Source organism: Podarcis muralis, chromosome 16, assembly GCF_964188315.1.
Source record: "Podarcis muralis chromosome 16, rPodMur119.hap1.1, whole genome shotgun sequence".
Lineage (NCBI taxonomy): Eukaryota > Metazoa > Chordata > Lepidosauria > Squamata > Lacertidae > Podarcis > Podarcis muralis.
In genome coordinates, this window is record NC_135670.1 from 31,288,050 (window position 1) to 31,419,276 (window position 131,227).

Sequence of the window (131,227 nt, forward strand, 5' to 3'; positions counted from 1 at the left end):
TACAATTGAAATACTTTTCACAGCAGCAGTGATTGTCAACACAATTGTCTTCGCGTTACTGGAGTCAACCTTTAAAACCCAAATAAGGCACAGAAACCTTTTTTTAGGCCTGTGGATTGTTGAGTAAATGCTGTGGTCATCACCCTCTTAAGGGGAATAGGGGTTTCTCAACAACTCGCAGCACCTTTAAGAAACTACAGTTCCCAAGTCTTTGGGGGAAGCCATGACAATTTAAAGTGGTATGATACTGCCTTAAATGTATAGTGCTGATAAAGCCAAGAGAGAGGAATTGATTGAGGTTTTTTGCTTTTTTGTGTGTGATTTTTTATATTAGTTTTGCACTAACCATGCAGATCCACACGAAGCATTTAAATCACATTCAGTGCACGTAATTTTCTGTGACACACATTTAAAGCAGAGGATTTCTCTCAAAGAACCTGTGAACTGTACTTAGGAATGCTACGCATTGCAGCTGTGAGGGAGAAACTACAGTTCCCAAATATTCTTCATGTTGTGTGTGCATTGCATGCATTTGAAACGCATGGCGTGGATACGTTAAGTGTGTTTTGATTGCTTTAGACCTAACCTTGAGAAATGTCGCCCAGAAAACTCCTGTTAGAAGGGGGAAAGAGCAGATGCAAATAACAAAGCAAGCAAACACGCTGGTATAAATTCTTCGGGAAGTAGCTGAACGCTAACTTTTGTTTTTGAACAGTTGTTATTTTTATCTGCCAGCTGCCTCGAGTCCAGTCCGGGGGGGAAAGGCGGCGTATAAAAGAAATATATAATTTCAATTAGTATTTTCCTGACTTCGGTTCCCCACCACCCCTAGTCTTTTCCTCACAATTAGATTCGTTGGGGGTAGTGTTTTATTCTTTTTATTCTTTTGCTTTTCCAAAGTGTATATTCAGGTAAAACCGGTATTTACGCTCTCTCCCCCCCCCCCCACCCCATCTTCATTTTGTATGCGCACATCACGTACGCGAGGCGCGGCGTTTGTTTCGTTTCCTTTATTCGATTAAAATAAAATAAAAAAGACTGGAGAACGAGTAATATAACAGAATGAAAAAAAGAAACGCGCAAAAACAAGGGAGGTAAAGAGCGCGTGCGCGTGGAGCTTGGCGCCCCCTCCCCCTCCCCCTCCCCCTCCCCTCCTCACCAGTTTCCTTCAGAAACGCTTTTCTCCTCAGGGACGGAGCAATCTTGTCCCACGCCGGGCGCCGTCGACGGCGGGAGTCAGCTTGCCTGCCTGCCTGCCTTGCCCGCCTCGGCAGGGCGGCGCTGTGAAGGGGGCGTGTGACGCCGGTTGCCGGCTGCTGCCTTTTCCTCCTGCTCCTCCCTCAGTCCGCCTTTCCTTCGCCGCTTATTTAGGCTCGGGCGCCCCTTTTCCGCGCCGCTTTCTTCTTCGTCGCCGCCTGCCTCCCTCCCTCCCTCATTCCTTCCATGGCGTTCAGGCGGGTCGTTGCGGTGGCCGCGGCCGCCGCTTGCGGGTTGGCGGGCGGCTCTGTCTTCTTCTCCGCGGTGCCTCTCGGGAAGCAGCAGCAGCAGGTGGTGGGGAAAAGCTCCGGCGACGCCCCGGTTCCCCTGCCTCCGTCCTCGGCTCCCCCTCCGGGGCTGCTGCTTCTGTCTTCGCCGGCCAACGCCGCCTCCTGCCCCGCCACGGCGCCTGGCTGGCTGGAGAAGCCCAACTGCGGCTATTGGGACGACAACTGGGACAGGTAAAGCGAAGCATCTTCAGGCCTTTTTGCGGGCGGGTGAAAATCCCATTTCCCGCCCCCGCCCCCCCCCCAAAAAACACCTCCCCAAGGTAATAGGAACAAGGCCAAGATGCCGTAAGTTGGCAACCCTTCAAAAGCACAGGAGCACGCCAGGCTGCTCTCTGTTGGCAACCCGCTATCCCTCCCCCCCATGGACTTCGCCATCGCCATATTTTAATCGTTCGGTTGCTTTATTATTTATATAAAGTGCTTTTCCCTTCACCAGAAAAGAAAATGAAAGTGAAAAAAATGAAACGCTGACTCTTCCCGATTGTCGAAAGAGCTGCATCTCCAGACGATTTCGTGGGTTTGAAGTGCAGTGTTGCTAAAAGTGAGGGGGTGGATTTACCCGGCCTTTGCTTTAAGGAGCTGCTGCCTCTTAATTACATGTATTTGAGGGCATGGAGTGGGGGGTAGATCATGTGCTTTGTAATAGGTGTTTTGTGTTGTAAGGTTCTGGTGTTTTAAGACATCGTGATGCAGAAATACTTTGATAAATCAGAGTTGGTGGTACAACTTTGATTGACTTTATCGTGGTCTAGTACAGGGATGACAGGCCCTTCGTCATGTTAATACAAAATATGGCGAGAAATCCCGCTTCGGGAATAAGGGAGAGTGGAACATAAAAAAGTGGAACATAAATCTGCCGAAATAAGGATTCTAAAAAGTCATTTAGTCCATGTGTCCCAAAAAAGTCAGGTAAATGTCTCCAGGAAGCTGCAAAGCCCAAAGGTAATGCATAACTCCTGGGAATGCTACAGTGGTACCTCGCAAGACGAATGCCTCGCAAGACAAAAAACTCGCTAGACGAAAGGTTTTTCCGTTTTCGATTTGCCTCGCAAGACGAATTTCCCCTATGGGCTTGCTTCGCAAGACGAAAACGTCTCGCGACTTTGTTTTCTTTGTCTAAAAACAAAGACATGTTTTGTTTATAAAGTTAATTTATTTTCCCTTCAATTTTTGAACTGCTCTTTACAGTATGTGTGACTTTAAAGAGCAGTTAATAAACTGTTGTTGTACCAAATTTGGCTTTGTTTGGACTTTTTTTGACCATAGGAACGCATTAATTGATTTTCAATGCATTCCTATGGGATTTCGTGCTTCGCAAGACGAAAAATTCGCTAGACGACAAAAATTGCGGAACGAATTAATTTCGTCTTGCGGGGCACCACTGTATATGGGAACAAGTAGTTGTGGCTTAAGAGCCATTAACTAATCCTTGTTGAAAGCCATCTAAGTTCCTCACTACCTCTACATCCTGTAGCAGTGTATTTCATTAATGATGTGTTGTGTAATCTTTATTATGGAGTTATTATATTATATTATTATAATATAAACAGATGCAGGGACTCTGCCCTGGCACAAATGAAGGCTATGTGGGGGTCTTTGTTTTGTATGAGCTAGGAGTCCAAATAAAAATAACTTGTTTAAATAGAATTTATCCATTTTGAATGGGGCTTAGTTGATGAAACGTGCATGTGAGTAAATGCAATTCTGCAGGAAAGATGTATGTTTTAAGTTAGTGCCTGAATTTGTTGCAGCGGGCAATCTTCATAGTGGAGAGGTGGGAAATGTCTCTCCTAATATAACACAACCATTCCCTTCAGTACCTCTAATAAAAAGTACAATTTTTAAAATATCTGCAGCCTAATTAAACAAAAGCACATTCTTAACCCCAACACTTTGAGTAACTTTACTGAATTGCAATCTTAGAACGGATTATCTCCCCGTTTTTCCTGGAGAGTTATGCAGTCTATACACAAGATCTGTTTCCTACCATATTTGATTCCCTGCTTGCCATTCTTAACATTGATTATAAGGCCCATATTCTCACTGGGAGAGAATCCCAATCAATTCAGTGATTGCAAAATGTTAAAAATACCTCAAAAAACAAACTTGTATTTTTTACAAGCAGGCTTTTCTCCCATCTTTTCAGTGTTCAGTTATGGTTGTACATTCTAATTTGCATTAATTTGCATCTAATTTGGCTGTAGTTTCCCCATACTAACAACTTGAGTGACAAGAGGTAAACGTGATCCAGTGTATTTATTGCCAAACATTTATTCCATTGTATCTGGATGCTCAGGGTGCCCAGAAACCTGATGGTCACTTGTACTCAGCACTTGCTACCCCACCCACCTCTGTCCAGCAAGCAGTTTTATATTTTCAACTATTTCTGCCACAGGTCAAGATTCATCCCTAGTTGTGGCTTGTACTGGCTCGGATGGCTTCTTACACAGCTTTTAACTACAGGCAGTGCTGAAATGCACATGTATGTTACTGTGAATATGTGATTTAGACAGACTTCTGGTAAATCTTGTGAGATGCGGTTGCTGAACTTATATCTGAGAACCACACTTGTACTTCTTGCCACTTCCCTATGTTCACCTTAAGAAATGTTGAGAAACTTAATAGGAGAAGTTGCATTCAGTCTGCCGAGTTTATGAAAGCTTAATGTGAACAAACCCTAATGGATGTCTGCCCCTGAACTGGTATTTATGCTTCACAGCTGTGCCTGGGGTGGAAAATGAAAATTGAGGAGTATACCCAGCAATTTTCAGCAGGATGTGGATTCATTCTCTTAATATCCAAGGAGAATGGTGATGAGTCAAAATGATGAATTCAGCACTCATTGTTAATAAACTCGACTCTTTACCATGCCACAACAATGCAAATATAATTCCCCACTTAACATATTTACGGTAGGTGGTTATGTTGACTCCTGGCAGTTTAGGAGTCTTCTACACCAGTATTGGATGTGAAAGGACGTTTTAATAATTGGGGTTAGAGAACCTTTGGAGAATCTCAAAATAACAGAAAGTTTCCTGATGAGATCAGGTATAAATCTATTAAATAATATACAGTGGTACCTCAGGTTACAGAAGCTTCAGGTTACAGACTCCGCTAACCCATAAATAGTACCTCAGGTTAAGAATTTTGCTTCAGGATGAGAACAGCGCGGCAGCAGCAGGAGGCCCCATTAGCTAAAGTGGTGCTTCAGGTTAAGAACAGTTTCAGGTTAAGACTGGGCCTTCGGAATGGATTAAGTTCTTAACCTGAGGTACCACCGGAATGAATTAAGTTACTAACCCGAGGTACCACTGTATCTGCTTGCACTTTGACATGCTTTTGAACTGCTAGGTTGGCAGGAGCTGGGACCAAGCAACGGGAACTCACCCCGTCACGGGGATTCGAACCGCTGAGCTTCCGGTCGGCAAGCCCAAGGCTCAGTGGTTTACACCACAGTGCCACCTGCGTCCCACGGGGCTGATGGTAGATGTAGTCTAAAACATCTGGAGAGTACCAGGGTAGGGAAGGCTGAACTAGAGGGAAGTGCTAAGCTTATACTTTTATTTAATTCCTTTCCAGATGGTTCTATCTCTGGTTTAATAACACTAAATCTGAGCAAAAGTCCTCCCACCTCCTAATTTTATAATGGCTTGGCACCACTACACATTGCAGATGTGTGCACAAATAAATGAGAGGCTTATTACGGATATGTCATTTGGTGACATCTGTTCAAACTTGGCTTATTCCCTTCTATGGCACAACACTGCAGCTTCTCAACTGTACCCACCATGGGAAAAACCACTTGTCTGTCTCACACGTCAAAGTCTATACTATCTAGCTTTTCTTCAAAGTCGTTCTGAGAGCAGTGAATAGGTAAACTAAGAACAGGTGCACAATCACGTGTCAGCTCATATGCTAGAATTGTAAACTTTGGTATTAAAATTTTGCCTTGCTAGCATGTTTCAATTTTTAGCACATTTAACTTTTATGCTGCGAACCACCCTGTGATCTTCAGATGAAGGATGGCATACAAATTTTATAAGTAATATATATAATAAATATTCTTTGGGTCCCTGAGGACTTTGCAGAGAAGTTCCTTGGATCGGTTTGATAGCAATGAACAGTTAGTTATATTGCTTGCCAGGCCAATATTTTTCATTTTAAAACTTCTTCAAGTTTTCTTAATTTTGTTAATATTAATTTTTTTTTTTAGAGCTCATCAAAATTAATTAGCCAGGCCAATAGTCCATCTAATTCAATATTGTCAACACTGATAGGCGGCAACTCTTCAGGGTTTCAGGCTTGGACCTCCCTCCCCCCCACACTATTTGGAGATACTGGGGATTGAACCTGGGACCTCCCATATGCTTTTCTGCTGAGCTATGGCCCTTCCCCAAAGCTGTGAAGGCCATACATATCTGTCTTCTGTTCTGTATCTCATACCTCTTATCTCATGGTTCTGCTTAAACTGTTAAGTACTAAGATAACTTCTGGGTGTGAATGGGACATAAGACTATCTGTAAATAAACTAAAGGAAAATATGTGGGGTGGGTACAGTTCTGGCTTGTTTCTAACATCCAGACTTTGGAATTGCATTAAGTGGTGCATGTATTTGCAGTTGTGCTAGTTGTATTGTGGAAACTAAGTTGTTCCTATTGTAGCAACTTCATCAAGTAGCATTTATAATTTCTTCCCTTAAAAAAAATCTGATTCAAACTGGGTCAAGCTAAATTGGGTTAGTTTCTTAAGCACCAAATCGGGGTCTGAATCAAATCTAGTGGTTGGTGCACACCCCTACAAAGTATGTGAGAAGAGAAATACTTGGTGCTGCTATATTGCTGTTGTGAAATGTATTAATAGCATAAACATCATCAAAAAGATGTATCAATATTTAATGTGTTCTGTGTGATAGGGCTGTCTTATATATACTTTCTTTTGTGCCAGTCCACTTTGTCTTCCAGAAGTTAAAATAACTGACTCTTCTATAATATTCCAAAATTTTAAAAAACCACATTTGAGTACATAAGCTGATATTTACTTCCAAGAATTTCCCCTCTCATTGCTAAAAGCTGAAACAGCTGTGAGAAATCAGAACAGAAGGGAAAGAATGGGAAAATGTTCCAGGTGGATGATGGGAAAACCTACAATATTGTGGCCTGTTGGCAGAAAAGATCCAAAGATATTGGTTGAACTGGTGCATTAATGGACCAGTGAAAATACAGTGATTAATAATTTCAGGCACTGGACTGATACTGAGAAACTTCAAATGGCTGCTTCAGAAGATGCGTCTTGGTATAGGGCTGGTTCATGTACTAATGCAGTGGTTCCCAAACCCCTCCCCACCATAGACCACTTAAAAATTGCTGAGGATCTTGGCAGACCACTTAATAAATTATCTGCCTGCTGTAGTAGTTGTAGTGCACTGTGCTTAGTTGCTGTATGTATTTTTACGCACACATTGCAGACTCATGCCTCAGTTATTTAGTATGTCTAAAAGTGTATCTTTGGGAACCAGTCATACCTCTAAATCTCTCATTGCACTAGACTCCCCAAGCTTTGCATTGCTGCCTTTTCTTTCTGGCTTCACAAACTGCCACCAAACTGCCTTTCTCAATGGGTGGAAATGAGACATTATTGAGATGTTGAACTTCTTAATGAGGGATTGCGTGGGGGATATAATGTGAGCATTGTTACAGTGGTACCTCTGTACCAAACACTTCTGGTTATGAACGCTTCAGGTTATGAGCTCCACTAACCCAGAAGTAGCTGCTCCTGGTTGCAAACTTTGCCCCAGGATGTAAATGGAAATTGCGCACCAGAGGCAGGCCCCATTAGCGAAAGCGCGCCTTGGGATAAGAACGGTTTCAGCTTAAGAATGGATCTCCGGAACAAATTAAGTTCGTAACCAGAGGTACCACTGTAAATCTGGTTGATTTTGTCAAGCGAACACTTGACACTGAAAAGGATGTTGTTGGGTCACTTCATTTGCATGTCCAGTTATCTTATTACAGGGGTATCTTAACATAGAGCTCTATGTATGTTGTTGGACTCCTCAGTTCCCACTGGCCCCAGCCAGCATGACCAATGGTCAGGAATTATGGGCACTGTAGTCAGACATCTGGTGAGCACTATGTTGGCTACCTCTGCCCCATCGTTTATTGATACAGAAATATAAACTTCAAAATGATTTTCAGGAGAGAACCACTGGCTCTTATGAACCTGAAAAAGAAAAATGAAGAGACGGGGGAAGAGGAGGACTCATCTCGTCTAGCCCACTACAAAGCAAAAGCTACCAGACACATATTCCTCATACGCCATTCTCAGTACAACACAGATGGGAACAGTGATAAAGAGAGAATTCTGACCAAGCTTGGTACGTATGACTGGCCCTTTCATACCTCAGAGTTGGGGGAGAAAGCAAACTTGCCAGTTTATTTACTGATTGCCTCTCGTTAAAATGTGGGGTAGGGAAACTATTCAGTCACCCTTAGTACTTCGTGGCAGAGACCAGAGTGTTGTTCTTAACAGGTAGATTATTTCCACTGTGAATTGGCATTTAGGCATTACAAACTTTTGTTGGTCAGCTGTGTAAATAAATAGTTGCAGTAGCTGTGTCATTTCATCCCCAAGTCTGTTGCCTAGCCTTTTCTGCCCCCGGTGCCTTCTCTGCAATGCTGGAAGAGCAATATTTGGCCTAGTTTGCTGTTGCAGTAAGGAGCACAGCTGGACACATTATTTCTTTCCCTCTTCTCCAACATGACTGGCTTTTCTGATGCACAGGAAAACTTTATATTGCAGCATTTCTCTGGAGGTTCACTTGGTCTTGCCTATTAATCAAATCACTAAGTCTAGTGGCTTTCAAATCCCTCTTTACCTTGCTTCTCATCCCTTTGCTCTTATTTGCTCATTGCCTGTACTTGACTACCCTAATCCATGTGAAGGTTTCCTACTCTTTGAGAAGATCCCACCCTTGCTGATTGGTATGCTTTGAACTGCCTCCCAGAATACCTGTATGTTGCCCCACCCCCTGCTTCTTCAAATCTTTCAAAGCCCTCCTTTTCCATATAGTCTTTGGCTCAGCACCCTAGTTCCCATCTCCTAGCAACTATTCCTGTTGCCAAGGCTAAGCATATGTAACTGAAACAAATGCATATATTTTCTTTACACTTGCCTACGCTACCCTTCCCTTCTACTTATTTATCCTCTGTTGAATTTTAGATTATAATTTTGTACTGCTATAAAGCATCATACATATATATTTTATAATATATTTATATATACATATATATATAACAATATTATTAAATAGTTCTACATACAATGCAACCTTCTTCCTGATTAAACAAACCCTTGATTAGCAAGGAGGCCCCATTTGCAATTCTGCTTGTACTTCCACATACTCAGAAATTCCTTGTATCTGTTTGGATGAAGATACAAGTAGAAAGAACAACAGTGCCAATAACTGTTTGTGTATCATTGTGCTGGGACAAAAGGTCTACATAATGTAGAAATCTTATTCCCTCCCCCCCCCCCCCGAATGTGTTAAAAGAGACACATTGCAATTTATACATCGCCTTAATTTTCAGGCCGTGAACAAGCTGAGTTGACAGGGCAAAGGCTTGCAAGCTTGGGACTGAAATTTGATAAAATTGTCCATTCTTCTATGACCAGAGCAACTGAAACAACCAACATCATCAGCAAGCATCTTCCTGGTGAGTGGATTCTCTTGCTGAATCAGGAAACATAATTTGTTCTAAATAGACAGTGTGGCTTTAATAAACACAGAGTGGACCATGCAGACTAAGCTGGGTGCATTCTTGAATCAAAGCATTGACATATGGTGCCTGATTAAGCCCTTGCATAGGCATTTTAGATGGGGAATTTTAGTTGGATTTGGGCTTTTTTTTTTGTTCCCAAGTTTTATGTCTTCAGTCTGCCCTTATGTCATTAAAAAAACAACAACACTACATTTGTGTGTTACGTGAATTGTTTGCCTGCCCTGGAATATTCTGATGAAGGCCTGTTAAATGTTTTTGATAAACACCTCCCATGTATTCCTAATATATTTACTGTTTATTAATTTTAATTGTGTGAGAACCAATATTGACTGAAATGTGGGAAATAACACATAGTGATATGTTTAAGAAAACATTAGTACATAGAATAATAGAATTGTATTGTACTGTTGGAAGGGACCACAAGGGTCATCTAGTCCAATCTCCTGCAATGCAGAAATCTTTTGCTCAACATGGGGCTTGAGCACATGACCCTGAAATTAAATCTTATGCTCTACCGACTGAACTACCAAGGTGTTGCTGCAGAGGTTTTCCGAAATTCTTTCCTCTAAGTTAGTGGTGGGGAACCACTCTGATCCCCCGTGTCTGGATGTTCTGAGATAAGAGCGCAGGTGCACTGGGTTACCATAGCAACAGAGCAAGCTCAAGTGTATGACTTGCTGAGTCGTTCACCCTTCCATTGGTTCAGGAGATATGCCTACGAGTAGAGACAGGTATAATAGCCACTGGGGCATTGCCTTCATTATGTGACATCTTGTCTGGTGCTGTTCTGATGTTGCGCCTGTCCTGATATTGTCCTGTTTGCTGTCTGACTGAATCTGTGAGAGTTGGGAGAAGAGGTTATGGGTTTTACACAGCAGCGTTAGCTAGCATGGTGATATATCTTTACGTCAAGGACCAGAAGAAATGTACATAGTAGGTAGTAGTGCTTAGCTTTGTCTTGTGTCTGGAGACAATAAACTCTTTGTTACTTTGAACTAAGTGGGAGGAGTTTTTCCCTTAACTTGGAATTCTAGAAGAAACTGGCTGCTGGAACCTGGAAATCTCTTAAGACTCTGCTGAGTGCTGCACATACTCTGCTGATACATCACACTGGTTGAGATGTGAACTACCAACTGACTTCCACAAGTCACCAACAAGACCCTTTCTCCTAATCTCCGGCTCTGACATGATGCACGTTACTTGTACAAGGAGTACATTCTAGCACAAAACCTTCAGGCCATGCACTATTCTTCATTGCTTGTCATAACACGAGTTTACAATCAGGGTAATAAAAGATTTGCAGCACCTTTGATATGCTAACTTACTTTGTACAGATGCAGATCTAGAGTTTAATGTCAGAGATGGCCCTGGAGACAAGGCTCTGAAATGCATGTCTTCATTTTTCTTCCTCCAGGGGTGAAGAAATCAAGCACTGACCTTCTGCGTGAAGGAGCTCCAATTGAACCAAATCCTCCTAGCTCCCACTGGAAGCCAGAAGCTGTGGTAAGATTTTTGTATAAGCAATTGCCTTAATGTTGTGTAATCTTTGGCTTTACTTAGAGCAATGTAGACAAGTTTCCTCAGGTTTCTTCTGTCTGCTAATCCACCCAAAGTGGCACAAGCTGATTAACAGAATATTTTATTAAACAACAGCAAAAGGAATGAACATTTCAGTATATCACTAGGGAGAGAACTCTAAAGAATGGGAGCCACAGCAGCAAGGTCCTGCCTTTTTTCTTTAATCATTCTGAATTCGGTGAATGAGGAAACACAGAACAAAGCCCAGATTAATGACCTAATAAACAGGATGATGCACAGTTAGTAGCACCTCCTATAAATTATCCAGTGTCCAGGCTGCATAGAGTTTAAAAGGCAAGACCCAGCACACTGAGTTTGGTCCAAAAGAGGTATGTTCTGGGAAGTCCATTTCTCTTGATAAGATGGGCTTCAGATGGTGGAGAAAAATAGCCTTCAGTAGGGCAGTAATCCCAGCAGGTTATTGAAGTTGGATAATGACCTCTGTATCTTGATCAGAAATGTCAAAATCCTTTTCTGTAGCCAACACTAATGATAAGTTAAAGATGAAAAGCTTGTGCATGTTTAAATATATACATCAATAACCAATTATCTGCCTTTTAGCAGTATTATGAAGATGGGGCTCGGATTGAAGCTGCCTTCCGAAACTACATTCATAGGGCTGATGTAAAGCAGGAAGAGGATAGCTATGAAATCTACGTCTGTCATGCTAATGTCATTCGTTACATAGTTTGCAGGTAACTATGGCATTGAAACAAACTGGTGGGTATGGGAAACCTTCTGATATAGTTTAGATTGGCTCTTCATGGCCAAAACAATAATGTGCTAACCCTTAACTTAAGCAATCAAATGCATTTGAGTTATTTGGAGAGGGTGTGTGCACAGTAAAATGAACAGCTGTCCAGAGAGCATATGACTGCCAGATTAACTTGAAGCTTTGCTCTAATCTCTATTTTTGAGTAGGGGATTTAAAAACAAATAGACGTTCCATACTAAACATATTATGAAATTTAGAAATGGAAAAATGAGAATGCAGCTTATCTATTGCTCTGCTTGCAGAACTTCCAAATCCTGGACCGAAGTTTGGGTTAGCAAAACAAATTATTACTTAAATCCAAAGTAACTGTCTAGCAGGTCTTCTGCCCCCGAGCTGTGAAACTGGATTTCCGTTCTGGCATCAAATGTTTTGAGAGATGTACAGTTGTCCCTCATGTTACATCCTGCTCAACTCTACCATTTTTGGTTGCATCTTCTAAGACAGTGTAACCTTGGTTTCTTTGAACTGTTCTGAAGACCTATTTGGGTTGAAATAAAGAGATGCTGAATTTAGTTAAGTGCTTCTGTTTTGGAAGTGCAGCATGAGAACAGAGCATACAGGCTTAAGCATCCATAACTAAAGTGCACTTAGCCTGCACTGCATACTTGGGCTTTTAGTGCTGAAGTTTGAGCTCTCTGGAATCAATTACAGTTGTACCTTGGTTTTCAAATAGAATACGTTCCGGAACTCTGTTCGACTTCCAAAATATTTGGAAACCAAGGCACAGCTTCCGATTGGCTGCAGGGGTGTCCTGCAGCCAATCGGAAGCTGTGGAAGCCACGCCGTAAGTTTGGCTTCCAAGGCAAAGTTTGCAAACCGGAACACCTACTTCAAGGTTTGCGGTGTTTGAGTTCCAAGTTGTTCTTGAACTAAGCTGTTCAAAAACCAAGGTACGACTGTACCCTCCAAACTCATGATGTTCAGGTGCCTACTGAATAAATTTCAGTTTAAGAAGGAGTTGGCCCAGGTTGTGACTCAGTTATGTGTGGAATACCAATATTCTATATCTGAAAAGGTAGTTTTGCTGCTTTTTTCATAGGGATGACTTTATTGTTTTTAGAGTTTGTTGAATTTATTTTTAGAGATTATGTTTTTAATCTTGTACACCACCTTGATGGCTTTATGCTGTGAAGGAATTAATTACCTATTCACAGGTTCCATTGGGGTGGTGTGTGCTCAGAATGGGTTTGCTATCCAGGAGGAGTGGTTGAAAATATGTGCAGTGGTAGTTTTCTGGGAGGCTTAAACGTTTCTGGGAGACATGGAGCCCAGTATGCCATCCATATATTAGAGGTATTGAACATTATGAGCTCAGAAAGTTGAGTATGTTTAGAGTTGCTTTGTTTGCATAGGCAAGAAACATTAGGTAGGAATAGCTAGTATGAGATAAAATATTCCATCACAGCTCAGCTGTTTTGAGCTGGACTATCGTGTTGCAATCCTCATGCACCTATCTGCATTGTTTAACAGTGTACTGCAAATAAGTAAGAAATGAGCTGGCAGTCAACATTGCAAAAGCAAATGAGACCTGAAATTTCAAAAGTTGATAAGATCACCTTCTTCTGGATAGGGATTTGCCTTGAGGAATGTCATATCATGTAGGGCAAGCCTGATAAGAGGCTGGTCCTGTTCCTATAACCTTCCACATTGAGACATGACTATTGCCACATAGAGAGGTTAAAAGCCTTCTTAGTTGCATATTAACACCTAGGGTGTCAGCTGACCTTTTGCTAGATTATAACCTCCATAACAACCTCTTGTGTAGCTTTCCTTTAATATTTAATATCCTGTCTATATTAGTACACATCTGTTATATTACATTTCAAATAGAGGGTGACATGTGTGCTTGCGCTGGCTAACTAGATTAACAGTGCAAGGCATAATGAGTAGTTTATGTGTGAACCATATTTCAGTGTACTGTATGTAGAAACAGATGGTACATTAAGCTCTTTGTATGGTTTCAGAGTTGTACTGATGTCTTTCTGCTGAACCTCTAACTATCAAGCTATGCCAACAAATGTTCATTTTTTGAAAGAGTGATTTGTAGTAACTGACTCTTGCAAAAGATGGACACGGTCGTTGGACTTGAGTATTACACTAACTTAAAAGAACAGTTTACTTTAGTTTCTGGGACTACTGTTCAACTTAATGTATCTCTTTGGAATTCAGGTCAAAGGAAAGATCATGCAGGTCTGCTTCCTTCCTCAAAATTGGGCACACTCATTTAAGTATTTATAGCCTGTACCCCTTGAAGCAATGAACCTTTTTTCTTCCCCCCTCCCACATTTCACCGTTCATACAATCCCAAATGTTTGTTTTAATTTTGAAATTTAACAAATGTTATATGGGCACAATGAAATTCCATGTTTTACATTTCTGAAATTACATATTGGTCTATGGTGGGACTTTTCTTCTATGCACATAACCACCTCTCTCTTTTGATATTGTTTCACATAAGGCGGCTTGCTGACTACATTGTAACTTTTTTGTTTGTCCTAACGTATCACCTGGTCAGTGTTTTTTTAAATAAATGTAATGGACGCAGACTTCACCATTGTGTTATAAGAAGACTAGGTAACTTTAAATCTTCATTTATCTGGCCTTTCACTGCAGAATCACAAATTATCTCCCCAGAGTATATTTTTCTTCCACGTTTACAATTAACAGGCAAAATACCTTAGCCCATCTTCTTACTGTGTGTGCTAGGTATTTTCTTGAATGTATTGGGCCTCTAAATCGAAGTAGGATTTTATTAATTGCTGGAAACCACAGGACAGGGGAGAGTTCTTGTGCTCAGATCCTGTTTGCTGGTTTCCCACAGGTATCTGGTTGGCCACTGTGAGAACAGGACACTGGTCTAGGTGGGCCATTGGCCTGATCTAGTAGACTCTTATGTTCTTAGGTTATCTCTAAGATCAGTTCCACTGATGCTCATGGTGATTTGTTATTTCCATCGGCTATCTCTTCTTCCTACCTGGAAGTGATAATCTCATACAATGCAAGAGCCAAAAGCTGCTTTTGCTTGGAATAAATTTACCTTATGAATTGGGGTTGAGTCACTAGATGGTGAGGGTGGGTGAACCACCTTTGGAGATGAGGGATAGGTAAGCTGGCTTCACCTCTTTGTGTGATGCCTCTGGAAACTTATCTATGGTTTTGCTGGGTGAAGTTTAAAATCCCTCAGTAAGCCTAAAAATGAAAATGAAAAATATCAAGTTGGCCCTGGCTGCTGATTAGGAAGCCCCTCATAGCCACTGGGAGCCTCAGGTTGAAGTTGGGACCCTTGATACTCAAGTGCAGTTCAGTGGATGGCCTTATGCTTTGGATGGCCTTGTGCTCTGTACTGTAGAATCCAGCCTCTTATAGGAATCTCATTCCCACTTAAAGTACCTGCAACTTGCAAAGTGCTATGGTGAATTGTAGGAATGTTAATCAGTTTTGGATAACTCCTGAGGCAAAGCAAGGTTCCCTGGAGGGAATTTTCAGCTTGTTAAAAGTAAGGTGGGATCTGTACAAGGCAGCACATGTTGAAGCAGGGACGTCAGCAAGTTAGCCATCAAAAGCAAGCGGCAGGCAGGTGTTTGCCGAAAGTGAGAGTAGTATCTCTAAGCTTACTGTAATGCCAAATGTGTGGGGTGGAAGCAAGAGGGCAGGAGGACTCCATTGTGACTGAGACTTCAGGTTTGTAATCAGAAGGATTTTACTGTGCTTGCAATGTCATTTATTTCTGTAAAAAAACCCCACCAAAACCACACCTTTTTTATTTCTCAGTTGCAAAGGGTAGGAGTGTTTCTGTTCTGAATTTGCTATCGTGTACATATTGCAGCTGAAATGCTAATGTGTTCTATGCAAAAAGAACAGTGAAAAGAAGCACAACTCATTTCAAAATGCTGAAGTAACTGCTTTCCTTATCTTTTTCAGAGCTTTACAATTTCCTCCCGAAGGTTGGCTTCGGATATCCCTCAACAATGGCAGCATCACCCACCTGGTCATCCGCCCTAGTGGCAAAGTGGCGCTTCGATTGCTCGGTGACACAGGCTTTATGCCTCCTGAGAAAATCACACGCAGCTGAGTGGGCCTTTTCTGGCACTGCTGGTGCCGCTGTGTACAAGGTTATGGCTTGGTAGGAAATTGTGTTTCACAGTGTACTCAGTGAATGCCTACTCTTTCCCCCACTTCATTTATCTGTAAATAGAAGGGCTGTTCAGCATTGCTGTGTTCATGGTGCTTTTGGCACTTTCCACAAAGTACTTCTGCAGTACAGTCTCCTGCTCCATTAAAATGGAGACTTTACAGCAGTACCTAATGAATGAACCTAAAACCAGAGAATCTACATACGTAACTCATGTTAAGGGTGCCACTTGCCTGGCTGCAACAAGAAAGGTTCCCAGGCTTCTTACCAAAGCATATTGCTGTGTGTAGAGATTATTTCCCCCTCTCTTCCGTGGAAAGAGGTTACAGAAATACCACAGGATTAGAAAGCAATTATTTGCATTGGTAATCGGCAAAATTATTTTTGCTAGATCAGCAAGAGTTGGCAGAGCGGTTTCAGCAACTACAATTGTGGCTGAGTTTTCATAACTTAATAATTTAACTCCCTTACATGTCTGTTACTTTTAGAGCAAAGGTTGGAAACTGAAAATGTGCAAAAGGCATGTATTATAGGGTGTCCCCCTGCCATACACACCTGTTGGCGGGAACAAGAGTAGAATATGATGCTGCAATGGCTGCTTGAACAGCCCTTCTCACGATGGTATCCAAGGTGAAGAGAGACTATCTAAAAGGAGACTGGACTTGATTCTTTTCTTCTTGCCCTTCAGTATCACATACGATGGTTCTTATATGAAAATGAGTGTTCTCATTTGCTTTACAAATGCCCCTCTCACACAATTAGTGTAAAAGTCTGAAATGAACCACTCTTCAAGGCCTGGACTTATTAGCAGTAGTTATGGTTACATGTCATTTGTCATTATTCCCATTGAGGCAAAGCACACCTGGGGACACGGGTGCTAAACTAAATTTAGAAGTGAGCCGCCTCCTTACCACCCCCAAGAGCATAGCCTGCACTATTTTTTCAGCATGCTTATTTGTCTTCATTTTATAATGTATCAAAACTACTTTTTGAAATGGAATCTGCTGTTGGTGAAATGCTACCTGGAAAAAGGTGGTGGTCTGTCTTTCAATCAATGCAAACAAAGTTATCTTTGTAAAATATCTGCAAATATAGTTTTTTATTAACTTTCATGAGGCTTCCTTGATATCAAGAGTTGCTAAAATAGCAGTGGTTATTTTCTCTTCAGGTAAATAATGCTCCAACAATTGACCTCTTAGCATTTATGGGCTGGTTTTTAGTCTGTTTATGGTGCTGTATGTACATGATTTTGCTAATGGAGTAAGTTCTAAGCATGTGGGGGAGATCTGAAGGGGTGAAACTCCTGAGCTGGTGCCAAGCCCTGAATTTAGAGTCCTTTTCAGTGCAGCCGTGGGAACAGGAAGCGGTGACGGCACTGATGGAGCATACCCAAGGGGATCTGCATGGCAATCTCGCCACAGGTGTGGAGTCCCTTCCCTACACACGGGGATCCTTGCACACCCCCAGCCCCATGGCTGGCACTGCCCGGCTCCATGGATCCTCTTGTTCTGGGCGCTGCTGCTGCTCCACTCTGCAGCACCAGGTACTGGGCCCCCACTGTTCTTGTTTATTTCTCCTGTTTTGTGCAGACAATACAAGCTCTAAGGAACTGTAATCAGCAGCAGTTAACGTAAGCACACTGCTGTTATCAGACCAAACTAGTCTAGCATTTTCTTCACAGCAGACGGACATGAAGGCAATGGCACCACTCAAACAAGCAGCTAGCGGTAGCTGCCCTCAAAAGTGGCGGGTATACAGGCATTACAACTAGTAGTCGTTGAGAGTCCTATCGTCTATGAATTGAGTGCAAATTTGTTATTTTTGAAGCCTGATCCTACCAGGTTGCTGCCGATATTGCTCAGGGGCTGGGGGCAAGAATGAAGTCCAATATGCAAAAGAATATATTTGCAACACACAAGCACTAAATAGAGGCAAGAGTTTTTTAAATAAACAAATTTAATAAGATTGTTAAAAATTCACTTGAACACATTGACAAAAAGGACTCGAATGTGACTTCTAAACATTAATATGTTTCTAACACTAACCCTTTAGACGCCCCCCTGGCAAGTGTTACAAACTGATCGGCTTGTGCTGCTGCAACACAGGGTTATATCCAATGTGAGTCTTACTGAGAGTACACCCACTGAAATTAATGAGCATGATTAACTTAGGTCCTTTAATTTCATTGGGTCTGCTCCAAGTATGACTTGGTCACTACAACCCCTACTCTTAAATACAAAAAGGTATGCATAACAAGGATAAAGCAAAGAAGTTACAAGAAAACACTGTCAATTTCTTAAAGTTGGTTTTCTTTTAAAACCAACAGTCTGAAGATTCTAAGCAAGAATGCTCTTTAAACACCATAGAGAGCTTCACGTTAAGGGGCAGCTGTGCCTTGGAACAGTGGCATATATATTAGCTTAAAGATCAGTGAGTGTTGAGAGCTTATTTTCAATATTGTGGAAGGCATCGTACCTCAGAGTGATAGTGTTTTTAGCAAGCTATTTTAAGTTGGTTTGGACTTCCTAGATAACCATATACCATGGTGACAGATTTATAAAAGCTGACTTCTAAATTAAGCACCTCTAACTATTCCACTACAGAAGTCAAGAAATTCCTTCTATAGTCTCTTGTCAAAGTCATAGAAACCTGTATTAGAAGGCAGCTTCAATATGTATATCTGTTGAACAGCACTCTTAATTTCTAATGGTAAATTATACAGAAAAGGATAGTCATGTAAGGGAATTGAGGTGCACCCAAGAGAGGCTGTATATTTGCATGCCCATTTAAACAATGGGATAATGATAAAGACCCAGCCAATCTGGAAATATTTATTCTGTAATTTACATTTAGACCACCTACATTAAATATACAAAATAATAAATGGATGGTTACAGCATCTCTTCAAGTCTTTAAACTATAAGGGAACAGCTTAAAAAAACCTGCATCCAAAAGTGTTGGAAAGTTAAACATGGTTACTGTTTACATAAGAGAACAGCACTTATTAAAAAGCAAGATAAAAATGTTACAAAAGGCACTAATAAAACTGGAAGAATCTTAAGTGCTGTTCTGGAGTTTTGTACCAAAACATCACACTCGGAAACAGTATACAAAATGCTCACACTTGGTATAAGGAAGCCACGACAGCTCTATGTGCAGTAGAGATCTAGGCTACTAAAAAGGCTTGCAGTGAATACAGCCACTAGTAACACAGACTTTATCAAAGTCTGAAGGAGTCGTTCCAAAATGTCAAAACTTAAGCTGCCCGAAGGATGACTATTTTAATGGCAGCTGCATTATCTATTCCAGAAGTCTCCAAAAGGGAATTAGTTTTCCTGTAGCTAACAAACTTTAGCATTGGCCTTTCATTTAAAAGTTAATTTGCCCTCCCCCCCGCCCCAAAGAACAGCAAAATCTGCCCATGATAAGTGGGATTGTGGTAGAGGAATTGTTTGGATACAAAATATTAATAACATAGGACACTAAAGTGTTTGGCTCTTTTAAAATACCTCTAATTAGATAAATTAACAAACTATAAATTTGCAGTCTACATACATAGAAAAGAGCTTTCCTCCTTTCAGCTCAACTGGAAGACCTTAAAACTTGACAACTTGCCTTGAGTTCCCTTTAATCTACAGTTGCTACAGTGAAAGGGATCCCAGTGAGAAGCACTGTACAGATAGTAAAATGGACATGGATAAATGTCCAAGAAAAGTAACTTCTAGGTTCTAGGAAATGCTTAAACTCTTCAGGCATTCTAATTTAACCCACTAATCTGCAAATCACCAATAATCTGGTAAATGGAATAAAAATATTTGCTACAAGCAGCCCTTTCTCTGACAGCAATAAATAAAATGAGTTTGGGGTACATTATTTGTGTTTCAACACCCTATTTACGCCTTCCTTTTAAAAATACTTAACTGAAATTTTAAAAAGTCACATTCTAATGGATGAGCGGGTGCTTAGAAGTGATGGCGCTTAGATAACATAACGTAGTTCACATATGCTGGGCTGTACCATCCAGGGCTCCCAGAATCGGGCGAGAAGCTGGCAGCACCTACATTGTACTTCCCAGGACTACTAAATACTGGGCTGCTCTTTCCTGGGCTATAGCATGCCAGACCACTTGAAGGGCTTGAAGCTGTTTGAGACTTGAATCTTCCTTTTAGTGATGGAGTTGACCAGCTGGAAGAAAAGACAACACTTTTTATATATCAGGAAAATGTAACAAGGCGGAGAAGTTGAACTGCTGTGAGAACCTTTATTCTAGATATCAAGATTAATACCCACATATAGTTGAGACATTATATTTAAATGGGAGCATTTATCACTGAATATAATTTGTAAGTAAATTGGCTGTTGTCTTCTAAGAAAGACCTTGTCCAGGTGGTTATGCTTTGAGCACCCAAATACAGTGGTACCTCGGGTTAAGAACTTAATTTGTTCCGGAGGTCTGTTCTTAACCTGAAACTGTTCTAAACCTGAGGTTCCACTTTAGCTAAGGGGGACTCCCACTGCCGCACAATTTCTGTTCTCATCCTGAAGCAAAGTTCTTAACCCGAGGTACTATTTCTGGGTTAGCGAAGTCTGTAACATGAAGCATCTGCAACCCAAGGTACCACTGTAGAACAGTTTAGTTTATTACAGTCATACCTCGGGTTGAAGTAGCTTCGGAATGAATATTTTCGGGTTGCACTCCGCGGCGACCCAGAAGTAACAGAGCGTGTTACTTCTGGGTTTCACCGCTCGCACAGGCGCTCAAAATGACGTCACGCGCATGTGTGGGAGCGGTGAATTGCGACCCGCAGACACACGGATGCAGGTTGGGTTTGCTTCAGGATGTGAATGGGGCTCCGGAACAGATCCCATTCGCATCCAGAGGTACCACTGTAGTTCTTAGTATTATGCAAGACTTGACACTTGCTCCCCTAGCCTAGACGTCAGCCAGGTTCTGGTGAGAAAGTCTTGGAACTGTGAACCCTTAAAAGTAGCTGCGGAGTTTTGACTTGACCCTGTGCTTTCCTCTGTCCCACCTCCAAACTGGAAGTAAACACTTCTGCTTGTATTTGCCCATGACAGGATTGCCAACTGCCTGTCAGGTACTGAAGAAGGCCCTATGCCTCCTGCTCATGTTTCAAGCTGAGGAGAGAAGGCAGAGCGAATTTCCTACCCTGCCCGTAAGAACTAGCTACTGGGGAAAGGTGGGAAATTAACTGGCCAATCAGTTTGTTAACAAGCATTATGCCATGCCACAATGTAAACCTATAAGCCGTACCACACAGACCAGGTTTAGTCCTTTTAGCAAGTCATACCCATGGAGCACATCAGCTAACTTTTATTGAAACCAAGCATACCTTTGCCGGTCAGAAGGAGAGTAGGACTGAACGGACACACTCCACTTGTAAATAGCAGGGTATTTTTGTGGATCCATCTCTAACCCTTGTAATGCTGTTAACACATCATTGTCCAGCTTTGTTGGCTGTTCCCTAGAGACAGAAAGGGAGCTAGATTAGGAAAACAGAATCTGGCAGTGCCAAATCCCCAATGATTATTGCCCACAAGATGGGGTCAGTTTGTTAAGCAACAGTCCATTTCATACCCTAAGAGAAACAGCTGCTTGGCTTTTTCGTTTGAGGATGAGACTTTTAGGAGACATTGCGAGGACATCTCAGACTGCAATTCAGAATTGCAAGACTGTTTTGTCTCCCCTCCCCGGACATCAGTTTCTGCTGACAGCCTCCCCACTTCTAGTGGTGTTTTTTCTTCTGTCCTTATTTTTGTGTCCTCGGCAGCTGCACCTGCCTTGAGAAGCGGTGAATAAGTCTTAGGTTTTCTAAGCTGCCTTGTATTTTCCATCTGAGCACTCTCACACCCGCTTTTTGTGGCAGCCTGGCTTGGCTTCTCTGGTGAACATTCTCCTGCCACCATCTGATCCTGACAAGACAGCTTATCAAATTCTTCCATTAAATTGGAGACCGGAGACTGAAGGCACTCTTCTCCTCGACTTGGGTGCCTCCTATGAGGATTTACTGTCCTATCGCTGGTCACAGGGCTACAAAATCCATTTTTACTGGCAGGAACTCCTTTCTCCAAGTGCCTATCAGAAGTTTCTGCTGTAGGCATTATGCTTTCAGTCCGCTGAATGGACAGGATGTCACACTCTGAGCTTCTGATGTCAGTGATGGTTGGTTCATTGGATGCAACAGTTCGGCTGCAGTTTCTGGCAGCATTCTGCCTGTTCTTTACTTCTTCCAAACTCATATCATCATCATCAAGAAATGCCCCAACAGAGATAGAATTGCAGCTTTTTTTACTTTTGCCTTTAAAACAAAATAAAAGAATTTTAGTGTGTGACATCTCATCCGCCTGACTAGTCAGTTTTTAATAACAAACGTTCTATATTCCACTTTGTTTCAAGGGACTCGGTCAGATTCAAACAAACAATGTTACCCGACCCAGCACTGAAATACAAATAGCATTCTCTCATCAGTACTGGAAATTGGAGATTTCCAACTACTGGCTCACATCTATGTCTTGGTTTCATTTTAGTTACCCTCACTCTATACCACAACTGGGAATGCAAGATGGGGCACCACTACCCTTTACCTGTCAGATACTGCTCCCTGAAAGATAAGGGCTGCTGACTTGAAATCCCCAACCAAAATAATGCCTGGACTGATGTAACCTTGGCTAAAGGGGCATGGAAGACAGCTTGCAATCAAGCAGTAGCCAGATGATGTGAAAACCTAATTGAGGAAGCTTTGTACAAGTATCTGTTCGAAGCCTGGAGCCTCCTTAGAGCAGGTCTGAGAAAACTACCTAGGGATGAGGGAGCTGGGCTATACCTGCACAGATTGGAAATGTTTTTGGGAGACATTTCTAGCCAGAATCTGGTAATGCTCAGTCACCCTTCCCTTATACCCAATGAGTGATATCCAACTACCGTAAGTCATATCTGACTAAGAGCAGACCCTCTGAAATTAATGGACTTAAAGGGCGATGCCCATTAATTTCAATGACTACTCTTGCATATGACTGACTAGATATTGCCAAATACATTAAGTATTCCCTCCAACAAGCACATGTCCCACCTCCATCTACAGAATGTACAGCTGGTTCAGTGGTGGCAAAATATGCATTTAGGGCAACATAGGGGTGCATTTTCTGCTTGTCTCTCTTCAACTCTGTTGCTTAACCCCTTTGCTCAGTACACTGATATTCCTCATCCAGTTCGACAGTTTTCTGGGTAGCAGTTACCCCACTTTATTGGGCTGGTATGGGGAGAGACTGAACACAACACCAGTATTTTGCCATTTACACAGCTACAGCAATTCCTGTGCCTCATCCTTGTTGCAGATGGCATAAACCCAAAGAATCTGTCTACAAGCCCTTGCCTTCATAAAACTTGGGAGTTTCCCCCCTTAAGCTTACAAACAAAACTCAATTCACAGCGGAGGGGGGGGGGGAGAGAGATTTTATAAGAGAGACTGAAGTCTTCAAAAGAAATATTATTTACACTGTTTAGAATACAATCTATTAATTTGTTCAGCACCTCTACTATAAAAGTTTGATACAACGTGTCACTTTGACCTGATTGTTCCAAGTGTTAACAGTGGGAATGTCAGTAAGGCTACAGAGTTCAATTTGTAGCATGGAAGGCATGTTCTGAAAGTCCTGGCAACATGAAAGTGATTTTTTAATTCTTTGGCCCATCCCCAAGAACCCGACATCATAATTTCTGCATTTTTATTATTCCCAAATATACTAACAAGCAGCGACCTTCCAGTTCAATACCGGCCTCAAGGATTGGCATGAATAGGCATTTGCCTAGAGTTCACATCCCAGCAGGGGTCCCATTAACAGGAGCCCCAGAGACTCTGAGAGGGAGCCCCACAGAATGCCTTGTCCAAAGGCCCAAGAAATTTATACTGCTCTAACTTTTACTTCTAAAGTGTCCTCTGCTAAGCAACTAATCTAACACTGATAAATCTCAAAATTTGAGAAATTTTTATTAGACTTATTTTGGAACGTCTGAAAAATGATCTATTCAGTAATCAAACATTTTCTAACCTTCAGCTACTAAGAGATGCTTTGCTCTTACCAGAAAGCTGTGGGGTTTTGTATCTGTTGTGGGTTTCATTCTCCCCTTTCTCTTGCTGAGCCTTATAGCTCATTTCCCGTTGACTCAGGTATGCTTCTAGCCTTTGTAACCCCTCCTGGGAAGACAGATCAACAAAACAGCCCAGAAATTCCCAGTATTCAACCCACGGGAACCCCAGTTCATGAGCTAACTCCCTGCAATAAACAAGATAGAACGAATCATTTGTGAAGACAAAAAATTAATTTGACAAGTTTACTAAAACACATGTTTAATTAGCCAGCCCCAAGTCTGTACATCAACTGTAAAAATCCTTTTAACAAATGAATTCTGCACCAAGCATGACCATAAGCCTTCACCAAATTCTTTTTAATTGTTATAATTCCCGCATTTTCAAAAAACAATTCAGAATAATTTCCATCCCATCTTGCTTTCTACTGTCAAAGCATATGAGCAATCTCAACAGAAATTCTGTTACTGTACTGAATGAAACCTTTAGAGGCACATAAAATACTCTTAACACAAAATAAGCATTCTATGAGAAATAAAGAGACAGAAGCTTGCCAAAAACAGCACATATAGATGTATGAACTGCACTGCTAAGTCTACTAGCATTGCTCCTGTTTCTGCAATGTATTTATTTGGCACTTACAAAACACGGATAATACAAATAAGGCCAGGTAGTAGGAAAAGTGAAAAGAAGAAATGGTTTGGGAAAGGCAGGGTGCAGGGAAAATTGGGATTGCCTGACAAGTAGAGGAGGTTCCAACATGGCAAAAGACATAAGCATGCAAGTGAAGGAAGAGGGGGAAGGAGAATAAGATAGGGAATGAGCCAAATTTGCTAATGGACCAGAAGCTTGACACGGATTTGGAAAACATGGACCCAGGACAAAACAGCGCAGTGACTTCTGCACTGAAGACAGAATAAGCCAATGAGGAAGAGGTTTTAATAAAGTAAGCTGTGTATTGCATGAGCAAGACCAGAAAGGATAAAAATAACAGTGCAGAATTCAACATTCTTAGAATATCAAGATATTTTTCATATGGTTGCAGAAGTCAGCCTTTGTTGGGACACTATTTCAATTTAAGCACAGAGTTCACAATCCTGGATGCTGCGACCAGAGCACAGGCTAAGAGTTTTAGCAAAGGTTGGACATTTTAGTTGCAAAACAAAATGATTGGGAGTTTTTGTCTTTTGAAACATTCTGGGCCCTTAAGGAGTGAGAGAGATGAAAAGCTGCCATGGATACATGTCATGGAGGTGTAATCGAAGAAGACAGAATGACAGAAGGCATGGAAATCAGGAAACAGATAACAAATCTTATCTCATGCATTAATTCTGAAGTACCTTCCAACTCTTTCAACACCTCTTTCCACATCAGATTTTCTGAGATTGTTAAAAAATCCTGCTCGCTCTCGAGGTGGGGTCTTCCAAAGTCTGTGGAACTCTTCTGCCTTTAAGGGAGGAAAATTGCATTCAGTTACTGTAGTTCTAGAGCATGCTAATCTTCTCTTCCTAAAAATCTGGAATGAGCATCTTTTACTCATCCAGAACCATCCAGCTTTCATGCAAACTTCCAATAACTTAGGGGCCCATCTGATGTAACCCTTTGTGATGCAGAAAGGGTTGTAACCCTTCAGCATAGTACAGCTGCCAACACCAAATAACCTTGAGCCACATGGATGAGGCCCACAGTGTAACTTCCAAAAGCAACACTGCCCTAGTTTTGGAAAGAGGTTGTGCTAGCACTAAAGGAGCTGCAAGATCAGAATGTCCCAAGAAACATTACTTTTGCAACACAGGATTTCAGAAGCGCAACTTCTGTTTCCTACATTTTAACTGACTCTATCTGAACAATTACACAAATGCAGCATAACCCCTACTTTATTTGTTTTACCAAGTTAAAGCTATTCTTATATTGCTTTGCAAAATAGTGACGATCCATATAACCTTGTCAAAGGACACAGTTTGCTTCAGTGTGTCCACATTATCAGTGTTACTCTCTGTTATGAGATTCTACTCATTAAACTATATTCAAAATGAGTTCTTATTCATTTATACAAAATACCAAGAGCAAAGCAAGCTTCATTGACTTTAAAAAACTACAGCTTACACTAGTTATCAGAGGTTTAGAACACCATGTAAAGTAGTACATGCATATCTTATGCTAAGAAATTCAAAGCATAAAAATGGGTTGTTCCATTCCCCCCCACCAATATAGCCATTGCACTCTTCCCCCAAATACTGTTCTTTTGTATCTTGCTTGAGTTTGGTTTTTGTGAAATTTCAGTTTTATATGTTATAAGTCTGAGTGGCATATTTACAGTACAAGGGCAGGACATAAATGCCCCCCCCCAAGAAATAAAATAGTAATTTATCAAAAAGCTTGAAATGAATGAATAAATTGAAAATATCTAATTCTTTCCAACTACCTTTTCCATAGCTGACATCTGAAGACAGCAATTATTTTCTACGTACTGCATTTTTGCATGTGTGCTTAAGATTATGACACTGAAAGGCGATTAATTCCTCTGAGCCAATAAGGTGCTTGGCTATATAGATAAAATGGAGACCTCTAGGGAGCTATTATTTTGTTAGTTGCAAAGAGCACCCAGTGTGGTACTTTATAAATTTAGTCCTTTATAAACAAGGTTCTGCTGTACTTTCAGGTCTATGTAATGGCAAACAAACCTAAGTCCAATTTTAACATAACCAGAATTAATAGGATTGGCTTGGGCTGCAAGACTGCGCTACTGGCACCACCTGCACACACTCAACTCCCCCTCCACACAAAGTGAAATTGTTAGATAAGCCATGTTAAAGTAAAATAAGTGCCAGACTGTAAAAGGGCCTGCACTGCTGGACGGCACAATGAGGATGCAATGGAGGCAGCAAAGTATGTAGGTAGGTTCAGTGATGAGTCCTCACTATGCTTTGATTGCATTTGACTGGAATTTTCCTCCACTCTCGTTCAAGCAGTCTCCCAGCTTTCTTCACAGCAAGTTCTCAAGTTCACCAAGGCTGGTTTTATTTAGCCCAGATTGAGAAGTGTCACAGGAAATGTTAAACCCACAGAGGGGGGTTGAGGGGGGGAGGGAAGAATTTGCATGTGAGGAAGGTCTTTACAATATCTGGGTTTGAAGTAAGCACACTAACCTCACCTGTGCTCCTAAACTTGTAGACCAGGGGTAGGCAACCTAAGGCCTGGGGGCCAGATGCGGCCCATTCCCCTTCTCAATCCAGCCCGCAGACGGTCCGGGAATCAGCGTGTTTTTACATGAATAGAATGTGTCCTTTTATTTAAAATGCATCTCTGGGTTATTTGTGGGGCACAGGAATTCATTCATTCCCCCCCCCCCCCAAAATATAGTCCAGCCCACCACATGGTCTGAGGGACAGTGGACCGGCCCCCTGCTGGAAAAGGTTGGTGACCCCTGTTGTAGACTGTTCTACAGAATGTACCTGATTCTGCACTTCTACAGGTGTACTTGATTTCATTTTAATCCAGATTTATGATAGCCCGAAGTAACACCAAAAAGGAAGAACATGACCAATTTTTTGTTTGTTTGTTTCTATTACCTTAGAAGGACTCATGGGGCCTCCGTAAGCCCTTACTGTCAACACAGGATCTTTGGGGCTGCCAAAATATCTGGGTAAAGAAGCATAAGGGCTATCCTCTGTCTGATCAGGTGACCAAGGTGCTCCAATCACAGGTGGTCCAATCACAGGTTGTGAGGCATTGTCTTCTGCTCTGAAGAGTGGCACATAACACTGACCTAGGTTACAAATAATTGAAAATGGTGTTAAGTTTCTAGGAATGTTTATCATACACTTAAATACCACCCAGGTCTGTGGTTTCAATTTCCCTACAATTCAAAAATAAAATTCGCACTTGATACTGGATCATTCTGTTTCTACTTCAGAGACCATGTAAGTTTTATTTAACACCCCAGTTACATAAAATAATACATGCCATTTGCTTCTGGTATCATCCCATAAAAAGTTAAATGATGATACAATTTTTTGGTATTACAGTGGTGCCTCGCAAGACGAAAAGAATCCGTTCCGCGATTCTTTTCGTCTAGCGGTTTTTTCGTCTTGCGAAGCAACCCCATTAGCGGCTAAGCGGATTAGCGCTATTAGCGATTTAATGCTATTAGCGGCTTAGCGGGCTTAGCGGCTAAACTGTTAAAAGGCTATTAACGGCTTAGCGGCTTTGAAAAGGGGGGGAGCAAAAAAAATATGGCGAGACTCGCAAGACGTTTTCGTCTTGCGAAGCAAGCCCATAGGGAAATTCGTCTTGCGAAGCGCCTCCGCAACGGAAAACCCTTTCGTCTTGCGGGTTTTTCATCTTGCGAGGCATTTGTCTTGCGGGGCACCACTGTACTTCTGCAGAACCTCTAAAGACAACCAAGATTAAATACAAACCTTTCAAGTATTCCCTGATTTTCTCTTTCAGATCCACAGTTTTATTTTTACTTCTTTCACAAACTACCTGTTAGAAAAAAGCATCAAGGTATTGGTTAAAGAACAGAGTAGTTGCACATTTTGTACTGATCTATCCATTTGGAACAGCTCAATAGTCAGCACTTCTGTCCCAATAATTTATAAAGGTAAAGGGACCCCTGACCATTAGGTCCAGTCGTGACTGACTCTGGGGCTGCGGCGCTCATCTCGCTTTATTGGCTGAGGGAGCAGGCATACAGCATGACTAAGCCGCTTCTGGCGAACCAGAGCAGCGCACGGAAACGCCGTTTACCTTCCCACCAGAGCGGTACCTATTTATCTACTTGCACTTTGCCGTGCTCTCAAACTGGCAGGAAATAATTTATAGGTTTAACTAATAAAACCTCACTGCAAGCTACAAATAATTTGGGGAGGCTTTTGCCAACTTACATGGCAGAAAACTACCAGAGAGCACTAAGGTAAAGAACAGTCACATTTAAACAAAAACCAAAGTGGTCATAACATGTTTTAAGGACAACTTACTTCTGCTGGAGTTTGGTTGTACTTGTTCCTTGGGTTCTTTACAATATCTGGATGTGAAGCAAGCACACTAACCACATCTGGGTTCCCAAATTTGCAAGCAAAATGTAGTGGTGTATCAAATCCCTATAAAAAGAAGAAATACAATTATTCCTATTCTGGACCCTTGTTTTCATCTAAGTATATATGTGCATTTGGAGAAGCCTCTCCATTTGCATGGGAGAACGAGATCCATGTGACGCTCACTTGAGGTATGTGGAAAGGTATGTGTATTAATAAATTAAGAGTTGGGATGCACATAATCACATATTAACCCCAATACTGCAGGAGTCTACTGGTTGCCCCATTTGTGGGTTAATTTCAAGGTGCCGATTCTTGATTTTAACCACTAAAGTGTTCTCTATTATCCGTCTAGACTTCTGGAATTTCATTAACTCTTGAGATCCACTGCGTTCAGAGGCTTGCCCCATTTAGATAAACAATGAAGACTTTTCTTTTTAAGCAGGCTATTTTGGGGTTGTTGATTTTTTTTTAAAAAAAATCTCTTTAATAACTCATTTAAGTTGCAAAATAGATTATGGTTGTGTTCACCCATCACATGAACCCATAAATTAGTGTTTAACTATAGTTTAATACAAATGAGCAATGCATTGGTGGCCCACTGCTTAAATGTCCACATCTCAGTCCTCGCCAGCTCCTGGGTGCACAGGGTGTAACAAACCACATACTGCAGCTTGTTGTATCGTCCAAACCTGAGCTGGGTTAAGTTGCAAACCAGACCCGTAACTCCCCAATTCTAAAACTACATATCTAAAAACATTACTATATCTTGTCTGACAACAGGCCTCCATGGGATAATCAATAAGTACAAAAACAAGAGATAAAAAAAATTGCTTTAAAAGGCAGTGGTGACTGAGGAAGGCAGGGGGAGGCAGTGATGTATAACAATCACGGTATGTGGAGGTTGCTACTGCTGCCCCAACTGCTAATATGGCATTAAGTCGCACTGGCTTTTAATTAAGTCTGCCTGGAGCTAGACTAAATTACTTGCACTTTATTTGTCTCAATAAGACAAATTAAGTCATGACTAACTTTTCACATTAGTCTAACAGAGCTATCTTTAGGCTGCAATCCAGTCCTCACTTACCCGGGCCTAAGTCCCCTCTAACTCAAAAGGGCTTAATTTCCAGTGGATATGCATTGGTAGGCTGGATCCAACCCCATATGTTCTTCACTTAAAATAACAGGCTAGTGGTGTTATTCTTCAGTATCCAACACAAAGAAAAAGAAACCAGTGAGACACTGAAACTCACCACTTTATCTGGTGTGTTAAGATAAAGGTCAACAATGTACCCGATGCGCTTCTGTAACATTATCTCATCATCATCAGGATACATCAATCGCATAAATTCAGGATTTTCCAAAGTGTCCAATAGCAACCGGCAGATACCAGGTTGATTCTCCTTGGCTGCAACATGCATGACATTGTATCTACAGCCTTCCTAAAAAGAAATAGGCACGCATTCACTAAATATGAAATCGGAACGATTTGCTAGAGAGAAATACCCTTACAGCAATGTTATTGTTTTTCCCCTGATCTTACGTACACAAAAATTCAGGAAACACAAACATATACAGTAAAGCCTTCAGTCTACCTGGAGAACTCTATATTAGCAAGCTGATGGTGTTAGGTCTCAAGGGGAAATCTAAGTATTTGGAAAACAGCAAACATGGAGCATTTGGGGATACTAGTAAAGCGCCACAACAATCTGTTCAGAGAACAAGCCGCTCTCATGTTTTTGCAAGTTATTGCTAACATTTGAGCCTGTATGTTCAGTTTTTACAGCTTAAAGCAGGCATAGGCAAACTGCCCTCCAGATGTTTTGGAACTACAACTCCCCTCATCCCTAGCTAACAGGACCAGTGGTCAGGGATGATGGAAGTTGTAGTCCCAAAACCTCTAGAGGGTAGTTTGCCTATGCCTGGCTTAAAGTGTAGGGAGAGAGAGAGAGTAGAGCAAACCTATTTGTAACAAACAGGAACAAGATTCTGGTTTTTTTTAGCACAATGTTGATTGAAAGGATGGAAGATCTGCATCCCGCGTATGTGTATTTGTGTGGTGTCCCGTTGCAGCATTTGTCAGTATGCCATGGTGTATGTGTGATGTGTCTGGGTGGTTTGTGTGTGCATGTCAGCTGTGAGGTGGCTATGAAAACTTTTTTGGCATGTAGCACCCAGAAGGGGATGGAAGGTGGGGCCACAAAAGCTAGGTTACAGACTTTCCAAAAACAGCCAGCAAATTTAAATTTATTTTTTACTGATTTTGTTTTCAAACCTCATCCCCCTCCCAATATCTTTTTTTTTTTTTAAGTGAAGCCCCAAGGTACTCCACATGAAAGAAAGCCTCCAGAAGCACACTGTAGAGCTAACACTATGCCCATCTCTTGTGCAGATGAGTTTTGAAACCATTTCCTTTGGCTAGCAAGTTGGGGAAAGGATGCAAAGGGTTTAATTCAAACTTCGTTTTGGCAAAGACCAAACCATTACCACACCTGAACAATTGTTGGGTTGTCTCCAGAGCCAATGAGATAGCGAGGATTACTCCAGATAAGTTCCAAGAATGCTGTTTCATCTCCTTTCTCAACCGCCTTCCGAAGCTTGGCAGTAAGATCCTGCGTACGAGGACTTTTGTAACTGTTGGCTCTCTCTTTACTAACTGTTTCCATCTCAGGAGAGCATAAGCCGTCTATCAAAATAAAAATGGTATTCTACTCATGATGTGATCTTTGCTCATGAAAGTGTGTCAGGTTATTTTATATGCAAACTCTGCATACCTATTGTTCAGAACTTCTAGGCAGGTAAATTAAGAACAGATCCTTCAGCATTAATTTTAAAATAAATAATATTTATAAGCTTTAAACCAGTTTAGGAATTCACATGATCCCTGTCAGAATAAAGTTCTCAGAGCTACATTTTAGAAGCAGAAAAAGAAGAGCACTGGCAGTATTTTAAGTATAAATTACAGTCCCAACTCCAAAAGCCACTCAAGTAGTTAAAGAATTGGAAAACATTTAAAAGCCTCCACTTACCTCTGTTGAACACCGAACAAACTTTCACAGGTGACAAAGATAAGGAGGGCTTGTTTGGAGATGGGAAATAGTCACATATGCCTTTGGCAAATTTCTCTGCATCTTCCCTATTTGTGAAAGCTTTAAATCTTGAACCTTTTATCATTTTAACAGCTTGCAAGGCTTCCTTTTTATCCTCATATACATGCACCCTCTCTGGAACAGAAACAAATCAAATTAGTTTATTTCCATCGTGGTAGTCTGCAGGAGAAAATGCTCAAATGAGTTCAAAATTGGCTTGGTGAATATTACTTTCAGGAAAAGAGGCTTAAATTCTTATACATTTTCGATAGCAAATTTGTAGTAATATGCCAAATTTTGGGGGTCTTACAGAGAAAGAGAACAATCATGATAAGATTGCACTAATGCGGCAAATCTGGCTCATTACAAATCATTCTCATCATGATTATGATGCAACTCTAAACACTTTTTCATCAGCAAGCAAAGAAAGGACAAGCCTTTGAAAAATTCCCTACCAAACTACATCAATGTGACACTGTCAAAAATCTTTATTGAACACAGTTCGCATTGCCTGGCATGAATTCTCCCACTCCCATCCAGAATATCCTCTGCTACTATAATAAACAAATAACAATATATTGAGATAAAGTAGGCTAATTCTTCAGTGAAGTTCTGATATTTGTACACATCTGGTATTCTTGCAGCTTAAAAATAGTATCTGTATATTCTAGGACTGACTCCATAAATAGCATTAGTCTCCTAAATACTTAATCTCAAATCTAATCCCATACCAAGTAAGGGTGGAACCGAGATCAGTCTTGAAATATTTTGAGCATCCCAAGAGCTGTTATGTCATCCTTGGTTGTTCGGGATTATGCTTCCTCAAAGAGAGAACATTAGATTCTCTAGTTTCTGGCTTGCAGCACTGCTCGAAACTCCCATTGTATTAGGCACATTTTGCGACAGGGAATTTCATTACAGCAAGCAATTTCTGAGCTCTGGATGTAGTACTGCACCTAAGATTTCAGATTACAACTGCAGAGTGGAAGGAAAGGAGGACCCTTTCTGCCTCCCCACTTCCAGCTACGGTATTCTCTGAAGACTGGAGAAAAGACCCTCTTAATAATATTAGGGGGTGGGCAGGGGAAGGACTAGACCATGTGAAAAATGAACATAATATTTTAGCTGCAGTTCATTAATTTTCAGCTTTGTATTCTTGTTACAAAAAAAGCGCGCCTAGACACTCTTGTTGTGCCTATAACTTAGGTTTAAGGTGCCATTTAGCTCCTAGCTTTCATCTTAGTTTCTAACACCTGCTTGCAGTACCTATTGAAAACTGCTTAATTGCAAGAATTTCCTTTCAATTTACTTCCCAATGGAATGCTTATTGGTAGATTACCAACAAACTCTTCTACAGTAATAATGAATATAGAAAAAACCTAAAGCTAGAAATACATGAAAAGGCTATATGAAAGAACACATGATTCTGTTTTTTTTGCACTTTTAAAAAATTTAAATGCTGGCCACCCTGGACATTTTATAAGAGAGTGGGGTATACATTTTAAATAACTAATCTGTAAAATAAATTAACCACAATTACTATTCTCCAATAGCACCCTTTTTCCTCCATGAAAGGTACATTTGCTTAACTTGATCTTTAACTACACTGCAGTGGTAAAAATAAAAATAAATTACCATTTCTTGCCAATATATCATCATAAACCGGACATACACCATAGTATAGGAGAGGCTCCTTAGATGGAGTCTGAGAACTGATCAGAGAGTCATTGTCTGCCTTGTGCATTAGGGCTTCCTCTTCTGGGGGGTTCAAACCCATACTGTACCCAAAATCGCCATCCTCAGAGGAGCCTATGTGACCATTTTGATTCCTTGAAGGTTTCTTTGTTTGCGGTTGGCTGGCATCAGCTGCAGCAGTTCCAAGCACACCATTCAAAAGCGAGGTTTCTGCCTCTAATTCTCCTTGCTGTTCCAATAGTGCCTGGGCCAATCTTTTTTCAAAAATTGATCTCGTCGTAAGTGTAAGAGGCCCACATTTCTGTCCAGCTTTAACGATCTCTTCTCTGAGCTCATCAGAAGTTAGCTGCTTTAATCGTGATAAAATAGCATCCATTGTTACCGTTCCTAGAGAGGGGAAAAAAACCACCACCAAATGAAAAGACAACCAAACAGATTATTAGCTTTGAGGGCTCAAATACTGAAGAGCAATTTCTCCTAATAAGTCAGCTCACTGTTATCAAAGAATAGGCGAGTGAAAGGTAAAGGGGAAATTGGGGCTGTGTGAACCCTATGGTAAGTTTTTAAATCCCTAAAGGAGGAACACTTGCTTGCATGTGAACCTGTTCATTCATTAATTCCTTCCTCAGAGGTGGTTGACCCCATGACGTTCGAATCTTCTCCCAAGGGTTGCTTAGCTTGGCTCTCACTGAAACTAGTCTAGCTGAAGGTGCAGGCTGAAACAGTGTACAGAAAACCAAAGTCTCCAAAGTTAGATACTAGGTTCTCACACTAGTGGATAGCTGCACCAACTGGGAAGAAGGGTTGATAAGGTGCTTCCTGGCAGATCAATGCACTAACTAGAAATGCAAGGGGAGAATTTACACCACTCCAGCACTCTCCTGTATCTGTTTTGGGCGCCTGGTCCCCTTTGCAGCTGAAGTATCTTAATAAACCCAGGTGTATGACAAGCATTTCTCAAAGCAACTCTTAATATTTTGTGCCAATCAGGCTTACTAGCTACTTTGCTTCTCAATATTCTCTGGTTGGCCTCTGTTATTTTCTCCTACCGATGGAGAACCTACAAAGGACTCTATAAGGGCTCTTGTGTCCCCCATAAGAGAATAAGGGCAGATTTTGTTTATTACACTAGCAATTCTGTTCTGAATGCAAAGGTTCAGATTACAAAGACAACTTTGAAATACATCTTATCTCAATCATGTGCATTGTGTGGGAAGATAATAGCACCATGCAACTAAATTTAAACACACTATGTAATGTGAAAACTGTGTAAGCTCTCAAGTTTACAAATGTTTATTATCAACAAGGCAAATGTGTGATTAGCAAATGTAGCTGGATGGCTCCATTGGTAAAGCATGAGACTTAATTTCAGGATTGTTGGTTCGAGCCCCGCACTGGGCTAAAGATTCCTCTTTGCAGGAGCTGGACTAGATGACCCTCAAGAGTCCCTTTCAACTCTACAATGCTATGATTCTAATTCAGTAGAGGGGTACAGCACCAAGGCAGAAACCCCAGTATTAACCCCTTCCCCATTTTTGTAATATTTCCTAATAATTTCAAAATTTTACAGGGAAATATTTTAAACAGTGGGTTTTTATATATATAGTAAAGTTAAAGGAACCCCTGACCATTAGGTCCAGTCGTGGCCGACTCTGGGGTTGCGGCGCTCATCTCGCTTTATTGGCCGACGGAGCCGGTGTACAGCTTCCGGGTCATGTGGCCAGCATGACTAAGCCGCTTCTGGCGAACCAGAGCAGCACACGGAAACACTGTTTACCTTCCCGCCGGAGCGGTACCTATTTATCTACTTGCACTTTGATGTGCTTTTGAACTGCTAGGTTGGCAGAAGCAGGGACCGAGCAATGGGAGCTCACCCTGTCGTGGGGATTCGAACCGCCAGCCTTCTCATTGGCAAGTCCTAGGCTCTGTGGTTTAACCCACAGTGCCACCCATGTCCCTTTTCATATATAGCTACTGTCAATAACTTACAGAATTCAAACTATGATTCAGTAAGAGCCTCTTAGGAAACCTGTGTATTCAAATATATAAATTCCAACCTCAAACAATTTACTCTGTAACTTCATATACAGTGGTACCTTGGGTTACAGACGCTTCAGGTTACAGACTCCGCTAACCCAGAAATAGTACCTTGTGTTAAGAACTTTGCTTCAGGATGAGAACAGAAATCGGGCTCCAGCGGCGCAGCAGCAGCAGGAGGCCCCATTAGCTAAAGTGGTGCTTCAGGTTAAGAACAGTTTCAGGTTAAGTATGGACCTCCAGAACGAATTAAGTACTTAACCCAAGGTACCACTGTAATTGTAGAGTTGGAAGGGACCCCAAGAGTCATCTGGTCCAACCTCCTGCAATGCAGGAATCTCAACTAAAGCATCCTTGACAGATGGCCATCCAACCTCTGCTTAAAAACCTCAGAGAGTCCACAACCTCCCAAGGGAGACTAATCCTCTTGTATACTAACTACACAGACTGTTTCTCAAACTTGAGTCTCCAGCTGTTCTTGGACTACAGCTCCCATTATCCCAAGCTAGCAGGACAAATGGTTAGGGATGATGGCAGTTGTAGTCCGACAACAGCTGAGGACCCATGTTTGAGAAACACTGACTAATGCTAGCAGCAAGAATACTGAGCACCATTTCAGTACTTAGTCATTAAGCATCTGGCAGGAAGCTTTAGATCCACGTCTGCTCTTCTACTTAAAAAGAGAATGAAACAGATGCAAGAATTCAACCATAAAAGGAAAATTGGAAGAAGTTTTAAAATAGATTAGAATAAATAGAATATTTCAGTGGGATAAGAACATCAAATATACTCAACCATTTAACCTACTGCCTCTATTTTTAGATCACAACAAACGTACTGCCCATGTTCCCAGTGAAGTTAATAATTTCAAACAGATTAGCTACTTACTGACATTCAAAGTAAACTGACTCTCCTGGCATAAGATCGTGTTATGGAGGGTGCAGTTAGTACACAAGCCTGCAATTCTCACATGCAATCTGACACTCAATTCTAGGGGTCTTTTGCATTGAGACCTGGTCACTCTCCAGAGTTTGGCACCCCAAGAGTTAACACACAGAGAAGAGATGAGAAGCAAATGTGAATTTAGTCCATCAAGAGGGAATTAACTTGTCTCAAAAGGGAATTTACTAAGAAAATGCTAGACAAAATCAGTAAGCATGCTAATACTAGTCTGAGTTTAGGAGAATTAAAACCAAATACAGTGGTACCTCAGTTGAAGAACAGCCCTGCTTACAAACTATTTGGTTTACGAACTCCACAAAACAAAGTAGTGTCCTGGTTTGCAAATTTTACCTCAGTCTAAGAACGGAAGCTGAACAGTGGAATGGCACCAGCAGCAGGAGGCTTCATTAGGGAAAGTGCACCTCGGTTTAAGAATGGTTTTGGTTTAAGAACGGACTTCCGGAAGGATTAAGTTCGTAAACCGAGGTACCACTGTATAAGAGTTCTTGTTAGAAGCATTCCTAATAATTTTTTTAGGAAAACTAGGGTGCAGTCAGGGAAAGTAGGTGGGTGAGGATGCTGGCTGGTGGTGCTATCAGAAGAGGATAGATCATGGGTGAATAATTATTGTTGTTATTATTATTATTATTAATAATAATAATAATAATAATTTATACCCCACCCGCCCCAGCCAGAGCTGGGCTCAGGGCGGCCAACACCAATAAAATTACATTAAAACATAATGGGGGGAGAAACCAGTTTATTAAAATACGGGTTAAAATAAAATTTAAAATGCAGCCTCATTTTAATAGCAGCCCATAAATAAAAACCATAAGGGGAGGGAAACATAAGGGTCAGACTGAGTCCAAACCAAAGGCCAGGCAGAACAGCTCTCTCTTGCAGGCCCTGCGGAAAGATGTCAAGTCCCTCAGGGCCTTAGTCTCTTGTGACAGAGCATTCCACCAAGTCCCTGGTGAAAAGCAAGCATCACCTCTGTTCTACCAAACATTGTGCCAGTTGATATAAGGTATATTCCAACAACATAATCAAGGTACAGCACTCTTGAGTAATATTCCACTGCACTTTTTCCTAACACCTCAAGGATAAAGGCAATTCTTATTTGCCTAAAAACAAAACTCAAAATACAATATTTGAGTAAAACAGTGTAGGTGGCATGCCGCATACAAGAAAAATCTATTTAAGAGCAAAGGGAAAAGAAATATGGTGAGGAGGGGCAGGTTGAGATCTGAGCTAACTTTCTGGGCAAGGTTTTTACATTTAAAGAGTCTCAAGAAAGTATTCATGTCAATAAGAACTCCATGTGTGATAGAAAAGACTCCCAAACTGCGAGTCAGTGCTGGCAGCTGGAATTCATCTTAATAAATGTATTGATGAGTAGGCAATTACTCTGCAAGTGGAATGTTCCCAGGAGTAGGCAGGCTTGCAGTGACAGTTCAGATGTATTAATAGAGGTGCAACTATAAATACAGATCTCTTTACATAGGGATGTACATCAATTTGGGGGAAGAATCATCTACACTTATTTATAAAAGTGCCCAAAATATATACTAGGTCAAGGTGAAGTACATCTGCAGGCTTAAAAAAAAAATCTTTTTAAAAAAGCAATTAGGAAATCTGCAACAACTGGCTGGGTGAGACTAAAAAATAAAAATCTAAAGGTTCAAGTAGGAAAACTGAGAAATATTAAAGAAATCAAGTGGAACATCAAGAAAGAAATGCAAGAGAGAAAATAAGACTACGGGGTGTGATAAGACAGGCTATGCTGTACAAACTCATCAGCTTTAGTGAGATAAATTTCTGACAGCTTGAAATCTCAAGTTATTAGACCTGAATGAGCAGGGTAAAGTATTTTTCTATTCCCTATCCCTAGTTCTCTCACTACTTCTCTCAGGTCCTCCCCCCCCCCCCCCGATTCTTGGGCACTGGGGTTTAATCAGAGCAGACAGGCTGAGCTTGTTTTTCTGCCAGACAGAATGACAAAGGGAGATGATGACCCTGACATTAACCCACAGCAAAAGCCAAAGACCCTACAGGTAACTGAGGAGTTTTTACACAGAGGATTTTGGCAAGGTGTTCTGGGAACAAGAAGGAAACTGGGCAGAACTCCATGTGCACTGGCTGGGAGAAACTGCAGCAAGAGAGCAGGGGGCCATGACTGAATGCTGGACCCAGTCTTGCTGAAGCTATGAGAGGAGCCACGAGACACTCTTGGGGTGTAATGTTCTGTGCCCCCCTCCACTGCAGGCTTCAGGTGTAAATGTGTGTGAATAAACCATATTTCCTAGACACTGCAGACTGATGTGCCTTGATTTCCACTGAAGCACAACACTGGGTGGGTGCTTGGAACCCCCTGGAATCTTGTTATCGCTGGGCAGAGATTGGGGTGGCATGTAACAATATAATGACACTCATCTCCAATATGACAACTACTATGAGAATTATGCTAAATACTAGACACAAATTAAAAGTAAGGTTAGACAACATTATGTTCTTGATTAATTAAAACTGCATGTTATTTCCACATAATCTGCACGGTATATGCTTACGCCAGTCTCCACACAGCTTCCTCTGCTCTTTCTCTTGCTTACTTCTCACATTAAAAGGATTTCCACTCTTGAGCTTTGTTAAATACCATACACATTTATGTCATTATTATTATTACTGAATTTTAACTAGGCCATACTTCCAGTAATCATACTAAAATCAATTGTTAGCCATGGCGAACTTAAATTCATCATTTTCAACGTTTCTATGATCTAACCCAATATGTATCTGCATTCGTTTTGTACCCAAAGGCCTACAAATAACAAATGACACACATGCAAAACCAAAACCACCATATAATCCAGGCACCCCCAAACTCGGCACCCTCCAGATGTTTTGGGACTACAACTCCCGTCATCCCTAGCTAACAGGACCAGCGGTCAGGGATGATGGGAATTGTAGTCCCAAAACATTTGGAGGGTGCTGAGTTTGGGGGTGCCTGATACAATCCATCCTACTATTTTTAAAGACCAACACTTTGGGCTTTTTTGCGTCATACAAACTTAAGAAAAACCACCAGGGGGAAAGAAAGAAAACATAAAACCAGAGCCACGTCACGGGAGATAAGGACAATTTTAATCTATGAAGGAAAACAAAATGTTAAAATGTAATTTGAGAAGGAAAAAAGCACAAGCGCATTTGCTGCCAGTTGTTGCAAAGCACGGACTCCCCACGCACACCAGGGATCATAACTCTACAGGGCCAAAACGAGATACTACATATATATATATATATATATATATATACACACACACACACACACACTGTACATATATAATCGTTCAGAGATCCCTCCTTCCTCTCCCCACAAGAAAGCCGTGATGCTCAGATGCCAACTGTGCACATGCTATGAGGAGAAGAAGCCGCAGGAGCAGAGAGGTCTGTGGGGCGTCTCTCCCTCTCACCTTGGTGGGGGCTCCCGCGGCAGCGCTGCTTCTCCTCGGCAGCAGGCGGCGGAGGAGTCGAGGCGGCGGCGGCGGACGAGGAGGCCCCCTGGGCGGCAGGTCCGGGGCCCTGGGAGCGGCGCCGGCCGCCGGGCCTCCTCTCCAGCAAGCGCAGCATCCAGCCTAGGGCGCCGATCACCGCGCAGGCGGCCAGCAGCTCCCAGGTCGGCCAGCGGGACCACGAGGCCTCCCACAACCCGGCCCAGCCCGGCCAGTCAGCAGCGGCGGCGGCCGCCGCCCAGCGCTCCATCGCTCCCCTCTTCTTCCCTCTGGAACCGAACGAGGGAAGGAGGGATGAGGGAGCCAGTGCGCGCGCGTGCGCGGACGATTCCCACGGCCCCACCCCCTCCCGCAAAAGGGGGGGAAAAACCACACACCACACCACGCCCTTTAAGGGACAAGTCCAAGTACCTCAGGAAAAGCCTCCCGGCTTCCGTCTCTTTCCCTCGCGCTTTTTTCTCCCTCCCTCTCCTCGCGGAGGCGGCCCAGTGCGCAGGCGCCTCGCGCGCGAGGACCTCCTTCAACGGCCACTTTCCACAGAAAACCCGCCCTACCCGCAAGAGGGCTGTCTAGTGTACTGCCTGGCTGGCATTTTCATAACAGTTTAGCGCCTGAGGAAAAAAGGAAATGTCCTTCTCCCAAGTGGCGCTTAGCTTAGTTGAACGGCGAGCGTTTTATTTATACGGGCCCCCCTGCAAGATTCCTGCATTTGAAGGGGGTTGGACGACCCTCGGGGTCCCTTCCAGCTCTCTATGGGGTGACATTCTTATCACACGGAGCCCATTCCTTAGAATGGCATTCACGGGCTTGAGGCCGCCTGTTCTTGGTGTGAGAGGGCCAGGGACTGAGCGAGGATAACAATGGAAAGGGTTTTGGCAAAACGCCAGGGTGATTTTTTCCCCCTCCCCTCGCCGCTGGTTCTCTGACAGGAATTTCAATCCAAAGGAAAACAGATGAGGGAGCATCGGAAGCGATACCGAATCGCATCGAGCCACGTCACGGATGGGAATGTTGCCGCGACGCATGATGGGAAATGAAGTTTCCCTCGGGAGTCGGGCGGCGGCCTTGAGCGAGGCGCCGCCCCTTTAGGCTAGAACTGCGTTGATGGGAGGGAGGGAGGCGATGTGCCATACACATTCCCAGAGACAGACGGATTGCAAAGTGCCACATTTAATTTCTTTGTAATTTTATGTATCGTTTTACAAGTTTGCACAATATTTGGCCGAATACAAACCATAAATTTATCATCGACTTCCCTTCTCCGTGGTTCATTTTATTAAGCCTTTACCACTGCATATGAAAAGGGGGGGAAACAACTGCTCCTGGTCCCGGTAGAATCCGAGAATTCCCTGCGGTCGAAGATGTAGAACAAACACAGCCATGGCTTCTAGAGTCATATTTCCGAATCGTTTTTCTGAGTGGAACAAAGGTGGAATGGAGAAGATCTGTTGGGTGGTTGATTTTTAGTGAATTTATATTGGTTTACCTTCTTCCATGGAAGGTAAGACTGGAAGAAATTTAAAGAATATTTAGTGAGATACTGTAATATAAAATAATTAGGAAATCCCTAGAAGTAACAGATTAGGCTAAGGGATAGAAAAAGATTAATAATAACGATTACCATGGATGACAATTAGTAAGGTCAAGAAGTTTGTAATGAAAGAAGATACTGATGTTATAAATATGAAATTGGGAACTGCTAAATATGTAATAGGATGAAATCCAGATTGGAGGGTGTCAAAGAAGTCTTTTAGCAATGTAAATACACCAGTTTTTATGTTGTGTCAAATGTAATGTTTTTCTTTTGTGTTTTTGTCTATGTGTTATAAGAGAAAACTAATAAAAGTTTTTATATATTATATAAAAGTTTTTTATATATATTAGTTTACCTTAGTCTGTAACCATCTGCAAACTGCCTTGACCTAGACAGGAAGTAATTAATAAAAGTTGCTACATTGAAGCCTTGCTGGCTTGATAGGATTTTTTCCCTTGACAGAATGGGTTGAATGGAAAGGAGTGCAATGTAAGGCTGTAAAAAAAGGTAAAGGTACCCCTGCCCGTACGAGCCAGTCTTGCCAGACTCTAGGGTTGTGCGCTCATCTCACTCTATAGGCCGGGAGCCAGTGCTGTCCGCAGACACTTCCGGGTCACATGGCCAGCGTGACAAGCTGCATCTGGCGAGCCAGCGCAGCACACGGAACACCGTTTACCTTCCCGCTAGTAAGTGGTCCCTATTTATCTACTTGCACCCGAAGGTGCTTTCGAACTGCTAGGTTGGCAGGCGCTGGGACCGAACGACAGGAGCGCACCCCGCCGCAGGGATTCGAACCGCCGACCTTTCGATCGGCAAGTCCTAAGGCTGTAGTACCAGCGATATGTACCCTAGGTGGCGCTGTGCGGTAACGTTGATTGGTCAAAGCTTGACAGATCATTTTGACAGTGTTTTGTACAAAGGTCTACCCATGTTATTGAATCAGTGGTGCTTCTCCTGTGATCAGTTGGCAGTATCGGCTGCCCTTATGTATGGGGGCCGTGTAATAACTAAGTTATTAATATTAGCCTCAAAGGTAAAGGGTAAAGGGACCCCTGACCATTAGGTCCAGGCATGGCCGACTCTGGGGTTGCGGCACTCATCTCACTTTATTGGCCGAAGGAGCCGGCGTACAGCTTCTGGGTCATGTGGCCAGCATGACTAAGCCGCTTCTGGAGAACCAGAGCAGCGCACAGAAACGCCGTTTACCTTCCCGCCAGAGCAGTACCTATTTATCTACTTGCACTTTGACGTGCTTTTGAACTGCTAGGTTGGCAGGAGCAGGGACCGAGCAACGGGAGCTCACCCTGTTGCGGGGATTTGAACCGCCAATCTTCTGATCAGCAAGTCCTAGGCTCTGTGGTTTAGCCCACAGCGCCACCCATGTGCCAATATTAGCCTTAAAGGTAAAGGTACCCCTGCCCGTACGGGCCAGTCTTGACAGACTCTAGGGTTGTGCGCCCATCTCACTTAAGAGGCCGGGGGCCAGCGCTGTCCGGAGACACTTCCGGGTCACGTGGCCAGCGTGACAAAGCCGCATCTGGCGAGCCAGCGCAGCACACAAAAACGCCGTTTACCTTCCCGCCAGTAAGCGGTCCCTATTTATCTACTTGCACCCGGAGGTGCTTTCGAACTGCTAGGTTGGCAGGCGCTGGGACCGAGCAACGGGAGCGCACCCTGCCACGGGGATTCGAACCGCCGACCTTTCGATCGGCAAGCCCTAGGCACTGAGGCTTTTACCCACAGCGCCACCCGCGTCCCCCTTTAGTCCCCATAATATTAGCCTTACCTTAGGGTAATAGCAGGTAAGTGTTCATAACATGCATGTTATGAGGCAACTCACGGTTTCCTTGTGTGTGTAAAGCCTGGATGGGGTTACAGAGTGCTAATACTGTAGTTTTCTGTCTGCTTCCTCCCCACAGGTGTGACATTGCTAGAGGCACTAATTGTTTTTCCTGTTCGGAACAAGTCTGGGCACATCCTAGTGTTTGGTATAACCATTTATCTCAGGCTTGAGCCCACATCCTTGCTGATAGCAGTTGTGAATGTGTGCTTTTCCTTATCACTGTTCTGCGGGTAGTTATTTTGTCTTGCTTATGTAACCCTTTTCACAGAAACAAAGGAGTACAAGCATGGCTACAGAACACTTTAGAATCTGTAGTTTTGATTCCCTGCAATAAACTAGGGCTTGGACCATAGTGCAGCTGTTCTTCCAATGGCATAACTGAACATTACCATATAAAATTCCAGAAGGTCAACCCTCCCCACTTCCCTCCGTTTAGAACACATATTCTAATTTTTCCATATTTTCTTTTTCAGTTTGGTTTTAGTATACTTCACACTGCTCAATTTATTCTAATCCTGTCAATGTTTTAATATCTTTACAATGATTTTTTCCAATTATCTACAAATCTTTTCCAATCTTCCTTACAGGTTCTTTCATCCTGGTCTCTTAATCTACTCGTTAAATTAGCCATTTCTGGCAGTTGATCTAGTTCTAGTGTATCATAGCTGGGAAATTCACCTCTAGCCAGTTACCAAAAGAACTTCGATAAGGTTCCATTTAAAGCCCCTTCTTTGAAGTTGCCACTTCATTATTGCTTTTGCTGTTCTGCAGGATGTCATCATAAACCAGTTCAGCGAGAGGAACAGAGGTTCTGGTGCCACGTCTCATCCTCACGGTGATATGATCCTACTGATGCAAGAACCTTTGAATTGAGAATTCAATTATAGCCCACCCAGTAGTGTAGGTAACCCAGGGTGGTGTGTGTGTGTACAGTCAGCACCAGGTGGGGGGTGGCAGCATAGGGGGTCTGTACTGCAGCATATTGGCTGCTGTGTGTCAGGGGTTAGGATTCTGGGCAGCAGGGGGAGCTTGAGGGCAGACGCTGTCTAAAAATTTTTTTGGACTTCCTAATAAAAGTTGCTATGCCACCCTATTTTTAAAATACATATACTGTAGCTTATAAAGCTTGGATAGATACTCTTAACATCCTTCTAACTTTCCTTGTTTAAAACAGGGAACTGGTAGAATTTCAATCCCTAACTTGATCTTGGACAGCTCTCCATTCTTCTGTTGTCTTGGTATACTGACCTTCATCAGCTTGTGGGTCATCTTCCCCATTTCCTGTCCTTTAAAATGTGCTGTTAGCTCTTCAAAATTTGCTGTTGTCTTGAATCACCCCCTCCCCATTTTACCATAATAAACAATGGAAACACTTTTTATGAAAAATAGTTTATTGCACAAAACCTGTTCAAGAACTTTTATGCACATCCTAATTATTTTTTTCATTAACATGCTTTTTAAAAAGGTCACAGTCATGAATCCTTAAGTCAAAAACTTCATAACTCCTCTCTTGTTTGGAACTCCCAATTGAACATTGTTATGGAGGTGATGCTTTTCCTTATCAACACAGCAACTGATTGAAACCTTTAAGATGTGACAGAATATGTATGAGAAAATTTCGGTATTATTTCTTCAAATAACTCTGTGCAGGTCCATTCAAGGCAAGGCAGGTTTTCATAGATAATTTCCTAGTGGCTAGAATGATATGCGCCACTGGGACATAAACCATCTAATTCCAGCAGGTTAGCATTAACTCTGAGTTTTCAGGAGGAAGAGTAAAAAGATCAGCATAGTTAGAGCCCTCTTATAAATAAGAGTTACAGGGATTAACTGTTTTTAATTGTGTATCTATCATATCAAAGAAGAATTTGATACATTTTGGTTTATAATGATCAGAGTTATCTACCTTTAATGCTCTCATGCTGATCAGCACACCTGCTTATAGATACTCCCACAAGTACTGAATTGTACATACTGAAGAAGCAGTAATGCGCAATACATCCAACATGCATATGTCATTCTAGAAAACTGCTTGTCTTTACCGAAATAGCAATAACGTTTTCCTGATAGGAAAAAGAGAACATTGTCCTCCACAAGGAAAAGGAAGAAGTGTGTTAACAGAGTACCCAAGTTTCCAAACAACTTGGAAGACAGTGGAATTAACATGCAACATTCTGCAATAATGCAGACGCTCAATTTAGAGAAGCATAAAATGTGCCTTTTTCTTTTTACTGTAACACTGAAAGACTGCAGAAAATCTCTCAAACAATGCTCCAAAAGGAATGCTGAAGCTTTTTTTAAAAAAACAACAACAACAAACAAACCTCTGCAATATTCAGACGGAGCATTTTGTGGTTTCTTCCCCATTTTGCAATTAAAAATATACCTTAATAGGTATTGACCTCTGGGATGAAGAAGCCAACAAAAGAAGCACATTCCAATAGTCTGATACACTGGAGCCCTTCAAGATGATTCTTCCGATCTCTAAAAACATGCCAGTGTTAACTGAGGCACCTGTCCACTTGGCTAATCTGTGGTTGCTCTGGAAGCTTTTCCTTGAACTATGGATTTAAAAGACAGCACCTTTTATAAAGGGCACAGTCTCTGAAGACAGAGGGTGAGAACAATAAAAGTTCTGTAATTAGGTTTGTTGCTAATTAAGTGTGCTCTCTTTTGCTCTCTCAAGTTTAGACCTATTTCCTTCCTGGTCAAAATGGCATGTTAATAGTAGATATAAAGAAGGGAGGGGAGATGTCTTAAAAGAAAGGAAGGAAGCATTTTCAGCTGGGAAATAAGAAGAGAAATAAGAGTTCCTTTCCCAAAGGAGAAAGACATACAAGGCTACATACTGCTTTATGAATATACAATCTGGTTCTGTTTTAAAGAGCTGGTCAGGAATTGGTAAAGGCCTGAAAGAGGTGTGTTACCTAATTTAGAATTTAACACATGAACAGAAGTTGTCAAGATTTATAAATACGAGAATCATTCCTGTAAATAATACCGTGTGCTAAGTAGAACAGCAACATGAAAATCCCACTGGTGCAAATTGGGGAGCTGAATATATATTAATCATTACATAGTATTACCTTTGGTGTTTAAATACTATAGAATTTCTTCCTCTTTAAGTTAGCAAGTACATAAGCTTCAAGATTGTGAACAGCAGCAAAAAGAAATCACTCATTACTATTTACTCTGCAAAATAGACTTACTAGTAAAAGCTATTAGCATATCAGGGTTAATCAATAAAGCTTTCAATGTTTCGTCTCGATAACAGTTTGATTAGTCTTATAAAATAGTCATTGTCACACTAACAGAAACAAAAAACATTTACATTTTAAAAGTACCTTTCCTTCATATACTATATGCAAATATTAAAATGTTTTACTGCAGTTTCAAAATTATGGTTCATAGTATTAAAAAAAAGACTATGGGATGTTTCCAATAAATTATAATCGGAGTAGATCCATTGAAATTAATGGACCTAAGTGATTTATGTCCATTAATTTCAATACATCTGCTCTGAATATGATAAACATTGGATGCAAACCGTAGAAAAATCAAATCTTCAATATGAAGCCAGGGTTGTGGTGAGGGAGGTTTTTCTTTTCTTAAAAGCAACATGGGAATACCATACTCTGTCCCTGATGGGAAGATGGTCTCTGTATGTTATCTGGCAGGAAACCCACAATAAAACTATCGTTATCCAAAGACATTCCTTCCCCTCAATAAGTTTGTTTAAATTCGAGTCTAATACAGTATGCAGTTTGAGAATGATGTAGAGGCCCAAGACCCTCAAAGCCACTTACCCCAGAGTTTTTGTTTTTGCTATCAATCTACCCTGAAAGTCAGGTCAGAACTAAATACTATGGAAGTGGCAATCATGCATCTAGTACCCTGTTTCCCCACTGTAATATCTAATATAGAAATCTTAAAATTTTTCAAAGCTGGGGTCCACCTTTAACCCCAGCTTGTGACATGGGACGCTTAAAAGAACCCCACCATAAGTGTCTATCTTGCTTTCCATTTTGCCTTCCTTGTTTCTCCCCCTTAAGTCAACTACTGCTAAATGTTGTCACTGGTGTGACCCACCTTAGGGTGGGGCATGATCAGCTGTGGCTCCTGGCCCACCCACTGAAGATCATCAGTCAGTAAAACACACCAACATCACTGATGAGCTGCATTTAATATTGCAGGAAATCAGAGGTTGCCACCATTTTTGGTAGTAGCTAGGTGTGTACACCATAATGTGATGCCGCAGAAGACCAGGGCAGGGTGGCAGTGGCGGTAAGACAAGTAGCTATCATTTTTAAACCAGCTTTGTCTGCACCTTAACATCTAGTTCCGGACTCTGCAATTGTTACATCCCAGATTTCTGTATCTTTCAGTCAAGACTGCTGACAATCCATTCGTTCTCTAGCAGTATTTTTTCTCTAAAGCATCCTGGGGCAATATTCAAACAGAAAGTAAATCAAGCCAATTCAACGTGCTTCAAAACACAAGCAAAGGTGGCTTTCTGTTGTCAGTAATGTGGGGTAGATAAAAAGAGAAAACCTAAGGCATGTTGTTTCAGCCTGCTAATTATAGCTCAGCAGGGTCTATCTGTAAAGGCAGCTACATGAGCACTAGTCTCCTAACTAGTTATTAGACCAGATGACGTTGGACTCCAACTCCCATCAGCCACAGCCAGCATGGCCAATGGTTAGGGATGGTGAGTGTGGGAATCTAATGACTTCTGAAGGGTTGCAGGGTCTGGATCCCTGCATAAGGAGAGGGGGGATTAAAGCTAACAAACAAGGGTTTACAGGCAGTATGACATTCATGTTTGAAATATACAGTAAGTAAATTTCTAAAACTCCGTATTTTAGGGGCTGGCTTTCCTTAGGCTCCAATACATACATACATACATACATACATACATACATACATATATATCTCATTTTCCAACCAAAATATAAGATGCGAAAAAAATTAACAAAGCAAAAATAAAACCCAACCCCTGGTGATTTGTAACCTACAGAGTAAGTCCACTTAAAAACAGATACTCCAGGACAAGAACAGAGTTGAAGTATTTATATACACCCTGCACTGGAGGAATCCTCAAAAGACTGGAACAACAACAACAAAAAAGGTGCAAAATGCATCTGCCAAAGTGAAATCAAAGCTCTCCACTGGCCTTTGGTTGTGGATCCTCAATCTATTTCCTTTGAAGTAGTCCCAATTGATGCAATGGAACTCCTTCAGAGTTGGTGGTTTTGAGATTCATGGCCACCAATAAGTTATTGGTTAGAACTGGTCATCTCTATCAATCAAGGGTGTGTCTCTAAAACAAAACAAACAAAAAGGGATTCAATTACCAGCCTAGGGTGTGTGAAAGTTCTGGTTCATATTCTCATGTCTACAGCAGACCAAGTCATTAGTCTTATTTGGCCATTCTGAATTCATATAAAATGTACCATGTGAGCAAGGGGGCGGGGTGAGAAATGCCCTCAGCTCCACCCACCCCTGTCATCCTTCCACTTATGGAGGGTGAAGCCCTGATGCAGAGAGCTCAATTTAGAACCTCAGTCTCTGGCCCTGATTTTGCAATCCACAAATAGAGAAGACTCCTTGTTTCAAACCTTTGCCCTACATGAGTCTGGGGGTGGGGCGGGGGAAGGAGCTTAGTGTGCTCACTTCTGCTCACATAGCTTTGCATATCAGCAAAATCCTCAGCCTTCTATATGACTTTTTTTTTACTAACCAAAGAAAAGGTTGGAAGTGGCGTAATGAAGCCCACATTCCTCTGCAACAAAAGTCACTTTAACCACTTCTGAACAGATGAAAATGTCTTACTGGAGACCAAACATCACATTTCTTTTTCCTCCAAGACAGATTAAAATGTATTTTAATATAGCATTATCCTCAAATGTTTTGCCTCTGACATTTCCCCCCCTACTCAAAAGGAAGAACAGACGGAGCTCTCTAAAACTTGGTTTCAAATAGGGCTGATGAACATGTTTCACATACTTCGAACAGCTGTGAAGTGAAGCAACAGGCGAAGAAGTCACTGCATCAGCTCTTCATTTCCCCCAGCACTTAGGTTATTATCCTTTAGGTCTGCAATGGAGAGGCTCTGGTTGCCTGTCGTAGTTGCAGCAAAGTTAGATGTAAAGTCCGTTAGTTGCCCTTCTATCTGGGTCCATGAAGACATCGATTCGTGGACTGTTATCGTATGCTCTTCCATCTGACGCTGAAGGCTGTCCATCTCCTGCCTTTGTTAAGCAGAAAGGAGCAAAGGGTGGGATAAGAATGTAATATGAGCCCTAATGGATCAGACCAAAGTCCCGTCTAGTCCAGCATCCAGTTTTCCACAGTGGCCAAGTAGATGCCTCCAAGAAGTCCACAATGAAAATAGCAACCCCACTCTCTGTTGCTCAGCAATTAGGATTGAGTGGCAAACTGACGCTGAACATGGAAATTCTGATTTGTTGTTATCATCTATAGCAGGGATGTCCAACAGGTCGATCGCGATCTACTGGTACAGCGGTTCTCAACCTGTGGGTCCCCAGATGTTGTTGGACTACAACTCCCATCATCCCTGAGCTCTGGCCTTGCTAGCTAGGGATGATGGGAGTTGTTGTCCAACACCATCTGGGGACCCACAGGTTGAGAGCTGCTGTACTGGTAGATCCCTGCGAGGTTTTGGTATATTGCGGTCGATCTCTGGCTCCCTTTCCTTAGCGTCGCTAAAACTAACTCCTGCCCCGGCCTCCATTGTTGTCTGATCTATGGAAGGGAAGAGGAAAAGAAGCTTTCTCTGTGCTGCTGATTTAATCCAAAGCAATTCCTTTGTGAGTAACTTAAAAGGTAAAGGGATCCCTGACCATTAGGTCCAGTCGTGGCTGACTCTGGGGTTGCGGCACTCATCTCGCTTTATTGGCTGAGGGAGCCGGCGTACAGCTTCCGGGTCATGTGGCCAGCATGATTAAGCTGCTTCTGGCGAACCAGAGCAGCGCACGGAAACGCCGTTTACCTTCCCGCCGGAGTGGTACCTATTTATCTATTTATCTACTTGCACTTTGACGTGTTTTCGAACTGCTAGGTTGGCAGGAGCAGGGACTGAACAACGGGAGCTCACCCCATCACAGGGATTCGAACCGTCGACCTTCCCATCAGCAAGTAAGTCCTAAAAAACGGGGGTAGATCACTGCCAGTTTTTAATTCTGAAAGTAGATCGCAGTCTCTTGAGAGTTGGCCACCCCTGATCTATAGCATTTGCAATTCTCCTAAGTGCCACTGTTCCTGTTCTTTACGTAGCGAAAATGATACCACCCACACAAGAGAAGTATCAGCAGCCTTCATGAAACACTAAGGCTTGTGGAAACACGAAGCATCTTGGGGAAGGGGGAGGAACCAAAACTATCCAATGATTACTAAGAAGGCTAACATGTTTGGGTGGGGAGACAGAGGGAAAAGAAATGGAGTACCCCAGGAGAGGTTACGGCTGGCTAGCATTGGAGTACTCTAGGCCACAGCATTTGGTTACAGGTCTCTCTAGTCATTACCATCGGCAGACTTATTTTCCATGACTTGGGTTTAAAATGAGGAGAAGACAATCTAAGCTGGTGGCCACTGCCATGCTTCCGGTAGAAAATTCCAGAAATTAAGTTATGTGAAGGTTGTTATTTGGTTGCCCTTGAACCTAGTGTCAGTCAGTTTTCATTGGATGAAATAATGAAGTCAGAAGGCAAGACTACAGATGAAGGCTGAGTGGCAGCTAGCAGTAGTTCCACAAGGGGTTTATATCACAGGATTCGCCAAGAGTTCAGGAAGACACATTTCTGGCTGTCATAATGCAGACTTGAGAGGGTTTACAGATCTTTATCATCTATAACCTCTCTTAAGTCTGCACTGCTATGGCCAGAAAACATGTCTTCCATATTAAAAGAAAAAATACAGGTTTTCCATTTTCACAATGGTAACATACAAGAGTTTATATCACTTTAATGGTAGCGTTAACAAGGGGGCAGGAAACCAACTTTAGAGGTGTAGTGTGGGGTAGTGGTCAGTGCTGAACTAGGACTACTCAGTCATGAAGCTCTCTGGGTGAGCTTGGGCCAACCGAATGCACTTCACAGATTTGTTGCAAGGTCAAAGGTGAAGAACTGAAGAGAACCAGGTACACTGCCTTGAATTCTTTGGCAAGGAAAGTGGGATATACCGTATTTTTTGCTCTATAAGACTCACTTTTTCCCTCCTAAAAAGTAAGGGGAAATGTGTGTGCGTCTTATGGAGCGAATGCAGGCTGCGCAGCTATCCCAGAAGCCAGAACTGCAAGAGGGATTGCTGCTTTCACTGCAAAGCGATCCCTCTTGCTGTTCTGGCTTCTGAGATTCAGAATATTTTTTTTCTTGTTTTCCTCCTCCAAAAACTAGGTGCGTCTTGTGGTCTGGTGCGTCTTATAGAGCGAAAAATACGGGAAATGTAATAAATACAAGACAGACACTGTGTTGCAGGGATAAACCTGTGGCCCTTCAGACGTTCTTGGACTCCAGCTCCTATCAACCCCAGCCAGCGTGACCAAAGGTTTGGGATGATGGGAGCTGGAGTCTAGCAACATCTGGAGGGCAAAGATGCCCCTTGCCCTGCCATGTTGTCTATTTTGGATTGGACAGGATGACTCCTTTGGCACCCTGCCTTGTTGGTATTTAGCAAGCGAAAAGAACAGTATCAAAAAGCAGAACTGGGAGGAAAACAAAGTGTTAGGTAAGGAGGTAGAACTGAATAGTGACAGAGGGCAATGTACATGGCAAGGAAAACAATTAAATTGTACAGATAGAGACTTCTACATTTAGAATCACAGAGATGGAGCACTTAGCCTGCAACCCTAACCACGTCTACTCAAAAGTAATTCTGAACCAAACATGTCTCCAGAAGTGGGATTGCAGTTCTAGGAGCGCTTTCTTGGGAGTAAGTAAGCCCCATTGAACACTCTAGGACTTACAACTCTGAGCAAGAATGCATAGGATTGCGCTGCTAGAGGAGCAACTGTATACTAAATGGGAGTGAATAGAGACGAGTTATGTGCTCATTAAAGATAGTTGTGTCTATGGGGAAAAAAATACAAAACAAAAAAAGTAATTCTGAACTCCAAAGCAAGTGTGAGTAGCATGGCAGCCTTGGTCTCTAACCCAATATCCTACTAGTTGTCATTTGATAATAATATATCTTAAAAGACAAAGAAAGAAAAAGAAAAAACCCCTAAAAGCAGAACATAAATATTGACATATTTCCAACACAGAAGACCTGAGCATTTCAGACAAAAAAAACAAACACCATCTGTCCATGTCACTGTTCATGAAGCTGCTAAAATACTTATAAGTAGTAATATGCAGGTTTAAATAAAAATACCAGAGAGACAGCAGGATTTTACTCACTTGAGTTGCTGGAGGCAGCTGTTGAGGTTTTTCAAAGGCTCTTTATTCACAGCTGCTGAAGGTTTCAGCAGCTCTTCCAGCAAAGCTGCTGGGACCGGGCAGTCAGGAATCTTCACTGGAGTCACCGGGTTTGAAGGAGTTGACTCTCCCTTCAGTGTTTTCCTCTTTATGAAAGAAGAAACAAATCAATCCACATGCAATAAGCAGCAGCTCTCTCTATTGTGAATGCCTGAAGCACAGTTCTTAAGACATGCTTTCCACCAGCAGAAAAAGGTCATTTGTAAGAACTCAATCTTTTACCATGGCAGCAACTAACGCACTGGAACTCCTGCTTAGTGATTTACTGTACTCTTTTCGGCACCTGTTTAGACAAGCCAACCCAGATATCTAGAATGCGGATTTAGTTTATTGCTGGTTTAAAATTTTGAACACCTTAATTAGTTATAATTGTTTTTGCCAATAATATTACTGTCTTTTTTGTAAGCTGTTTGAGGTTTCTTACAATAAAGTGGTAAATAAATTTTATTAAATAACAGATAGATAGAGGATAGATAGATGATAGATAGATAGATAGATAGATGATAGATAGATAGATAGATAGATAGATAGATAGATAGATAGATAGATAGATAGACAAAAAAGAACAAGAAGAAAATATTTTGGAATTAAATAGGGCTGGAATACTGTTCAATTGACTGCGCTCTTTAATAAAGTCGCCCCAGACTGCATAAAAATTGTCATGTTTCCTTTGTGTAATTACACAGTGAGGCATACGGTAGGACAGGGCCTATGGTCTACAGCACAGTTTGCCATGTATGAAGTACATATTTTAATTATTATTTTTCTCATTTCCTCTTGCCTTTATATAAACTGCTGTATAGACCATAATTGCTGCCGATACACTACATTTTTGCTGCTTGTGAAAATTATAATGGTTTTAGCATATACACTTTGACAAAAGTTTGTTGGTGTATTCAAAGACAATTCTCAGTGTTTGTTGTTTTATTTTTCATTTTCTGTAATTGTGTAATTATTGTGTGTTATATTTTTAATAATATATTTTTTTCAAATGACTACGCTCTCACTAGACCCCCAAGTACGGTCAAGACATTTAATCAGCCATGAATGCCACTGTATAAATGGCAGTTTAGATTATTTTATTATCCATTTTCCATTTCATCCAACTTAGGGCTGTCAGCTTTGAAATAAGCCACAATGATAAATCCACGGTTTGGGAGTTAGCTTAACATCCTGGCTTGTTCCGAAGCTGGTAACAACTGTTTTTCAGTTCATTAGAAGCTTCCTATTTTAATTGCAGCTTGTGAAAGTTCAATAAGCCAAGACAGATGGTTCAAAGCAGCTCATAATGCAATGCATTTGTACTGGGGGGGGGGGGGGAGACACACTCTCTCTCTGTGCATCCTACCCTGTGTGCACAATCCCACTTCACTCAATATACGACAATTACGAACCAATAAAAGCTGGATTCTGTGACCAGTCTAAAATTAAGCAATTTACGTTGTTTCTTCTTTACCGAAAAGACAACAGCTGCTTCTAACACTTCACCAGGCATTTAAGCTTAAGTTAACAGGCATAAATGCCACTGTGTATTTGTTTCAAATAAAAAGCAGCCATTGAAATTAATAGACATTACTCACTTAGGTCCATTAATTTCAGTAATTCTAGGATGAGATACAACCAATGGTCTTGCTCTTATAGCTCAACTGTTCTCAGGGAAAAGCCCTTTTGTTCTGCTGTTGTTTCTCAAGTACCATCAGTTCCTGGGGCCTTGCCTCTTTTGAGCTTAGAGATAAGACTCTTAATTTCTGAGATGGTTACTGGAGGACAATTTGGAAGGTTACATGTATTTACCCTTTTATTTCGGGCAATAATAGAAACGGTTATCTATCCCACTCCATCCTTGCTCTCAAAGGAATGAAACAGGGATGCATCTTTGCCCCTACTCTTTTTATATACCGTATTTTTCGCTCTATAAGACGCACCAGACCATAAGACGCACCTAGTTTTTGGAGGAGGAAAACAAGAAAAAAATATTCTGAATCTCAGAAGCCAAAACAACAAGAGGGATCGCTGTGCAGTGAAAGCAGCAATCCCTCTTGCTGTTCTGGCTTCTGGGATAGCTGCGCAGTCTGCATTCGCTCCATAAGATGCACACACATTTCCCCTTACTTTTTAGGAGGGAAAAAGTGAGTCTTATAGAGCAAAAAATACAGTAAATTATATAATCTAAGCTCTATTATACGCAGAAGATGTAGTACTTTTGTCTCTGACAAAAAGTGGGCTTGAGGCGATTGCTGAGAGCCTTGGGGAGTTATTGCAAAAAAGGAACCATTACAAATTAATTATGATAAAACTAAGATTATTGTGTTCTCTAGGAAAAGGATGAAATACAGATGAAGATTGTGTTTCTTAAGTACCTTTTTCATCTTTCCATGCTTCAAGTCCAGCTTCAGTTGCTGGTTCTGCTGCAGTAGAGTCTTCATGCTATTCTTGAGTTCAGTCACTTTTGCCTGAAGCGTGATTTTATCTTTTTGGGTTAAGGACAAATCATCCCGAACCATCTCCAACTCTGTCTTGATATTCTAGAATGAAGAAGGATTGTTGGAGACATTGACCTTCTGCATTAACCAAAGATCATTCCAAAAAAAAGGAAAGAGGTCACTTCTTTTAGATGGCAAGCCCATCTATTCTATTCAGGAGCAAGTCCCATTGAGTTTAATGTGGGTAACTCCCATATAGAGTTATAGGATTGCAGCCGTAGTCTTACAAGTCTTATAGAATCTGAACTCTGGTGGAGGCTTGGAACACTCATAAACCTTTTATTTCATTAGCATCTTATTATGTCTTGTAACAGATCTTTCATGACAACTGGCTGACAGTCCAATGAAATACCTGTAAAACGGCTTGTACACCTTCCAACTCCTTCTGGTTGCGTTGCTCAGTCAAGTCCAACTGCTGCTTCAGAGCTTGGATTTCTCTCTCCTTCTGCTCCACTTCCCACTTGAGATCTTCAACCTAAGAAATGTGGGGGGGGGGGTTTGGGGGGGAGTATTTCAAAATATAATTACATAAGAAGCTGTAATACTGCAGGTCAATTAAATCACATTGAAGTTCAGTGAGATTTAATGAAAACAAAAGAGGAGCCCAGTTGGGTCAGACTAAATGGTCTATTTAACCCAGCACTCTACTCTCACTGTGCCCAACCAGATGCCTCTGCAAAGCTCACAATTTTGCATAAAATGTGCATTTGCTAATTTATACATATTGATGCAAAACCTAGAACCTAAAATGCCGCAGGAGGAAGGCCGGCAAATTCCCACTCCAGGTAAATTCTTCAATTATTTTGCTCCCAACTCCAAATCAGTCGTTTTAAAATTCATTTACTCTCAATTAATTTCCCAAATAAATTCAGTTTGCCCTCAGTTGATCCCATTCATTCCCCCACCCCCGCCATAATCTCTAGATAAAGTAATTTTAAATTAAATGTATTTCACCCAATTGGTGCCCTGTTTAATAACCTAGATTCACCCATCAAATCATTGCCCACTCAGAAAAAGATAATGTCAAATGTCACATCACTAACAATGCCCCTGGATCGACGTTCAAGTAAGGAAGCAGTGAATGAGCAATACTGATGCTTCACCTCTTGGTTTTCTGCAGGCTGCTTGCTAAGTTGCTCATCCAGCTGCTTCTGGAGGAGCTGGAGCTGGGAACGAGCTTCTGCCAGCTCTTCCTGGAACTGGGATACTTCTGCTGAATGCTTCCCATCTTCAACTCTAGAAGAAAAAGACAGTTTCACACCACTTTGAGGAGAACACAGCTCTCAGATTGCAGAGCACACCTCTCGAGGAGGCATGGCAAGAACACTGAGGGGAGATAAAATAAACTGTACATGTTAAAGTTAGTTCAATACGTTATCAACCAAGGTTGCAATTATGCTAGAATGAAAATGGGGGACCGTAACCACCAAAGGCAGGCAACCAAAGGACCACAAAGTAGGAGAACTGCTGTGTTTCTTGCAGTAGGAGGCACAGAGCAATCAGCGGATAGAATTCTTTCAGAGCTGCTTCACAGAGGATAAAGAGAGCCCCCTCCTGGGGATAAGGCAGATACATGCAGCTTCCTTCAGTTACCAGCTCTCCATTCTGGCTTCCAACACAGCTCAGCCACCTGACTCCATCCCTTGACCTCCACTTCTTGGGCGAAGTTCTGAAGTTCTGCACTTGTGAGGACTCCTCCCCGAATAATAAAGGCTCCCAAATGTGTGGAAATCGGTGGGGTAGAACCAGGTGGGATGTTGAGGGGCAGGCCCAGTGGGTTGGCCCCAACTCCCATTATTCATGTGTTAGGCCTTCATTTATGGTTAACCCATGAGGAGGCCTTGCAATTCCTCCTAAAATATATGGTTTTTTAAAGCAGCCATGGAACCTTGTCCCAAAACACCAAACTATACGTATTTTTAATAGAAATGTAGTTTCAGTTTCCTTGTGATACTCACTGCAGTTTGTCCACTTCAGCCTGAAGGGCCCGGATGAGGACTTCTTTGGCCTGCAGCTCTCGTTTCACCTCGCCAAGCTCAAGGGCAGCTGCTTTATAATGACGGCGATTATGCGCTGCCTCAACTTTGACTGTTGCAACCTATAGCAGCAAAGAGCATCAGTGTATGGATCATTCTATCTCCGCCATCCTACCCCATCCATTTCCCTGACCCTTTCTCCCATGTCCGCTGCATCTCTGTTTAAGGACCACAAGCCTACAACTAAATATTGCCCCTTCTCCATCTTTATCACTGGGCACCTGCGGTTTCTCTCTCTCCCCTCCCAGGCTGGGGAGCCTTTGGCTCTCCAGATGTTGCTGGACTACAACTCCCCCCATCGCAGACAACTGGCCACACTGGCTGGGGCTGATGGGAATTGTAGTCCAAAAACTTACATGCAATACCTTGGCAATCATAGCAAAAGCCTGTCATGTGACAATTTTGGCATCTTCCTGCTGCCAAAATAGGGACTAGGGAGGTCTTAGCGTATCAGAGGCGACCCACTGAGCCTGTGGCTTCAGCCAAGATCTGAAGGCTTTACAGATCATTGCCATTTAACCATAATCATGCAACAGTCCTTAATGGCTGCTGCTCATTTATATGCATATCACACACAGAGCCCTCTGCCCAGTTGTGCAGGCAAGTCTTAAAATGAAATGCTCATGGTGAAAAGTAACACACACACACACACACACCAGTTCTTACCTGTTCTTTAAGGCTGTTGACTTTTGTCTTCTCCTTTTCCAAGGCCGTCTTCAAGGCTTGGATTAGTTGCTTCATTTGCTGGTCTTCCTCCTCTTTGCGCTTCAGAACTGCCTGGACCTGGGCCATCAACAAAACCCACAAGGTGAACCCTCCCGATACAAAGGACTTAAAGCTGGTGTCCTTGGGCTTGCTCACTGCACTGGCTGATGCTTTCTGAAAGCACGTGTGCTTACCTAAGGCCCCACATGCTCTTCAAAGCAGCATCATACTTGGAAAAAGTCAACATACCACTTGAAAAAGCCAATGATCCTCCCAAAGAATCATGGGAAGTGTAGTTTGTGAAGGTTTCCGAGAGTTGTTCTGAGGCTCCCATTCCCCTCACAGAGCTACAGTTCCCACAGCACCCTGGGAAGAGGGATTGGCTGTTAAACCACTCTGGGAATTGTAGCTCGGTGAAGGGAATAGGGGTCTCTGAACAACTCTCGGAAACCTTAACAAACTACATGGTTCAGATGTACGGTTCATAGTGACAAGGAGCTGTGCATTCAGCACTGTGGGACCAGTTTTGTGAAACTCTCTTTCTGCTGAGGTTGCTTTCAAGTCCTTTGCAGCAGGCTTTTTAATCAAACTCTGATTTTATAATGAGTTTTAGCTCATTTTTAGTCTTAGTGTATTGAGCCTCTTGTGCACCACTTAGAGCTGACAGTGATTAAATGGTGTACAAATGTGTGTTTTTGTGTGTTTATCCTCTGCTTTTCCCCCTGACGGGACTCAAGGCAGCTTACAGGTAAAAACAAGAACCACTAAAAACACAGGGGGGGAAACTAAACATTGAAATTATTAAAACTATATACATATATACAATCTGATTTAAACATGCAAATAATTACAGTAAAAACAGGACAGCACCAGCCCTTCATTGAAAGCAGTCAGTTCCGAAGTTGGAACAAGAAGGTCTTCACTGGTCAGCAGAAGAACAACAAGGAGGGAGCCAGTCTAGTGTCTCCAGGGAGGGAGTTCCAGAGCCTAGGAGCAGCCACCAAGAAGGCCCTTTCCTGTGTCCCTCCAATATGATACATCCCTCCTATGTAATATTCACAGACTGCTGACCAAAATGAATGAGAACCTAAAGAACTGGAACCGATTTACAGCACCAGCCCAGGCAGAAACGGCTCAGAGTACCTGAAGATTCAGCTGCACCAGGTCCGCCTCTCTCTTTGCCAGCGCTGCTTCGAGGATGCGGTTGTGTTCCCGCAGAGCTGCGTTGGACTGGCCGAGGCCAGTGAGCTTCCCGCGTTCGTGCTCCAGCTCAAGGGAGAGCTTCTTGTTCATCTCTTCCAGTCGCTTTATCTTTCTCCGGAAGCCCCTGGCTTCCTGAAGCTAAATGGACAATAGGAACGATTACTGCAGCCACCATAAAGAATCACTTTGCAGGCTCACTGAATGTCACTGAGTAGCAAACAATGAAGAAACCCTGTTTATAAACCGATGAATGATCTGTTAGAAGTTCCCAGACCCTGAAGTCATCTTCAGAGGCCCTTCTGCTCCAATACCTGTCAGACGGCTTCTAGGGAGAGGGTCTTTTCAGTAGTGGCACCTAGTTTTGGAATGCACTGTCCAGAGAGGCTCATCTAGTACAGATTAAAACCTTTTTTTGTGCTTTTAAAGTTCTTTGCTTTATTTCTGTTGCTGGCTTTATTCAGGTGCTGTTTTATACCCAATGCTACTGCCATAGTTGGGGGCAGGATGCTTCTGAACACCAGCTGCTAGGAGCCACAGGAGGAGAGAGTGGTGTTGCACCCAGGTCCTGCTTGCAAGCTTTCCATAGGCATCTGGAAGGCCACTGGGAAAACAGGATGCCGGACTGGATGGGCAATTGGTCTGATCCAGCAGGCTCTTCTTATATTCTTACTCACAGGAGACCCACTGAAAGTAATGGGCATGACTAACTTACATCCAGTAATGCCAATGGGTCTATTCTGAGTAGGACTAAGTTGGATACGACACTAGAAACATAGAGTTGGAAGGGACTCAGAGGATCATCTAGCCCAGGCATCCCCAAACTCGGCCCTCCAGCTGTTTTGGGACTACAACTCCCATCACCCCTAGCTAACAGGACCAATGGTCAGGGATGATGGGAATTGTAGTCCCAAAAACATCTGGAGGGCTAAGTTTGGGGGTGCCAGATCTAGCCCAAACCTCTGCAATGCAGGAATATGCAGTTGTCCCTTATGGGAATCAACCCTGTAACCCTGGTGTTATCAGCACCAGGCTCCAACCAACTGAGGTATGACTTTGTTTGTTTGTTTGTTTGTTTGTTTGTTTGTTTGTTTCACTTCTTGGTTCCACCTTTTGTCTGTGGCACTGCCCTGATAACTTTTTTTGGCTAAATGGTGGTACAGAAATATAGCTAGCGAAGTAAAACACTCAAACTGTATTCCAGACGTATCCTTGTATCACCTCACTTGCCCAGATACGCACAGCACAGAGGAATTAATTGATTTTTTTCAACCAAGCTTTTCAGGTTGTTTAAATACAAATCTAAAAGATGGTTTGGGACAGTCCGCTGTGGAGTCCCCTACTTTTTAAATGGGCTGTAGAAATTTCCAGTGTTTTCAACTCAACAATTATCACGCGTTATAAGAAAATCGCCTCTCCCCGGAGGAGGAAAGCGAGATAACAAGTATATTTGTGTAACTGCAGAGTTGAGAAGTGTTGTGTGTAGCTGCAGACCCTGGAGGCATCCTGGGCAAAACAATTTAAGGTACAGGTGTTGCATCAGGTTTACTTCAGCTGGTACACCCACGAATCTAGTTCTGTCTGGAGCTAAAGAAGGATGTCCTTACATCATCTGCATTCATTTCAATGTTGTCCTATGCTGCACAGCTGAGCTTCCCGCATGGCAAAACTCACAAATCAATGCCCAATCTAGAGCATCGTAGTGCCTTGTGTTACACTGGCTATCGTGCATTAACCAGAGGGCTAAGGAATCTGTTAGGCCTTGAACCCAAGCACCACATATGGCATTACAACAAGCATTTGTACAGCTTTTTTCAGTGCTCAGGATGCTTGACATATACGACGTTATTGTAATGTAACAATGCTGGAAGGCAGAGCAGGATTGCCCCCATACTGCAGAAGGGACTTGTAAAGCATAGATTTGCCAAAGGCAGTGCAAGTTCCCTTGGGCAAGAGACTCTCTTAGCAGGGGGGCCTTCCCACTGGCTGCTGTTCCTGCTGCATATTTACCTCCCTCCTTCTCTTGGCCTGAACAGGCACTCGCCTCCCAGGGGAGAGATAGGGCAGCGAAAAGCACACAGAGGTTATATACTCATTTGGAGAGAGCAGGTGCATAGCGGGCAAAGCAGAAGAGCAGTGGTAGAAGAGCAAGGAGGCTGCTGGGAAATGGCAGTAGGGCCCTGGTGGAACATGGGCAGTGGATGGCACAGGGCACCAAGCCGAGGCGGAGCAAAACTGAGAAAACCCATAACTGAGAAGATCCATTTGGGGGCACCAAATTTTGGCCTCGCACGGGGCGCCATATTACAAAACATTACCAAAGTCCACCCCTGCATGGGCCATAGCAGGTGCCCAACGCTGTTGACCTTCTGTGCCAGCAATGGCAGAGTGAGCTCATGGCAGAGGTGAAATTTGATTAAGAGCTCCATAGTTCTGGGGTTGAGAACCTCAGGGGCAGGAACCAAATGCAGCTTTCCAAGTCTCTCCATCTAACCCTCAGTACTTTCCCAAGGCCACACACCTTACTGGCCTGGCCTTGAGTGTTTTTATGTCTGGCTGGAAGGTATCCTTAAAATCTGATAATGCCTCATTTTTGCCTAGATAGAGAGGGGCATATACTGTATACGGAAGTTTTTTCATGTTTAATGTTTCATTATTTTTATATACAGTGGATGCTCGGGTTGCGAACGTGATCCGTGCGAGGGGCACGTTCGCAACCTGCAGTGCCACATCTGCGCATGTGCAGGTTGTGAGTCGGTGCTTCTGCGCATGAGCAAAGCACGATTTAGCGCTTCTGCACATGTGCAACCGCAGAAACCCGGAAGTAACTCATTCCGGTACTTCTGGGTTTTGGCACGTTCGTAACCCCAAAAAACCACAACCTGAAGCGTCTGTAACCCGAGGTATGACTGTATATATTGGAAGCCTCCCCAAGTGGCTGGGGCAACCCAGTCAGATGGGTGGGGTACAAATAATAATAGTGCTGTTGTTGTTTTTGTTATTTGCCTTCTGTACAAACGCTAACATGTACATTCGTGGCTCCACCCACTTTTGCCTCTGGCCCCGCCCACCACGGGCATGTAGACCCCAGAAGGTTGCCCAGAAAGGAATGTGGCCCTTGGGCTGAGATATATTCCGCACAACAGCTGTAGTTCATAGGTCAGTTTCTGCACCAGTCTGCCTCCACTAGACAGACCTAGGCCAGTGCTGATCCTCAGGAACTGGTTACATGCATCCAGCCTATAGAAGCAGCACCACATCAAGGAGATATATGATAACAAGAAGCCAACACAATTACCTCGTCCTCAAGTTCAAGGACTTTCTCTCTGTACTCCTCCAGTTCCTGGCTGGTGAGCGAGATCACTTCTTGCAGTTCCTTTTCTAGAACCATCTTACTGTGGCTGAGAACCTCCAGTTCTGTCTCCAGAGCCTGAATCCTTTCCTGAAGGTGAAAAGACAAAGTAAGTCTAGTTAGGCATCTCAGTTGGGGTAGGAATTCAATTGCTTAAAGTTTGGGTGTGGAACATTGGCCCCACAAGCAACATTAGGCCCCACAAGGCCATTTCGGCGGTGCCACACCCCTTGCCATCATATATATGATATATATGGCTCAGCCAAAAGGGGTTTTGCAGGCCCTGTGCAAAGCACTCAGCAGAACCTTACCATCAGTTGATCGCCGGGTCGTGCAGAGTCCATCACAAATCACTCTGCAAAATCCAGCAATGAGCTGATTCTCAGAACTTGCAGAGCGCTTGGAAATGCACTCTGAAAGAGCTCTCCAAAACTCAATGATCACTGGGTCTTGCAAACAGCTTCAAGACATGTTTTGCGGCTGCACTTATGCCCAACAGTTTGATATCAAACTGTGCAGCCCCCCCCCCAAATGGGTCACCTGATGTCCTCTAGACGTCAGGTGGGTGCCCTCACCCACCAGTGGTCTCCAATGAGGGAAGGAGATAGACAACTGACTCACTGGGCCAGATTCAGTTCCCCACTCCTGTTTTAAGTGAGTGAAGTTAGGCCTGCTCAGAAATTTTGCTTACTAGGCCAGCCTGGCTGTTTTCACTGTCAGAGATTTGTGCCTTCAACTTGGCCAGCTCTGCTTCAGACGATTCTTTTGCTGAGAGGGCTTCCTGTAGCCGGCGACTGAGGATCCCAACTGCATTCTCATAAGCTTTGTGTTTTGCTTTCATCTCCTTCTGTGCTGTGCTCAAATCTGAGCCCAGTCGTTTCATTTTTTGCTTCTGTTCAGTAAAGGCCCTGAAAGTAATATCAAAAAACTACCTCAGAAAAAGCTCCACATTAAGATGAACAAGTAGGACCTCACCTTCTGGACATTTAAAGGTTCCAGCCAGCTATACACTCTTCCATGATGCGAATAAGCACGTTTCAATCTGAACTTATTCTAAGGTTTATAAAAAGTTGACATAACTTAATAGACAGGGGACCCTCCATTACAAACTTTCCTGGCCCTGGTACCAGTCTGATATCAAAAAACGTAACCTGGAAAGCATTTAGAAACATCCTGAGATTCTCATGCCTTGCATAAAGGTCAGCAGGCATAAATCTAGCTACCCTTAAAATCTACTTAACACCTGAATGGATGCCATCAAAATAACGGTGGGATAAGTTGGAGACAGAAGGCAGACAAAGATGACCAGTCTTAGTCATTGTTCACTAGGATCATGTTTTCTTTCAACTGTTAATTAAGTGAAATGGGCAAAGTGGGAAATAGGCAGGAAACTCTGAAATAAACCCAACAGCACAATAACTAGGGAAATGGTAGGAATTACTCTCTCAAAGTCCCTCTTCATTTAATCCGCACAACTACCCTATGATGTACAGTTAGGGCAAGAAGCAGTGATTTGCCCAAGGTCACCCAGTGAGCTTCATGGCCAAGGGCTGAATTGAACCATGGCCTCCTAGGGCCTAGTCTAGCCACTCTACTACACAAGCTCATGCCCAAGCCTCATTGAAAGCGGGACTGCATTAAGCCCCATAGGAGAACTTTCCAATGGGCTATATCCCTTAAGTCAGATCAGTCTGTATTCCGAACTGCTAGCTTAAGGACTATCCAAAGCCTGTCACATTTTGCATCAAGGATGTTGCAACAGAGCTGGTCCCCCGCTGGGGGGGCGGGTGGGGGGGGGAGTCTACTTAAGACATTGGCTATCACTCTAAATTTAATCTAACCTGAATCTGACCCAGAAGACCGATATGACATCAGTGGTACACAGCATATGCTAAAGAACAAACAGCATTAAAAGCAAAACGTTGGCAATGTTCCCAACAATAATTCCACTGTAGTTTGGTACTAAAGAGGATTAAGTAGCAAATGGGATCACAAACTAGCACCGCATTAACACAGGCAAGCAAATTAATCATACCACACAATTAGACAAAGGCATATTGTAAGAATCAAACCCCCTCTTTTGGCTTTAATGCTTTTTAATCTGCCTTACATACATTTTTAGTCTCATTGGGCAAGAAAAGCTTATCTTATTTTAAAGGCAATTGAAGCTACTTCAAAGTACCCATTTACCTTTAATTAAAAGAGAAACTCCCATGTAAATAGTGCATGTTTGGGATCCCAACATGTCAAAAACTAATTTGGTGCTGCATTGTTCTTAGATTACCATTATGTGACAAATGACATCAATGCTATAGGAATCAGAAATCCAGATAAAAGGCAAAAAGAAGACTATGCCCCCATTAATAGACTGCAGGACCCCCCCCCCCCCCGCATAGGCACTTGATGAACAATATCAATGAGTACTAGTTGCTGTGGCTATTCTAGGCAAGGCGTAATCTGTCATACTCACATTTTGGTTTCCTGCTGCATTTCGTCAACCTGACGTTTTAATACTTCATTCATTTCAGCTAGAGCAGACATCTGTTCTCTGTCAAACTGCAAAGTCTGAAAAGCGGGACAGGAGAACTATAAGCTACATGCTCTTCTCTAATAAAAAGGTCTTAGAGAAGAGTCGGTGGAAGAAGATTGGAAGAAATTTAAAGACTATCTACAGAAATATTGTAAAATTAATGAATGTTAGAATGATGTTGGATAAAAAGTTAAGTGGTTTTTAGCTATAACGCTATAAGGAATATGAAAAAATGGATTATTAACAGGTAAAAATTTAATGGTATAATATTTTAAGATTAAAGACTAGGATAAACAAAGAGGGAAAGGATTTGCTGAACTAATAAAATGAATTGGAATACAAAAAAAGGGAGGTGTGAGGAGGTCTGGGAAACAAGCAAATGAAAAATAAGTGATGGAAAGATGGAATTGTTTTTTAATTATTTTTATTTTGTATTTTTCTTTTTTCTTTTTTCATTCTGTAAAATCTTAATAAATATCTTTTTTTAAAAAAAGGTCTTAATTTTATATACTTGGCAAAGGCGACACATTCAGTGGCTGAACTGAAACAAAACTAAATTGTGGACCTTTTATGGCCCACAAACAATCCAATTTACTCTGGGATGGTAATTTATGATCTGCCTTTCTGGATCACTCCAACATCTATGCAGGTTAATGTTCTGGCGGCACTGTCATTATAAACCATAGTTTATCATGATGGGAATGAACCTTGCTTTCCCCTAGTCTCATAGTTCTGTCCTTCCCCTCCATCCTACTCCATTGCAGGCACGAGGAATTAGGAAGGACTCACTTGTGTTTTTTTAATGAACCACAGCTTGTTTTGCCAGCTGAACCGTGGTTAAATTTAACAATGGTTTATCCTGAAACAAGGCAACTTCAAGCCACATTTGGCTGACTTCAAATAATACATTGTTGAATATAATAATCATAGATTTGTAGAGTTGGAAGGAACCCCGAGGGACATCTAGTCCAACCCCCTGCAATCCGGCAATCTCAACGAAATCATATATGACAGATGGACAGCCAACCGCTGCTTAAAGACCTCCAAGGAAGGAGAGTTCACCATCGCTCATAAAACAGGTTTCAAATAGTACACTAAACAATGATTGTAAAGGAAGTAAAAGCTTATGATTTCCCCATTGTGGCCATGCTGAAGGGAGAAGCAGGAGATCATGAGAGCTTTGGGAAAGACTAGGCTCATTCCTATCACAGTTTAGCTACTGTCTACGTATTCCAACAGGCTGATCCGAAGCATTATGGACAACAAAGGACAACAAAGGCTTCATCTGCACCTGCAACTCTCTCTCCATGTCGTCTCGCTCTCTTTGGACTGCTTGCAACTGGCTTTCCAATTCCTCCATCTGCTGCTGAACTCGAGACACTTCCTTCCCCAACCTCGAGTTCTCAACCTCCACAGATTTCTTTTCACCCTGAAGCTGGAGCAGCTCCCGTCTTAACTCTTTCACTTCAGAGTCTAGCCTCTTCTTGGTGGACTTCAGTTCACTGATCAGCTGGTCCTTTGAAACTGCATCTCTCCGGTAAGCTTCCACCATCACCTGGAAAAGAAATTGATGTGCTTAGCTTTATTATTATCATTATATATCATTACATATTTTTTTATACCCCGCCTTTGATGGGACTCAAAGGAGGCTTACAGTTAAAAATAAGACCCACTAAAAAACGGGGGGGACGGGACCATTTTAAAAAATTGGTAAAATATATGTATACAAAACAAATTAAAACCAAACCAATAATTACTATAAAGACAGCACAGCACCAACCCTTTCGTTAAAAGCACTCATTTACCAAAAAAAGTGTTCACCTGCCGGTGAAGGAGTCTCAAAGCGGCTAACATTCTCCTTTCCCTTCCTCCCCCACAACAAACACTCTGTGAGGTGAGTGGGGCTGAGAGACTTCAAAGAAGTGTGACTGGCCCAAGGTCACCCAGCAGCTGCATGTGGAGGAGCGGAGACGCGAACCCGGTTCCCCAGATTACAAGACTACCACTCTTAACCACTACACCAGTCTGGCAATTACACTATACAGTGGTACCTCGGGTTAAGTACTTAATTCGTTCCGGAGGTCCGTACTTAACCTGAAACTGTTCTTAACCTGAAGCATCACTTTAGCTAATAGGGCCCCCTCCTGCTGCTGCGCCACCAGAGCCCGATTTCTGTTCTTATCCTGAAGCAAAGTTCTTAACCTGAAGCACTATTTCTGGCTTAGTGGAGTGTGTAACCTGAAGCGTATGTAACCTGAAGCGTATGTAACCCGAGGTACCACTATATAAAACTACAGCAGGAGTGTTGACTCCTTTTCAGCTCAAGAGCCACATTCCCTTCTTGACAATATTCCAAAGGCTGCATGCCACTGGTGGGTGTGGCCACAGGCAAAAGTGGGTGGAGCAACCACTGGAAATTTTTGCCTTTGTAAAGGAGGCAAGTTTCGACACACACATACACACAAACCTCTATTCTCCGTCCAGATTCAAGGACATATTCAAGCACTCAAGGAGGAAGAGAAAGTAGGTTTGGTGAGGTCTATGAAGAGTTCTGAGAACCAGACAGAAAGGCCTGGAGGGTGATATTTCCAACCCCAAGTTCCCCAGTCATAAGCTGACATCCTTATGAATCATTTATTTATTTTTACTACCGTACTTTTCCGTGTATAAGACTACGTTATTTTCTTTAAAAATCATGCTTAGAGGTGGGGGTTGTCTTATACATGGGTAGTGCATAGGGTGAACGTTTGATTGGTTGCTGCTGTGTCTGTCAGCAGCTATTGGGCATGTTATTGGTTGTTCCGTCAATGGCTGGTGTGGATTGGCTGACGCTCCGGCAATTGGGCGGGTGATTGGCAGCTTCTGCTGGTGAGGGGACAGGCGATATGCGGATTTTGCGTTGCGTGCGGGTGAGCGATTTTCGGCTATCCCCCCCTAAAAAAAGCTGAACAACCCTGGGCAATCCCCCCCAAAAAGCAAAAAAAGCTCAATGACTCTGAGTCACCTCCCCCCATTTAATTAAATTTGCATGCCCAAAAATAGTTGGAAAATATACAAGGAAAAATGTGGTATTTTAAAACACTTATATAGACACACACCTTTTGCTGAAGGAACTGCTCCTTGACCTTCTGGGTTTGCTTCTTGAGACTGGCACTCTCAAGCTGGAGATTTTCTACCTATTGGGGTGGAATAATAATAGCAATATTACTTGGGCTCTGGACGAGGACTAGAGAAGTGAACTAGTTTTGTGGCATCCAGAGTAAGAATTTTCCCAGGTGTAATTTCTACAGCACATGATCCCAAAGTGCACCTGCTGTTTAATAGCAACAGCCAGAACAGGGGAAAAGAAGGGAAAAGTTCCTTAAAAGCCACTCTGGAACATAAGTGGCATATAAATTAATTAATAGTTTTTTTATAATGGGAATTGTGGTCCAATAACACCTGCAGGGCACCACATCGGCCATGCCTGTTATAAAAGGTTTGTGAATTTTGCAAGAAGTTCTGCGAGGAATGATATTAGAAATACTGCAAAAATGGAGAAGGAGACGTGATATGTTAAGAGATGTAAAGGCAATATTAAGTTAGGAAATGCGTAAGAAGTGACTAAGACAGAGGATTATCAGAGGTGCTGATGGAAGTCCAATAAGAATGCATTTGTGATAAATTGTGTGGTATGTTTTATAATTTTGTATGTTAAAAACCAATAAAAATATTATATATATATATATATATATATATATATATATATATATATATAAAAGGTTTGTGAACACTTTCTGTGCAGGTTGCCCTGGCTTACAGGTGTGTTGATGATTATAAGTGCATAAAAGAGCAGAAACGCAATTAAGAAGAGTGTATTACCTGGCTTGACTTTACAACTATTTCTTTTCTCAGCTGCTCCAGAACATCTGATGCCGCCTCAGTGCTCTCTCCTAAATGTTGGACTCCTTCCTTGAGTCCTTCTTTGCCGGCTCTTGCTACCTGCAAAGCCACCTCTAGGACAATCTTCTCGTTCTGCAAATACTGGATAGCGTCGTCTTTTGAGGTGGCTTCCCCCTGCAACTCCGTCAGCCTGGCCTCCAGCTCATCGTAACGTGCCTGGAGGTCGCCCAGTGACTGCTCTCGGGTCTGCAGAGTCTCCTGGGTGGCAGTCAGCTGCTTCATGAGGTCCAGCTGCTCCTGCTGCAAAGCCGCGACCTGAAGATCTCGTTGATGCAATGTCAATTTCAGCTGAATAGAAGGAAAAATGTGTTAGGGTGTTCTCCCATTACGAATGCACACATCACATACCCAGCACTTAAGTTCTATAGAGTGGGAGTGAGGAACCCATGAACCCTCCAGATGTTGCCTGACTACAGCTCCCATCATCCTTGACTGTTTGCCATGCTGGCTGGGGCTGAACGGAACTGGAGACCAACAACATCCAGGCAGGCACAGGTTCCCCATCCCTGAGCCTAGAGTACTATCACCTATGGCAAAGGTAGCCAGCATGGTACCCCGAGACGTTGTTGGACTACAACTCCCATCATCTACGACTACTGGCCATGCTGACAAGGGCTGGTGCGAGTTGTAACCCAAAACCATCTGGAGGGAACCAAGTTGGCTATCCCAATCCAAGGAATTAGGTCAGCGGCAGGAAGGAAAAGAGCATTTCCTGGGGTTGCATTCTATGGAAGTCAAGGTACAGAATTCAGCGGCCAGGATGCTCACCAGAGCAAGATACAGTGGTACCTCGCAAGACGAAAAGAATCCGTTCCGCAATTCTCTTCGTCTAGCGGTTTTTTCGTCTTGCGAAGCAACCCCATTAGCGGCTAAGCGGATTAGCGCTATTAGCAGTTTAGCGGCTTAGCGGCTATTAAAGGCTTAGCGGCTTAGCTGCTAAAAGGCTATTAGCGGCTTAGCGGCTTAGAAAAAGGGGGGGGAGCGGGGGAGAAATGGCGAGACTCGCAAGACGTTTTCGTCTTGCGAAGCAAGCCCATAGGGAAATTCGTCTTGCGAAGCGCATCGCAAACGGAAAACCCTTTCATCTAGCGGGTTTTCCGTCTTACGAGGCATTTGTCTTGCGGGGCACCACTGTAGTTTGAGCATATTACACTGATCCTGGTCCAACTGCGCTGGCTACCAATTAGTTTCTGGGCCCAATTCAAAGTGCTGGTTTTGACCTATAGAGCCTTAAATGGCTCAGGACCGAAATACGTCAAGGACCACCTCATTCCATATGAACCTACCCGGACCCTGACATCATCTTCTGAGGCCCTCCTTCGTGTGCCTCCTCTTTGAGAGATCTGGAGGGTGGCAACACAAGAACAGGCCTTCTTTGCAGTGGCTCCCCATCTGTGGAATGCTCTTCCCAGGGAAATCTGCCTGGCGCCTTCATTATACACCTTCAGGCGCCAGGCAAAAACGTTCCTTTTTAACCAGACCTTTGGTTGATCTGGTTTACATCCTATGCCAGTTCAAAATGTGTGTTTTTTGGGGGGGGCGCTATTGGGTTGTTTTTATTTTTATTATGTATTTTGTGGTTTTATATCTTGATTTTATTCTGTGAACGGCCCTGAGACCCCTGGGTACAGGATGGTATATACATTCAATACATACATACATACATACATACATACATACATACATACATAAAGTGTAATACGTTACTGTATATAAGAAACAAAAGAAGTAACAAAAAATACAGTTAAAAATCCTACAGCATCTAGCACAGTGCATTGCAATTGCTACAACAGACCCCCCCAAAAAAGTGGTACCCCAAGATCTGCAGCAATTTTCACGCGGCTTGGAGTAGGGGGTCGGAATTTGAAACCAGTGTGGTAGGCAAACAAGGATGATGTGGAATGTAGACATGTAATAGATGGGGGACGCGGGTGGTGCTGTGGGGACACAGGTGGCGCTGTGGTCTAAACCACTGAGCCTCTTGGGCTTGCTGATCAGAAGGTCGGCGGTTCAAATCCCCGTGACGGGGTGAGCTCCCATTGCTTGGTCTCAGCTCCTGCCAACCTTGCAGTTCAAAAGCAGGACAAAAAAAAAAGTGCAAGTAGATAAAAAGGTACTGCTCCAGTGGGAAGGTAAACGGTGTTTCTGTGCGCTGCTCTGGTTTCAGTGTTCCGTTGAGCCAGAAGCGGCTTACTCATGCTGGCCACATGACCCGGAAAAACTGTCTGCAGACAAAAGCCAGCTCCCTCGGCCTGTAAAGCAAGATGAGCGCCGCAACCCCAGAGCAGTCTGCAACTAGACTTAACTGTCAGGGGTCCTTTACCTTTTAATAGATGGGGGGCTCTAGGAAGCAGCAGTGGTGGGAATTAGAAAGCGAGAGAAGAACTGTATTCAGATAAAAATGCCCTTTGTTGCTACTACCAAATGGTTGGTTGACGGGTGGAGGCAGCTACCTTATCCTCACAGCTGGCTCGTCATGATCAGCGTTTGCCTTCCACCAGAATTTTCAAAAGCACTTTAAAAATAACTGCTGTTCGCTGGATTGCATCTCCTGCTTCCAGTTTTGTTTTTCTCCAATCGTAAGATGCAAACTATAAATATGCTTTTGCTAAGCTTTCTGTGAAAAGCTCTTCACTCTACCAGCTGCATATACCTGCTCTAGCTCCTGCTCCAATATTGCTGCAGAATCCGCCATTTTCTGAAGCTGCTCCTTCTCATCCTCAAACTCCTCCAGTTTTCTCTGCAAGTCCTCTTCCACCATGGTCTTAGCCTCTTGGATCTGCAAGAAGGCTGCTTCCTGGTCTAACATGTCAGCCTGTCAGGAAGAAGCAGACAATTCTAATGAGTGAAAGAAGAAGTGGCCAACACAATACAGGCAGGAGTTTTGGAAATCAAACAATCCAGTCCGTCATTCTCTTAATAAGTTATGTAACCTTAATCAAGATTGCTGAGATCTGAAGAAATGACTCTTCAGGCCAGTGTTGATGTTAGGCTATACATATGGTTGATCTTCCACTTATTCATCACCCCAAATATTTTTAACATTAAATTAAACCCCACCCCAGATACCCCAAATCAGTCCAATTACTAAACCCACTACCGCAAAATAATTTCCCACCCAGATGATCCAGAACCTGCTCCAAAAAAATCACTCACTTACCACATCACCCCCTCCAAATTCAATAAATAATGTGCATTCTTATTTTTTTGGGTGGTACAGGGGGCAGGGGAAGTATTTTATGACAAGGTTGTCCTATTATTCATTTAAAAAAATATTCAGACCAGAGGGCAAGCTAGCAACTGAACAACCACGTGCTGTACTGCAAACTGAGACTGCAAATGCCCCAGGGAGGCAGAAAAATGGTGTTGCTTCTTTATTTCCCCTTGGCCTTGCCCCACTAACTATGAATGATGATTTTTCAATCCACACAGAAACAGGCAGTGGCAACTGAAATCTCAGAGACCTGACTTCTCTCCAAGTCTTCTACTCTGTAAGGGATTTTTGTTGTTTTGTTTAGTCGTCTTCGACTCTCTGTGACCCCATGAACCAGAGCATGCCTTGGAAACTCTCACTTTCTTCTCAAAGCTGCTCCTTTTTTATGTCCATGGAGTTTTCTTGGCAAAATACTGGAGTGGACTGCCAGTTCCTTCTCCAGGTGGATCGCATTTAGTCTAAACTCTCGGCTATGACCTGTCCGTCTTGGGTTGCCCTGCACGGCATAGCTTGTAGCTTCTCTGAGTTATTCAAGCCCCTTCACCACAACAAGGCAGTGATCCATGGCTGTATGGGATACGATCAAGCCAAAGCACTCATTAAGCAATGTGTAGCAGACACAGAGCGCCAATTGGATCTAGCCAGGACCCCAACTTTTATGGCCAATGAATCCATCAGGTACTCTGCCTCCCGCGTGGCATATCTAACTAATCTCGAAGTCCCTAAGCACCAGAGGGCCTTTACCCTGGCACGATGTCATGCCCTCCCCTAGTCTGTCATTGAAGGTCGATACAGGAAGATTGCTTACTCAGTGAGACAAGACCCCTCCGATTCTGGACAAACAGAAACAACAGAGCATGTGCTTCTCCAGTGCCTATATTACAGAGACATTTGTATTAGCCTCAGCTCCTCACTACAGTGGTACTTTGGTTTATGAACTTAATCCATTCCGGAAATCTGTTCTTAAACCAAAGCATTCTTAAACCAAGGCATGCTTTCCCATAGCAGCACAGGACTCAATTTACAAATGGAACACACTCAACAGAAAGCGGAACATGTTCTGCTTCCAAGGCAAAGTTCACAAACCAAAACACCTGCTTCCGGGTTTGCAGCGTTCTTAATCCAAGTTGTTCATAAACTAAGCTGTTCTTAAACCAAGGTACCACTGTACTCCATAAGTACCCAGGACACACAGAACAATTCTATACCTCCCTGCTGCTTTCAGATACCAACCCTGCTACAACATACAATGTTGCCAGGTTCTGTGTAGCAGCGTTCAAAATTCGTTGGATGATGACTTGCGCCACAAACTAGATTTAATGAACACCCATATCAGAGTGCTTTGTAAATTGACAGCCATTGCCTTTTATATACTAACCTTTTATGCTCTTCCACGTCCGTTTAATGCTCCTAACCCTTCTTTTAGATTCTTTTAGCTTCTTTTAGATTCTTATAGTCTTTTATATACACCTTCTGTTTTAATCAATTTAGCTTTCTAAAACGTTTTACAGATTTTAGAGGATTGTTCCCCACCCTACTTATGCTGCTCTATGACCGTAATAAATGATTTGATTTGGTGTTGCTTCTAATATTCCCAGACACACTTGCAATTTCCGTATGCAGTTCAGCACAAAGAAATGACAGCATCTGCTCAGGAAAACTGCCTACTTGGTTTCATGCAGGAGTTACTGAGGCGCCTTCACCACATAGTTGGTGAGCTGCACTAGCACTTGGCTCCCAGCACCACCACAGCAGCTGCTGGCAGACCCGGATTTGAGCCCCAGAGACACAGCAATCCATAAGGATATAAGAAGAGTTCTGTTGAATCAGGCCAAAGGCCCATCTAGTCCAGGATTCTGTTGCAACAGCGGCCAACCAAATGCCTGACTGCAACAGCACTCTCTCCACTTGCAATTCCCAGCACAACTCGTATTCAGAGCCCCCTAATGACATCCTTAGATGCAATATGTTATCAGCTGATACATACCGTATTTTTCGCACCATAGGACGCACTTTTTCCCTCCTAAAAAGCAAGGGAAAATGTGTGTGCGTCCTATGGAGCGAATGCAGGCTTTCGCTGAAGCCTGGAGAGTGAGAGGGGTCGGTGCGCACCGACCCCTCTCGCTCTCCAGGCTTCAGGAAGCTATCCGCTAGCAGTGGGAGACCCAGCTCTCCCACCGCTAGCGGAGCGCTGCATTAATCCCGAAGCTTGGGGCGTGCGGAGCTCAGCGCGCCCCAAGCTTCTGGGTGCCGGCAACGTCTCCGCTAGCCCTGGGAGAGCCCCGCGACGTCGCACGGCTCTCCCAGGGCTAGCGGACCACTGCGCTAATCCAGCAGCTTGGGGCGTGCGGAGTTCAGCGCGCCCCAAGCTTCTGGGTGCCGGCAAGGTCTCCGCTAGCCCTGGGAGAGCCCCGCGACGTCGCGCGGCTCTCCCAGGGCTGGCGGACCACTGCGCTAATCCAGCAGCTTGGGGCGTGCGGAGTTCAGCGCGCCCCAAGCTTCTGGGTGCCGGCAAGGTCTCCGCTAGCCCTGGGAGAGCCCCGCGACGTCACGCGGCTCTCCCAGGGCTAGCGGACCACTGCGCTAATCCAGCAGCTTGGGGCGTGCGGAGTTCAGCGCGCCCCAAGCTTCTGGGTGCCGGCAAGGTCTCCGCTAGCCCTGGGAGAGCCCCGCGACGTCGCGCGGCTCTCCCAGGGCTAGCGGACCACTGCGCTAATCCAGCAGCTTGGGGCGTGCGGAGTTCAGCGCGCCCCAAGCTTCTGGGTGCCGGCAAGGTCTCCGCTAGCCCTGGGAGAGCCCCGCGACGTCGCACGGCTCTCCCAGGGCTAGCGGACCACTGCGCTAATCCAGCAGCTTGGGGCGTGCGGAGTTCAGCGCGCCCCAAGCTTCTGGGTGCCGGCAAGGTCTCCGCTAGCCCTGGGAGAGCCCCGCGACGTCGCGTGGCTCTCCCAGGGCTAGCGGACCACTGCGCTAATCCAGCAGCTTGGGGCGTGCGGAGTTCAGCGCGCCCCAAGCTTCTGGGTGCCGGCAAGGTCTCCGCTAGCCCTGGGAGAGCCCCGCGACGTCGCGCGGCTCTCCCAGGGCTAGCGGACCACTGCGCTAATCCAGCAGCTTGGGGCGTGCGGAGTTCAGCGCGCCCCAAGCTTCTGGGTGCCGGCAAGGTCTCTGCTAGCCCTGGGAGAGCCCCGCGACGTCGCGCGGCTCTCCCAGGGCTAGCGGACCACTGCGCTAATCCAGCAGCTTGGGGCGTGCGGAGCTCAGCGCGCCCCAAGCTTCTGGGCGCCGGCAAGGTCTCCGCCGGCAAGGTCTCCTTGCAGCAGTTCCCCGCAAGGCTCCCCAAGCTGCGGATAGCAGCCTGCTTCCCGGAGCGTCAGGCGCCCTGAAAGCAGAGCGCCCGGCGCTTCGGGAACACATCCGCTGCGTGGAGAGCCTTGCAGGAGTTCCCCGCAAGGCTCCCCACGCTGCGGATAGCAGCCTGCTTCCCGGAGCGTCGGGCGCCCTGAAAGCAGAGCTCCCAGTGCTTCGGGAACACATCCGCAGCGTGGGGACCCTTGCAGGAGTTCCCCGCAAGGCTCCCCACGCTGCAGATAGCAGCCTGCCGCCCGGCGGGTGGGGCGCCCTGAAGCAGAGCGCCCCTCGCGCCAGGCATACACCCGCAGCTTGGGGAGCCCTGCAGCAGTTCCCCGCAAGGCTCCCCAAGCTGCGGATAGCAGCCTGCTTCCCGGAGCGTCAGGCGCCCTGAAAGCAGAGCGCCCGGCGCTTCGGGAACACATCCGCTGCGTGGAGAGCCTTGCAGGAGTTCCCCGCAAGGCTCCCCACGCTGCGGATAGCAGCCTGCCGCCCGGCGGGTGGGGCGCCCTGAAGCAGAGCGCCTCTCACGCCAGGCATACATCCGCAGCGTGGGGAGCCCTGCAGCAGTTCCCCGCAAGGCTCCCCAAGCTGCGGATAGCAGCCTGCCGCCCGGCGGGTGGGGCGCCCTGAAGCAGAGCGCCCCGCGCGCTAGGCAGACATCAGCCAGCCCCACAAGCTCGGGGGACAGCAGGGAGGCGCAGCGCCACTATCCCGCTGTTCCTCGACCTGGTTCGGTTTCCCTGACCTGCTTTTGGGGGGGAAATAAAGGGAAAAAATTTTTCCTTTATTTCCCCCCCAAAAAACTAGGTGCGTCCTATGGTCCGGTGCGTCCAATCGTGCGAAAAATACGGTAATTGTACATCCTTTTATAACTGAATGCAAACAAGCACTTGTTACGTGCTTGTATTTTAGGCTAATGCGCTTTAAAAAATAAATAAAATAAAAGGTTAAAGCATATCTTTCTTCCAAGTAAAGGAAATTTTCAGATCATAGGTACAAATATTTAGGTAGCTATGATAGGGGTTGCCGTATTTCAAAAAGTGAAAATCCAGACATAAAAGTTGTTGAGCTTTTTTGGACAAAGTTGAGCTTTAACAACCACCCTGCCCCCCAGCTATTTTTAAGGAAAATCATCCAAAATAATGGACATTTTAGCAATTTCCACCCAGACACTGCTTCTGACTGCAGCATTCCTGCAGTATTCTAAGCTGACTGTTGTATTCTAAGCTATTACAATTCAGAAGTTTTGGTAATCCCCATATTCCAGGAAATACTAACAGAGTTGAAAGAAAATTCCTATGAAGTTTACCTCAATATTTTGCAACTGCGTAGCTATACGCTCCTTCTCTTTGATGGACCTGTGCTGAGTCTCTGTTAACTGATGGGAGAGTGTTACATTCTCCAACTTGAGATGTTCCAACATGCCCACCTGGGTCATTTGACCAGCCTGTGGAAGACAGTAAGGGGAAAGAAAAAAAGCCATACTAGATGTTGGTTAACAGCAGTTCAAAGGGGAAGGGAACTGAATCAGTCGGGTTAGGATTCATGTCCTCTGTTCCAAAGAAATATACAAATATTTCATTTTATTGGACGTGCTTCATAGGCCCTGCTCTCAGAGCCATCTCACGATATTTGAGAGACGGGAACAATTGACAGGGCTTTCTTTGTGGTGGTTCCATGGACTTGGAATAACATCATGATCAAGGCTCCCTCTCTGAGTGTCTTCTGCCAGAAACTGAAGACACTCCTTTCCAGTGGGCCTTTCAACACATGATTTTAGCTGCCAAATGTTTGAATGACATCAGGACCAATGCCGGATACCACCGCTCCCAATTGACTGAATCTGGACAACCATCTCTCACCTTCTTAAGAAGCTGGGATATGCATGAATATTTTCCCTGCCAGCACAGCTCCTCTGCTCCTCTCTTCACCTAAAGCCATGATTAAACCATGAAGCCTCTAGTTCCTCATTTTGTCCAGTCTTGGAAATGCGTTGCCAACAAACCACAATATTAAACCATGGGTTGGTGATCATTTTAATGCCCAACTTGTTCCAAAGCTGGGTCACACAAAACAGGGAACTATGGTTAATCAGAGGCTTCCCTGTCTAATCATGGCTCCTGACAAAGGGAGGAGTGAAGGGGCTCTCATCTTAATTAAATAATCTTTAGGGTGTCCCAACTAGGGTTGCACCACATCTTAGGTTTCTAGATGGCAAGGCTCCAATTGTCTAATTCCACAGTGGCCTAATTTGGTCCCAAGTGTCAAATAAATGGAATCACAGAATCGTAGAGTTGGAAGGGACCTTGACTGTCAACTGGCCCAATCCCCTGCATTGCAGGCAGGGCTCTCTTAAGCATATGCAGCACCGGGGTGCAAAGATCTGCACAGTGCCCCACTCGCCAGGTTGCCCAGTCCCAGGCATGCAGGAGGGCGGAGCCAGCTGACCACCTCAGCGTCTTGCTGGCCCGGTCGCTCCTGAACTCATGGCGAAGAGCCACTCGCAGCAGAAGAGCCCGCTGCAGCGCTCCAACCAACGAGCGGACTCTTCCCCAGACTCAACTCTTGGGCCTCAGACTCTCGGCCTGGTGCCCCTGAGAGCCCGGTGCCCCACACCCCTAGCGCCTATGGGTAAGACGGCCCTGAATGCAGGAATCTCAGCTAAAGCATCCATGACAGATGGCCATTCAACCTCTGCTTAAAAATCTCCAAGGAAGGAGAGCCCACAACCTCCCAAGGGAGACCGTTCCACTGTTGAACAGTTCTTACTGCCAGAAGTTTTTTCCGTATGTTTAGTCAGAATCTCCCTTCTTCTAACTTGAAGTGCACCGAGAAGTGCCACGGAGGCTAACAAGGGAGAATCCCCCTTACCTGTATGTTTGCCATCTCACTCTGCAGCCTAACCCTTGCCTCCTGGGCCACCACCAGCTGCTGCTGATACCAGTGCCGCACTTTCTGCAGGGACGCAATCTCTGTTTGAGACGACTTCAGCTTATTGGTCAACGTGCTGCGGTCCAGTTGCACCTGCTGGAGCTGACTTTGCAACGAGGAAAGCTGCTGTCGGAGATCATGAACTAAGAAGCCAAGGGAAATCATTTGAAAGGTTTTGAAGGTCGATCAGCAGCAACGATCAAGTAACAAGCATCTAATTTTATAGACATTTCCATCGCACCTTTAAAAACAATTACTGTAGTTCTTAAAAGGTAAAGGACCCCTGACAGTTAGGTCTAGTTGCGAACAACTCTGGGGTTGCGGCGCTTTTTTTAATTACTGTTTTTCGATTACATGTTTAATGCTTTGTTGCAGTTAAGTCAACTGCAAGAGAGGCCTTTCTCTGACTATAGGAGAGCTGTAGAAGCTGCAGAAAAGGGCAACACAAATCTATGATCGCTAAAGTGATTCAGGCACCTGCTGAAAACATTTTTTGTTTTGTTTGTATATTTATTTTTTAAAGCTCCTTGTCGGTCTTACCTTTGCTTTAATGATGATGGTTTTATAGATTTATTTGCATCTATCTATCTATCTATCTATCTATCTATCTATCATCTATCTAAGGGATGCAGGTGGCGCTGTGGGTTAAACCACAGAGCCTAGGACTTGCCGATCAGAAGGTCAGCGGTTCGAATCCCTGTGACGGGGTGAGCTCCCGTTGCTCGGTCCCTGCTCCTGCCAACCTAGCAGTTCGAAAGCACGTCAAAGTGCAATTAGATAAATAGGTACTGCTCCAGCGGGAAGGTAAACGGCGTTTCCGTGCACTGCTCTGGTTCACCAGAAGCGGCTTAGTCATGCTGGCCACATGACCAGGAAGCTGTATGCCGGCTCCCTCAGCCAATAAAGCGAGATGAGTGCCACAACCCCAGAGTCGACCACGACTGGACCTAATGGTCAGGGGTCTATCTATCTATCTATCTATCTATCTATCTATCATCCATTTGTAGATTTTAGCTTTGTTTTCTCTACCATTTTATTACTACACTGCTGGGAGACCTTTCGGATCAAGCCGTTTAATAAATATTTTACATAGATTTACAAAGCGCCGCTCAATAAATAATGACTGTTAAGAATAAAGAGAGCAGCACCTACTCACCTGTGCTATCCTTGCTGAGGACACTTTTCTGCATGTCTTCCACCTTCCCCATCAGTCTTTGGTACTGCTCTTCTGCCACCTGCAGGTCGTTGTTGGAAGCAGCCAGGCTGGCGTTCTTGGCCTCCAAGGCAGCCTGAAGTTCCGCCATGGCTCTTTCCAGGTCCCAACAAGACTGCTTGAGAGTGGCCACCTCCGAGTTCAGCGAGTCTTGCCTCTGCTGGCTGCTCTGACTGTGCTCCATCTGGGACTGAAGCTTCATGTTCAACGCAGCAAGCTGGGTTTGCAGTTCCGTCTTTTCTTTGAGAGCCTGAACAAAAAACAATGATTAAAAAATAATAATTTTACAATGATGGTTTTACAAGGCACCGAAAAAATCAAATGAGGTTCATAGGATTCTTCAGTACCTCCTTAAAATCCAGCTTTTGCATAATCTTCTACAAATGTCACCCCCAACTGAAAAAGAAAACCCCACCCCACCCTAATTCCTCTACAGCCTCTTTTCTCCTCAGTGTAAAACTACAGCTTGCAACCCCACAAACTATTTATTTTATTTATAGCCTGCCTTTCTCCCAGTGCGGAACCCAAGGTGGCTCACAACATGTCACAGAATTGCACACCAATCCATTATAAATATTGAAGAACAATTAAATAAGCTATCATATAAAAAAAACCCCAAATCAAAACAACTTAGAACCATTTATGCCACCCACCCTTAGAAGTAAAAGGTAAAGGGACCCCTGACCATTAGGTCCAGTCATGGCTGACTCTGGGGTTGCAGCGTTCATCTCGCTTTATTGGCCGAGGGAGCCGGCGTACAGCTTCCGGGTCATGTGGCCAGCATGACTAAGCCGCTTCTGGTGAACCAGAGCAGCGCACGGAAACGCTGTTTACCTTCCTGCTGGAGCAGTACCTATTTATCTACTTGCACTTTGATGTGCTTTCAAACTGCTAGGTTGGCAGGAGCAGGGACCGAGCAACGGGAGCTCACCCCATCGTGGGGATTCGAACCGCTGACCTTCTGATTGGCAAGTCCTAGGCTCTGTGGTTTAACCCACAGCGCCACCCGTGTCCCTTCAGCCTTAGAAGACCCTGCCACAAAAGCCAGTTAGTGGCCAAAGGCCTGTGGGAACAAAACAGTATTTGCCTGCTGGCAAAAGGAAAACAAAGAGGAGGCCAGGCGAGCCTGCAGTGGTAGGGAATGCCACAATCTGGGAGCAGCAATGGAAAAGGTCCGCTCTCATGTCCTCACCAAACGTGCCTATGAGGCTGGCGGAACTGAGGAAAAGGCCTCTCTTGAAGATCTCAAAAGCCGACAGGCTCACAGAGGGAGATGCTGTCCTTCAGACAGCCTGGAATCAACTGTATAGGCCTTTGTAGGGAATAATCAGCATTCTGAATTGTGCCCAGAAACAGACATGCAGCCAGTGGAGATGTTGCAATAAGGTGCTGCAGTAAGGTTCTGCAATAATCTGCCTGCAGCATCTTGGACCACTGAAGTTCCTGAACACTTTCCAAAGGCAGACACACATACAGTGTTTTAGAGTATACCAAATAACAACCACAACCACAACAATTTATTTATATGCCACCCATCTGATTTGGTTGCCACAGCCACTTTGGGTGGCTTCCAACAAATTAAAACATTAAGAACAGTAAAACATCAAACATTAAAAACTTCCCTATACAGGGCTGCCTTGTGACTAAGGCATGTGTCCCTGTTCCCAGATCAGACATCTCCAGGAACGGTTGCATATTGTGTATTGGTTTTAAATATGCAAGCACACTCCCAGCCGCTGCTGAAACCTGGGCATCTACACTCAGGGTTGAATCTAGGAGCACATGCAAGCTGCAAACCTGAGTTGTCAGAGGAATGTCACCCCACCCAGCACACGTTAAATCCCAATTCTCTGATCTGCCTTTCCACCAACCAGGAGCACCTCTTTCTCGCTTAAACTTCAATTTGTTCACCCTCAGCCAGCCTGTTACTGACACCAGACACTGATTTAAGCCTTGAAATAGCATTCTCACATTTAGATGAAAAAGAGACAGATTGGTGTCATCAGCATATTGGTGGCACCGAACCCCAAAACTCTGGACATCCTCTCCCAGCAGTTTCATATGAAGGGTGCCCATTCCTGCTTTAAGTAGCCTCAGTAACATCCTGTACAGAAGGGGTGACGTCATTTGTACCTCATTGGCTTCCAATGACAGTGCTTCAAGCTGCCCTTCGAGACGCATCTTCTCTTTGAGGACCTGCAACATTTCGTCATGCGTGCCTGCGATAGAACTCTCCATCGATATACTGGGGAGAGACAAAAGCGTGCGCACACTTTATCAATGTACACGTTGTGCCAGTGACATACATGGCTATTTCGCAGCTCATGATATCGTCCCTGTTATTTTCTTATTTGGAGCATTTGTACCTGGCTGTTCTTTAAAAAAAAAAAAGGCTCCCAGAGTGGCTTAAAAAGGTAAAGGTACCCCTGCCCGTACGGGCCAGTCGTGTCCGACTCTAGGGTTGCGCGCTCATCTCGCTCAAGAGGCCGGGAGCCGGCGCCGTCTGAAGACACTTCCGGGTCACGTGGCCAGCATGACGAAGCAGCAGCTGGCAAGCCAGCACCAGCGCCGCACACGGAAATGCCGTTTACCTTCCCGCTATAAAGCAGGACCTATTTATCTACTTGCACTTAGGGGTGCTTTCGAACTGCTAGGTGGGCAGGAGCTGGGACCGAACGACGGGAGCTCACCCCGCTGCGGGGATTCGAACCGCCGACCTTACGATCAGCAGGTCCTAGGCACTGAGGTTTTACCCACAGCGCCACCCGCGTCCCTTCCCAGAGTGGCTTACATACAATGAATTAGTTTACAATCTAAAAGGTTTGACACAAAAGGAAAAAGAGGACGGGAGAGGGGAGAAAATTCTTTAAGTAAACGATAGCTCCTTACTGAAATACCACCAGGATAGAAAGAGTACAAAGGCAGGAGCAACATGATGGAGCTGATTTTTCAGCAGAGCTGAATGGATGGGCCTTGTTTCCCAATAGATTCTTCATAGCCCCAGCTGAGATACTAAGGCAATCTGTATTCCAACCCTCCTTGCTGATATGCCGCTGCTGCTGCCGCCAGCACCGCACCCCATGAGTGCAGCTGCCATTTGAAAACATCAAAGTGACACTGTACCATGAGCCTGAAGCGGGATGATGGCACAGAATGATGACAACGATGCAATGTGGGCCATTGCTAAATGCCCTTGGGAACTTTTTACAGCCAACCTACACTTGCTCAGAAAATTTAGTCCCTTTTGAGCATGATGGAGAGTAGATTTTCTAAGCCCTGCAAATGGACACTTAAAAAAACCTATGGAGTGTTTAATATTTTTATTTCATTCAAAAAACTTTCGAGCCAAAAGGATACCTAAAAACTGGCCATTAATTTATAAGAAAGATGGAAGGGAAAGAACAGCAACCACAATCGGCACTGCAATATTGACCACTTGCTAAAGAGATGGGCACTGAGAAACTCATTATAGTATCATGGGCGAGTAAGCTTCTGAGAACCAACAAGTAATCCCATTCTTAAAAGGGCTAAAGTGGATAAGTGCATCTAGGGCAGGAACCCTTGCGTCTCGTTAAGTGCTAAAAGCTGGAAAGATCTGTGCATGGATTAAATACTTAATGGGTTGTGTGAGAAGGATGCTGTAAGGTTCATAAACAGGGGGACACACTGAAGGTCCTCTTCAATGACAAAATGCTGAATGCGATTCAGTCAACCACCTGACACAGAAAGAGGTCAACCCACAGGGGTGGTCTGGGTGCATATTGTTCACTTATTACTTAAGGCATTTATAGCCAGCCCTCTAGGCAAAAAGGCACTCAGAGTAGCTACATACTGAGTCACATCATTGGTCATTCTGGATCAGTATTATCTACACTGATTGGCAGCAGCTCTCCCAAGTTTCAGAAAAGGAGGCTCTCCTACCTGGAGATGCTGGGGATTGAACTGGTGACCTTCCGCATGGCAAAGCGGTCATTCTACCACTAAGCTATTGCCCTTCCCCAATGCATTGCAACTACACTTACTCCATGCATATCCCACCTTTGTTTCATGATGGATCTCAAGGCAGCGTACATGAGGGACCTGTAGCTTTGGGAAGAACTGCAAGCTCAGTAGCAGAGTGTAACACCTTGCATGATGAAGGTTGCATGTTCAACTCCTGGTGTCCCCAGGTAGGGCAGGGAAAAGCTCCTGCCTGAAACCCTGGAGAGATGCTGCTGGTCAAAGCAGACAATGCAGAATGAACTAGGGCCAATGGTCTGATTTGGTATATGGCTGCTTCCTACCTTCCCAGGGAGGCTCCCACCCAAGCTGCTGCCATGATGCCTCAACGCTGCATCCAGGAATCAAAGGCAGCATATGCCTCTGAATACCAGTCTCTGGGGAAGGGTAGATGTGCTCATGCCCAGCTTGTGGGCTCCCCAGGAGGCACCTGGCTGGCTACTGTGGGGACTAGAGGGGCCTTTTGGTCACAACTATCAGGACACTTCTTGAGAGCTGCTGTGAGTCAAGGTAGGCCAGGAATGGGGAGATCAGAGCCCGTCCAGATGTTCCTGGACTCCATCAGCCCCAACCAGCATGGCCAGTGGTCAAGTGTGATGGAAGCTGTAGTCCAACAACATTTGGAGGGCAACAAGCTCCCCATCCCTGGAGTGGACAGCACTGAGCTTGATGGACTTGCCAACCAAGTCAGCACAAAGCGCCTTCATATAACAGTTCCAAGCTAATGCTCTTCACAAGCTGACTGCACACTGCAGAAGACGCCGCAGCACCTTTCACAGCAGAGACAAGTGGTATTCCTTCGCAGACAAATCAAGACAGGAAAATATTCCCTGGAGGTTCAAAAGTTTGAAAGCTATTGAAATGCACTTACCTGCTGGAAATGCTGTCCCTCCTGCTTCTCACTTCCCCATTGACTTCCTGATCGTCGGGGTGGTGCTCTGTCGCAGCAGCAGCCTGCAACACTTCCCTGATGGAAGGAAACTGTCCAACTGCATCCAAAGGGACCTCCTGGCCATTTACAGTCAGCGAAGTGCCCTGCCTGCTTTCGGAATTGAGCAAAGCGCCACAGGGCCCCCTTCCCGATAAACTACTGTACGTAGAACTGTCGCTCTCGTTGCCGTCCAGCCTCAATCCTACTTCACTTCCGTCAATATCAGAGATGCTATCTCCGGCCAGGGAGGAATTCTCCAGCCGGTCATCTGGATCAGGGGTTAGCCTGATCTCAGACACAACAGATGTCAGGCTGCTTCGATTCTGCTTCAGGCAGCCACTTGGTGAATCAAGGGAAACATGGCCTTCTGCATCTTCAGTTCTATAGTCTGCCAGAGACCGGATTCTACTTGACCTGTTAGATTTAGAACTTTTCCTTTCTTTTGATTGTGTCGGAAGCCCCAGGCTTCCCAGTTTTGGTCCCCGCGGGACGCTGGTTCGCAAGAATGAGTATTCTTTTGTCATAGACACAGTGCTGGCCCTCGGCAAAGTCTCTGGATGAAACATCAGCTCAGGATCGAGGGTACTGGAGGGGCGGCTTCTAGCTGTAGACTGCTTGGACAAGAAAAAGAAGGCGACAAGCAGTAGTATAAATGGAATGCAATTTCTGATCACCAAAGTCTTTTATTTTAAACCAATCAACTGCCCATCATGTAAACAAATGGAAATCATAATAGAACGGCAACCAAGGTTTCTTTTTGAGGTTCCTGAATGCAAAAGTCAGTCTCCTCCTTTCAGTGCGAGAACTTTAAATGTAATACTTCAAGTTTATATTTATATTTAATATTTAAAGTTCCAGCTTATTCTTCCTTCACCACCAGATTTAGGGATGGCAAACATGCCTGCCACATCAGCATGGTTAACACATCAAAATGGCTCTACCTGAACAAACAAGTGTCAGGCCCATTGGTTTTGTGAAAGATCCATGGGTGGACATCAGTCTGGTTTGCACATCACACGAAGTGAAACCATAGCTAAGAACGTGGGCTCTGAGAGGGTGAATCTCAGCCACTCTGCTCCTCCTCAGTCATTCTGCTATGTGCTGCATTAAGCTGAGCTGAGCGATGGCATGACTTGGTGTGTTGTTTGAACAACATGCTACACCAAACGATGGTTGAGTGCAGCAGGTGGACACACAAGGAGACCACCCATTCAAGTTAAGCCATGGAACCAGGTCATTGATGAGACAAATACTGTTGTTTTTTGTTATCTGTGATTGTATGTAACGGAAATAGGGAGCCTGTGGCCCTTGAGATGTTGCTGGACTGCAACTCCCATCAGCCCCAGCCAGCACGGCAAATGATCAATGATGGCAGGGGTTGGGAGTCTAGCAACAGGTTCTCTATTGGCAAACCAGAGTGAAAGTCAAAGAAGCATCAGTCTCAATGGCAAATTGTCCGCTAGCTTTTAATACAGATGGGAAGGGAAAGTAACCTTTTAGGGCATGCACACTGTATATGCTCAGAGAATAAAGAGGGTGAATGCATGCTCACTACTCAGTACACTACTGGCATGTCCATGTGATATGGAAGTGTCATCTGCCACCCAACGCAGTGTTATAGCTGGAACTAGCCACAGCACTTCAAAACTCAGGGTACTGCAGTTAATTATAACTAGAATTAGTGAAAACAAGCCAAGATCAAACCATAGTATAGTCGTACCTTGGAAGCCAAACAGAATCCATTCCGGAAGTCTATTCGACTTCCAAAATGTTCAGCAACCATGGTGCAGCTTCTGATTGGCTGCAGGAGCTTCCTGCACGCAACTGGAATCCACAGAAGCCACGTCGGACGTTCAGCTTCCAAAGAACATTCGCAAACCGGAACACTCACTTCCAGGTTTGCGGCGTTCCGAAGCCAAAACGTTCGACTTGCAAGGCGTTCAGCTTCCAAGGTACGACTGTATCAGATCCTGGCTTAATGACCAACAAAGGCTTTAAACAAGCAACAGTTCCTCGGGTTTAGATGTCACAAGGAACTGTGGTTTGTGTAAAACCATAAGCAAGAGCTTCTGAAGAAGATAGGGGAGTGATGGGTGCATAAGCCCAATGTTCACCACAGCTTGTTCATATAGCAAGAGAACATGACATGGCTATCTGTTACTTCTGAATGGGGCCCGTTGTCTGTGAAAGCTGCTACGGCTCTTTGCCTTAAAAAGGGCTGAATGGAGATATGTGGATCACACTGCTGCAATGACCCCCTCCGCAAACTGAGTCCACCCCACAGCATCACCTCAAATGATGCTTTGCAGCATCAAGGAGCAGTTTACAGGATTTCCCAAGTCATTAGAATTCATAAACACCAGAGAAACCACTTGCTAGGCTCTTACTCTCTCCTGGTGCCTTTTTACACGATACTGTTTGAGCTGTTCTTCAAGGCGCCTTCTTGCCTGAAGTCTGATTTGTTCTTCCTTCTCTAAAGGGAGAGAAGAATCGGCTGAACCTACAGGATGAAAGACAGGTTTTATGTATTTAGATGTGTGTGTGTCTATTACTAGGCTGGGTAGAAATGTATGCTGCTTAGCAAAAATTAGGGAGAAGGTAAAAACAGCAAGAGAGGCAGAAGAGTGACAGTTCTTTCATTTCAATTACTAGACTGAAAGGTGCATGCTTTTTGGGGGGAAATGAAGTTAATTTAGTGAGCTTCCAATGAGGCTTCTATCTACCAAGGCTTAACAGTACCCATTTTGTACCCTGCCCAGAATGGGACCCAGTGCCTCAAAGACACCAACAGACAAAGATATTTTGGGATGCACTGTGAGATTATTAACAATTGGTCATGGAGAAGATGCAGCTCAAGGGAACAAGGACATCAATTCCAGCTCTTGGGGTTGACTAGTCAGCAGGACCCACCTCAATGTATAATTTGGTTACATCTGAAGATTCCGCTTGCTTTAAATTGGACGCAAAGCAAATTCAGAATCCTCCATTTTTACATCCCCACAAGGGTCAGGTCAGTACAGTCTCCTCTTACAAATGAGGAACTGAGGCACTGTGACAACCTCAGGTCACCGTGAGCTGAGCAGAGGCTTGGATCCAGATTCCCAGGCTTCTCCTCCAACTGGCTATCCACTGAAATGCATCATCTCCCAATATAAGTTGTTCATAAAAAGCTGGCTTCAGTCCCGCTTATGCGTGAATTGTGTAGAAGGACTGAGCTGGGCGATGCCAAACTTATTTCCGTAACTCAAGGGCCAACCAACATGGTGGCCTCCAGATGTTGCTGGATTCCAATTCCCATCAGCCCCAGCCATTGTGGCCAACAGTCAGGATGATGGGAATCCTGCAACATCTGGGGGGGGCATTATGTTGACTACCCCTATCTCAAGACTTACTACAATATTCATGCAGATAAGCAAAGCATGCGGTTTTAGCCAGGTGAGCGTGCAGCTGAAAAAAGTGCCCCAAACCCCAACGCCTTGTGTAAGCACTGATATTAAGAGTGCACAGTTTAGGATCCACAGCTCTTCAAGCAACTTGTTCACAGCTCCCTCCAGATTAAGAATACTGCCTGTTGCGGAACCCTAATTGCCATGTTTTTATTGGGTTGAGGGAAGGGGTGGGTAGCCACAGGACAAGTCGACTGAACTGTGGTCTTGCGGTTAGATTTGAAAATGGATTATTACGATCACTCTCAGTGGTGACATCCCACTTGTAGAAAGCTCTCCACAAGAAGGTTTGTCTGACCTTAGCAAAAGTTTCACCCCCAAGTATTTTAATTATGTGCTTTTCTTCTCTGCCAATTGTTTTTTTTTTTTTAATGCTGCTTGTTTCATATTTGTTTCATTAAAGGTAAAGGTAAAGGGACCCCTGACCATTAGGTCCAGTCGTGACCGACTCTGGGGTTGCGGCGCTCATCTCGCTTTATTGGCCGAGGGAGCCAGCGTGCAGCTTCCAGGTCATGTGGCCAGCATGGCTAAGCCGCTTCTTGCGAACCAGAGCAGCGCACAGAAACGCCGTTTACCTTCCCGCCAGAGCGGTATCTATTTATCTACTTGCACTTTGAGGTGCTTTCGAACTGCTAGGTTGGCAGGAGCAGGGACCGAGCAATGGGAGCTCACCCCGCCGCAGGGATTCGAGCCGCCGACCTTCTGATCGGCAAGCCCTAGGCTCTGTGGTTTAACCCACAGCGCCACCCGCGTCCCAATTTGTTTCATTACATTTACTTTTAATATTATGGACCATTTTAAGAGGTGAGATATAAATGCCCACAGATAAATAACTAGCTAAACCTCAAGTGTTTTGGGCTTTTATCTAAACAGGTGATGTTGTGCAGGGTTACAGGCTTGTAAGTGAGTGCAACAAACAGTTATCAGCCTGCAAAAATATATAAACGTACTAATATATGTAGTCTGTATTCTCATGCTGGCCAAGGAGAAGATTCTAGTAGAAAAAATATAGCTTTCTACCAAGTAGGCAATTCATCTCTCCACTGCCAGCACTTTTATTCACCTGCATGGATTTCCTGGTCACCTATGGCAAGCTGTTAAAATACAAGCCTGGCTTTATACAATATAATTATTCTGAATTTGCACTTGTCTAACTGGAATGCAAAAAGAAAAAAAAAGGAAAGCAATAAGGGTCCTTTGTTTTTAACAGTGTTTTAATGGCAACATTTATTCAGCCCAACAATGTTAAGTAAAGTAAGTGTGTTAAACACAGAGTCACAAGCACCAATTGCCACAGAGCAAAATTACAGTATCAGATCAAGCTTTTTTGAAGTGATATTTGGAGACAGAGTCTGCAGAGGCCAGGAGAGTAATGGAAAGTGGGGGAGGGAGCTTTTTTTTTTTCTTGGAGCAAGAGAAAAAAACAGGGGGCTCCGCCATAAACAGATGCTTACACAATTTGGTTTCTTGCATGGGAAGGCTTAGTTTGAGGGACTGCAACGCTTCCTTCCTAAGCACTATGCCCTCAGCACTAGCTCCCTGAGACGACTTTAGGTTGTCATGGAAACCGGGCACACCTGGAGCTGGTACTTCCCCACGTGGGCTGCCGTTGGGGTCAGAAGAGACAGGGTAGCGAGATGCTGGTCCATTCGCACATGGCACCTCGCTGCTGTTTGGAACCAGGCAATCCCCTTCAGCTGGCACTTTGCTGTCATTTACACTAGTCACTGGAAAAGAGCAGAATATTGGGTTGCACTAAGTTCACATCCCTTACGAACTTAGGGGTGGAAGGATGGGTCTCCAGTCTGTTTCCCCTTCCTATAAAGAGAGGATATCCTAGGTCTTTAAAGCATCCCCGCTATAAGAAATGCCTTGGCAAAGGCCCACCTGGTTTGGGTAGCCTGGGACCTTTGGCTGCTCAGAAGAAGGGCACTGGGAACACAGGAAACTGCATTATATGAAATCTGTAAAGGGTATTATCTACCCTGACTGGCTGCAACTCTCTGGGTCCTCAAGCAGAGCTCTGTCAAATTGCCTGCTCCTGACCCTTCAACCAGACCTGCTAGGACAAGGATGGGGGAATTCAGGCACAGGGGCCCAACGCAGATGGGCATCTGGTCCTATCCAGCAGGGCTCACCTTATTTGATTTGATTGGGTTATTTAATTTCTACACCACTTAATATATTAAAAATATGTCTCAGTGATGTACAAAAAGCTAAAGCAACAACGGACAACTTAAACAAAATATTACAAAAATACATAGCTACAAAAAATGTACATTAAAAATTAAATATATATTCAGTTTCCTTCTGACACACCACTAACCTCAGCCTCTGGATTCTCACCCAGGGTCTAAACCAACTCTCAGCTCACCAACCACAGCAGTGGTTCTCAAACTTTTTTCTCTGTGCCAGCCTTTCAGAATGAAAATTTGCTCGCAATGCACCAAATTTATCACCTGATGCTCTTGCTCTCGTTTTGAATACAAAAAAATGTCCACCGAACATTCTCTTGACTTGCCCTTCTTATGCAGAGCTTAGACAAAATTTTATAGACCCACTCCTATGTCAATTTAGCTTCCTACCCGGAGAAAACCAGGTTTTACACTTGCTGAATAATGTCACTAGAGCTATACCTTCCTTGGTGGCCAAATTTCTTTTTTTAGCTTTTAAGCGTCGCAAGACTATAATTGACTGTATTGATATGGGGCTATCTGTTTAGCCCATTTTAGTGTTGGCTAAGTTCTAAAATCTTCCTGGATGTTTTAACTGTGTATTGACAAATGTACTTTTTTCTGACTGACGGTCGAATAAAAGGTTGATGATGATGAATACAAAAAACAGATACTATACTATACTACACTGAAACATTTGACTGTTTTCTTGATGGTCCTTTAATCTTCCTTCCACCCTTGTCATCCTCTCCTGTCACACCAGCGTGGCACGCCATGCCCTTTGGGAACCACTGCACTAAAATCTCAAAATGAGGAGAGATCCTGGAAACAGTGGACATCACCTGTGTCTCTTGGCAGGCCTAAAGTGGGATGGCACTTCCTCAGGTTGTCCACTGCCCGCCTTATGTCCTTAGCCTGACTGCACTATCTTCAGAAACACATTCCTCGCCGCAACACAAATCTGATCTGAAGAAACAGCTTACCATGAAGGCCATCTCCTTCTGCTGGCCGCTCCAATTTGGCCTCCATCTCCACAGGCTGCTCAGAGCTGTAGGGGCCCCCGTTGCTGGCTTGCTTCTCCAGCAGGATCACCGAAGAGTCCATGGCAGATGCTATTAAGATGCAGGGGAAAGATTTCCCCAGCTGAACAAAACTCGCTTTTCAAGAGAACTGCCGAGTCCTGGTTCTATCCATCAGAAGAACTGCCAGCAAGGAGGCTGCGCAAGAGGACACAATACCAAGCTTCTCATCTGTAGTTTTACAGCAGGCAGCTCAACTCAGTCCAAGTCCGGTCAGCAGGCAGCTCAGGATTTCCACGAGATCATTGCAGTAGCCTGAAGGGGGGGAAAGCAATTACTAAGTTGCGTCACTCTCTAGAGCAGGCTTCCTCAACCTCGGCCCTCCAGATGTTTTTGGCCTACAACTCCCATGATCCCTAGCTAGCAGGACCAGTGGTCAGGGACGATAGGAATTGTAGTCTCAAAACATCTGGAGGGCCGAGGTTGAGGAAGCCTGCTCTAGACAAAAAGGCATTTTATTTTCTGTAAAAACAAACAAACAAACAAACCCATTCTGTTACAGTGGAACAATCACATGCACTACTTAAACCAATAGCTGATTCTCTTTATTTGGACCTCATATAGGGGAAATGGCACCATCCATACACAAGAGGGAAATAATAGCTGGCTTGGCAGAACACAAAGGTTTCTGGAAGTAGGAAGAATTTTGGGGGGGACAATGGGGAAGAGGGAACCCCAAAACAGTCTTCTGAGGGAATACACATACTCAGCAGCCCCATAACATGTCGGAGAGCGGTTGGTGTTTGTGTTGGGAGGGAGAACAGAAAATGGAGAAAGGGAAGGAGAATGGAACGGAGTACAGTGGTACCTCGGTTTATGAACATAATCCGTTCCATAAGTCCGTTCTTAAACCGAAACCGTTCTTAAACCTAGGCGTGCTTTCCCTAATGAGGCCTCCTGCCACCGGTGCCCTTTCACCATTTGGCTTCCGTTCTTAGACCGAGGTAAAGTTTGCAAACCGGGACACTACTTCTGGTTTTGCAGAGTTCATAAACCGAATAGCACGTAAACAGGGCTGTTTTTAAACCGAGGTAACACTTTATCTTGGGAAAGATTATGGCTAGCTAGCTGCAACTCCACACTGAGACATTCTGTTCCAGATCCCACTTGTGTCCATCGAAAACTCTAGCATGTCCCAGACACAGAACCCTTGGCAAAACTACATGCAGATGAAGGGGCAGGAAATGCCTTACATGGGATTCACTGCCACAAGATAGGTAGGTGGCCACCAAGATGCCTACAGGAAGCCCACTAGCAGAAACAAAGCTCAGCAGCACCTCTCCCCAGTGGTGATCCCATTAACTGGTATTCAGAGGCAAGAAGAAGAGCTTAGCCTCCATGAATTTGTCTACTCTTTTAAAGCCATACAAGTGGGTGGCCATCAGCTTGTTGGTGTGAATTCACTCCTATGGAGAAAGAGTAAAAAAAGCACTGAACCTAAAGGGGAAATCTGCCCTCTCTTCTGAATTCTGCATGGCAGGTCCATCATAGACAGGGATCCTATGGCTGACTATTTGTTTATCTGTTTATTTCATATCTATCTCCTTATACATACACATACAAATTTTCCAATTCCAAAATCTCAAAGTGCTGCACCATCCAAACAAAAATCATTAAAATAAGCAAACAACCCAGATAATCATAGAACATAGTTGCAGCAACTACAGCAGCCAGCATCAACAATAACAAAACACCCTCCTTGAACTTGACTCGGTGGCTAATTGGCAGTACAGGTGTTGTGCAGCAGATGCCCCACTGAGCAACCTAGCTGCAGCTTCTGAGCCAATCTCAAGGGTAGCTCTTCACAGAGCACATCACAGGAATCCAGTTGTCAGGTTACCCTCAAGGTTCCTAAGCGTGAGTCACAACAGCTTAGACTATCCCAGCCCAAGAATGGTATTAATGACTGGGTGATCATTATCATAGACCTCTGGCTTCTTTAGATGTTGTCGCACAACCTCCTCTTTAAGGGTGGCTGGAGTAATAATGCATCCACCACTCGCTTGACCCACCTGCCTAACCTGAATGATGGGGAAGAACTGGGAGGACACACGATACAGCAAATAGCTACAAGTGTTGTGTCCACCATCTTAGGCACCATCAACTGAAACTGGTACCACAGAACTCAATCTAGCTCAGGGGATCTCAAACGGTGGTCCACGGCAAGCTTCATTCAGACAGTTCTGCGTCTGTGAAGAACAGTGGGAGCAGCAATTGTGGAAGGTGAGCACAGTGCATTAAATATCAGATTTTTAATTGTATTCTTATTGCTCTCTCTTTTTCTTCTATTATGTTTTATGGTTTATTATTGTATTGTATTTTATATTGTACTATACAGAATTCGAAATGCAATATAAAAGAATACAATACAGAAAATGAAAGAAGCCATAAAAATACAATTTAAAAATGTACAGCTTCTGGCACAACACATTACAATTGCTGAAGCAGGCGGAAGAAACATTTTAAGGGTCTGCCAAGACAATTAGCAACCTTCAAGAGGTCCACGGTGGAAAGGGTTTGGGAACCACTGGTCTAGCTTGACTGGTAGTGGCGCTTCCGGGTGAAATCTTGCCTATTATATGCCACCTGACCTTTTAAAGTAGAGATGTCAGGGATCAAACTTGGGATGTTCTGCATGCCAAACAGGTAGGCTCTACCACTGAGCTACGGTTGCCCAGGAGGAAACAGAACCAGCTCTGATTTTTGCAGGTGTTAATAACCGCTCAGCTTGCGTATTAGCACAACACTCGCAATACTTAAACAAATAAGCTTCTGATAAAAGGGCACTCCCTAGAAAGCAAGGTTTGCTTAGCCCACGTGTAGTATTCAGAGCATACCAGCCTTACTCTATGTAAAGAAACAGCTAGAGAAATAAGCAAAACCATTCTAAGTGACCAGGTGGCTTGATATGACCCACTTCCTCACAAACTCAGCTTCCCTGCTCTCCGTTCCTTAGATGCAATAAGGAAATAATAATTACTTGCCTTACAAGGCTATTGTGAGGTTTACATGGTAACATATATGAAGCACCTAAAACTAAACACATACCAAGAATGAACAAACAAGGTACAAAAGCAGCCAACATGAGGTGCCTCCAGTAGCTCTTCAAAGCATAACCAGAGTGTGAAATGTGCAGCTATTATAAGGTAAAGGTAAAGGTACCCCTGACCATTAGGTCCAGTCGTGACCGACTCTGGGGTTGTGGCGCTCATCTCGCTCTATGGGCCTGAGGGAGCCGGCGTTTGTCCGCAGACAGCTTCCGGATCATGTGGCCGGCATGACCACATGGTGAACCAGAGCAGCGCACGGAAACGCCATTTACCTTCCCGCCAGAGTGGTACCTATTTATCTACTTGCACTTGGACGTGCTTTCGAACTGCTAGGTTGGCAGGAGCAGGGACCGAGCAATGGGAGCTCACTCCGTCGCGGGGATTCGAACCGCCAACCTTCTGATCGGCAAGCCCTAGGGCTCTGTGGTTTAACCCACAGCACCACCCGCGTCCCTATTATAGGACTGCACTAAACAACCAGATCGGAAACGGCAGCACAGAGCTGTATCTGGAGTGTAGATGGTGAAATGAAGATGCAAGAAACAAAGCACCAGACAGGTGCAAGTCCCAAGTAACCCACCCACACAAGAATTATGAGGTTACTGTGCATGAAACATATATCTGTACACTGACGGCACTAGCTGGATTGGAGCAATGATGAGGCTGCCCCTTGCAATAGGCATAAACTATTTTCATTTGCAATTTGTACCACCAGTTGCCTTTTATTTTCACCATTCCCACGGACAGCTAGACTATTTTATCCTTCCGTGCCCAGACAGTTTCACTTACAGGACTAAGCACTTGTTTATTGAAGTCTTGTACATCTGGCAGAGCAACCAACACTCATATCATATTGCAGACGAATGAATTAGGGCAAGAGTGGGCTGTGAGGAGGGTTCACTGCCGTGCAAGGATGGTCAGATTGAAAAGAGGGACATGATAGCAAAAGTTGCATTGGAGAGGAAAGAAGAACCACGGAAATCAAATGCAACCTTTAGACGAGCAGAATTTAAGCATCCTACTTTAAAGGGAGCCTTTCCTCATCAACTAGTCCTCTAAGGAACCTCTAGGATACCAGAGAACCTGTGGCCCTCCTGCTGTTGTTGGACTACAATTCCCAGCATCCCTGAACACTGGCCATGCTGGAAGAGGCCAATGGGAACAACAGTTGGCGGACCACATGTTCTCCAACTCTGTTTTAGAGAGATCAGATTGAATGAGAAGATAGATCATGCACCAAAAATAGCAATCCCTGTTGCAAATAATAGAGCACTATTATATGGTTTTGTTGTTTAGATATGGTTTGTGTGATCAAAAGCCTTGCATACTCATACTTTTCACCAAGAATTAAAAGATCACCGCCATTTATAAATATTTTAAGTCTCTGGGACTAAAGCAGTTACAAAAATATACAAAAATAAAGCCTACAAAAATATACACACATACAATTGAGGTGAGGGTACTGAACAAAACAGAAAAACACAGGCTTTGTATCATTAAACCAGTAAAGTAGGTTTTCAGGAATTTAGGGTGATTTTCATAGAGTAACTTGCATCAAAATATTTTCTGGTGCTCTAGGGTTATCTAAATTTAGCATTTCACTCAGCTGACTCCCAATAATTCACTCAGACCTAAGGCTATGGTCTGAACCTGAACAAGTTTGGATGTGTTGGATCTGTTGGGAAAAGATCATTTTTCCTGGATTGCCCAAGAACCCTGATGAACATTGCCTCAGGGTTCATGAATGAAGAAACTTGAGGCAGAAATGCAATGAAAAACCAACAGCATACATTCAGCTCCGATACACTCAGACTTCCAAACACCGAGTTCCTTTCCATCCTAAAAGTTAATAAATCGTTCCAGCCAGGCGCAGAACTTGGCCAAAATCTTCTCATGGAGCAACCTTGGGCCAGTCACTCTGTTTCAACCTCTCAGGGTTGCAGTGCATATAAAAAAAGGGAGGGGCCATGTACAGTGCCCTGAACTCCTATTCAGAAGGCAGGAAAAAAATCACATATAAGGGCATAAATACATCTCCATTGCTTAAGTCTCCATCCTCTTTCTTTTAGCCAGCTGGATGCCTCTCTCTTACACACAGAACACACACTACATTAGATTGTTTTTGTGCAGAGATCTAAGAAGAACTTCAAAGCACATTATTATTATTATTAATTTCATTCCAGGGTACATAGCTCTTAGGCTGCAATCCTATGCCTACCTTCCTGAGGGTTAAGTCTCACTGAATTAAGTAGAGCTTACTTCTGACTAGGCATGCATAGGATTGAGAATCAACATCTTAGATTTTTAAACGTATTTATGCCACTGAGCATTCGAATGTTTCCTTAAAATGCACAACATCCACTATTGCATCCTCTCCTTAATATGTAATGGACATAGACACACACACAAAAATAGGATTGGTCAGCCCTGGAATTCTAAACACAGACCATTCCAAATATTTCCCAAAATACATTATATGCACTAATATGTTCCCTCTCTCACACTACATAGACACACAGAGAAAGACACAGAGGCTCCCCTCCCTCTCCAGCTCAGCTGATCTCCTCCACCCTCCTCCTCCTCAAAACAAACATCTGCCTGCCACCTCCAGCCACCACTGCCCTCTCCCCTGGCAGCACCCACCAACCCCAAGACACCCAGCTGCTGTGGAGGGGCGGGGGTCAAGCCAACCCCCCTCCCCCCACCCACCCCGAGCCAGGCCCCATTCCCTCCCCACTGACCTGCCCGAGCGGGACTCCCATGTTTTCTCTCCCTCCCTCCTGCCCGAGACGTGGCGCTGCTACAGCATCTCCAGCCCAGCCAAAGCGGCGCGACGTTTTTTCCCGTCCCCCCGGAAACAACCGCCCGGGTTGTTGGGCCGAGAACCGTCGGCGCGGGGCTAGGTGTGTGATTATCTCCCCTTCAGGCCGGCAAAAAAGCACCTCCCGGATCCCGCCCCCGTCACAGTGCGCCAGAGCTCGGAGGGAAAGACGGGGGTGGGAAGGAGGGGAAGGTTAGGAGTCAAAACAAGGGTGGGGCCGTCCCGAGGGCGGAACTAGGAAAGGGAATCGGTGTTTCCCCACCACCGCTACGCGCACGGCGGCGGACGGTTTATGTGGTCGGACCTGCCGGGAGGGAAGTTGCTGTGGGTGGTTTTGTGACGTTTGACTTTCTGCCACCCCGCCTGGTGCCAAATAACTGGTCTAAAACTTTTGTTTTGTTTTGTTTTTTGGCACTGGTGGGGGAATCGCGGAATAGGAGCGATTCAGTGTTTAGGGCGCCAGATGCATAAGAGGACTGGGCTTTTAGTAGTGGCGTACAAAAGGGAATTTCAGAAGGTTGGAAGGGCAGCAATTCGCTTTTCTATGCAGCTGTTTAAATGTGCAGGAGCGCCTGTCTTCCCCTACTCAGTGGTCATGCATTGCTTTGTGTTGTTGTTTATAAATATCTTTTACAGATTTTTCTATCCCCCCCTCCCCATCCAACATTATGCACTTCCCACTCCATACCTTCCAAACACAGGGTCCTTATAGGAAAACATTGTCCCAAAGTTGTCAGGTGCAAGTGAGGTGAGTGGGTGCCACTGTAAATGATAATCCGTTGTGTGTGCAATAAAAAATGATGTCCTGTCATAAAGTTATCCTCTTATCCTTTTCCAGCTAATGACTTGTCTTTAGTTTTTCAGAGACTTCCAGTGTCTGCGTTTTCTGTTTCCACTGTGATAGCTGCAGATGTTCCAGTTTTGAGTACTGGTTCTTTGAGGGTGCTGAGAATTGAAGCTCTGTGAGGGGTAAACTACAGTTCCCATTATTCTTTGTGGAGTGAGGATTATGCAGCCCCAGAGTCCAAGGCATCTCTCCCAGCCAGCCTTCAGCTAGCCTGCCTAAAGATGGATCCCAGACCTTCTTACTCCTAGCAACCCCTGCTCAAAACTTTATTTTCCTGACACCTCACACCCAGTTACCCTGGCAACCTTCCAAGCCCAGGAATTCCTCTGCAGTTTATATTTCTCCCTTCACACCTCAAATAATCAAAATCCTATCATTTATTAATTTCTAGAGTTTAGGGGGTCCCCCCAGGCTATCACAGTATGTAGAAGATCCCCATTGGAGTTTTCGCTCTTGTTTAATTATGTACAGTGGTACCTCGGGTTACAGATGCTTCAGGTTACAGACGCTTCAGGTTACAGGCCCCATTAGCTAAAGTGGTACCTCAGATTAAGAACAGTTTCAGGTTAAGAACATCTCCAGAATGAATTTAAGTTCTTAACCCGAGGTATCACTGTATTTTGTGTTCTCATTTTGTATTTTTATGTTTCTGAAATCCTGGAGAGCTGCTTCCAGTCAGTTTACGTAACACTGAAGTAGATGAACCAGTAATCTGACTTGAGTATAAGGCAGCTTCCTCTTTTCCTATGACTCACAATTTAAAAGCAGTTTTGATTTTATATTTCCTGCTATAGGAATGGAAATAGTTGAAGTGTGGTGTCCAGGAGCAGGGGGAGGCTACAAACTCCACCCCTATTTTCCAGAGGACCTTTCTTCAAGTTAGAAGACTGCTTCAAGCCAGAGATGCATTTCAGAGGCAAAAACAAAACTAACCCCAAATGGAAGCCTAAAACAACTCACAAGTTTGGGCATAACAAAAGCAAATACAATCATTTTGCTTCAATTCAAAGTTTACAACTCCTGTAGACTTACTAGATTTACATGTTCCTACTTTCCTTTATGTTGGCTGGGCAACATGGAACAGAAAAAGAAAGGAAAGGTGAACCCCAAAGTGCTGAACATTGGTTTTCTTTGAAAAACACTCTAGCAAATGTGTTGTGGTGCCTGACCCATTTTGAGTAGCTGCTGTCCATCAAAGGCAATACAGTGGTACCTCAGGTACAGATGCTCCAGGTTACAGACTCTGCTAACCCAGAAATAGTACCTTGGGTTAAGAACTTTGCTTCATGATGAGAGCAGAAATTGCGCGGCGGCGGTGTGACAGCAGCAGCGGAAGGCCCCATTAACTAAAGTGGTACCTCAGGTTAAGAACAAACCTCTGGTAAGTTCTTAACCCGAGGTACCACTGTATTGTCAACAAATGCCAGCTCCCTCTGCCTGAAAGCAAAGATGAGCGCCGCACCCCATAGTCGAATTCGACTGGGCTTGACCGTCCAAGGTCCTTTATATTTACCTTTTACCATCAGAAGCAATATTGTCTTATTTTCAGAATCTTGTTTTGATATGAGCATGTTTATTATTTCTTATAAGGAAAAAACCTGCTCTTTTCCCCTTATGGGGTACCCAAGAGCCCATACAGAGTCCTCTTTTTAGGTTCTCTATCGGTAGGAGAAAATAACAGAGGCCAACCAGAGAACATTGAGAAGCAAGGCAGCTAGTAAGCCTGATCTTTATTAAAGCTGCTGCAACAGGGTGCTCCCCTCACACACAGGGGGGCGGGGGGGAGACCTCTTAGCACAGGCGCACAAGCCCTTATATAGACATTTGAAATTGCCCGCCCTGGAGAACAAGACCACCCCCAGAAGCATCATAAATACATCACAGAATACATCACAGAAGGAGTGTAGCCCAGACCACCCCCTTAATACATCAGAGAAGGAGCAGAAATCTGGGTGTGTTGTTTCTTCCTGTCTGGCAGGTTAGCTGATTAGATTAAAAATGGCATCCTGGCCACTCTTTTGTTATGATAACTACCGTATTTTTCGCTCTATAGGGCGCACCTGATCATAGGGTGAACCTAGTTTTCAGAGGGGGAAATCAAGGGAAAAAATATTATTCCCCCCCCTCCCCCAGCTCTGGGAGCAGCCAAGTTACAGGGAACCAGGCAAGAGCCCTTCTCAGTGGTGGCGCCTTCTTGGTGGTGATCCACTACTGCTTTAAGGGAGGTATTGGAATAAGTAGATTTGTTGCTAATCCAAAACACCCACCCACCCCACTCACACATGAAAACAAAGACCACCACAGCCAACTACAAATGAATAACCACACCCTAGGCCAACCCCAACCTCTCTCACCACCAAAGGAACACAAGCGAACAGCAAAGAACCTGCACAAACAACCCTGACACCAAACCCTACATATAGGAAGCAAAATAGAAAAATCGCCACCCGACCCCACCCCCACCCATCTTTCCCCCGCTCCACCTCTTTCCCCTTTGCTTCCTAATGTCTCAACAAATGAAAATGATTTGTAAAAATGTTTCATGGGGGGGAGAAAACATGAGAGAGAGACATTGCATACTTTTGTAAATCAACAAAATCTTTAATAAATAAATAAATACTAGTCATAAAAAAGAGGCCTCCTCACCTGAAGGACATCAAAGCCCACCTGAAGTCCCAAAACAAAACTATAAGATCCTGATCCACGCAGATCCATGCATGTATGGAGCGATCTGCGTGGATCTGAATCTGATAGTTTATGACTCCCTGTTGTAGGGAATCACATATATAATCGTATGTTTGGGGACATCAGGAGGGCTTTGATGTCCTTCAGGTGACCTTTGGGGTGTATGGCTTTCCTCCATCTCAACCGTGCAGGATTCCTCTGGAATGACAATATCACTTGCACAGCTTTCCTCCATCTCAACTGCGCAGGATTCCTCTGGAATGACAAGATCACTTGCACAGCTTTCCTCCATCTCAACTGCGCAGGATTCTTCTGGAATGACAAGATCACTTGCACAGCTTTCCTCCATCTCAACTGCGCAGGATTCTTCTGGAATGACATGATCTTCCGCATGGGTTTCCTCCATCTCCACTGCGGAGGATTTCTCTTGAATTACCAGGTCTAGCAGAGAACCACACTTCGAACAAATAGTTAGACTCTGGCTTTTCACCCCACTTCCTGGGGTAATCACCACCACAGTTTCTATTTGAGATGTATCTGTTGAGGTGGTCCTGATGCAACATATCTCGATCCCAACCAATGCTGCACTCAGCAGCTGGAAACCCGCAGCGATATAGCCTAGATAAATAGAAGGTCCAATATGCTGCTCGCTGGGAATTTGAGGCAGTTCAAAAGCTTCTGGGAAGACAATTTCCCCATTTTGTAAGACAGCAGACATGTTCCATATCACGGAAATCAGGACGAGTATCCCTGCAACTAAGTTCAGGAGAGCCGCAAGCCTAAAAAAGGTTAACACAAAATCCTTATGTTTTCTGGGCTTGAACACATTGTACAAGGCAAACAAAATTAATCCCAGGGCCGCTGAATTAATAATGGAAGCTAAGGCCATTAAATCCTGTGCAATAAAAATTTCCTTTGGGAGGGTTGGATGTTGCTCATTGAGATTTTCACAATGCCAAAAAGAGTTGCCGTCGTTAGAAGGGTCTTTCAAAAAACAGACCTGCCAGATTCCAATCCAGATGTTTCCAGAGCCTATTCCCTTGATGTTGTCCACACGCCATACTCGCCAGTTGACAATGGCTGTTGAGGCAATGCACATCGGCAAGGCCACAATATCCATCAGGAATGCAGATACCTGGAGGCCAGAAACTAAACTTAGCCACCTGACCACCAGTGAGCCTTCTTTCACCTGCAGGGGTGGTTTGGAGAGGAGGGGAGCAGGGGAGACCTTGGAAGACATCCTGGAAACAAAAGAGAAGACAACATGCAGTGAGAGAGGGACTAACAAGCATGTCTAGTCATTGAAGGACATCCTCCCTCCTGCATTCTTCCTTCCATGCACAGAAAGAAGCAGCAAAAGAAAGAGTTCCTGCTCTCTCCCACCCCCTGGTTAGGTATAGACATCTGATCCAGAGAAGCTGACACTCATACTTTCTTCCAGCACACTGCTACTGATTTAATATACTCTTTCATTGTTCCTGTGAAAATGGCCAGAACCTCAGCAACCTGTTGTGGATGGGAAGCTGCTCATGATTCGCTGTTCAGCTATCTGCTATTGCAGCTATCCTTTTCCACTGAGCATAAACACACCTGATGGCATAGTGAGGAATGTTTAATCCATAAACTTACGTGAAATGCCTTCCTCAGCTAGAGTCTAGCGTGCCAGGAACAGAGCAGCTATTTGCTAGGTGTTCCTGAGCCTCAAGAAGACTGAGCTGTTGGGCACTGAGCTGACGTTCGCCTGAGCAGCCAGCCAGCCACAGCAGCAACTGCTCTGCAGAATTCTTAGGTCAGTTACAGGCCAGTTAGAATCCTGACAACAACACAAATCATAACTCCAGGGTACTGGTCATTTGGAACATCAGGAAAGTGGAAAATGGGAGGGAACTCAGTTCCCTTCTTTCCCAATGCAGAGTGTCTATTCCAGGACACTGTGCAGTTAAAACGCGTTCTTCCTGAAGTCAGATTCAGAGCAGTTCCAGCAATAAAAATGGTGATACAGTATGTGTATCTCAGTACAGATTTGTTTGATGGGCCTGAATGCATTTCATAAAGGATCTCCATGTACAAGAAAGGCTAATAGCATGAGGCCCTGAACCATAAGAATTTCCTTGGCAAAATTATTGAAGACTCCTTACAAACCTATCATTCTTCTTCCCCATCCCATCTTGTTTGGACATTATAGTAAGGGAGAAGATCTTAGCTCTTTTCCTTTGCACTGGGACCACATGGAATTTGTGCCATGGGACCCCATCACTCACACCAATCCAGGCAATACCATTTTCAGAACCTAGGTGTCCATGATTTAAAATCGCTTTCCTAAGACACTTCCATCAAAATATTTGTGTTGCTTTCTTTCTGTTCCTTTCTGTGTTGATGCTCCGAATGTGAGCTGCTCAGCTGCATGCAGTTTCCACTGAAGTGTGAGTGTGTGTGATTAACATTCGGCCAAGCAATGGGCCTAAATCCATCTATTTCACCTGAAATAACTTTGGGAGCCAGCCTTTAAAAATCTAAAGTAGATATCAAATTCAGAGGAATTAAAAGCTGCCATCTTTTTGACTATTTTAAATATCTTAGAACATACACAAATGTTAATGTTTGAAGGAAGGCAGCAAATGGATCATTGGAGTCATCCATTCATTTCAGGAGTTGTGACCATTGATAAGATGAAGCACTTTCACATCGCATGGCAGTGTGCAGTGCTTTTAAACAGGTAAAGGTAAAGAACCCCTGATAGTTAAGTCCAGTCGCAAACGACTCTGGGGTTGCGCCACTCATCTGGCTTTACTGGCCGAGGGAGCTGTTGTTTGTCCGCAGACAGTTTTCCCGGGTCATGTGGCCAGCATGACTAAGCCGCTTCTGGCAAAACCAGAGCAGCGCACAGAAACGCCGTTTCCTGTCCGGCCGGAGCGGTACCTATTTATCTACTTGCGCTTTGATGTGGTTTGGAACTGCTAGGTTGGCAGGAACTGGGACCGAGCAACGGGAGCTCACCCCGTCAAATACGCAAGTCCAGTTCTGCATCTGCATGACATCATCCACACCCAAATGCTCTCCCATTCTGTTTCCCCCACATAATCAGGATACACCATCTCCATTGAAAACTCTGCTCAGTGACACCCATCCAATAGGAAAGTGCTGACCGTCTTCATGCAGATACATTTCCGTGCAGGGGTTTGGCCGACAAGTTCTTCCCGAGTGTGGGGATGTTTTCATGGGCTCTTTGCTTTTCCCTGCCTCCCCTTTCATCCTCACCTGAGGAGATCTTAGCCATTCTCTTGACAGGAACCTCTGTTCTCAGGCCGGATTTCTGTTTTCCTTCATTCCTCCTTCTCCCCGCCTGGTTCACTGAGCAAATAAGAGAGAGGAGGTTTCATGCAAGTCAAGGTGTGCAATGGATCTTCAGGGCATTTGGAAGGAAGAAAAGGTTCATGAACAAGTGACGCAGCAGCCCCCCAAGCGTAAAAACACATTTGGACATATCGCTCATGAGATTTGCCCCAATGAGAAAATAGCAAAACACAAATAGCTGCCATGTTGGATGGCAAAAAATGGCTGCCATATGGTGTGGTATGAAATAAAATTGCCTGGCTGTGAGTGTGAAGGTCGCTCCCCACAAGGCCTTTTCCACCTGGCCTAGGAGGGCGAGGCCCACTCTCACCAGCCCTACTGAAGAGGCTCCTCATGAGGCCGGAGGAACATCACCCCACTGTGAGGCGTGAAGGCCGCTCCCTGCATGTAGGTTAATTCACAAGCAAAGGCAGTGAGCTCCTTCAAGGTGTTTTGTTTTTATGTAACAGTTCAGATTTTGCAACGCTTATTTTGATTGCTAATGCTTTTGCTTGGGAAACTTCAGTCATAAAAGAAATAAGAGTGAAGACAAGCTCCTGAAGTCATTGGTGTAAGCCAAAAGCAGGAGGGAGAAAGCGATAAGTTTTCAATCATGATTGGCAGGCCAATTGTGAGAGGAAGGGACTGTGGTCACTGCTTTGCAGGAGCCATTCGGTTGCATGCTGACCGTGTCACTTTGCCCAATTAAAGCAGAATTAAAGCACTCTGGTGCAACAAATCCACTTTTTTAAAGGACTTATTTGCAGTTAGGGGAGTGACAGGGCAATGCAGTAAAAAGTATAGGGTAAATTCCTGATGGTGGAACCCAGAAGCAAATCAGGATGAATGCTAAACAGAGTTGGCATCATCTAACCTCCACATAAATTTTGTGCAAGCAAGTCAGGATGAGTGCTTAATTTCATTCTTTTTTTTTTTAAAAAAAGGATCCACACGAGCCCCTTTACTGACTTGTGAATTCTACCTTCATATACAATGGTCATTACGCTTTCACCCACTTTCCAGTAGATGGCACCATCTACTGGAAGATAGCAATAAAAAGCTCTGCCTTGAAAATGTCGTCTTCCAAATTAGCCGGGTTAACTGCTAAGGCAGTAACTGCATCAGTTAGCCCCAGTGTCGGTGGTCCAGTTGGACATGTGTCAAGGCCCAGGTGCCAGCACAGAGCCCAATGCTTACCCATCTCCCTTTTCCTGATGTCAGGAGTGCATGGTGGCGGCAGAGACAGCAGATCCCTCCTTTTTGTGCCCCTTTAGCCCCATCACTGCTGCGAACAGCAGGTGAAATAATTGTACTTCAGTCCTCATGGGCAAAGATATAAAGGTGGAGAAACAGAACAAGCATGCTTTGATGAAATGTCACAAAACAAGTGGGGCTTGCTAATACAATTAGCAGTTATCAGTGTGAAAAGGGCTAGTGAACTTTGTCCTTCCCATTTCACAGGTAAAAGAACTGAGGAATTGAGATCCCTGTTGTGCATTCCTGCATTGAGATTCAGATTTCCTCGGTCTTTTCTACAAAGAAATAATATCTCAGATAGTAACTATAAAAGTAACATGACTTTCAACAGAACCAAGCTACCCGATCCTCCTGCATGCCCCAATACATTTTATTATGATTATGATTATTTGCTAAATTTGTACCCCATCCTTCCCAGTGAATTCAGGGTGGCACTGATTTGTTACAAGTGGGCCTCTCCGATTAATGTAAGAGGCAACTCTATCTTTCTGTGTACCTCCCCCTATACATTCAAGCAAAGGGGGGAGCCATCTTGTGTTTCTGCCCCAGGAACTGAAGATTGGACTTCAAGGTCTCCACAATCTCTGTTTTCATCTCTGTGCTATTTCCAGACGCTATCACCATAAACCAACGTTTTCCAGACTTCTGATAAAGGTAAAGGTACCCCTGCCCGTACGGGCCAGTCTTGACAGACTCTGGGGTTGTGCGCCCATCTCACTCAAGAGGCCGGGGGCCAGCGCTGTCCGGAGACACTTCCGGGTCACGTGGCCAGCGTGACAAAGCTGCACCTGGCGAGCCAGCGCAGCACACGGAAACGCCGTTTACCTTCCCGCTGGTAAGCGGTCCCTATTTATCTACTTGCACCCGGGGGTGCTTTCGAACTGCTAGGTTGGCAGCAGCAGGGACCAAGCAACGGGAGCGCACCCCGCCGCAGGGATTCGAACCGCCGACCTTTCGATCGGTAAGCCCTAGGAGCTGAGGCTTTTACCCACAGCGCCACCCGTGTCCCCAAACTTCTGATAGCTGCTGCTTAAATGATTTTCGGTACGATTCTATATGCATCTCCCCAGAAGTTGAGTTGCACTGTGGACCTACTCCCAGGGAAGTGTGCACAGGATTTCACAGCACACAGACTGGGAATGACTCATGTTTCAGCCTGACAAGGAGCCACTGAGGTCAGTGAGTTTGTCTGTTAATTATGAGAGCTACTGAGATCAGCAGTGGGAATGAAGCTCCAAGTCAAAGCTTGTTATTTACTTAGTGCCTGCCAGGAGAAGGAGGATCCTCTTCTCAACACTGGCAAGTGTGCAGGTTACGATGTGCCTGCCTTGTCTTGTCTGGATAATTTATGCTTCCTAATTTCAACCTCCTCCCTCCAGGAATCTAGGGCTATTGATGGGTAAACAACCCAACCACTGCTTGAAATCCAAAACTGAAATAGAAAATGACAGAGACAGCTGCCAGGGAAAGCACTGGCACTACAAACAGAGAAGGCAAATTGCCAGATCTCATGTTTTTGGTTGGGAAAGGGAAATGGGGCATATATACAAATACCGTATTTTTCGCTCTATAAGACGCACCAGACTGTGTTTTGTATTATTTGTTTATAGAATATATATAATAATGTTATGTTATTAAGTAAATTTAATAAAACAGTATACATATATATATATATATATATATATATATATATATGACGCACCAGACCACAAGACGCACCTAGTTTTTGGAGGAGGAAAACAAGAAAAAAAATATTCTGAATCTCAGAAGCCAGAACAGCAAGAGGGATTGCTGCGCAGTGAAAGCAGCAATCCCTCTTGCTGTTCTGGCTTCTGGGATAGCTGCGCAGCCTGCATTCACTCCATAAGACGCACACACATTGCGTGAGTCTTATAAAAAGTGAGTCTTATACAGCAAAAAATACGGTAATTCCTGAATCTAGGTTACAGGTCACAGGCTCACACCCTGTTCATATCTTGAATGTGCCCTTAAGACAGGATTTGTGAGGACAGGATTTGTGAGGAAAGACAATGGGGAGGTTTCCCACTTTGACCTTGCAGAGAAATATTTGAGGTCAATTTGTTCAGGAACTCTTCTGTGGGGTTTCAGACATGTGGTTTATATATACAGTTATGTGTGTGTGTGCGTATATATATATATATATATATATATATATATATATATATAAATATATAACCTTAAAATTCTTCTCATTATTTATTGAATTTATATACTGAAAAGTAGAGAACACTCTATTCTTTCCTGTGATGAAGAACAATTGCACTTGAAACTCATTATGTTACAATACATTTAGTGGAGTGTTTTTCAAATAAGTTGGTCTTCAGCACCTTGGACTTGACTCCCTTTTGTGTTGTTGTTTAGGCTGAGTTTTGGTTGCTGGTTTTTGTTAAATTGATTCAAACCCATCTCCTTTTTACAGCAAGGAGCAATCAAGTGCTCGATTAACAGTTACAAGGACTAAATAAACTGCACCACAGAAACCAGGCAATGTTCACTGGCAGTCATCAAATGAGTCAAGTGGAAAATACCATGTGTATATACCATGGGTGGAATATATGAAAGAGCTAGAATTTATGTTTTAAGATGGCCCATGACCTTTTGATTCTGAAACAATAAATCCACAGCCTCCCCAAATGGGGTATTGAAATTGTCATCTTAACAACTAATAATTTGTTGCCTTTTAATTTGCCGCTTGAGGCAATCCACCTCATGGCAGAACCAGCCCTGACTTGTGCTTACAGCCAACTTTTCCTGCACTCTCAAATTCATGCCCCTTGTGCTACAAAATGTGGCCAGTAGAGAGCATCGTAAGCCTCTCAAATAAATTGTCATGCATCTATTGAAATGGACTTATGCCTCAATAAATGTAGTATAGTGCAGTCCTAACCATATCTACTCAGAAGTCCTTTTGGGGCTTACTCCCAGGTTAAGAGATGTTTGGATTGTCTTGGTCATTTTTGCAAAAAAGGGGAGGGGCTGGATATAAGTAGGAGAGAAAGGAATACACTAGCATTCATTTAGAATGCTTCGGGTCACTTACATAGCAGAGGACATGTCCTTCCTCTCAACTTCTAATGAAATCTGCATGATCCATCAAGAGAGGACTGTTAGTGCCAGTTCATATAATTGCTCAGAGAGAGATGTAGCTTTTATACTTTGCATGAAAAACGTCCCAAGTTGTCTCCGGCATCTCCATATAAGAGTGTGGAGAGCCAGTGTGGTGTAGCGGTTAAGAGTGGTGGACTCGTAATCCACCCTAAACCCTACACTTAACCCTAACTACTCCCCTATGTAAAAATTAAATATATACAGAATATATACAGAATATGCACAGTTGTGCACAAAATATATATATATTAAAACAAAGAACAGGAGACAAGACTTGCTTTGAATGGCAGCCTCAGAGAGAGCTACACCCATTGTGGCAAGGAGGGCATCCCGAAGATTCACGGCATAAGATTTGCAGCAAGGGACTCCCTTCTGTCTCTGATAGAACTGCTAGCTGAGGGCTCAGAATGCTTGCCTTCTCTCCATCTCTCAACTACCTCCATTCCGGTTAACATATTGAGTGCTTACGCTCTGTGTACTCTGATATACAGATCAAGAACAAGTTCTGCGAGGAACTAGACCAGGATGTCAGGAGCCTGCAAGCACCTTCTTGGTAGTGGCGCCCACCCTGTGGAATGCCCTCCCAGCAGATGTCACGAACATGGTATGCTCTACCAAGGCAAAACACTCAGTGTCCTGGAGACATCTTAGATCTCAGGTCACTGGCACCAGCTGGACTGGATTGTCACCAGGCGATTGCACTGAACTGTGTTGGGAGCCAGTGTAGTGTAGTGGTTAAGAGCGGTAGTCTCGTAATTTGGTGAACTGGGTTCGCATCCCCGCTCTTCCACATGCAGCTGCTGGGTGACCTTGCGCTAGTCACACTTCTTTGAAGTCTCTCAGCCTCACTCACCTCACAGAGTGTTTGTTGTGCGGGAGGAAGGGAAAAGAGATTGTTAGCCGCTTTGAGACTCCTTAGGGTAGTGATAAAGCGGGATATCAAATCCAAACTCTTCTTCTTCTTACTGCCACATGGAGCTACCACAGCACTGACTGCGACATGGTCACTCCCTGGTGGTGAGCAAAGAAGACCTGTAGCCAATCTAAGGTTCTGCACTTTGGCAGGAAGAACCAGCTGCAACATGAGGGACACCTGGTTTGCTCGTAGGGAAACCTAGGGATCTTAGTGGACCACAAGCTTAAGATGAGTAAACCTGAGAGTGATGCAGCAGCAAAAAATCCTAATTCTATTTCAGGCTGTAACAACAAAGGTGTCCAGATGAATGGAAGACAATAAGACAGTAACAATTTATTGTGCATTTATTCATAGTCCATTAAAAATATTTATTTTTATTCCATTCTCTTCCAGTTCTTTTTCTTCTTGACACGTGGAGTTACACAGGGAGCTGATCATATATCCTAAGCCTAAGGAACGGAAAAACCTAAAATTCTGTGAGATCTTTTGAGGCAAAATAATGTTAGCAATTTTCGGATCTCCCTCTGTCCCCTGCCCTGTCCTGTCTTTTGCAAAACAAAGGTGTCAACCCTGTGCCCAGACAGCAAGACCCTCCCCCCTCGGCCTCCCTGAGGTGGTCTAGAGGAAAGAAGAACAAGGCATAAGGCACCAGCTGGGCTGCAGGAGTTGCCAGAAGGAGGCCTGCAAAATGCCACCCAACCATCTTAGGGACTCCACTCTGCATCTGTGTAGGGTTTACTCAGGAGCCTTGTCTTCCCCTGAAACCATCCGATGGGATCCCTGTCAGTGTTTGTAAAAAAAAAAAAAGAAAAAAGGGAAAGGGTTCTGACCTCCCTTTGTCTCCTCAGACCCTTGTCGGCATAAAAGAGTCCACAAGAATATCCTTGCAGAGTACTTTCTGCTTTTATTCTTAAAAGTCTTTGTGCAAAAGCGACTGACCAACTGTACACACCTCAACACTACCAACCAACCCAACACCAAACTAACATTTCTCTCTATATATACAACCCGGTGCAGACTGCTGACTCATGCTGACCCAGCTTTTTTAAGCATTAAAGAAACAGCGGCCATTTTAGCCGTGACACCCCTTCTGTTTCTTAAATGCGGAAAACCCCAACAGGTCAAATACATACATACATACATACATACATACATACAGTACACTATATACATAAACCCAGTTTTGTCATCAATTAATTATGACATGTTGCTGGCAAAGGCTTGGTAAACAAATCAGTAATATTATCTTGTGATTGACAATACTCCAGTTTGATTACCCCATTCTGTACACAATCTCTAACATTTGCATGACGGATAGCAATATGTTTTGATGCGGATTTCATTATTTCCGAGCCCGCTAATGCAATGTACGATTGGCTATCTTCATACACTTGGATAGGCAAATCTACTTTACAATCTAGATCTTTTAGTATCTGTATAAACCACATGATTTCATTGCATGCTAGTGACAGGCTCCCATATTCTGCCTCACAGGATGAGGTCGCAACAAATCCTTGTTTCTTTGACCTCCATCCAATTATGGAATTGGCAAACATCATAACCATTCCACTTGTAGATTTTCTAGTAGCTACACAGCTTCCCCTGTCCGCATCAACAAATACTTCTAGTTTTTCGTCTTATGTACTAGATATCTTCAAACATACATTTAATGTCCCCTTTAGATATCCGATAAGCCTTTTCAAAGCACACCAATCGGCAGTACTGGGTTTAGATACATGTTGGCTCAGAACATTTGTAGCACATGCAACGTCTGGCCTTGACCACTGGCTTAAATACAGCAGTGATCCTATTTTTGAGTGATACAACTCAGGCTGATCAAATTCATCGTCACACACTGTCTTTGGGAAATCTGGTGTCATGGGAGTCTGAACTGGCTTGTAGTTTTCCATGCCAAACTGCTCTATCAAACGAAGAATTTTCTCTTTCTGGCTCAATAGGAAGCTTCCATCAGCTTCCTGACTTACTTCTACTCCCAAGTAATTGCTTACAGGCCCTAAGGCTTTAAGCTTAAACTTCTTTTCGAGTTGACTTGTGAGCTTCTGGATCTCATCTGTGGAACTCCCTGCTACAAGCAAATCATCAACAAAGACTAAGAGCATTAGATATTTGTTGCCTGCCCCCTTGGTGTACAGGCATGGATCAGCCACACTCCTTTTAAAACCAAGTTTTACAAGGGCTTCATTTAAACACTGGTTCCAACACCTTCCACATTGTATGAGACCGTAAAGAGCCTTTTTGAAAGGCCAGACTGCACCATTCCCCTCTTCAAACCCAGGGGGTTGTCTCATTAACACTTCATGGTCTAAATTTGCATGCAGATATGCAGCATCAACATCAAAATGGTGCACTGCTAATTGTCTTGCAGCAGCAATAGAGAGCATTAAACAAAAAGTTTCACTCTTTACAGTTGGAGAAAACACTTCATCATAACTCTCCCCTTTAATCTGAGTGAACCCTCTGGCTACTAATCTGGCTCAAAAACGTGGTTCCCCAGATGCAAGGGTTTTCCTTTTATAAACCCACTTGCATGACACCAAACACTTCATTACGTTTAAAAGAGTCCATTTCTTCTTTCATAGCTTGTTCCCACAAAGCACGTTCCCCAGGGGGTAAGTCTAAGACTTCATTATAACTTTGTGGTTCCACACAACTCACACTGCATATTCTCACTGCTCCTAGGGTCAAACGCTGAGGAGGTACGCCCTTGTTTGAACGCTGGGAGTGCCTAGGCACAACTACTTCTTCTTCCCCCCTTATCTCTGGCCCTTCTTCCTCTTCCTCTAGAGAAGTATTATCTATTGCCACATCTTTTGGGGAAATCTGTGCCTCCTCCTCATCCTGCTCCTGTGTTGCCAATGGCTGAGAATAAGCCTCTCCTCAGAGGCAGTAGGCAGTAGGCAATCTGGGTTGGCATGGATCACAGTCCATCTGTCCTGGTCAGCAAAGTCTGCACTTCATGACAGAACCACGCGTTCTGGGCGTAAATTGAAACGCCACCCTTTGCCATAGGGCTGATATCCCACAAACCGCAGTCTCGGGGCTCTAGCGCCCCCTTTCTGGCGCTGAGCTTTGGGGATATTTACATGCGCCCAATAACCCCAGTTATGGAGCATTGTCCACTCTGGTTCTTTCCCAAACAAACACGATAAGGAATATCTTTTATAGAGCTAGACTAGGTTCTATTAATCAAAACGTTTGCTGTAAGGAAAGCCTCACCCCACAGCCTATGGTTGTTACCCAATCCTGCATCCACTAGCAGGCAATCCTTTACTGACTGTATTACAGCCCCACGTCTTTCACACAGACCATTTTCAGCAGGGCTATAAGGGTTAGTCAAACAGTGAGTGATCCCCTTACGTCGCAACCATGCTCCAAATTGTTTGTTCAGAAAATCTCCACCCCTATCTGTTTGCAATTGCACAACAGGGCGAGCGAAGAGCTTTTCAGCTTGGGCAACCCATTCTCTGAATGTGGGGAAACACTCCGATTTCTGCTTTAACAAAAACAACCAACTAAAACGTGATTTATCATCTGTTACCAGAAAAGCATATCTGGCGCCCCCTTCAGTCTTCTGTGGAAAAGGGCCTATCACGTCACAATGGACAAGTTCTAAAACCTCTTTAGATACTCTGTCACTTTTAGAAGCCACAGGCTTCCTCTTAGATTTGGCCATTTTACATACATTGCAATCTAGGAAACAGTTACAGCTATTTACTTTTAGGTTCTTGCACACCTTTTGCATCTCTGAAAGCACACGGAAATCGGCGTGACCCAGTTTTCTGTGCAGTTCATGTACACACCCCTTATGAACTGGCAAATTATCCTGAACCACCTGGGCTGCTTTAACAGGCTTGTCCTGCATTACATATAACCCATTTTCCAACTTTGCATGGCCACATACCTGAGTTCCATTCTTTATCAGACAACCATCCTGCGTGAACTTAACACTATACTCTGCATTAATCAAACAGCTTACAGACAGTAAACAATAGTCCAAACTGCTGACAGAGTCTCTGGTAGAGTAGTGTTCAAGCACTGCAGGAAACATGTTCCCTGGCCATCAATCTTGCTTCACGACCATCAGCAAGATAGATTGAGTCTTTTCCATCAGCTGGCTTCCCCAGGGTCTTAAAGTCCTCCTGACTGTTGCAGACAATCCTGCTGCTACCAGAGTCCAGCAACCATGTTCCTTGAGGTATCTTCCTCTCCTCTCGAGAAAATGCAGACACAAGATGAGCAGAACGCATGTTCTTCTTCCCTGAAGAGAACCCCTTCTGCTTACATTTCTGCGTCGATTGCTGTCTCTGCTCCATGTCATCTCCTGGAGGTCTTGCCCTGCATTGACATTGGAGATGTCCGGCTTGGCTGCATCTATAGCATCTCCTCACCACCATGCCCAAGTCCAAAACTTGGCGTTGCCCCATTGGCAGATTCTGCTGCTGGCCCCCTTGGCTGTAACTCCTCCGCTCTTGGAGTTCAGCCTGTCTGTCTGACCTTCTTTCTGCTTCTTCGGTCAATCTTCCAACCACATACTCAAGGGTCAGATCTCGGGACGCATACTCTCCATGCTGTTAATCACAGGCAACCAACTTTCAGGCAAACTTGAAAGGATAATGTAGGTTTGATCAGTTTCATCCTAACGCTTACCTCTCTGTTGTAGTTGAAGAAACAGAGATTTCAGCGTTTGAAGATGAGTTGCCAAACTCGCACCTTCTTTCATAACAGTCCTGAACAGCCTTCTGGTCAGAGAAATTATAGTTCCAGCAGTTTCTCTGACATGCATTGCCCTTAATAAATTCCAGCACTCAAACGCTGTGCTGGCATTTGCTACATGCAATAACTGAGAGTTGCTCAAACACAGCATAATTTGGGCACGAGCCCTTTCATCCAGCCGTCTTTTCTCAGTAGAGTCCCGTCTCAAAACCTCAGTTTCAACGCAGTCCCATAGTCCATCTCTCCTTAACAACTGCTGCATTTTTATTGACCAACTCAGCCAGTTGCTTTCTGAGAGAAGCTCAAAAGGGATGCCTCTCCCAATATTTACAACTTGGGAAGACTGGAAATCTGCCATCTCTGCTGGTGCTTGCTGAGCCCCTTCTGTGGGGTCTCCAGCAATCTCTCCCGACTCTCTCTTTAGAGTCCGACTGGACACTCCTGGCTGGCACTCACCGGCTTCTAGCTGCTGCCTCTGTTGACCCTCAGGTCCTGCCTGGCTCTGCAACTGGTGTAGCCGCTCTGTGAGTCACCTACTGTGGTCCTCTAGCAGTTCAAACTGTTCCAGTAGCCGACGCTGAGTGCTTTCCTGATCCTCAGATCCTAGCTGCTCCAGTGTCGCTGCAGACAGTTACGGCTATATGTCCTCAATGATGATGTCGTCTGGATGGAAGAGAATGAGAAGAGAATGCAAATGAAAATGAAAATGAAAATGAGATTTCCCCACAGGCCTTTAGTCAAAGGGCGCTGTCTCCAAGGTGTGGGGCTTACCTTCTTTTGGCTTCCGGCGGAAGCAAGCCAGTTCCGGCCGAATGACTGTCATCTGCAGAGGAAAGAAAAATCGGGGTCAGATGGGAGCAAGAGAGCACAGAAGCAGCGCCAAGTCAGGAAGGACGGGTCTCCCTCTGTCTTGGGCCCAATCCCTTGTTCCAGAGGACCTCCCTGGGCCCTGCAGCCTCCTGGGCAGAGGTGGAAGGGCAGCAGCAGGAAAGGGGGCAGGAAAAGCCTCTGGCCTCATCCTGGCCCCCAGGGACACACCCCGCAAATTCTGCACTAAAGATCACTTGGGGATGTGATCTTGGGGGGGGGGTGGAAGTAACCAAAGAAATGAATAGAAGAAGGCAAGGTACTTACTCTGAGTTTGGGATATTTCCTGGCAATGGCCAGCAGCAAAGAGATGCTGCTGGCCGCAAGTTGTTGTGCCTCCCCACTTTCCCCCAGGGCGTATCCTCTGAGGTCCTGCAGGAGGAAAGAGCATTTCAGAGTCAGGGGCCAATCTGGGCCAAAGTGGCCCCCACTGCCCCCACCACAGAGTCCCTGGCACTTCTGCACCATGAGGGGTTGCCAGCTTTGGTCTTGGACCAAATTGGGGGCCAAACAGGCTCTGTGCCCCAGAAATGGGGCAGTCCATTGGGTAAGGGACGGGGGGGGCAACCCTAAAACCACCCCAGATGCCATAGGGACACTTACACTGAGAAGTTGGAGGAGGGTGCCAGGGTTGGGGGCTTCCATAAGGAGACTGCCCAGCAGAAGCCGATAGTGCCTCTTCAGTTCCTGCGGGAAAAGAGAGAAGAGAGTTTGAATGCTGGGTTGGATTCTGCAAGGGTGTGACGAAGAGGAAGAAAGAGAATGTGAAGGGAAGTAAAAAAAAAGGACATACTTCTCTCTTCTCCTCCTCCTCCTCCTCCTTGGCCCCACACAGCACGGCCTCCAACATCCTGTGCAGGATGGCACTGACCATGTCAGAGGTGAATCTGGGCCTCATCGTGCTGCAGAAATGAAAGGGAGAGGGTTAGAGTCTCCCTTGCCCCCTTCTCCCTCCCGCCTGCTCTTGCCCCCTGGAGTTCTGCCCCCCCCCATAACCCCATCCACGCCAAAGACCCCACTCACCTTAGCTGGAGGAGGGCCTCCAAGGCAAGGGCCAGAGTCAGGGGGCAATCTCTGAAGTGCTCCAAGGGCCCCAAGATGTCCTGGAAGAGAACAGAGGAGGAAAATCAGCTCCGACCCCAAACACCAGGCTTGGCTTTGCAGGGGAATGGCAACCCCATGGCCTAAGCCGGCAGGGTCCTCCTCCCCACAGATGCACAACCCCTTCCCCCCACCTCCCCGTGGGGGTCCCTCACCCCCCCATCACTCACCAGAATTTTTTGGGCTGTCTTCTCCTTGGAGCACATCAGGGATCGCAGCCCCCTGAGCTCAGCTGCCTGGCAGCTGTTGATGACCCCCAGGATGTAGAGCTGTTCATCCTCTAGCAGCTGAAATGCAAACGTCAGGCTGTCAGTTCCTCGTGAGGGGAGGGCTTCTCCGCATCTGAGAGTGCAGAGTGTGGGGCAAAGAGCCCGGGGGCAGCGGGGGGCAGGTCTGAGGGATCCAGTCCCTGCTCTTGTTTTCTCCAATACTCACCTCTGGGCCTGGGATGCTGAACCGCAGCAGCACTGCAAACAGAAGGACAGGGGAAGAGGTGAGTCCTCTTTTGCATCCTTGGACCAGTCGCTCCCCATGCCCATCCCTGCCCTCCTCTGTCCAAAAAAGGAGGGCCACTGGCTTACCTGGCGCCACGGGCTGCTCTGTGTCTGGCTGGGGGGCCACCCTGTGGCAGCGCCTGAACAGGCGTCTTAAGCACCTGATCCTAGAAGAGATGAGCAGAAAGAGCGACTCAGATGCCAGCAGCCCCAATTCTTGGGTGTGAGGAGGGGCGTCTGGAGAAAACAGTGAACCACTGCAGAATTGGCAGAACAGAAATACGTATGTGGAGCCTAATTGATCCTTGCCGGCCCACTCTGACCAATTCCTTCCATCTCTCTGCAGTTCAGTGACCTGAAGGGGCATCATCAGAGCCTGAAAGAGGCAGCCCAAAGCATGAAGGGCTGGCAGAGAGAGAAAGTAGGTCCCAAGTGCTCTGGGTTCAAGAGCTACCACCATGTCAGGGTCCAGAGAGCCTGGCCCCCTCATTCATGCAGTCAAGCAGTGTATAATTTTCATGAAGCATTGTAACCAGAATTTTTGGAAAGGGTGGCGGGGGGTTTCGCCCTCCAGCAGGCACCATACCCCCCTCCGACTGTACCCCAGATCGACACCTTCACGTCTGCAAATGTCCCCACAGAAGACATCCTGACACAGTCCTTTCCTTTTTCTATTCCAAAAGCTGCCATAAATAAGGGTAGAACATTTGCCCTAATGAAGGCCGCGCCTTTCGCTCGCAAGGCGCTAAACCAATCCGCTCAGACTATCCAAATATCCAATAGCAACCAATGAGCGCCACGAAACAGTGCCCTCCAGCACAAAGCACTGACAACAACAACTGAACAAAGCACACAGGCACTGCAGCTGCCAACCAGCCACGGCCTCTGCTGTACAAGTAGGAATTCCCACTGGGAAAAGGGGAAAGTCAGAACCAGCCATGAAAAGCATTCTTGGTCCATTGAAACTAGTCCTTCAAGTTTCAGTCTAGGCTCTTGTACTACCAAGCCAGCTGTACGCTTGTGAAACATGGACCACTTATAAACGCCATCTCCAACTCCTTGAAAGATTCCATCAATGGTGTCTCCGAAAAATGTGACACACCACTTGGGAAGGCAGGCGAACTAACACCAGTGTCCTGGAAGAAGCAAAGATCACCAGTGTTGAAGCAATGATTCTTCAACACCAACTTCGTTGGACTGGTCATGTGGTTCGGATGCCTGATGATTGTCTTCCAAAGCAACGACTCTATTCCAAACTTAAAAATGGAAGGCGTAATGCTGGTGGCCAACAAAAGAGGTTTAAAGACTATCTCAAGGCCAATCTAAAAATATGTTGTATAAACAAAATATAATACAAAAATGAATAAGAGAGGCTAAAATCAAGCATTTACAAGAAGAAATAGGCAAACAAGAAAAATTATTAGCGAAAACACCAAAAAACAAGATCGTAAACCAAACCATTAAAATATTACAAACACAGCTCTCAACGCTCTTAAATGATGAAATAGAAAGAAATATAAAATGGATGAACAAAAATCATTTGAATTTGGAAACAGACCAGGTAAATTACTTTTGTGGCACATAAAGAAAAGACAAAGAGAAAGACAAATAAAGTAGTATATGAAGGAAAAGCAGTGGAGACGGAAGAAGGAATAAATAAATGCTTTGTAAAATACTTCACCAATCTATATAAAAAAGGTGCAGAAACTCGACAACAAATTATAAAATATCTTCAAGGAAAACAAATCCCAAAAATAGGTGAAAACAAACGGAAGCAGCTAAACGCACCAGTAACAACAATGGCGATACAACAAGCAATTTCCAATCTTAAACTGGGGAAGGCTCCAGGTGACGATGGACTATCCGCGATACACTACCAAAGGTTAGAAGATGCTATAACCAGCGGCGTAGTGTGGGTTGTCAGCACCCGGGGCAAGGCAAGTAATTTGCGCCCCCTAACCCGTGGATTTGCGCCCCCTAACCTGTGGATTTGCGCCCCCTAACCCATGGATTTGCCCTAACCCCAGATGTTGCGCCCGGTGCGGCCGGCCCCCCCTGCACCCCCCACGCTACGCCACTGGCTATAACAATGCCTTTTAAAAAATTAATGAACGAGATCATGCAAGAAGGAAAAATACCAAAGTCGTGGCAAGAAACCAATATTGTATTAATTCACAAACAAAGCACAGATAGAGAATGAGTTAACAATTACAGACCCGTATCATTATTAAATAATGATTATAAATTGTTCGCGGGGATATTAGCAAATAGGCTGAAATCGGTCCTAAAGGATGTAATAGACCAAGACCAAGTAGGATTCCTCCCAAATAGGCATATAAAAGCAAATAGGAGAATAGTAATTGATCTAATTGAATATTTGGAAACGAGACCCAACAAAAAAGCGGCGTTTATGCTAACAGATGCTGAGAAGGCTTTCGATAACCTATCAAGATCGTTCCTTCAGGAAGTAGCAGAAGCAGTAGGACTGGGTGAAAACTACTGCAGAGCAATAAACACAGTATATGAAAACCAGCAGGGATGTTTAATAAGAAATGGTGAAAAGACGGATCCTTGAAATCTAGAGAAAGGTACCAGGCAAGAATGCCCGCTTTCACCGTTCCTTTTTATACTAACTTTGGAAATCCTGATTTTAGAAATAAAGAAAGAAAAAGAGATAAAGGAAATTACATGAGGCAAGGATGTTTTCAAAATTAGAGCTTTTGCATACAATATTATATTAGCACCTGAGGAGCCAGGAACTAGTCTAATGAAAGCATTGAGGATAATGAATGAGTTCGGGAAAGTAGCAGGCTTCAAGATAAATATGTCAAAAACAAAGCTTATGGCAAAAAACATACAGGAATTAGAAAAGAGCGAACTACAGGAGAAATTGGGTTTGGAAATTGTTACAAAAGCAAAATATTTTGGTATAGAATTGACGATGAAAAATATTAATCTATTTGGAAACAATTATGAAAAAGCCTGGAAGGAAAATAGAAGAGATCTAGAAACCGGGAGTAGATTAAAGCTGACGTTACTGGGGAGAATATCTATAATTAAGATGAATGTTTTACCCAAAAAGATATATTTGTTCCAAACAATACCAATAATAATGAAAGAAAATTGTTTTGATGAGTGGAGAAAAGATCTAACAAAATTCATATGGCAAACCAAAAAAACCACGCATAAGGTATAAACTATTAACAGATAAAAGGGAGAGAGGAGGACTGGCATTACGAAATCTAAAATTATATTATGAAGCAGAATGTCTGGTGTGGTTAAAAGAATGGATTATATTGGAAAACACTAGTATTTTAAATCTAGAAAGTTTTGACAATAGGTATGGATGCCAGACCTACCTAGCATACGAGAAGGTTAAGGTACATAATGGCTTCAAAAAGCATATACTCAGAAATTCATTGTTTTAAGTTTAGAATAAACTTTAAGTTTAGAATAAACTTTAAAGTTTTAAAGTTTAGGAATAAACAGCTATTAGAGCCACAAATCCCTTTATGGATCTCTCCATTAGAAGCCCATGCAGTTAAAAAACACAATATGAATCCGAACTGGGCAACATATAGACAAATACTGGAAGAAGACCAAGGAAAGTTAAAATTAAAAACATACGAAGAATTAAAACAATATGGGATGGATAATTGGCAATATATACAATTAAAAAGTGTGTTTAAGCCAGATCAAAGGTTTTGCCAAAGAACAATTGCTATTTAGCACCATTATATTTCGAAACAATAGGAAATTATTATCAAAAATTTACACTATTATTGGACTATGATTTGATGAAGAGGTAAAAGAAACAATGGTCAAATGGGCACAAGATATCGGCCATACTATATATTTAGAACAATGGTAGAAACTCTGTCGCGAGGATATTCGCTTTGCCCACCAACCCAAACAGATAAGCTTCGGGATTTTTTATCAAGGGTTTGTTTAGCATTTTCTTAAGTTCCTCATGTATTATTCCCCAAAACTTCTTTATTTCCTTGCAACCCCACCACATATGAATTATCATTCCAGGTTCTTTGTTACATTTCCAACAAAGGTTGGATTTGAATTTATAAATTTTGGCGAGTTTAACTGATGTTAAATACCACCTGTAAAACATTTTAACCAAATTTTCCTTTATCGTATAGCAGGTGGTAAAGCGAATATCCTTGCGATAGAGTTTCTCCCATTGTTCTAAATATATAGTATGGCCGATATCTTGTGCCCATTTGCCCATTGTTTCTTTTACCTCTTCATCCATAGCGATTGTTCTTTGGCAAAACCTTTTCTTTGATCTGCCTTAAAACACTCTTTTCTGCTCAGAAGGAAGATGGCGACCACTTGGGACATGGCTAGGGGCAGCCATCATCCCTGAAGCATGAGACCACGTACACAGCAACCCTTCTGCCGGGGTGATCATCACTGCCCTCCTGGTCTCTGAGTGCCAGACAGGTAGCCATCTCAAGGACCAGAGTGGATCCAACCTACATGGATTGGGGACTTGGCCAGGACAATAGGGGGTACTCAACTTGGCTGGGAAACAGGACCTTGTATACAGTGGTACCTTGCAAGACGAATGCCTCGCAAGACAAAAAACTCGCTAGACGAAAGGTTTTTCCGTTTTCGATTTGCCTCGCAAGACGAATTTCCCTATGGGCTTGCTTCGCAAGACGAAAACGTCTCGCGACTTTGTTTCCTTTGTCTAAAAACCGTTAAAACCAAGGGTGCTTAGCTTGAACAGCTGCAGTTGCGACTTGACTTCGAGGAGCAACTGTTAGCACGTGGTTTGGTAGCCTTTTCTCAGACTTTGCTCACTTTTGAAGCTTTTCCAAAACTTTTCCAGAACTTCTCTTGCATCCATTTGGTAAGTTAAACTTTTAAAACTTTTTTGGGGGGTTTTGGATTTTGGGTTGGGGTGTTTGGGATTCAATGACTTGGTGTTGTGGGGGGGTTGCGATAATCTGGGAGCTTGTGGGGCTTTTTTGGGAATTTTTATGATTTTCTGTGACCATTGGGCCAGGTTGTTTTTTTTTTTTTTAATTTTTCTGAGTTTGAATTTCTGAGTGCTGGCTGGCTGGGGGAACAGTTGGGGAGGTTTCTGCAGGAATCTGGGAGCTTGTGGGGCTTTTTTTGGGAATTTTTATGATTTTCTGTGACCATTGGGCCAGGTTGGTTTTTTTTGAAAATTTTTCTGAGTTTGAATTTCTGAGTGCTGGCTGGCTGGGGGAACAGTTGGGGAGGTTTCTGCAGGAATCTGGGAGCTTGTGGGGCTTTTTTGGGAATTTTTATGATTTTCTGTGACCATTGGGCCAGGTTGTTTTTTTTTGAAAATTTTTCTGAGTTTGAATTTCTGAGTGCTGGCTGGCTGGGGGAACAGTTGGGGAGGTTTCTGCAGGAATCTGGGAGCTTGTGGGGCTTTTTTGGGAATATTTATGATTTTCTGTGACCATTGGGCCAGGTTGTTTTTTTTTTTTAAATTTTTCTGAGTTTGAATTTCTGAGTGCTGGCTGGCTGGGGGAACAGTTGGGGAGGTTTCTGCAGGAATCTGGGAGCTTGTGGGGCTTTTTTGGGAATTTTTATGATTTTCTGTGACCATTGGGCCAGGTTGTTGTTTTTTTTTTAAATTTTTCTGAGTTTGAATTTCTGAGTGCTGGCTGGCTGGGGGAACAGTTGGGGAGGTTTCTGCAGGAATCTGGGAGCTTGTGGGGCTTTTTTGGGAATTTTTATGATTTTCTGTGACCATTGGGCCAGGTTGTTTTTTTTTTTAAATTTTTCTGAGTTTGAATTTCTGAGTGCTGGCTGGCTGGGGGAACAGTTGGGGAGGTTTCTGCAGGAATCTGGGAGCTTGTGGGGCTTTTTTGGGAATTTTTATGATTTTCTGTGACCATTGGGCCAGGTTGTTTTTTTTTTTTAAATTTTTCTGAGTTTGAATTTCTGAGTGCTGGCTGGCTGGGGGAACAGTTGGGGAGGTTTCTGCAGGAATCTGGGAGCTTGTGGGGCTTTTTTGGGAATTTTTATGATTTTCTGTGACCATTGGGCCAGGTTGGTTTTTTTTGAAAATTTTTCTGAGTTTGAATTTCTGAGTGCTGGCTGGCTGGGGGAACAGTTGGGGAGGTTTCTGCAGGAATCTGGGAGCTTGTGGGGCTTTTTTGGGAATTTTTATGATTTTCTGTGACCATTGGGCCAGGTTGGTTTTTTTTTTGAAAATTTTTCTGAGTTTGAATTTCTGAGTGCTGGCTGGCTGGGGGAACAGTTGGGGAGGTTTCTGCAGGAATCTGGGAGCTTGTGGGGCTTTTTTGGGAATTTTTATGATTTTCTGTGACCATTGGGCCAGGTTGTTTTTTTTTGAAAATTTTTCTGAGTTTGAATTTCTGAGTGCTGGCTGGCTGGGGGAACAGTTGGGGAGGTTTCTGCAGGAATCTGGGAGCTTGTGGGGCTTTTTTGGGAATTTTTATGATTTTCTGTGACCATTGGGCCAGGTTGTTTTTTTTTGAAAAATTTTTCTGAGTTTGAATTTCTGAGTGCTGGCTGGCTGGGGGAACAGTTGGGGAGGTTTCTGCAGGAATCTGGGAGCTTGTGGGGCTTTTTTGGGAATTTTTATGATTTTCTGTGACCATTGGGCCAGGTTGTTTTTTTTTGAAAATTTTTCTGAGTTTGAATTTCTGAGTGCTGGCTGGCTGGGGGAACAGTTGGGGAGGTTTCTGCAGGAATCTGGGAGCTTGTGGGGCTTTTTTGGGAATTTTTATGATTTTCTGTGACCATTGGGCAAGGTTGTTTTTTTTTGAAAATTTTTCTGAGTTTGAATTTCTGAGTGCTGGCTGGCTGGGGGAACAGTTGGGGAGGTTTCTGCAGGAATCTGGGACCATTGGGCCATGTTGTTATTTTTTGAAATTTTTTTTTGTCTGGGTGGGGGAACAGTTGGGGAGGGGTTTGCAGCAGTTGGGGAGGGGCTGGGGGAGCAGTTGGGGAGGGGTTTGCAATTTCTGTGTTGTGGGTGGCTGCGCAGGAGCAGGCCTCACTGGAAGAGGAGGAAGCAACTGAGGAACGGCTGTCCTCCGAAAAACTGAGGGACATTTGCCTGAAGTGGAAGGAGGTGCAGACTTTTGCAGAGCAACACCACCCTGAGAAGCACGTGGCACATGACGTTGGGAACTTTTTTGATACGAGGGTCATGTCGCCTTTCAGGGAGCTGCTGAAAAGGCGGATGAAGCAGCAGACTATGGACAGGTTCTTGACCAAGAAGCAAAGAGTGGAAGAGGAGCCTTCTTCGAGTGGTCCCCCAGAGTCTTAGAAAATGTATGTACTGTGCACTTTGTTGATTTTTAAATGTTTTTCTGTCATGTTTATAAAGTTAATTTATTTTCCCTTCAATTTTTGAACTGCTCTTTACAGTATGTGTGACTTTAAAGAGCAGTTAATAAACTGTTGTTGTACCAAATTTGGCTTTGTTTGGACTTTTTTTGACCATAGGAACGCATTAATTGATTTTCAATGCATTCCTATGGGATTTCGTGCTTCGCAAGACGAAAAATTCGCTAGACGACAAAACTTGAGGAACGAATTAATTTCGTCTTGCGGGGCACCACTGTATATTTTTCTTTGTTTTACTTAATGGGTGTAAGGTAGAGGTCAAGGGAGGGACAGGGACAAACCTGATACTCAGGTGTCCGCCAGAAAAACCTTCCAGTTTGTGACACACACACACACACACACGCCCCCGGAGATGAAAAGAAAGGGATGCTACTTACAGTCTGCCCATGTCGTCCACAAAAAGCCTAACTCTTCCTCACAAAACAAAACAAAACAAAACAAAACAAAAAAATTAAAACAAAGAACAAAAAATAAAATAAATTAAATTAAATAAAAGTGTTAAAAGAAAAGAATAAAAGGAAATCAAAATAAATCAAATCAAATAAATCAAATAAAAGTAATAAATGAAATCAAAATCAAAATAAGAAAATGAAAAAAGAACAAATCACTAAATCTCTGCTTACTCTCACCAACTGCCACCACCAACTGCCACCTCCTCTAAGCTCTCCTCACTAACCCACAATGGCCTCCTGAAAGTCAGTGGCTTTTAAAGGAGAAGCAAGAGATGTCACAAAGGAGGGCGGGTCCTTTCACCGTGGCAAAACCCCCCCCCCAGGACCTGGCCCCACCTGGCCCCTCCTGAGTGGTGATGCTCCTCTGTCAGAACTCGGAGGCACCTGCTGTTCCGCCTGCAGAATGCTCTGATCCCAAACTCTCTAGCCCTATGACTGGCTCTGCCCCGATAAATCCATTTGTTTCTAAGGTGCTTGGTGGCTCTCTTTTTCTACGTTTGCTGCGGGGGGGGGGGCTTAATCATATCACTATCCTTCTGCACTCTGTGAATTAAGCAGGGCATGGATTTGCAAGCATTTGTAACTTCTGCCACATAATTTTCAGGTGGAACTCAAATCGGGAGAGAAAAGGGTAAATGCAGCCTGCGCTTTCCATGTGAGTGGCACATTTCGTGGTGCATGCAAGTTTAACGGTGGGCCATAACATTAAAGGCAGGCGCGGTGGGGACCTGTCCGGCCTAAGTGGGGAAAGGAACCATCAAATTCGCTCATAAAACCTCTCTGGCATGGGAGCACATGAATTCCAGAGCCATGGGCACATGAATGCTTCACAGTCTGTTGTTTTTCTGCGGAATTCACATTTGGAAATATGCCCAGTCGACTGCAAAGAGCACATACCTGCTTCTTTTCAAAGGAGTGCTAAAATCAATTAACAAGTCTTCAAAGGCAGGCCTGTTCCAGTCCCCACCTCAGATAGTCTCAAAGAGCGAGGAAGCCAGTGCAAATTTATCAGCAATTTCAGCAGAAGTTGTGTCTCAAGAGTGAGGCAGCTAACTTTTGGCTGACCAAAATTCTGGTACCTTGGCTGAGTGTCCTGGAGCATGCACAGAAATCCTTGACCTCCAAGGGGGATGTAGCATTTCAAAGACCACAGGGCAAATGTGCTCCTGAGCGTATGCAGAATCCTTTTCCTCTGGTGAGGTGTGGGGAACCTTTGGCCACCCCAGCTCTTGCTAGACTGCAACTCCGTCAACTCCAGCAAGCAGGAGTTCAGCAACATCTGGAGGGCCAGAGGTTCCCCACACCTGAGCTAGAGACTGTGCAGGTATCTGTGGATTCTGGAGTCCCATGGATGTTAGTGACTTCACCTGCCTGATGCTGCATAGGAGGTGACCTAGGATGAGATGGCTGGCAGGAACTCATGCTATGGCCTGGCTGACTTGCTTGCACAGGAAACAGGAGACGAGTACTCAGTGTGTAATCTGATCATAGTGAAGAACAGTAGCAACTTCCCCAAATCCCTTGCTAAGCAGCAAAACTCTGTATTGCTGCGTCTGCCTGCTGGCCTTCACAGCAGAAAGCCATTCGTACTTCTGCTGCTGTTCTGGTCTCTGAATGGAAGCATGGTTCGTATCCCACTACTGACACCAGTGTCTGTAGACCCTTAGATGTGGATTCCAGAGTTTTGCAGGAATGGGTAACTTAGCAGCATTTTAAGCAGCTCTTGTAAAGTTGGAAAAGACCACAAGGCTCATCTACTCCTGAAATGCAGGAATCCTTTTGCCCAACATGGCATGGCTTCCATCCTGGGATTAAGAGTCTCATGCTCTACAAACTGAGGCGTATGTTCTGTTTTTAAATAAAAATAAATTCAGCTGATCTTAAGAAAGACCCTCAGCTGTGGATTGTTGGTTGACACTGTAGGGGTGTGTGAGAGACAGTACAGATCCTCCAAGTGTCTCTACTTTCCAGGGACAGTCCTGGATTTACAGAAGCCATTCTGGTTTCTGATTTGATCCTGGAAAGTCCCGCTTTCCCTATTTACATCAGAGAAATGTTGGAGGGTGTGGTATGATGTCCCTGTTTTCATCAGAGAAATGTTGGTAGGGCATGGAGTCGTGCGATCCTGGAGCCAAGAAGATCAAGTACGGTAACTATGCAACCTTTAGAAGGCAGCTGAACCCCTGCCCTAAGTCTCCACATGCAGCTGCTGGGTGATCTTGGGCTAGTCTCTCAGCCCCACTCACCTCACAGAGTGTTTGTTGTGGGGGAGGAAGGCTCACACACACGGCCTATATCCCCCAAGTGCCTAGTGGACAAGAGGACGGTGGGAGGCGCCTTTAAATGTGTAGATTCGGGAAAGCAGAATGTTAGCCGCTTTGAGACTCCTTCGGATAGTGATAAAGCAGGATATCAAATCCAAACTCCTCCTCCTCCTCCTCCTCCTCTTGGGTCTAAAACCCAAAGAACTATTGCCAGGCAGTGTAGACGAGCGTTGGGGGATCTCAGGCCTGGGAGACAAATGCAGCCTTCCAAGTTTTCATCTGTTATGGCATAATCTATTTATTTGTAACAGTATTGTAAGTCACTTTGAGACCTTTAGGTAACAAGTGACTAGCAAATCTAATAAATAATAATAATGTCACCATCATTATCATCATCATCTGGGCCTTGGGACTCTCCCCATGTCATATGCTCTTACATCCCTCATTAGCCTTACTTGGGACCCTCCTTGGGTGTTTTTGCCTGGCTGGAATCTGTCCTTGAACTCTGATACAGATCCTTGCCTGCATGAACAGCCTATACACAATAGTGGCTCTGTGTTTGTAGAAAGTAGCCTACTGTACAAATGTTAATTTTACATTCTTAGCCCTACCCACTTTCACCTCTGGCCCCACCCACCCCTGACATGTGTTCATTGCAAAACGGTCCAGAAAGGAATGGAGCCCTCAAGCTAAAACTTCCTTCACCTCTGGAGTAGACAATACTGAGCTAGATGGACCAACAGTGGGTGACTCAGTGCAAGTTAGTTCCTTTCGTTTGTGAGCAACTCCTACAGGCAAATTGTGCATAAATTGGTGATGGTGTCTTAACATACCAAACAGTCCAAATCTTTGTGTTATGACAGCTTAATCAGAAGCTGCCACATGCTCAGAGTTAAACTGGCAACAACACACCTGGCAGTTCATGTAAGGTGACCTCTTAATCTACGGTTGAGACCATTTCCTTTTCTTACAAGTTTTCCATGGCTTCAACAACTACCTGGCAGGCTTTGATTCAACAGGTGACGCTCACCTGCATATCTGTGCTCCATCACAGAACAGGCAATGAGGTGGAGGGGTGGCCATGTAACAGACAGAGGCAAGGTTTACACCAACAACATAATAATGGCCACTTCTAAACCTATCCATGCTTCTTAACCTGATAAGACAATACCACTGTACATCAATGTACACCTAGAGGATTGTGTAATAATTGCAGCGGAAGCTCCACTAACCTCTACAAACTAGCAAATTAAAAAAAGCAGGGGTGACGATGGACCAAAAAAAAGGGGTGGGGTGGGATTTATTTGATTTATTTATAAGAGTATTTCTATGCCAGTATATCATAAAATGTCAGGGCAGTTCTACAGTGTTAAAACATAATTTATAAAAAATACAAATAACAAAGTGACTGGCTAATAAAATAAAATAAAATATGAGGGGTGTGGGTGGCGTTGTGGGTTAAACCACAGAGCCTAGGGCTTGCCGATCAGAAGGTCGGAGGTTCGAATCCGCGTGATGGGATGAGCTCCCATTGCTCTGTCCCTGCTCCTGCCCACCTTGCAGTTCGAAAGCACGTCAAAGTGCAAGTAGATAAATAGGTACCGCTCCGGTGGGAAGGTAAACGGCGTTTCTGTGCGCTGCTCTGGTTCGCCAGAAGCGGCTTAGTCATGCTGGCCACATGACCCGGAAGCTGTACGCCGGCTCCCTCGGCCAATAAAATGAGATGAGCGCCACAACCCCAGAGTCGGCCACGACTGGACCTAATGGTGAGGGGTCCCTTTACCTTTTAATTAACAAATAAAAATTAAACAACTGCAAAGGCATGTCAGCATAAAAGGATCTTTAAGAGAAGCTTGAAAGTCAAACGCAAGGAAGCCTGTCAAATCTCTTTTGGAAGAGATTCTGAGGCTGGTCTGTAACCCCGGGGGACAACAGGCAGTGCCCCTCCATATGATCTCCATGATTGAGCTGGGATATAAGGGCTCAGGTGGCCCTTAAGATATCCTGGACCCAGGTTCTTTGATGTATATCAACACAAGAAACTGACCTGGTAGGATATAGGCAACCAGTGCTGATGTTCTGGAAGCGATGTCACATGCTGTCAGCTGTCTGCCAGAATTGGCTCAGGAGAAACATACATTCTGGAATTCATAACATATTTTCCTACTGAAGGCCAGTTGAAAATTACGCTCTTTGAGCCTGTGCATGTTCCTCTGACTGAATTCATCTAACTTTCTTAGTAATCAAACAGGCCTTCTTTCCAGTTCTTCCTTTCTAAACTAAACCAAAGGCGAAGAGGCATATTGTGGATTTCTCAGAGAGCCAGCAGGTGGCTACCTTTCCACATTAGCAGTCTGGGATTAGGTTTATGCTTTACTGGCAAATAATTTCCCTTTTCAACAGGGACTAAGCACACAACCCAGTCAAATTTAAGCCTTTTTAAACCCTATTTATTTCCATTGGAGACTTTTCAGCATGAATTTCTTAGTAAACATGTGTAGAATCAAGGAGCACGTCAAGGGATGGGGGTGGAGATCCCATTCAGTTCTCATTTTAGGAGAACCCTAATTCTATTTTTTTTTATGTCCTGAAACAATTCTCAGAATTTGCACTTCTCAAAATTCTTGCAGTGCAGTTCTCCAGCCAAGTCATGTGTACAAAAATGTATTTACTAAGGTAATGTGTGCATAAAAATGCATTTATTTGGTAAAAATAGCACACAAAGATTTATTATATTGCTGTACAGAAAAGTGCTTGAAGAAACAAGTAGGTGTCAAGGAGCATGCTGGCAGTAAAGCACACCATTCAGAGTTAAAGTTAACTATTAGCAAAAGCACAATCTTCACAGACTTGGCTGCATGAGCACAGCAGCTCATCCCTGGTAGGTCTGAACCCATGAATCAGTTGCCAAGACTGAAAGCCCCTGTCTCCCCACAAAAAGCCCTCCATGGCTTTTCCCAGGTAATCAGAGACTGGGCCTGCATGCAGTCTTCCACTGCTCCGCCTGTTTCTGCCCTCTTCTGGTTCTGGGAGACAAGGTAGGAGAGGAGCTTGTTGAAGCAGGAGGAGGAGACACCCACGACATCTCTGCCTCCCCATCACCTGCTTCAGCTTTGAATTGGGCCTGGCAACTAATGGGCAGCCAGTGCAGTTGGGTCAAGCAGATCTTGCCTGATATTAGCTCCATATGGGAAAACACATTGGGACCACACAGAGGCATTTTAAGTCTATCAGTAACTGTAGGACATGAACATAAGTAGAGCCCCGGTGGATCAGACCAAAGGCCTGTCTAGTCCAGCATCCTGTTTCTGAAAGAGGCTAATGGGAAACCCACAAGCAGGGCATCTGATGGCCTTACCTAAGTGGAATTTCTACCTACTTCTGCATCAGTAGAGGAGGTCTACTGCCTTCAAGCGTTGCTCATGGGCCTTCCAGAGAAGAGAACCAGTGTGGTGTAGTGATTAAGAGTGGTTAAGATTCATAATCTGGTGAACTGTGTTTGCTTCCCTGCTCTTCCACTTCCAGCTGCTGGGTGACCTTGGGCCAGTCACACTTCTCTGAAGTCTCTCAGCCCCACTCACCTCACAGAGTGTTTGTTGTGGGGGAGGAAGGGAAAGGAGAATGTTAGCCGCTTTGAGGCTCCTTCGGGTAGTGATAAAGTGGGATATCAAATCCAAACTCTTCTTCTTCTTCTTCTATTTGGCCACTTAGTGAAATAGGCTCTTGAATTAGGTGGACATTTTGGTCTGATCCAGCAGGGGTCTTTTTATGTTCGTGAATTGAAATGCTCCAGTCTTCATGGCTGGCCACAGATCCACAAACAACCAGGACTGGCATCCGTACAACATGAAAAAGAAACAATGCTTGTTTCAGTTAAAACGTTCTGGTTTAAGTATATTGCAGTGCTAAGTTGGGGAAACAATCCCAAAGTAAATCCGAAACTCAACTGTCACATTGCCAACTAATGTGATTATAACAATGTCATGGCGGCTTTGAAGTTAGCTCTAAATCCTGGGAACAAATAATAATAATAATGAATCTTAACTTCTAGTTTTAAATAGGTTTCTTTTACAGAGGAAGCAGGGCAGAGTTTGAACCATGCCCCGTTTGTACACCAAATGTAAGCAGAAGTAAAAGGCTGTTCACAACATCAAGCAACACGGATGGTATTGAACCCCTAAATATATTTTAATCATCTTCATGGTGTGAAAGATTGA

At 44.2% G+C, this 131,227-nt stretch overlaps 5 protein-coding genes across 13 annotated transcripts; 1 reads left to right on the forward strand and 4 right to left on the reverse strand.

The window, feature by feature from the left end:
- The first annotated feature begins 1,245 nt into the window (after positions 1-1,245).
- PGAM5 (PGAM family member 5, mitochondrial serine/threonine protein phosphatase) lies at positions 1,246-16,922 on the forward strand. 2 transcript variants are annotated; one of them, XM_028710900.2, is made up of 6 exons: positions 1,246-1,718; positions 7,742-7,920; positions 9,134-9,259; positions 10,740-10,828; positions 11,465-11,598; positions 15,600-16,922. In XM_028710900.2, exons 1-6 carry the CDS (start codon positions 1,444-1,446, stop codon positions 15,748-15,750), a joined length of 954 nt encoding a protein of 317 aa, XP_028566733.2. In that variant the 5' UTR covers positions 1,246-1,443; the 3' UTR covers positions 15,751-16,922. The 2 variants fall into 2 exon arrangements, with proteins under 2 accessions (XP_028566733.2, XP_028566734.2); XM_028710901.2 differs by having other exon boundaries at positions 11,468-11,598.
- Positions 16,923-18,627: 1,705 nt separating this feature from the next.
- Positions 18,628-40,739, reverse strand: ANKLE2 (ankyrin repeat and LEM domain containing 2). Of its 2 annotated transcripts, none has more exons than XM_028710899.2 (13): positions 40,641-40,739; positions 33,682-34,128; positions 31,987-32,181; positions 31,450-31,643; positions 30,211-30,399; positions 28,901-29,023; positions 28,340-28,406; positions 27,491-27,687; positions 25,259-25,365; positions 23,912-24,105; positions 21,410-22,130; positions 21,165-21,296; positions 18,628-19,995 (listed from the first exon to the last, which is right to left on the reverse strand). In XM_028710899.2, the coding sequence occupies exons 2-13, from the start codon at positions 34,115-34,117 to the stop codon at positions 19,773-19,775; spliced, it is 2,778 nt and encodes a 925-aa protein (XP_028566732.2). In that variant the 5' UTR covers positions 34,118-34,128; positions 40,641-40,739; the 3' UTR covers positions 18,628-19,772. The 2 variants fall into 2 exon arrangements, with proteins under 2 accessions (XP_028566732.2, XP_028566731.2); XM_028710898.2 differs by lacking the exon at positions 40,641-40,739 and adding an exon at positions 40,191-40,586.
- A 5,169-nt stretch (positions 40,740-45,908) lies between these two features.
- Positions 45,909-97,723, reverse strand: GOLGA3 (golgin A3). Of its 7 annotated transcripts, XM_028709242.2 has the most exons (25): positions 97,478-97,723; positions 91,591-91,941; positions 89,888-90,160; positions 87,375-87,487; positions 84,928-85,601; positions 82,191-82,302; positions 80,001-80,307; positions 78,785-78,987; positions 77,223-77,360; positions 72,002-72,163; positions 69,268-69,636; positions 68,505-68,582; positions 66,698-66,961; positions 65,347-65,441; positions 63,568-63,784; positions 62,823-62,966; positions 59,468-59,665; positions 58,286-58,402; positions 57,542-57,681; positions 56,687-56,819; positions 55,936-56,058; positions 55,461-55,625; positions 53,023-53,186; positions 49,613-49,857; positions 45,909-48,926 (listed from the first exon to the last, which is right to left on the reverse strand). In XM_028709242.2, the coding sequence occupies exons 2-24, from the start codon at positions 91,709-91,711 to the stop codon at positions 49,650-49,652; spliced, it is 4,518 nt and encodes a 1,505-aa protein (XP_028565075.2). In that variant the 5' UTR covers positions 91,712-91,941; positions 97,478-97,723; the 3' UTR covers positions 45,909-48,926; positions 49,613-49,649. The 7 variants fall into 7 exon arrangements, with proteins under 7 accessions (XP_028565075.2, XP_028565074.2, XP_028565077.2 ...); XM_028709241.2 differs by having other exon boundaries at positions 45,909-49,857; XM_028709244.2 differs by having other exon boundaries at positions 45,909-49,857; positions 90,011-90,160; positions 97,478-97,722.
- Positions 97,724-101,159: 3,436 nt separating this feature from the next.
- On the reverse strand, positions 101,160-102,380 carry LOC144325884 (uncharacterized). The gene has a single exon (XM_077920678.1). The coding sequence runs from the start codon at positions 102,327-102,329 to the stop codon at positions 101,160-101,162; it is 1,170 nt and encodes a 389-aa protein (XP_077776804.1). The 5' UTR covers positions 102,330-102,380.
- Positions 102,381-110,210: 7,830 nt separating this feature from the next.
- On the reverse strand, positions 110,211-124,944 carry LOC114587072 (uncharacterized). Its single transcript, XM_077920202.1, has 10 exons — positions 124,672-124,944; positions 117,008-117,087; positions 116,862-116,893; positions 116,597-116,713; positions 116,349-116,428; positions 116,119-116,227; positions 115,929-116,012; positions 115,593-115,697; positions 115,230-115,281; positions 110,211-115,121 (listed from the first exon to the last, which is right to left on the reverse strand). The coding sequence occupies exons 1-10, from the start codon at positions 124,680-124,682 to the stop codon at positions 115,096-115,098; spliced, it is 696 nt and encodes a 231-aa protein (XP_077776328.1). The 5' UTR covers positions 124,683-124,944; the 3' UTR covers positions 110,211-115,095.
- Between the last annotated feature and the right edge of the window lie 6,283 nt (positions 124,945-131,227).

What these genes read in the sequence shown, in the direction of transcription:
- LOC144325884 (XM_077920678.1), bottom strand. Translation starts at nt 102,329, where the DNA reads ATGTCTTCCAAGGTCTCCCCTGCTCCCCTCCTCTCCAAACCACCCCTG.
- GOLGA3 (XM_028709242.2), bottom strand. Translation starts at nt 91,711, where the DNA reads ATGGACTCTTCGGTGATCCTGCTGGAGAAGCAAGCCAGCAACGGGGGC. An exon ending in AGCAGTTCCTTCAGCAAAAG is followed by an intron (nt 66,962 to 68,504) that starts GTGTGTGTCTAT and finishes TTTCTTTTCCAG; the next exon opens with GTGATGGTGGAAGCTTACCG. An exon ending in TCAACAGCCTTAAAGAACAG is followed by an intron (nt 57,682 to 58,285) that starts GTAAGAACTGGT and finishes TTGCTGCTATAG; the next exon opens with GTTGCAACAGTCAAAGTTGA.
- LOC114587072 (XM_077920202.1), bottom strand. An exon ending in GGAAATATCCCAAACTCAGA is followed by an intron (nt 115,282 to 115,592) that starts GTAAGTACCTTG and finishes TTTCCTCTGCAG; the next exon opens with ATGACAGTCATTCGGCCGGA. An exon ending in CCGCCGGAAGCCAAAAGAAG is followed by an intron (nt 115,122 to 115,229) that starts GTAAGCCCCACA and finishes TCTTCCATCCAG; the next exon opens with ACGACATCATCATTGAGGAC.
- PGAM5 (XM_028710900.2), top strand. Translation starts at nt 1,444, where the DNA reads ATGGCGTTCAGGCGGGTCGTTGCGGTGGCCGCGGCCGCCGCTTGCGGG. An exon ending in GAGAATTCTGACCAAGCTTG is followed by an intron (nt 7,921 to 9,133) that starts GTACGTATGACT and finishes CTTAATTTTCAG; the next exon opens with GCCGTGAACAAGCTGAGTTG. An exon ending in ATTCGTTACATAGTTTGCAG is followed by an intron (nt 11,599 to 15,599) that starts GTAACTATGGCA and finishes TATCTTTTTCAG; the next exon opens with AGCTTTACAATTTCCTCCCG.
- ANKLE2 (XM_028710898.2), bottom strand. Translation starts at nt 40,479, where the DNA reads ATGGAGCGCTGGGCGGCGGCCGCCGCCGCTGCTGACTGGCCGGGCTGG. An exon ending in ACAACCCAACAATTGTTCAG is followed by an intron (nt 30,400 to 31,449) that starts GTGTGGTAATGG and finishes ATTTCTTTTTAG; the next exon opens with GAAGGCTGTAGATACAATGT. An exon ending in TTAACACACCAGATAAAGTG is followed by an intron (nt 29,024 to 30,210) that starts GTGAGTTTCAGT and finishes TTCTTTTTATAG; the next exon opens with GGATTTGATACACCACTACA.